Genomic DNA, 138,255 nt, shown 5'->3' with positions numbered 1-138,255 from the left:
TCAGAGCTTTCAATATGACTATGACATGAATGACCGAAATCTGCCCATGCCTTTGGCTCTTAGGTTTCCTTAAAAAGTTCTGTGCCATTCTAACACAGAATTGCTTCAGTTACGGTGATGCAAAAAAGCCTGAACCATGTTTGTATGTTTAAAGTGGACATATTCACCTGGCAAAAGGTTTGTGTCACTTCTTTCATACGCAAGGATGCTATAACAACCAAATGTACTTCCTCTTTGTCATGTCTTTAAGGCCCCGTTCAGACTGTATTAGATTTCCTTCCATATCCGATTTTTATGGATGATTGTTCACACTGTTTTTAGCAAGTGTCCAAATGCGATCTTTCTCTGTTCAGATTGGGCCACATTATCGGTCGATCTGACAGTGTAGCAACGACGTCGGGGCGGAGTCGTCGTTCAGTGCGCGTAATGTGTGAGGTCATATGATTGTGACGGCGGCAACAACAGCAATGACGATGAACATGAATTTTTGTTACCTTAGCGTATTGCTAATATTACTGCCTGGTAAAGGTGGGAAAAATATAAACAGACCCGATGTCGTCATTTTCTTCTTCCGTGTTTTACCACTCCGTAATGCGCGACGCTCTTCCTTCTGGAGCCTTCCTCTCACCTGGCAAATATGACGTCACAGTCCGTTGTATCTGATCGTAGTGTTAGGAGCTGTTCAGACTGCAGACGCCTCAGTCCCTATCCAACAAGAAACTACCTCCCGAATGTGGTTTCAAATATCGTCCCACAAAAATCCGATTGGGACCGTACAGACTACACGTGAGATATGCAGCAACAATCTAAATTCACTAAAAATCGGGTATAGGCGACTACTCTGAACAAGGCCTAAGTCAATATCATAATTATACTTACAGTAGATTCAAAGGGAGGAACTATTCAAAGACAAAAAGGAAATTAACAATGACTAGGGCTGATGCCAATGTGAGGTTGTCAGAAATCAACCTAAAGGTAGTGGAGGAGTTACAACAAATCCTACACAAGATAAGATGGCAGGTTGATGCAAAGTATAAGAAAGAGGAAAATAAAGGCTATGGAAGCCATATTACACCCCTGCATGTACAAAAATAAGTAAGGGATGTATATGTAATGTGACAAAAATACAAAGACAAAAAAGGGTGATAAGATGTGAGAATACTTACAAGTGGTTTGTCATGGGGTCTGGGTGACAGGACCTTCTGTTTTTGTTTCTGTTTCTTTCTATTTTTTTCACATCATGTGAACTAAACTACTAAAATGTAACTAGCAGAAAGAGTGGAGACACCATGCTTTTTGTGAAAAATGTGTCCAACTCAGTCCCTTTCAGTTTTGTTCAGAGAAGAGTCTTTAGAGAATATGTGAGCGGACTATTTCTTGTTGCCGCATAAATGACAGTGAATAAAATGTGGAACCGAAGCAGTTATTTCTACGTTGATGAGTCCAAAACCTTGATGAAAATTTATTTTTTTAAAAATATATAGGTAACTGGGAGAATAGAGACATAGCATGAAGAGGATAACTGAAAAACAGAACTAGACCACAAATCCATAGACCAGACTGTTCTAACATGTGCAATGGTCATCAATCAACATTAGCAAAAAATTCCAGATTTCTTGGCCTGCATAATTCAAACAATAAAGGTAATTTAGAACCTGATTTACAAATAGTTAGTCATGAGAGACATCATGAAAAAGAAAATCATGGCCAATTATATGTAAATTAACAACTGAGAATTAGACAAAATCCAGTAAAATCAAGACTAAGACCTGGCAGGACAGAAATCAAATGAATCTTAATTTTCCTTATGTTTTCTTTGCATGACTAAAGACTATTGGTAATAGTTACATAAATATTTATAACTCTAGAAAATGGTTGTGAGCTCAATGACCAATGCCTGAGTATCATGAAAAACATGTAAAGACCCCTTAGGTCATGTTGGCCAACACTGACAAGCGCACTCAGGGTGCAGCGGCCTGATCAACTCTCAATCTGACCTAGCAATTTTGTTGTATGATTGCAAAACTGTATAATGACAATAACGTGTCTTCTTCTCCAGTCTGTGCATGGCATGGACAGGGATGGCTTTCTGAATATGATTTTAAAATATTGTACAGCTAAGGCAATTATTGAGCTGATCTAGTAAAAGGCAGGTTTTCTTTTCCTTAAATGTCACCTGAGGCAATGAAAACAAAAAGCAATGAAAATAAAAATTACAATATTTTTGTACCTATTATTTCTATTATAACCTGGTATGCTGGAAGATCATGTTAATTTTCTTAATAAAAGCTGAAAAGCTGATTGAGTTGCCAAAATGCGGTTTAAGTGTGAGCATAAGACAAAAAAAAAGTATTTCAGGCTTAATGGAAACAGGATTACCAGCCTGAGCAATAGCATGTAGCGTTTCAACAATGGTGCATGAAAAAACTGGGCAAACATCCAGCATTACCTTTGCAGCAAAGTAGGGTGATATACAACTCTCCCTTTCTTTGTCCCAAAAACACACATGCAAACCAAACACACACCTACACACTATTGCTGAGCTAATTTCTTACACAACATTACATAATCAAAGGCCACAGCATGTTATCACACTTGCAATTTTATTTACTAACACTTTGTTACAATTGGTTTGGAAAAAAAATCAATCAATGCATTGTGACACTTCAGAGACACTTCACATGACTACTATAGAATGACATCTGCGGCAACGTCATTAAAGTCTATTATTATATAGATATTTTTTATGTAGTATTGTAGTTATAGTTAGCTTTAGTTTTGTGAATTTCCTTGTTATGGATCAATAAAGTACAATTATCTATTTGACTAGGCTGAGGAAGTCTGTGTCATAAGAAGCCACACTCTAAAAGTACTTGCATTTATTTTATTTTATTTTATATTATATATTTTAATCTCTAAATATATTATTTTTATTTCTACATTGAAAGAATTGAGTTGGGAAGTGTAGGTAATTTACATGAAGCATGTAAATTACGTACAGATACAGATGTATGTCATACTTTTTACACAAAGTTTGCACTTCTATTTTTCAGCCATTTAGGATTAGAAGAAAATAGACAAATATGTAAAATAAGCACTTTAAATTCAGTGCACCAAATCTCATTCACATACCCTTTTAAGAATACACAATATTTCACTGCATACTGTAAAAGATCATGAAACCAGCAGAGACACTTCACTGGGGCTCAAATATATTAATAAGGCCTGACCTCAGACTGTGGACTGCTTTCATAATCTTGTTAATCTTGTTGCTTTTGCCTCATTGATGATATTGTGCTTCATGTATGACCTTGTGGAATATATTCCACGATTGCATCCATTAAAAACATACGGTAAATACATACAGTAGATTGCTTATTAATTTGAAGATAATTGGAACAGTAGAACGTCACTGTTCAATGTAAGTGTAAATGTAGCATAGCTAACCTTAGAGTGTGTTGTATTTTATAGTAAACTATATATAAATGTGTGTGTGTGTGTGTGTGTGTGTGTGTGTGTGTGTGTGTGTGTGTGTGTGTGTGTGTGTGTGTGTGTGTGTGTGTGTGTGTGTGTGTGTGTGTGTGTTAGGGTTAGGGTTAGGGTTAGGGTTTATATATCCCCACCTACATATTTGAATAAGCTCATTTGAAAACCTCACCCTGTCACGCTTCCGGCGTCCACCTGTAAGTTCGGGCCGCTAGCCAAGTTAGCTCCGGTCTTCATATTTGTTCATGTCTCTCACTTACGGAGCCGTTTTGGATTTGTCAAATATAGCGGTACACATTCTTTGATTTTGACGGACCTCACGTTGTTGTGTGGGGAACCCTGATGCTTTATTCACCAGGACCAAACCCATGAGGCCAGCTTCTACCCGGATGGCCGGACCGTAACACTGAAGCGGCCTTCATCTTCGCGTTCGTCCGTCCCACTCACACGGAGCCGTTTCGGCTTCGTCGGACACCGTGGTTTGTTTTCATGTGATGGCAAACAAAAAAAAAGAAAACAAACGAAGTCTGATATCATTGTTTTATCGTGGAATTTATACAGGTTCCCGCTAGTATGTGTGTGTGTGTGTGTATGTGTGTCATATATATATTATATATATATATATATATATATATATATATATATATATACACACACGCACATATACATGTATATAAGTATAAAGGTAGATAGGTAGGTAATAAATTGGTTTTTGTCACCGCACTTTTAGCATCACAACTATTTATTCATTTATTGACTGTCTCATCACCTTTACAACTGGGTCCTCTGACAGCATCAGCCTATTCATTTCTTGCAGCTCTCTCTGGGAATTTGACAAGACAAGGGCCAAGCAGAGCATTCCGAAGCCTCGCTGCAGTATCATCCCATCTTTCACCATTTCACCATGTTTGCACATGAATGTAATATCTATAGCACTGAACACCAACAGATATACAACACGATCAGCAATTGGAGCCAAATGAATTGTGAATATGATTGATTTTTTTATCATCATGATTATTAGAACCAGAGGGGAAACTAATTAGGGTGTATACTGTGTTTCCACCAAGGAACAAGACCCATGGATTGACATCTATAACCAGGTCAGTTCCAAAGTCTAACAGACACATTTCTGGCCTGTGTTCCACACTCTGACCAAGTTTCATGAAAATCCAAAAAGAAGTTTATCCTATATGACAATGACAAAAAAGGGAAATAATTTCATGGAAACATCCCTTTATCCCGATTCATTCCTAAACTCGATTTCTTCTATGTCACATTCTCCACCCCTTCTCCGAGTTTCTTTGTAATCTGTCAAACAGTATGTAGTTGACCACTCTTGTACTAGTCCAAAACATACCCCAAAAAATATCCTCAATTGCAGCTTTCACTGCAATCCACTAGAAAATGTGTCCTTTCATACTGTCACCACCCCTTCTACCAAGTTTCCAGCAGGTGATTGATCTATTACAGATAAAAACATTATCTGTATCTGCTCCAAAGGTTAATTATTTCTCTTCCATTTTATGCTTCCCATCATAAAATTCATGGAAAACCAAACAAAATCATAATACCTATTATGGAAGAAAGCAATATATAAAATAAAATTATAAGAGTTCCGCAATGTGCTGGTGACTTGTCGGGGGTGTACCCCGCCTGTCGACCGAAGTCAGCTGGAATAGGCTCCGGCAGACCCATGACCCTCAAAGCGGGAAAAGCAGCTGAAGATGACATGATAAAATCATCTCGTCTTCATGAAGATGAAGATGAACAAAAGACAAATTCTATCAAAAAACATTCTATACTATGCATTTATTTTAGAATCAGTCTTGCCTACTGTCATACAGTAGCATGACATCAGTAAAATACCTCATAGAAAATAATCAAGTTAATTTAGTAGCAATCAGGGCTTATGCTTTATCAAGTCAGTGCAATCATCTGAAGATGGTGAGAGAGTCATGTATAAAATGACCAAAACGTGTACTGAATAATTTTACAGCTAATCAGAAAGCTATTTATATCAACAATAACCCCTTGAATTGGAGGTTTTTTATCAGTGCTATTTGTGATGGTGTACTTTGCAAACACATTTAAAATTAAAGGGTGGAGGTCACTGCTGAAAGCAAATCATAACGAATGCACAGCTGCAAAGAAGGGAGCTCAGTGGTGGCCCTGACATTTTCTCATATCATTGAAAATACAGCAGGTTTGAAAAATATTCTAATTAAACTCCTCCTTCTCTTCCTCCTCTATCCCTCGCTAACCTCTCTGTTTTCTTTATCCACTGGACTCTCAGCTTGTTCTAGTTCTTTTTTCTGTCTACATGCAAGCAGCTACTAAACTCAAGTAACTGTAACTGAACTGAGTAAACCCACAAGCAGGGTTGGGGGAGCTGGCTATTTTAGGAAATGTTTGCTGTTCAGACAGTGTAGAGATATTTTGCATAGAACGGACACAATCTCTCAGCCTCGCTAAAAGCAAAGGCAGCTGGTGGACAGGAATATCTATGCCAATGAATATCTGTGGAGCAGGAACTCTGTGTGAGCACAGGCATGCAGGTAGCTCCTCACTATACTCTATCCTGTGCAGTTTCTTGGTGCAATGAGTGCACAAGTTCATTGATTGTATCTTCCTCCTGGCACTTTAATGGTTGTGGTGCACTCGTCTCTGAACCCAGCATTTGCATGGTCAAGTTATTTCCTCTCAGGGTCTATTTCCACTGACCGCACAAGATTTTTCCGTTGGCTCCTTCAAACTTGTGTAAGAAAATCGTGAGGTGTTTTTTCCATGATTTTCAATACAATGTCCTGTAATAGAAAATGGTGGGAAAAAATTAAGACAGTTGAGACCTAAGCTTCAAAATTTTCTTCAGACAACTTTCAAGGAGAATGACTAACCAGTTAGACTGATAAAATTACTTTATCAGTCTAACATATTGACAATAGAAAAATCCCAAAATGCTAATGCCAACCATTTTCCAGCACAAATCTAATTAGTAACCAAAATATTTTAGTTCAATTGACTGAATCCTTGAGTCGCAGATATGACTGAGGTTTCTACACAACATCACCATCAACAATTTAAGAAAATTGAATCCTAGATTCATGGGCAGAGAAAATGCTGTGTACAATAGAGGAGTGACTATAGAGAAACAGACACAAAAGGACAAATGGGAAAATCCAGGCAGGGGTGTTCCATCAAGTAGTAACTGATGCAGTGATGACTTACTTGGGTATTTCCACACACATGCAAACACACAGTCTCATTGCAGGTAATTGTTGTCAGGCAAAAGAGTGCAGCCCACCAGAAGGCAGCAGTGCTCTCTCACACCCTGAATTTGCATCTCATCCCATCATTTTTCTTCCCCTAACCTCATGTTCCCTGAGTATTTCATGCTTCTGTACTTCATTAGCCCTTATACTGCACTAAGAGAGGCAGACAGACGGATATAATAATAAGTTTAATTAAAGGCTACTTTGTTGCTTTCAGGGTCCCCTGCACATTCATTGTACTGTGTCTTGGCTTATAGTAGTAGAACTGCAGCATGCCACAGGATTATAAAGCCTTTTGAGAGAACGTATAGCTACATGATGTCTCCTTAAAAGGCCACAGAGAAAACCGCAGGTGTGTTATGCATAACACAAGAAAAGTGACAAAGCATGACTGAAAAGGCTTTTCTGATCGGATAAATTGGTCAAACATGTGTACATGTGTAGTTTCACAGGCTCACACCTCTGGAGTGTGCAGTTATGTAGTGTGTGACTGTTAGAGAGTGTTTGTTATAACCTCCCTCAGGAGACTTTCCAGCCCCTACATATTTTAACAGGGCTTGGGATTGGTCTTGTTCCTCCAGATGTTCCCACCATCCTCTGTCTGTCTGTGTGTGGATCTCTACTTGCACACACTAGTATTAACACTAGTATAAAAGCTGTAATGGGTAGGGGAAAAAAGCCTCAAGGCTAAATACTAATAAGAAAACAGGTGTGCTAAAATAAAGAATGGTATAGTGGCATAAGCATAAAGAGTAATATATGTGTGCTTTTTTGAGCAAAACGGCTAACACCAGGCTGGGATATATACTTTCATGCACCAATATAACCTGTATATTACCTGTATACACAGAAACATCAGTCATTTACCACCCAAACTCTTCCAACAGAACAAGGATGAAAGGACCATGTTACCACTGCAAAGCTGATTATCAACCACATTTTAAGGCAGTGTGGTATCCATCACCATGAGAATAGCGACAGTAAATTTCAAGCAGAATCAGTACAGAAACTCAATTAATCCACTGCTAATCAGATGTCTGTTAATTTTCTCAGATCATCTGTCAAAACCAGTTGTTCATATTTGAAAATAATAAAGTTTTATTATTTACTTACAGTGAAGCAGCACAGTGGAAGATGTTGTGATAATGCTACTCAACGTGTTCCCTGATATCCCTTTTGGTGCTGGTAGTGGTAGCAGCAGGTTAACCTACCTGAAATATAACCTAGAGAAAACCTAGAATGTTTGCAGCGGAAGCCACTAGCAGGTGGAAATGGGCTTTCCCACGTTGCATGGTCTGCATATTCACTATGAGTGGACTCATTCTGAAGGTCTGGAAAGCTGCACAGCATGGGAAAGTACTACAACAACAAGGAGCTTCATATTAATGCTGCGTCCCAAGAACAAATGAAAGGAGGGAGGGAGAAATGAAGGGGGGGGGGGTGGCAGCAGAGAGGGACGGAACTGGGGTGTGTGTATATAAGGCCTACTAACATGAAAGTTAGAAGTGGGAGCACATACCTATGCACACACACATACACACACACCACAGGAACATTTAGTCCATTGTGAACTCAACTGAAACTAAACAACCAACTCTTCTACGCTCTTAGGTTTACTATAGTTTTCCAGTTGAGTATTGGGACATACTCTTCTTCTTTTCCTTTCAGCTTTTCCCTTCAGGGGTCGCCACAGAGAATCAGTTGCCTTCATCTAACCCTGTCTTCTGCATCCTCTTCTCTCACACCAACTACCTTCATGTCCTCTTTCACTACATTCATAAACCTCCTCTTTGGTCTTCCTCTAGGCCCCCTGCCTGCCAGTTCAAAACTCAGCATCCTTCTACCAATATATTCACTATCTCTCCTTTGGACATGCCCAAACCATCTCAGTCTGGCCTCTCTGACTTTATCTCCAAAACCTCTAACCTGTGCTGTCCCTCTGATGTACTCATTCCTGATCCTATCCTTCCTGGTCACTCCCAAAGAGAACCTCAGCATCTTCATCTGTGCTACCTCCAGCTCTGCCTCCTGTCTTTTCCTCAGTGACACTGTCTCTAGACCAAACAACATCGCTGGTCTCACCACAGTTTTGTACACCTTTCCTTTCATTTTAGCTGAAACTCTTCTATCACACATCACACCTGACACCTTCCTCCATCCGTTCAATCCTGCCTGTACACGCTTCTTCACCTTTTTTCCACACTCTCCATTGCTCTGGACTGTTGACCCTAAGTACTTAAAATCCTCCATCTTCTTGATCTCTTCTCCCTGTAAACTCACTCTTCCACTTGGGTCCCTCTCATTCACACACATGTACTCTGTCTTACTGCGGCTAACCTTCATTCCTCTCCTTTCCAGGACAAACCTCCACCTCTCTAGCTTCTCCTCCACCTGTTCCCTGCTCTCACTGCAGATCACAATGTCATCTGCAAACATCATAGTCCATGGAGATTCCTGTCTAACCTCGTCTGTCAGCCTGTCCATCACCATAGCGAACAAGAAGGGGCTCAGAGCTGATCCCTGATGCAGTCCCACCTCCACCTTGAACTCCTCTGTCACACCTACAGCACACCTCATCACTGTCTTACAGTCCTCATACATGTCCTGCACCGCTCTAACATACTTCTCTGCCACTCCAGACTTCCTCATACAATACCACAGTTCCTCTCTGGGCACCCTGTCGTAAGCTTTCTCCAGATCTACAAAAACACAATGCAGCTCCCTCTGGCCTTCTCTATACTTCTCTATCAACATCCTCAAAGCAATTACTGCATCTGTAGTACTCTTTTTTGGCATGAAACCATACTGCTGCTCACAGATGTTCACTTCTGCCCTTAGTCTAGCTTCCACTACTCTCTCCCATAACTTCATTGTTTGGCTCATCAGCTTTATTCCTCTGTAGTTGCCACAACTCTGCACATCTCCCTTGTTCTTAAAAATGGGCACCAGCACACTTCTCCTCCATTCCTCAGGCATCTTCTCACTATCTAAGATCCTGTTGAACAACCCAGTCAGAAACTCTACTGCCACCTCTCCTAGACACTTACAAACCTCTACAGGTATATCATCAGGACCAACTGCCTTTCCACTCTTCATCCTCTTCAATGCCCTCCTCACTTCATCCTGACTAATCTTTGCTACATCCTGGTCCACAACAGTCACCTCTTCTAGTCTTTGTTCTCTCTCATTTTCCATGTTCATCAACTCTTCAAAGTACTCTTTCCATCTTCCCATCACACTACTGGCACCTGTCAATAGACTTCCATCTCTATCCTTAATCACCCTAACCTGCTGCACATTCTTCCCATCTCTATCTCTCTGTCTTGCCAACCGGTATAGATCAGTCTCTCCCTCCTTACTGTCCAACCTAGCATACAAGTCGTCATAAGCTTCTTGTTTGGCCTTTGCTACCTCTACCTTCACTTTACGCTGCATCTCTCTGTACTCCCGTCTACTCTCCTCAGTCCTCTCAGTGTCCCACTTCTTCTTAGCTAACCTCTTTCTCTGTATACACTCCTGTACCTCCTCACTCCACCACCAAGTCTCCTTATCTACTTTCCTTCCAGATGACACACCAAGTACTCTCCTACCTGTCTCCCTGATCACATTAGCTGTAGTTGTCCAGTCATCTGGAAGCACCTCCTTGCCACCCAGAGCCTGTCTTAACTCCTTCCTAAAAGTCCTGCAACACTCTTCCTTTTTCAGCTTCCACCATTTCGTCTTCTGCTCTGCCTTTGCCCTCTTGATCTTCCTCACCACCAGAGTCATCCTACACACCACCATCCTATGCTGTTTGGCTACACTCTCACCTACCACTACTTTACAGTCACTGATCTCTTTCAGGTTACACTGTCTACACAAGATGTAGTCTATCTGTGTGCTACTACCTCCACTCGTATAGGTCACCCTGTGTTCCTGCTTCTTCTGGAAGAAAGTATTCACTATAGCCATTTCCATCCTTTTTGCAAAGTCTACTACCATCTGTCCTTCTGCGTTCCTCTCCTGGATACCAAACCTCCCCATCACCTCCTCATCACCTCTGTTATCTGCACCAACATGTCCACTGAAGTCTGCACCAATGACAACTCTCTATTTCTAGGTATTCTTTGCATCACTTCATCAAAGTCCAATCAGAATTTCTCCTTCTCCTCCAGCTCACATCCTACCTGAGGAGCATACCCACTAACAACATTGAACATCACGCCTTCTATTTATAGCTTCAGATTTATTACTCTATCTGACACTCTTTTACCTCCAAGACATTCCTAACAAACTCTTCCTTCAAGATAACTCCTACTCCATTTTTCTTTCCACGTACACCATGATAGAAGAACTTGAACCCTGCTCCTAAACTTCTAGCCTTGCTACCTTTCCACCTGGTCTCCTGGACACACAGTATGTCTACCTTCCTTCTCTGCATCATGTCAACTAACTCTCTACCTTTTCCTGCCATAGTTCCAACATTCAATGTCCCTACTCACAGTCCTACACTCTTGGCGTTCCTCTTCCCTCTCTTCCTATGAACACACTTTCCTCCTTTCCTTCTTCGACCAACAGTAGTCCAATTTCCAACGGCATTCCGTAGGTGAACAGCACCGATGGCGGTCGTTGCTAACCCGGGCCTTGACCGATCCGGTATGGAAGTCATAGGTTTGATTCGCATGTTTGATTTGGCAAAAGTTTTACACCAGATGCCCTTCCTGACACAACCCTCTGTGTTTATCCGGGCTTGGGACCTGCACAATCAGATACTGGCTTGTATCCTGTTGTGGCTACACTGATAGCTACATTGGCTACATTGAGTATTGGGACATACAATTTCTTTAAAAGGCACATGTAAAGTGCAGAATTTGTTTCTTAACAATAATGTATAAATGAATTATATCCATCTATTTTATTGTGGATGAAATAAACTGAATTTTCTTCCATCAAATTTCTCTCTCTCTTTGAATGAATGAATCACTACTGATGGAAAAGTGATGGAGCAGAAAATATTTGGTCTTGTGTCTGTGGGGGGAACCACAAGGATAATCATATCAGATAATTCCCCCGAAAAATTATGTATGTACATGAGCATTCAAGACTGTCATATTATTTTACTTATGCACTATTTTCAGCAACCTTTACACACACCAAAACACACACACACATACACACACACACACACACACACACACACACACACACACACACACACACACACACACACACACACACACACACACACACACACACACACTACATAAGTCCTAATAGAAAAAGGATGACACATAAGGGCAGAGTGGAGGTCTTCCCATGCCCCCATGCCCTCTCTGTTGGATTTGGACGTCTCCCACAGGCTGAGCTGTAAATAAACAGTACCCCCAAAACTTTCACACACTCACACACACAGCTCCATACACAAACACGCATGCTTGTACACACAGAACTATACTTAGAGGCACATTGTGGCCTCACCATCTACTCAAAAATGCCTTTCCCCACAGAAAATCATCTTTACTCTTCAAAGTGAGACAAGAAAAGCATCATCCCTCTAACTACTGTACAGTGAAATATATGAAGTGATACCATAAAAGTTGTGCACACATTGAGCTCCACAATTCCACGGGGCGTTGATGTTAAGCTCATGGAACAAGTGAAACCATTAATGTCCAAACAAATCCCAGTTATAGTTTATGATGTGTCAGAAGATGTTTCTTAGCCATATCACAGAAAAGAAGTAAAAACTAAGTTACTGTTCTTCAAGAGTGAATCACTTCACAATAAACCACTGTGTGAAAGCACTGTGCTGACAACATCACAGTAAACTAGCATGGACAGTGGGATGTAATTACCAGTAGATGTAGACTTGTATGTTGACTTATGATCAGATTCTTACTCCTAAAATGGACTCCAAAAAAGTTTTGCCTGTTTTCTTAGATTAAATTTAAATTTAATTAAATTTGAGGAAGTTGGCTATATGTTTGAAAGCTCACAGATGAGATGAAAAATTTAGAAATAGTCTCCAGATGAGGGCAAAAAAAAATCCTGTAAGAAGTCTTCATCAGAGGTGCCTAACTAATGAAGAAAAGACATAGTTCAAAATATGTATTCATTTTTACAATAAAAAAAAACATTTTCCATGTTAAAGAGAAATAAAAACAAATCCTAAATGTAACCCGCCTACAGACAGAACATGCCTCAGAATTTAACTCTGCCTGGGTCCACAACTACTCAAAATACCTCGTTCACAATTTTAAAATCCCAATCTTATAGAATAAAATTTTTACCTGTACTTAATATGCAGCTATTAAAAGAAGCATAAAATTAAATAAAAAGAGAAATTGTATCATTCAAATCCCACTGTACTGTACTTGTAATTCAATTATGCCTGCTGGGAATAGTGTAATCACATAACCCAGAAATTAGGTTTCAGGTTAGGAAAAATAGCAAAAATCTACTTTTTATATTATAAATTGGTGCAACATCTTGAGTTGTTCGTTGTTTTGCTATTTTGAATCCATGATCCATTATAACTTTTTTACTTCAACATGTACAAAAAAAAGAATAACATGGAGAATTACTTGGAATTATATTGTGACATGTAACCAAGCATAAATTAAATAATAATTTCAATTAACATTTTTTTCAGTCAAGTGCTAAATAACTGTGCAGGCATAGTTTTCACAACTGTGCGGCAGCGATGCATAAAACAATGAAAGGTGTGCTGCTAGCTGCATTGTTTATGTTTAGCCTTGTTTTCTTGAAATGAGTGCAACACAAGGACAACAGAAGGACAACCCCAACCAACCATAATATGGCAAATGATTGTGTGCTTTGATGACCAAGCAGCATATCACACAAAGGTCTATGCACACCCCCAGAGAACAGCGTCATTTCATTGTCGATTCTTATCTGCCAGAGATCAAGGCTCTGTCTGTTTCACCTCCAGTTATATCAAAAGGTCTACAATGTGTTAACCCCTGACCTGCAGCACTACACAGAGAACTGTATTCATAAAACACCTCAAAAGAGGGATTTGACCAAAGTGCCTCACACATCAAGTAGTTACCACTTCCAATCAACTAGTATGAGGCGCTTCATAAAATGACTGACACTGTCAGTCATTTTATGAAAGACCGTTTTGTCTTACAGTAAACGTCTCCCATTGCAACACAATCCTGTCTGTCAATACGGCCTCAACAATTCAACTGCCATCCAGTCATATAACAATGAAGTCTTTCACTGAGAGTTGGAGTTTGTTTCTTGAATAATATTTGGGAATTAGTATTATAATAGCCATTATAATAGCCTCTCAGCAAACACAGAAACCCATTTCAATCTTAAAGCAGAAGACAATTATACAAAGGGAGAAAAAATATCCAGTTAATTAAATAGCTTACAAATTCAAAACACTTGCTTCAACTTAGTTCTATTTACTGTGCTCTGTAGTTTTTTGATTCTGACAAGGAACTCATTATCCCAAACAGATCAATAGTTACTTCAACAAAATAAAAGTGTTGTATATTTTTTTTAGAATATAACTAGTAGCAGACACAGAACACACATCTATTCTATGGTAACGTTCAGGAACTGAAAATAATCATAATTTTTCATACAAACACACACACGCTTGTGTGTGTGTGTGTGTGTGTGTGTGTGTGTGTGTGTGTGTGTGTGCATGTGTGTGTGTGTGTGTGTGTGTGTGTATGTGTGTGTGTGTGTGTGTGTGAGTGTGTGTGTGTGTGTGTGTGTTTGTGTGTGTGTGTGCGCGCACGCGTGCGTGTGTGTGTGTTTAGCAATTATTAATTTAAGAATTTGTATTATTAGTTTTACCGTTGAGCATTGCATCATCTTTACATTATGATGGACTGGACTCTAACACCGCAAGCAGCTATTTTCTATTGCTGCACAAACACCATGGCGTACATTTTAGTGTAAATGTAACTCTAAGCAGCAGGAAGAAACGTAGGTGATCGCTGAGGAGGTACCTGCTCTGTCTTATACGTGGCAGGAATTTTAAGCCAAGAAAGCATGAAGAATGAAAGCTCAGTACTAGTAGCATTTGAAAGTAAAATATTAAACTTTTATTCTATCTCAAGTTTCTTTTGTACAATTTTATCACTTACATTGTTGCAATGTGTAATTCGTCGAAGATTAAATCCCTCCAAGGTCCTTTAGTCTCACTGAAGGCTTTGTTGAGCAAAAGGATTGACCTGAATGCTCCCAACACAAGCAGCCCACTGTAAGCTCTCAAAATTTCTGTTAACCCTGGAGTCTTGATTATTCAACTACATGAGCTAAAACATTTTTTGTCAGAACTCAGAAAGCATATTAGCATATTTATATAGTCTTTTTGTGATGAAGTAAACTGGTGGAGAAACCTGAATCAGACATTAAAAACGAACAAAAATGTCCTAAATGATTACAATTGTCATGTTTGGCAGACTTAAACACCTCATCTCTGTCTTTCTTGCTACCATTTAGCATAAAAATTGGCTTGCTGGCAAAGTCGCAATATCTTTGAAGGTTTTATGCTAACATAAAACCAAAGGAGCAAACACATTTGTTCACCAGTGTGTTGTTTTGCTCTGCCAAGGATATGATTGTCTGAGTGTCTGCGGGATTACAGGAAAACTGGAGGCTCAATGTAGACGAAATAATACAGGCCAAGTAAGAACCAATAATTAAATAATGAAGTGGATTCGAATCACAGGGCAGATGCACATTTTTTATTGCCAATGAGTTGAATTTATTTGCATTTTGACTGAAGATGCTAGAATTGGAGGGAGCAGCAGCAGTAAAGAGAGCTAAATCGTGAAAGAGGAGAGATTGAGCTGAGTCAGCAACAACTAAGCAGCAAATTTAAACAGTTGTTTTCCACTTGTTTCTGAAACTACCGTATATCTAGACCTATATCTACCATCCAGGAAGATGCAACATGAACTCAAAAGAAATAGTATCAATTATACACAAAGACATAACTGCAGCTTATTATGCAATTATGCATCCATGATACAGTCAGATCATGGTCAGAACTATAAACCTCCATTGAAGAAAAATAATATTTAATAACGACTGGCAGTCTTCTTTGGAAAGCGTCTCCAAAATTTGATGATTTCTCACATGCACATGTGAAACCCTTCCTCCCAGTTTCACAGTCGTAAGGTGTAAATGACAAAGAAGCCAAAATCCCAATGCTGTCATGTTCGAAAAACATGGACAAAAAAGTGATGTGAATGACAGAATAAACCCTTGCTTCAGCTAACAATAAATCCAAAGATTTTTACATCCATCTATCACTTTCACAGTGCAGTCACCCTTAGAGTTTACAGACTTACATATGACAAGAGATTTGACAAATGACCTTGGCAGAGGTTTGAGCTCAGTGTGTGACCTTTTAGTACCTTAACAGGGGGGTGGCTGAATCCCAATCACTGTTGTGACAAAACAATACCTAAGTAAAATGTCATGACTACAGGAATTTAAATATGCCATGGGAAATAGCAACCCCTCACCCCCCATTTCAAACCACACCAACTTGAAGTTATATTTTGTAGGTTTTTGACAGCAAAAAATAACAAAACCAAAAACAATCCCTTTCACTGCTTGAGATTAAGCCACAGAACACATGCATTAAATACACCTGCTGTATTGAGTGATGAAGACGAAGACGGCAGGGACTGATGTTATACACTGTATGTCTGTGTGGAGATCTTGTGTCAACCATAACACCTGAAAGTGTTTTTGAATGTATAGATTGATTGATGGTTAAATGAATTCTAACACTGTGTGATAATATGCAAATGATTTTAGAAAAGGAACGCTCAATCTGTAAAGGTAAGAAACCTTCAAAAATGGGTAATTACGGTTCAGGATTTTAACTACTACTCAAATAACTTGTGGAAAAAATATGATTAATTCATTCAATCATTCTTAAAACATAACTATTGGTCACATTGTATTGATCGGAAATGAGAAAAAAAATGAAAGTAGGTCATCAACCAATCATTATGCCTTCATACTATAAAAAGAAAGATGATGCACCATCCTGTAAGTACCATGTTATGCACAGCATTCACAAGACAAATATGCAAAATAATAATCTAATTGGTTGCATTCTTCGCTCGTGTTCCACTGCATATCTGCAGCACATTGCATGTCACTGTGGCAACGAGAGCAGACAGAATGGGTAGCAGCAGTGTGTCATTCCTGCCACCAAATTTCACTGTGAATGCCAAAACATCTCCCAGTATCACTGACTTCTCTGACTGTGATCTCCTAACAATCGTGGCACAGACAAACTGAAATGGGACTACAGCAACCAGACTGTAAGGGCCTATCTCCAACCTCCAGCCCCACTAACTAGATGTGTGTTTGTTTGTGTGTGTGTGTGTGTGTGTGTGTGTGTGTGTGTGTGTGTGTGTGTGTGTGTGTGTGTGTGTGTGTGTGTGTGTGTGTGTGTGTGTGTGTGTGTGTGTGTGTGTGTGTGTGTGTGTGTGTGTGTGTGTGTGTGTGATATTTCCCCCCCTGGAAGTGGTCCTGGTCCTGTGTTCCAGAAGGCAGGAGGAGTAGATTTGAATGAAAACAGAAGACACATTTAAAGAATCATGAGATGACATAAATCAAGCTGGAGCTGGGATGTGTGCATCTTTTTTTAATCATGAGGTACATTGTGACTCTTGGTCATTAGAAAATACTTTGGAAGCGCAGCTTCTGCAGTATGCAGATGAATGAATTGTTGGTTCAAAAAGATGGGAGAAGAAGTAAAATTTCTCCATCTTGGATCCATCCATCCATTTTCTGCGGCTGTTCTTACTGGAAGTATAGAGACTAGATACAATCCCATTTTACGTTGTTTACACCTGAATAAGTCCCCATTTCCCTGCACACTTGGCAAAAGAGCAGGCGTCCTTTGACCACAGGATTGGCGGTTCGATTCCCACTCCTGCCCCAGCCATCTTTGGAGTGTGAGCTGACAATGTGAAGTGTCAGTCTACCTCGCGGTCATTGCCGAGGCACCCTTGAGCAAGGCACCCCCCCCCTATAAGCTGCTCAATTGGGCGCACCGCGATGCCCGTCACTTTGCCTCCCCCTGTACTAATTGCATGCTTACATGCCCCTAATGTCTTGTGCATTTGTTTCAGGGGCCTGTACATGACATTGTCTGCATGTCTAACACATACATTGATGTGAAAAAGTTTGGGCACCCCTAAAAATTTCCCAGATTTTATTTTAAAATCACTGGTTGTTTGGATCAATAATTTCAGTTAAATATATCATATATCAGATGAACACAGTGGTGTTTGAGAAGGGAAAAAAGTTTATACAAATTACAAAAAGTGTGCAATAATAATTTAAACAAAAGTAGGCGGGTGCATAAATTTGGGAAACCCAACACAAAAATTACATCATTATTTAGTAGAGCCTGTTTTTGCAGAAATAACAGCCTCTGAATGCTTTCTATAGCTTCCAATGAGTGTCTGGATTTTGGTTGGTTATTTCTGACTATTTGTCTTCACAACACTTCTCCAGTTCGGTTAGTTTGATGCTTGCCGGCAAGGTCAGCCTGCTTTATTTGACACCAAAAAAGTTTTGACAATATTGAGGTCCGGGAGTGACATTCCAGAGCATCGTACTTGTTCCTCTACATGAATGCCTTAGTAGAGTACAAACAGTGTTTAGGGTCGCTGTCTTGTTGACGTATCTAGGCCCGGTGTAACTTCAACTTAGTCTCTGATTCTTAAACATTATTTGCAAGAATCTGCTGGACTGGAATCCATGTGAAACTTCAACTTTAAAAAGATTGCCAGTACCTGTACCGAACACACAGCCCCGCCTGATGGAAACACCACCAAATTTTACTGTGGGTAGCATGTGTTTGTTTTGGAACACTGTTTTCTTCATCTGCCATGCGTACCGGCCCCTTGTTATGTCCAAATAACTCAATCTTAGTTCAATCAGTCCAGAGCATCTCATTCCAAAATGAAGCTGGCTTGTCCAAATGTGCTTTAACATACCTCGATCGACTCTGTTTGTGGCATGTGCACAGACAGAACTTCTTCCACATTGCTCTTCCATAGAGCACCCATTTGTGCAAAGTAAACATAAACATAGAAGTACAGAGCACGCATAACATGTAGATAACTGATACACAAGAGGCTGAGTCAGGCAGCTGGTGAGGTCATAGGATATCAAGGAGAACTTATGTCACATATGCTCAGGGTGAACCTGCTGTCATCTGTGAAGAGCACAGGGCACCAGTGGCAAATTTGCCAATCTTGGTGTTCTTTGGCAAATGCCAAACGTCCTGCACGGTGTTGGGCTGTAAGCCCAACCCCCACCTGAGTACGTCGGGCCCTCCTACCACACTCATGGAGTCTGTTTCTGTCCGAGCAGACACATGCACTTTTGTGGCCTGCTGGAGCTAGTTTTGCAGGGCTCTGGCAGTGCTCGTCCTGTTGCTCCTCACACAAAGAAGGAGGTAGCAGTCCTGCTGCTGGGTTGTTGCCTTCCCACAGCCTCCTCCATGTCTCCTAATGTATTGGCCTGTCTCCTGGTAGCACCTCCATACTCTGGACAATACACTGACAGACACAGCAAACCATCAGCTCACATTGATGTGCCATCCTGGATGAGCTGTACTACCTGTGCCACTTGTGTGGGTTGTAGACTCCGTCTCATGCTACCACTAGAGTGTAAGTACTGCCAGCATTCAAAAGTGACCAAAACATCAGCCAGAAAACATCAGAACTGAGAAGTGGTCTGTGGTCACCACCTGCAGAACCAGTTCTTTATTGGGTGTGTCTTGCCAATTGCCCATAATTTCTACCTGTTGGCTATTCCATTTGCACAATAGTATGTGAATTGATTGTCAATCAGTGTTGCTTCCCGAATGGACAGTTCAATTTCACAGAAGTGTGGTTGACTTGGAGTTACAATGTGTTGTTTAAGTGTTCCCTTTATTTTTTTGAGCAGTGTATTTAACTGAAATTGTTGATCTGAACAACCAGTGATTTATAATGAAAAATCTGGAAAATTATCAGGGAAGCCCAAACTTTTTCATACTACTGTATGTATAGTATGTATAGTCTGAGTGAAAATATAATTTCCCGGTCTGGGACAATAAAATGGACTTACTAAAATTTAGGTAAATGCATTTAAAGGAAGATGTGTTGAATGATCTTTCTGAATACAGTAGTTGTGGCCAGCAGTACTTTGACTAATTTACCTAAAACGCACAGTAGCTTCTGAATTTCTGTAGCTTTGTGCAACTTCTACTTATTTTTATCTGTCAAAGCATATCTGCAGTATGTATACATTAGCCTACCAATTAGTTGGTCAGTTTCCAACATCTAGCTCAAGAGAAGCTTCAACATATGTTACTTTTGGCAAAAAGTTAAGAATCTGATGATACCAGGATTTAATTTATGAAATGATTGTAACATATGTTGCTCATTGTAACTCTGATATTGTAGGCCTTGTGGACGTGTTAGCCATACACACTATTTTGAGTGAAAGCTCTGATGCCGTTCCTTCACTTTCAAAGGCAGGCAGATAGGATATAACCTAGTGTAGGCCAACAGACAATACTGTACATCAAATATTTCAGAATTTTATTAATCCCAAGTGGGGAAATTCTTTTTACATGCTACACAAAAACAGGCCAATAGGCATGCAGATTTGGAGAGAACAAGATGGGAGAGTTAACGGCAGCCACATGTCGATGATCTGGGAACAGTTTTTGGGCTTTGGTGACTTGACTTGCTCAAGGGCACTTTGGTGGCTATCATATATGTTATATATCAAATACTGGTCTCCGCAGCACATTGTCCTGGAAAGGAGAGGAATGGAGTTTCCCCCATCTCCCGTCCTCAGTCAGCTGGGATAGGCTCCAGCTCCCCATGACCCACCACAGGGGATGAAGCGGTACAAGATGAATGAATAAAATACTGTACCTTAGGGAAAAAATAGAGCAAAAATCACAAAAATGCTCATGTGGTTTACTATCGTTGTTTTACATCATTTGCAAACACCCTTTCCAGATTGTATTTTCGATCATCATTCTGCAGGATGCAGAGGGCTACACTCTGATTTACTGGGAGAGGTTTTGATTTTTCTGTTGTACAGCTCACATTTGGGTGTGTAGGCTGGAAACAACACAACTGTTGTTGTCCTGGCTTGTGGCACATCATTTGTTTTCTGGACTGAAATGAGTTTGTCGTCCGTTAATAGAGTACAATGACAGAGGTCATGTTCGCCTCACTCATGCAGCATACTGTATTCCTGTGATGTCTATCAGCAGATGGGTCAACGACCTGCTCTCATACCTGGGCGGAGGCAAAAATGAAATAGCAAGAGCAGATGGTATCGAGACGGACAAGGAGGACGAGGCAAGATGTGTGTTTAATATTTAACCAGCGAGGAAACATGCTGCTCCAGGAGGGGGAGGATAAAATCGTAACAGTGAAGCAACACTGATTATGGAGATGCTGAGACTCAGAAATGGACAGTTAAGTAATAGTCTGTACAACTTTGCTGATATGTTTTTTATACTTTTGCACCAAAACCTACCTTTTGTGCTTGGCACAAGTAAAATATTACTTTAAATAATGAGTTTAAGACTTTTTCTACAAATATTTATAGAATGTACTTCGATCAAAATATTAATATGTCTTCATCTTTCATCTCCCCACTCAAAAGATCTAACAACACAACTCCAAAAACTGTCTTGCAATTTAATAATTTGTTCTTGCACCCATTTATCTTACTCATCTTTTTACAGACTGTATGGCATGTTGGCACAACTTAAAACCACCTGTGTAATTTTCTTCTTTTTATTTTGTCTTTTGTCTTCAGGGGTCTCCACAGCGATTCTATTGCCTCCATCTAACTCTGTCTTCTGCATCCTCTTCTCTCACACCAACTACCTTCATCTCCTCTTTCACTACATCTGTAAACCTCCTCTTTGGTCTTCCTCTAGGCCTCCTGCCTGGCAGTTCAAAATTCAGCATCCTTCTACCAATATATTCACTATCTCTCCTCTGGACATGTCCAAACCATCTCAGTCTGGCCTCTCTGACTTTGTCTCCAAAACCTCTAACATGTGCTGTCCCTCTGATGTACTCATTCCTGATCCTATCCTTCCTGGTCACTCCCAGAGACAACCTCAGCATCTTCATCTCTGCTACCTCCAGCTCTGCCTCCTGTCTTTTCCTCAGTGACACTGTCTCTAGACCAAACAACATCACTGGTCTCACCACAGTTTTGTACACCTTTCCTTTCATTTTAGCTGAAACTCTTCTATCACACATCACACCTGACACTTTTCTCCACCTGTTCCATCCTGCCTGTACACGCTTCTTCACCTCTTTTCCACACTCTCCATTGCTCTGGACTGTTGACCCTAAGTACTTAAAATCCTCCACCTTCTTGATCTCTTCTCCCTCTAACCTCACTATTCCACTTGGGTCCCTCTCATTCACACACATGTACTCTGTTTTACTGCGGCTAACCATATTTCCTCTCCTTTCCAGGACAAACCTCCACCTCTCTAGCTTCTCCTCCACCTGTTCCCTGCTCTCACTGCAGATCACAATGTCATCTGCAGACATCATAGTCAATGGAGATTCCTGTCTTACCTCATCTGTCAGCCTGTCCATCACCGTAGCACACAAAAAGGGGCTCAGAGTTGAACCCTGTTGCAGTCTCACCTCCACCTTGAACTCCTCTGTCATAACCACCTGTGTAATATTCTATAAAGTTCACCCAAAATGATCAGTTTTTGTGAAGCTTTTCACAGTCCTTGATTCTTCTTCCTTTCCTTTCTGCTTTTCCCTCCTTGATTAATATTACTAAAATCTCATCCTGTTTGTCTCAAACAGATAGAGCTTTATATTTTCCTCATAATGTTTTTGTTCTGTGTAGTATTCCTGGTGTTTGTAGAAAGTGTTTGAAAACTAATTGAATTAACCTGATTCTGAATCCTTAATTCAAAATTATTTTGAACTATAACCATTAATCAAAATAGAGTGCTTATTTATTCAGTCTCAGAATAACTGGACATTTGGGGCTAAATAGTAGAGAGCATATTAGCACAGGTGGTTAAGTCAAGGTTAATTATTGTCTCATAATTTCTGAGCAGTGAAGCGTTACAGTATACTGGGTTGATGCTAAAGGTCTGAGCTGATTGGTAGCATTCTGTAAGGATTTACAGGATATACAATATTTTTTTCTATTTTAATTGGATAGTAAGTACTAATAAGTTCATAGTTCAGCAATAGCAGGTAGCTGAACATCTCACCCTCATTTCCACATCATTAATCAACACACAGAAACATGGTTCATCAGTATTATTGGCTGCAGAGCTGAGTTCAGAGATAAATTAACACCCTGACTGGAGACAATACCCTAGAAAAGTCCCCAGCAGAGCCAGCAGCCAAGGTCACCCATGTCATTTTGGAAACATGAATGTTTTTTCTGTCCAACAGAACAACCATGCTTTTTTTTTGTTGTTTAATTTTTGTGACTCAGTTTACTCTACAATGTCTCAGCCAGACTGGCTGGTTCTAAAAGGTATTGTCTGAGAAATATTTATAACAGAAGAAGCTCATGAAATGATCCAGAGTAGGATCATGTCTTTGGTTCACTGACAGCGGGTTACTGGGGCAGCAGGAAGCAGAGCATATGGGATATTAGCCTATGCAAGGTAGGCAGGTCCAATACCAACAAAATGGTTGTTTAGCCTTTTTACAAAGCATTTTCTCTCACAGTACAATCTAGACTATTTGATATTACATAAAGGCTGTCTGTCAGTGACTGTTTGGAATTTCTGGACTTCCAAGTATTTGTCTTATTGTTTTCCAAATTACAATTGTTATTTAATTTTTTTCATATAATATTGCCATAAAAGCTCTCCTGAGTAAAGATGACAAAACATTAATGTTTTGTATAATTTTAAACATCAAAAGCTACCCTTGTTAACAAAAATAGCTTGACTCCATTCCTGGAATTACAATTGTTGCACTTCATTTTGCAGATTTAGATAGAATGTTGAAAAAAGAATGAAAAAAATTCAAGGTCTAGAGCAGAGGTCTCCAACCTTTTTTGCGCCACGGACCGGTTTCATCTAAGACAATATTTTCACGGACCGGTCTTCATTTGCTCGATAATCGTTAATGACGCCAGGACAGCTGTAGTCTAATAATAATAAATCGTCCACAGTGGTTTTATGTAAAATGTAGACATCAACAGACAATAAACAAACTTTTTTTCATAAAATGATAATCAACACCTCTATTTCGTCTCTGTAAACTAAATAATTATAAGAAATAATTACATTAAAAACTAGATTCAAGTGACTGCACTGATGAGGTTTATTTCAGTTTCAGTTATTCAACGCAGGAGAAATACTGATCATTTCGAATAGAAAGGTGAACAAGTCAATCAAATAATAGTAATTACAATAAGGAGAATTAGTAGATGGGGACTGCTGATCTAGAGGTAATGGGAGACAATGACACCTGAAGTGTGTACCATATGTCTGGTCTACTCCGCAGTTTGGTTTGGTTTTCGGTCACAGCAGAAAATCGCTTCACAAAGACAGGAGGTTGGAAATGGAAGCTGGGTTTTCGATACTTTTTGGGCGATCTCAGGATAATCTGCCTTGACTTTAATCCAGAACACTGGTGCGTTTATGGGCGCTTCATTGTGTGTGTGTTGATAACCTGTCACGTGACCGAGACCCGTCAAGCAGGACAGACGCATGAATTTGTCATTGGGTCATTCCACACAGACGTCACTTTTCACCGGGGGTTGGGGACCACTGGTCTAGAGGGTGACTGTTACTCAGAGTACAGAGCAAATGGAAATGGTGGGGATATTTAGTTCCATTTGTTGTAGTAAACTATCGCAAGTCAAACAAATAAAGAGAACAGCAAATAAAATACTGCATATGCAGGTCATCCTTCAGGTTTTTAGTTATGTGTCCCTCATCGTCAAAGAAAACTTTATTAAAAATTGAGATTGTTGTTCACTTTTGATTTACTCGATCAATATGTCACGTCAAATGGGACTTTGCCATTTTTTAAAATACTCTTTTGTCCTGAATGTACAGCAGTCTAAAAACCCATTTCACTTTTCAATTGTCAAAGGATTCCTCATGAAATTATATCAGTTTATCTGTTAATTTCCTAAATGCGTGCCAGTACAAAAGATTTCCCATATGTTTTCCATATTGTGAGTCAGTGCAATAAATCATAGATTACATAAGAATTCTTTGGCACAGTAAAGAAATTAAATCTTTTGAAAACATTGACAGCTAGATAGGTGAGATGGCTCTCTCATCTTTATTTGCAAGAGTTTCTGAAACATGAATGAGAAAATGACAATATAAACCTTTCTTGGTGGTTTAGTTTGAAGAGTAGTATTCCTTCCATTGTATAGTGGGGCTTTTCAGCCGATATGTATATTAATCATTCTATTGCTGAAAACCAATTTCGAGGGATAAAATTATGTAAATTTATTCTTTGTGCAGGACTAATGCAGCCTAGCAACACATCGTGCTTTTGTATAAAACCTTAACCGTAACTAAAATTGCAAAGGAAAGAAAGAATACAGAACAATTTAAGCCAAATACAATGTTTTATTAGAACTATCATCCCATCTTGGAATGTGTTGAAACACATTAAAATTTCTCTAGACAATTCTTAGCATCAATTTTGTGCCCAAAACAACCTTTAGAAATCTCCAAACATGGTTGATAGTGACTGCATTGAGTAACAGTTAAGGAAATTGAAGACGAGATTTGCGTTAAGATATTCAAAATGATCTCATTGAATGGCAAAACACTGTCATAAATCCATTGAACATCAAAGGGGGTAAATGATTGGATTTCACTGGGAAAATTCTGGGATCCTGCAAGGCATCATAAGGTCCGAACATGGCCTCTGAATTTATGCTTCAGCGGTTGTTGGAAGAACTCTGACGAAAAGTGTTTTGGCGTCAAGAGATTTTACGGATGAATTGGCTGGCAATTCTGAAAAATGAAGAGAGAAAATAAAATGAATATTATGTACATATTAGACTAAAACAACATTTGAAAAAAACATGTAAGTGACCACACAGGAATGCAATTATATTTTTATTGCAAATCTTTCTCTTTTGTTGGTCTATTTTTAGTTGTACATAAATGCTGAATTGGTTATTGATTGGTTATAGTTAGTTATAACAGCTTAACATCTGAGACCCATTTTTTTTAATTAGAGAGCAAAATCATTACAAACTTCTAATTTAATTAAAAAACTTAAATAAACAACAGATTATTAATGGCATGTAATTTGTATCCATATGTTCCAAATCTGATCAAATGTATGTCTCTGAATATTCAAATAGAAATGTAGAGGGTAATTTAATTGAGTAAACTGAAAAGTGGAAGCAACTTGTGACTGCTTGCCTTTGCAACATAGTTTACTTTCAGATTGCAGCTAATTGGATAAGCAGACTTGTATACAGTGTGTAGAGACAGACAGATTAGACATACAACCATAGAACCTATACTTAAAAGTTTTACATGACCACCTAATGTCCTCCATGCTTCAAAAATCTTAAGAGTAGGCTGCAAAACAGGTTTGTTGATTAAAATAAAATAGAATACACTCGATGGTTAATTATACAATCAATCTTTCCACTAATCATTACATCTCTACATTATAAGGTAAAACTGGTTTTAATTAAACCATCCATGTCAATATATACCAAAAATTAAAACTTTAAATTCATTTTAATGCTGTTAAAATCAGTATATCCACTGCCATTTAATCTTACCCTGGGTGAGATCCTGGTCCAGGTAGAGCTTCAGGCGTCTGCCGCGAAGGCCAAAGACCTTTGAAACCTCAGACAGCAGACCTGAGAAGTCCAACACATTCTGACCCACAGGGTTTGCCAACAGGAGGGTGCTCACGTCACCCGTCTGGCACTCTGGTGAAAACGGGATTAACGTTAACAAGATAGACTTTACTTTTTACAAATACAGAAATGCTTGTTGGCATGTTTATTCATGAGTATTGGGGAAAATATGGGAACAAGCTGGCCAAGGGGAAAATCACAGAAACACGAGAAATAATAGATTTAAAAGAAAGCATGAGAGCCAGGCTAATTGGTTGATAGATGTAGCAGGAGAAGGCAAGGAACCAGACTGGGAATGAAAAGGCTGGATCATTGTAAAATTCCTTCAGTATGATGAAGCAAGGAATGTGATACTTCATTTATATTTACTCTTTATTTATTTGACAGCTGTAACTCACTGAACAGATTTTAGACTTTATTAATCAGTTCCTTAGACATGACACAATAATATATTCAAAACCACCTGTGTATAATAAAATATGTTTTAAAATATTTTAATTATTGACTTCCATGCCTGTATGACAAGCATGAAGCTACAGTCAGCAGCTCAGCTCAGCATGAATACAGAAAACGCAAAAGTAATTAAACCTGTTTTACAAAAAAAGAATTTGAATGTAGTCTGGAAAAACAATTCATTGTCCCGCAAGAATTTGCGGGATAAATCAAACTAATCGTACCTCATCTTTCACTTTGCATTCCTTCTAAAAAGCTTTCTTTGGTAGGCTTATTTGTTTTCTATATGGTATTGGTATCATTCTTTATCTTATATTCTTATTAACTTACTGTTCATGATTACTTGATCTTTCACAGTGACAATGAGGCTTAAACTTCCAGTTTCTTTGTTGTTGTTTTTAGTAATTTCTTAACGGAAATTCTTTGAATTTTTTTGGGAAAATTGTTTCCTATTAGAACTGACGAAATGGCCTACTGGTCAGCTATCGGGGTTGCAAAAGTAGGGGTTAGAGTGAGGACAAGTCCCAGGAAATAAATGCTAATCTGTGTCATTGAAAAAGACGTAGGAGAAGTCTGTTTCTCACCAGACGGTTGTGCGTGGCAGAGCAGCAGGTTCACATAAGGACACAAGAGGGTGTCTGTGGTGGGAGCAATGTCAGAGGAGGAAGAGCCTGAAGTCACGAACAAAGTGTGACCACTCAGAGCCTGAAGGTCCGTTTTGCTGGTCAACTCTGCAATGAACACACAAATTAGACAGAAGCCCACGCTAATATGTGCAGCTGCTAGCGATATGTAATTTACGGCCGTGCCTACTCAACACAATAGCAAATGGACAAATACACGTGGAGTTTTTTGTGCTGTGCCAAACGTAGCAAAATGTGTTAAAAGACTACATTATGCTGATGACTTGATTGTATCTCTGGCACAACACTTTGTCTTCCATTAACACACAGAAAATAACCAAAGAGATTTTGAGATTTATAAATTTGGGTTTGGATGTTTATTTATTTATACAAATGATACGTCTGCAGATATTTACAAGTATGTGCAAGCATTCAGAACTCCCGGTAAGAATCTGGAGATGCTTGGAGATATCTTGTTTACAAATCTGATTATACTCACACACAGCATCACACCACCAATCCACATTTGCCAAGTACTTTTGCTATAAAAATGCCTGCAAATAACTGGCTCAAGAAAACCGTTCACTCTACATCTTGTGAAGGGTTTTACTGCTGAGGTGGAGAAAAAGAAAAAAATTCAAATATATGCTCACATTTTACTCATTGTCTACAAAGAAAGCAATTTAAAGCAAATTTCCTGTATTTCTATAACATTTCACCTGTCTAAAGAGGAGTCTGCACTAATCTAGATTAATTAAAATGAAGGGGCTATGTGGATCAAGAACAGTCACCTGTGTGATGTTAACAATAACATCACACAGGTTATGCAATGGATATGCTGGTTAAGAAACAATAAGTGCATACAAGTGTCACTGCCCAATGTTACATTGTGTTAAATTCACTAAAAAGGTGGTGTGGAAACTGTTGCAATTATACATGGATAGACTCTGATCTTAAAAAATGTGCATGTCAGCCTACACATAAGTCATAACCCCACCACCCACCGGAACATCTTCTGTTAAGACTTACACCCACATTGTCATTTCATTTTCTCTGCAGGTTGCTCTCAGCTTTGAAATTATGTCAAGAAGTTCACACTATGTCTGTGAGCTTTTATTGTGTATTGTGCTGATGTACCAGAGCTTGCATTGATGAATGTCAGTATTTTAAAGATCATCATGCCACACTCAGTGACAAGACAGTGTTAATTAACCTCTTGGGGTCTGAAAACATGCTTTGATTTTTTTTTAAATTTAATTTACCAAATAATTAGGATGTGTGCAAGACTTTTAGAACGTGTGAAAACAGAGCGTTATTCCATCATGAAAGATCTTGACATGAAACAAGGGTGAATTAATTTTTGTGTTATAGTAATTCAACATCTCTGCTTTTGTTATTTAGAATGTAAATTCTTTAGAGCAATTTACAGAATCCATTGGTCATCCATGGTGTGAAGATTTTGGCAATTTGACCGTACAATAAAACTGAGTTTTGATAAGAATAAGCAGATGCATTCCTCTTTCACCTCATCGTATTTTTAAGCGACAGCAGTAAAGATAAATGTCATTTGTTTAAGTCAGAACCCTGTATAGCCCAATTTAACTTACTAAGAATAGAATGCAAAGGAAACAGTTTTGACTGTACCAAATATTTCTTTGGTTACATTAATGACTTGTGTTTTTTTAGGGTTTGTTGTATGATGAAGGGCTTGTTGCTGGGTCTGAACAATAAGTTCATTATAAAATCTATATTTGCTCCCTCTTATTAAATAACATTCTAAACTACATGACATCATTTGTTCCCTTCTAATTCTAAACTATCTCTGATTACACAAACACTTTGCACCCATGAGTCCAAAAAACCTCTTTGTACATGCTTGTGTCTTTATTAGTAAGATAAAAAATCTTGTGAAGGTCAAGCAATGGGATAAAAATAATACAATGTGTAGAGCTTGTCAAAATTTTAAGCAGAAGTCCAATTGGATTCAAGGATTACAGGTTACTGCATTAATCCTAACCCTTTCTGAGAAGTCAGTCAGTTCTCACCTGTCCCACCGTTGAAGAATCTTAGCTGGATGTCACTGATTTTAAAGATGCTGCAGCTTACTCTCTGCAGTTTGGCGAGGTCGAGCCTGTTATCCCCTTTGGGGTTCTCTAGCAGCACTACCCCCTCTGAAGAAGAAGATTCATTATGTAGTTAGAGTGTAGTGCATGGATATTACCTCAGTGAACAGCAAATCACATTACATAAGAGGAACTTTTATGAACAACTGAAGAGGTCAATATATTCTAAATTATTTCTTCATGGAAAGCCAGATTTCCCATGACCTACCTTGTTCTTTATTTTTGATTTTCATCCTGAGGTTCACGTAGTTACACACTGGTCCATTTAGTGGAGCCCGAGGGGTTGAAGATCCCTTTATTATGGTTAATTCCAAGTCTGAGCCTTTCAGCTGGAATGAAGAAAAATAAATAGTGAACGAAACAAATAAATAAGAACACTGACTTCAGTATGAGGATAAACAAATAGAACCTATTCCAAAAGGCCGTGGTGCTCAACATCTGTTTGGTAAACTGAATTTATCAAACTGGACAAACCAAAAAAATCTCTAAACCTGAGGTACCGATTATACCTGGGTCTTTTCTTCTATGATGACACTGGCAGTCTTGGGAACAGGGTAGGGCAACATTGGAGCCTTGGTTGTCGCAAGGATAAAGTCAATGTGCGCTTGAACCACAGAGTCCAAGTACTCCCCCACCGGCTGACAGCGGTAGTGTACAGTTATCTCATCTGATGGCACCAAATGGCCCTGCAAGGCAAGGAAACAGATCAAAAGTGGATTTTCGACCACTGTTTGACTTAATATAACATCACAAGATTGAGCCTTTTTTATTTTTCCAATATCATGGAAAAACATTCGGAATCAAACTGAAAATACAAAGGATTAACTATCAATGTTCAGCCAATATCTGGATTATGATCTGCATCCAATTTCTGGATTATTAACTTGATCCTTGGAGTGTAATTTTTTTTATTTGGCAGTATGGTAATGCAGATGAATACATGGCACTATACAAGTCACTAACATAAAGTACACTCAGAGTCAATCGAATGGATTTCATTTATCTTAGCACCCAGGTGAAAAAGTGAACTAGAAATGCCACTGAGTCAGTTTTTTTGGTCATTGCTGATAAACATAACTCCAAAAGCCCATAGTACGTTTCCATGGTGAAGGAATTTGATATTATTACACATTTTGGCAACAAGCAGATGTTAGTAAAGTCATCTGGATGGTAATACACCAGTAATGGATAACTGGTACCAGTAGATAGGGTTCGTTTGAGAACGTTGCCTCTGAAATTAATTCTGAGCCCCTTGCAGTAGGTTTTGATATGACTACCTCATAGGCTTTTTCAGGAGCTAATCGCTTTTATAAAATCAGAAATACAAAAAGTAAATATTATCCATAAGTTAATAAAAATGTAATAAATTGCCTCCAAAAACAAAAAATCAGTAAGAGACAATTACCTAGAAGAAGCTGTGAAGTATGCATTGGATTTTAAAAAAATGGCAGACAAAGAAGAGAGCATGAGGATGAGAAAGCAAAAAAAATAAAAAGACAGTACTGTAACAAATAAAAAAAGAATGTGCGCGGTGGGGGGGTTCTTTTATTCAACAGAAGCACATCTATTTCGGCACAGCATGCTGCAAGCTTCCTCTAACCTTGAAACATTCAAATACATTGATCTCATCCTAATCTGCAGTGAGCAAACGTGTGCACAGCAGCACATACGCATATATTGACTGTGTAGTACTCACAGTCACACACAAGCACACACTCCAATTGCAGCACGTGGTTCAAGGGTAAAGGAATAACGTTAGCTTGATACAGTGGAGCAGCCAATCAATGGAGGAAGTTTTATGGGCTTTTCCTGGCAAGTCAAGGTACTGACCCAACCCTGAAAGAGTGTGTACTGTGTGAAGTGTGTGTGTGTGTGTGTGTGTGTGTGTGTGTGTGTGTGTGTGTGTGTGTGTGTGTGTGTGTGTGTGTCTGAGAGAGACAGACAACACAACAGAGATCGTTGGTTTGTTAACAACAAGCATAAAAATAAATGGTGACCTGTTTCTCAAGCCTGTTTTTCTCCTGTACTAAACACCAACACCATACAAACAATGACAAAAACACACATGCACACCTAGAAATTACTACCAAACATGTCAAAAGAATTTCTGAAAAATTAATTCTCATGTCCAAGGTGGAAAATTCCTAACAGATCACAGTTTGAAATAACAGGAGGAATTTAGCATGGCCGCTAGCCAGCACACACGGCGGCTATAGGAGACGGAAAAACTGTTTGTTGCTTGTGAAAACAAGGGGCTGTTGGCTAATCCGTCTTTACACCCCAGACCACTTCAAAGCCCCAACGTTAGAATCAGAAAGGGGCCAGACTGTAATAAAGCTTCCATTAAATCTGCCTTATGATGGAGAAACTTCTGTGACGCTGCAGTGGAAAGATTTCAAAACCGCCCTGACAGAATTAGCATGGGACATAAAGAGGAATGGGGAGAACAAGTTGATCAAAAGAAATGTACCAAAAACATTCCATCAACACTTAGACGTCTATAACTGTTGAAATGTTTTGATGTCAAAGACCAGTGAACACGTCCAGCACTGGTCCTTGTATAATCACATGTCCCTGCCTCCTCCTACCTCTTAGGACTCCTGGCAACCAACAACATCCAAATACAACAGCTAAAATGTTTTCTACACACTGCCTGTGTGTGCAATTCCAAACTGAACCAAACACAGGCCACTTGCCCTTGTTATACAATCCTGGGTAACATGCTGATCCAACCCTTTTGTCCCCAAAGCCAAAATTTTCTCATATTGGCAAAGGTACATGTTTATCTCTCAAATGCGAAGTACTACGCGAGGGAGTTTGTTTTTCTCACGACATAGAGCTTCAATTTAAATCTGTCAATTATAACAAACAGTACAATGAGATTTGTCTCAATATTTCCAACTGATATGAAATATTTTCATAATCTCCCCCTCCTGTTCCTGTTTTGAGGCATTGAATAATGGATTTAAAAGTGGTTTTTATTTTTATTTTTATCAATTCATCTTTCATTCACGCAGCATTTTTCGAAAACTGAACAAGTTTATGACACATTGTTAAAAAATTCCTGAGATATTGCTTTCACAAGAATAGCCCGACTGGCAGATTTTTTCAAATGTGTCACATCTGAGAAGCTGTAAACCACAACTGATTATTATTTTTGCTCAACAAATAAATGAAATTATTTCAATTGTTACTTGTCAATTTTTCTTTGCAATTACGACATTACTAATATGAGAACAGAACTTCATAAGGATACCATGAAGACCTTTCATAATAAAGATCTTATTGAAGAGAAACCTGACAAAGTTTAAGTTTGAGCTTTAATTGAAGATATTTTGAATCTGCATATTTCTAATTTTAAAGAGCCCAAGGTGAGTACAGACAGGTTGTTTTTAACATACTTTCAAAAGCAACAAAAACTTCTGTGTAATATTTAGAGTCCTACATACCATGTTCATAAATGCTTTTCATACCCAATTAATTTTCTTTCCACTGCTCAACTGTCACACTTTAATTATGATGTAATAGCCTTGAATGTCACCATCTTCCAGCATGACCTCAGTGGCACCTCATGTACACCCTGATGCATGTACTAGCAAATTGTTTTGAATGTGTCATTAGACACAGGATTGTCAAATTCACGAGTGGTGTGTTATGTGTCACTCTTGTTTCCAGAGCTAGTAGTACTCCTGAAATAATTCTCCCAACCTTCTTACGTAGTTTCTGAATGCGGTTGATGACCTCTCTGGCAACACCTTCATCCAGCATGGACTGGTCCGGGGAGACGTCCAGCAGTACCAGGACCTAAATGATACCAGATACAGGTTAACAAGAGTTGAAGCTACATTCTGACCCAAAACTGCTGTGGTGTTCCTCAAGGCTAAAATGGTTTTCATCCTTCAGCTAATTTAAATTTAAGAATCTGGAGCCAATATTAACTTTTATTGGGAGGATGCAGTATGCAGCACACAAAAAAAGGCATCAAATGGCCAACAATCAAAATCATCAGGAGAATCATTTATAAATTTACCCAAATGTAAATGGAGAAGCTAAGCGATGAATTCAATAATTATGCATAACTGTTAATGCAGGTAATCAAATAAGCATTAGTTTCATTTACTCTGAACATGTACACGCCATAGGGATCTGAATGTGATGCAGTCATACATAGTATAGACTAATAGAATTTCACATGGCACACAGACATGTAGGTTATAATCATCATCTCATATCATCCTTTTAGTGTCACTGAGACTCTTTCAGTCATATGCAACTCATTCAATACCTGAAAATGCAAAAGCAACATCCAGAGGCAGAAACAATTGTCATAATGGAGCCAATCAAAACCGTGTTAAATAAAGATTTAACATAAATTACACCTTATGAATCCATAATATGAAAAATTGTTTAGTCTCTGTGTGTGACTGAAGTGAACAGAGTGTCACAGTGGGTAAGGATAAGTTCCAACCAGCCATGAACACATTTGACTCATTCAGACAGTGTTTTCAATGCGGGCTGGTGCACCTTTATTCCACCGTGATGTTCTGTCTGAGCCAGTGAATGTGTAATGGGCTATCTGGTTGTTCTACATTTGTGACAGCAGGAGAGGTACGAACAGTGCCAAAATGCTCATCAGGGTAAATATGAGGTGAAATGGAGGATAGGATTGTGATGTTCTGACTACAGCTGAGTACCAAATTCAGGGGCCTCACCCGTTGAAGACATTTTGTTGTACTCAGTTGTGTCCGTCATTGATCGTAGACAAATAACAGGCTACAATGAAGGCCTTTAAATGAGACTGGTCCCTGAAGAACAAGCTCTGGTTTTTGCCTTGTATCATGAGGTGATGTAACTGTCACCAAGCAACATCACCATCTGAAGTGGCTTGATAGTAGTAAAAGTTTTGGTGAAAGTGATGTAGTGGCTTTACTGCAGTAATAATAACACTAGTTGAATTTGTATTGCAATTGAATGAGGAACAGGGCCTTTTAATTTTTGTTGACTGTAATTGCCCCTATGTAATGAATCTTGGCATCGGGTGGAAGGATCTATTGAGAAGATCTTTTCTACAAAATGAAGCTGTATTTGTGAGGCGTATTCCAAAGAGTCTCTGAATTGGGCCGGGCCTTGTCACGCCGCTGTGACGCATTTGGTCTGCAAATGCAAATGCAGCCTTCAGAGGATGCAACCCCTGAAGTGGGACACAGCTGACATGTTACGAGGGCAGGCCAACTCAGATGACAGAAGGAAAAGGAAAGAGAAAAACAACTGCTGAGGTTTTCAAATTTGGGAGGCAATACAACATTAGGGAGTTCTTTATCATGAGATTACAGCATGACATCATGTATCAGTATTTTACTTATGAGCTTTTGCCATGCTAATCACCGCTTGACACCTTGACAAAACTGTGATGCTACCGGGTTAAACGTTACTTGTTTGCTGGTGGAACACCAGTTACTTAACATCACACCTCGGAACCATGTTGTGCCACCCTCGTATTGTTCAGTTTAAAAAGAATAGTTATGTAAGTGAAAGAAAGTTATAAAGCCAGCTCAGTAAACTGGTATTAAGGCGCAGCTGTGTGGTGTGAATGTGGATGGAGGAAGACTGATTAGAAAGGGGCCTGCTGGATACCTAGTAAGCTAGTTGGCACTTAGCAGTGAATTGACTTTATGTATCACACTTACAGTACAGACAAAAATAATTTACTGTATGGGAGCTCAGCATTGGTGGAGGTAAATTTTGTCTTTGATCTGGTAAAATTACCATTTTAACTCAATTTCCCAAACAACATTTAGCAATGTAGTAGGGAAGAGTGAAGGATAATGCAGGAGACGATAGAGATACATAATTTGCGCAGAGTTTATGAATAGATTAAAGTTAATAATTATATTATTCAAATTACAGCAGCAAATTAAAGAAATAAATTTTTCAGGTTTTTTTTTTTTTTTTGTAAGAACTACACAATGTGTATTCTCAGAGACAGATGGTCCTACTCAAGGAAAAAGCAAGAAAACTGACATGGAAAAAAGACAGGGTTATGCTGGAGACTATGTTAGCCCCACAAACGTAATAACTCCCACAAACGTAATAAATATTACATTTGTGGGAAATTAGGTATTACGTTTGTGGGAAAGTTATTACATTTGTGGGATTATTACATTTCAAGCTGAAATTTTTTATTACGTTTGTGTGTTTATTACGTTTGTGGGAGTTATTACGTTTGTAGGGCTAACAGACTATCTTGGCAAACTACAGGTGAGAGATGATGTACATCCTGGACAAGTCGCCAGTTCATTGCAGTGCCACGCAGAAAGACAGACACTTAGGTTGAGACTCATACTCATGAACAATTTGGAGTCACCTATTCATGTTTACGGGGTTCTGGTGGGGAGGACACCATGTGGAGAGAAGTGATGATGACATTAGGAGAAAATACAAACTTTGCAAGGAAAGGACCCAGGTGGAATTGAACCAAGGAACTTCTTGCTGAGAGACAACAGCCACTGTGCCACCATGGTGCCCTGATTAGTTTTCATTAAACATAAGATTAGCTTAATATTTCTAATGCAGACATGGATCTATTCAGCCAACTTTTCAAAATCTCAAACCATTGCTGTCTTAGAACAAATGTCACGTGAAGACTTAAAACACATCCATAACATCCCCACAAGCATGTGAAACAGCTGCAACACCCTGTCACATCCTCCAGTCCTTCACCATGCCTGGAGTAGTGTTTCACATAGTTTTGGATGAATGTAGACAAATGACAAGCCTTCAGATCCACCAGAAGGCATTGTTTAATTCAAATCACAAGGACTAAAATTTCTTATTTAATAAACTACTAATCAAGGTTAAAATATATGTAATGTTTGGTCCAGCTATAATGTAATCATTGCATTATTTGCTGCAAATATGAGCATACAGACAGACTGTAGTGAGATCTAAACCGATATTTATATTGACAGATGAAAAAACAGGTTTATCGTCTCTTGGCATTTAGAAATTACAAGTTGATGAGTAATTGTTATTTTTATTAATGTTCATAAATATTAATAAAAGTATTTACTAATGTATGTTGCAATATCATCACATTGTCAAAAAGGACTAAAATAATTCAATGATCCTTTTTGTATCAATATTTTTTCCTCAATATTTTTTCATCTAAAAGAAAATACATTTTAAACTCACTTGTGAATCAGAGTGTGCTTCATATTGAGCAGCTGAGTCAGAGCTCTGATCAAATGTGTACATCAGCCTCAGGTCGTCCTCATGAAGCTCATGACCATCCACCATGATGGATCCTTAAATCAAGCAAAACAAAGAAATGTTCATAACAACAAAACAAGACGTAGAATTCACATTCATGAGGTAGCATTCCAAAACATTTATCCTTTTACAGAAAGATAATTCAAGGATACTGTTTGGAAACAGCGTTGGGAATAAAATTTTGATCCAAACAACCAATCTTGTGTCCCATTCTGTAGAAGTCAGTTTGGTGTTGAGTGACAAAGAAATTATTAAAACTGCTTCAAAGTTGTACCATCTTGGTCACAAAATACATCACGTAATAATTAAAACTACACAACGTAATAGTGTGGCAATGTTTTCTTTTAATATCTACCCACAAAAATTATTAGTTCTTTGGAGCTTGAAGAAAAGACTAAAATATAACCAGTCAAATGACAGTGGATGAATTGTCTAAGGGATGATGAAAAAGTATGTGTGTATAAGAGATTGGAGCCCAGTAACATTATTGACTATAACCTTCAGTTCAATGATAAACAGTTTAGTTTCACACTCTTCTTCCAAGTGAATGGGAAAAAATTACCAACAGATGCAAAATTAGTCTTATTTTTTGCACTGCTCTATTGAGGATTATTGAAAAGGTTTCAATTACGGTACTCATTAAATTAAAGTATTTGTTTGAATTAACTATAGTCTGGAGCGTTATATGTTTGAGGACAAGATATGAACTTCAACAACATTACACAAGAATACCACATGCCCAAACCCGTCAGGTCTATATCTTCCTTTTGCCAGTGGCAGCAATTACCTACATCTGTGTCTGAGTAAAACCCGTGACCATGTTCTCGTCTTCACTCCTTCATAGCCAGAGGCTAGGTGAAACAGTCAGTCGTCTTCACTCTAATCCTTGATTTCCATGCTTTGGTTTTATGTGTCCCTTCTTTCGTCTCTGCTCTCTCCACCTCCTCCCTTCATCTGTTTTCCTCAAACATCCTCAGTGATGGGATCAAAGGTACAGGTAAGGAATGAGGAGTACAAAAACTAATGGTTAAGAACTTACATTGATTTTCTAGTCAAACCAAGATCCTCAATGGCTAAACTGACTCATGGATTTCAAATTGGTGATAGCAATTGCTTTACAAAAAGCCTAAAAATATGCTCAACTGAGCTGACTAAGCTGAACATATACAGTATTTTCCACACTATAAGGCGCACTGGACTATAAGGTGCACCTTCAAAGAATGGCCTATTTTAAACCTTTTTATATAAAAGGTGACTGGATTATAAGGTGCACCTTCAATGAATGGCCTTTTACAAAACTTTTTTCTCAAATAACGCCCAGTGGATTATAAGGTGCACTGTTGGTTTTTGAGAAAATTGAAGGCTTTTAGGTGAGCCTTATAGTGCGGAAAATACTGTAGTTTAAATTTCCATTGTGTGGCTGATCTTTATGCAACATTTATCCTTCCTTTAAGGTTGTGCCTAATGAGGACAGGAGCCAGGGTAGCAGTTTCCCCATGCTTCCGAAGTTTGTGCTCAGCTATCCTGATTGGGATCCATAGCTTTAGGTATGTATTGTAGAACTATTTTAGTTGGAGCACACGACATCCCACTCCAAAAACAAGTCACAGCACAAACCTCATCATGAGCTGTAATCGCTATGAATGCCCATATCAGCGTTTCAGTCCACACTCAATATTTTTTATTTGGTCTAGGATTCATACCTGAAAATCTGTCCCACACTGTCATCCTGTATTATACAGGTTTCTAAATCTGCCCAGTTTGTGATTGTACTTCCTTCCTTATTTATTCCATGGAATGGTGCCTTTCTTGGCATCTTCCTTTTTTGAACTAATTTTCTGTTGTATTTCTGTGATACCTGGGCCACTAGTGTATGTTCGGGTTTGTTTTTGAAAAAGTCATATGATTATTCTTCAAAAAAGAAAAAAAGTCAGTCAAATAACAGATGTTTCCACATCTTCCTTTTGTCTTTCATTTCGCTAAACTTCAAACATCCAAGTGACTGGAAAAAGTAATTTCCCACGGCACAACTGACCTCCACGGTCTCCTTCCCCAGAGAATCGGGGGGCTCTCCTCATCTTTCTATAATTGGACAGAAAAGATACCGTGTACTACTGCGATCGGTACTTGAGCTCTGATTATTTTGAGAAGGTTTATGGTTTGTCCTCGGTGGACAAACCAGTTAGCAGTCTTTTGCTTAACTAAACTTCAAGGACTCAAAGATGAGTTTTTGATTCAATCTACTATTTCATCTCAATGATTTACAATGTAAAAAAACGATCGCTTCTGATTATGGTTACTTAATAAGGAACAATTGTAAAAAAAGATTTACAGTAATCTAAGATGTAATTACTAGAAAAAAAACAGCCATGACAACTTCAAACTATTAAACTACACTAAGGAGATTTAATGAATTAACCACTGAAGGTGTTTAGTTCCTTTGCACTCAGTCTCATCTATACTTCATGAGCTCATAGACACAACCAAACAATACCTGTCTTCTGGAAAGTCTCTAGCTGGACGCTGGTGAGCTCCTTGATGGAGGCAGTGACAGCTTTGAAGGCTCCTTTTAGTCTCTTGCCAAGCACCATGTGATCTGGCTCAGCTCTCAGACGAATGCCGTACTTGTCCTTATCTGTTGAAAGTGTCAGCTGTCGCACATTAAGCTCCTGAAGGATGGAAAAATATACAAGCTTTATCTGAAGGATGTTTACAATTGTACAGAGGTCCATCTACTCAAGACTAAGAGGAAACAAAAAAAATTCTTCTGCTTGCTTTCTGATTTTGTATTCTGGTCCACTATGGTTTTGTTTTTTTTGCAAATTACATAAACTAAAGATTTACATTTAAAACATGAGCTGACTTTCATACTACTGACGTGTATATTTGTGTTCTTCCTTGTTTTATTTTTATTATTAGTCACCATTTCAAATGCATAAAAATTCAAGGCTAATTACAGAGCAAATGCGACCACATATTTATTGAATTAACTTACAAATAATCGTCTCAGAAGTCTACAAATATAAGAATTTAAGTTTGAAAATGTTTTTTTATTTGGTCTACCTTAATTGAATATCAACTCAACTGAACATTAAAAATAAAATAAAAAACGTACTGAAAAGTAATTCATTTTTTATAACATGGAGTTGTTCACTTAATCATAAGTCTATGAAGGACTTCAGAGGTCATTGTGTCATAGTTTATGCTCTTGAATAAATTTTATCTCAATGAAAATTTACAATTATATTTGAAAGGTTTTATAACAGTTTTCAAATTAATGTTAAGGCATTAATTTGGCAACTGATTCTCAAATGAAATACTGAGAAAGGAAATTAATCAAACCAAGTTTTGCAGGAATTAACTGATGTTTGAACTATATATGAACTATAACCTGTATGTGTATCATACAAGGAAGAATCCATTATTTATGAACTAGTGTGTCATTTGTTTAAGGCTTTGCACAATGATTCAGTATGGCTATACTGGGTTCAGAAGCAGCAGACTTTTTAAGACAGAGCATGCTAAAAATTGAGACACTCTTTCTTATTTAAAGAACTAGTGGGATTATCTGAGTCATCTGCTGAAAAATATAGGAAATTTGTTTGTAGAATAGTGGAAAATCAAAAAACAAAAACAAAAAATAGTCTTGACCTAAAAGTCAAAATACTCTCTGGCTAATGTCAGATAATGTAATGCAATGTAATTAATAATGTAATTTTTCCATTTTCCACAACAAAAATTGAATGTGTTACAAAACTATTAGTATGCAAGACAGCCAAAGAAAACATCAACCCTAGCGAGAAATTTTAACCTTCAGAGTCACATCGGTGTGTGAAATGCAAGCAGAGATAGCAACTTGAAGCTTTAATTATGTGTACTGTAATCATAATTTTTCTGTGTTGTAGATAATTAAAAATATAACACATCTGGCTGCACGCTATATTTGATAAGGGGCCTTGTGGCAATCAGAGTGCAGCAAATGTGAAATAACTTAAGGAGTCTGCAACAACCAAGCACAGAAATTATAATCTCATAGATCGTCTGTTTTGTTGCATCAAGACATCCCAGTGTATCATAATCCAGGTTTATTTGAGACAGTTGCCATTTGGTGGCCGGTTTTTAGGAAATGTTTATGATGTAAAGATCAAAATAGTGTGTAAAAAGGTTACGCTATTGCACAGTCAATGTAATGGCTCTGAAGTATCAACTGGGTCGAGCGTTTTCCTCTTAACTTATTAATGTAACAGTACTAATCATGGCATTAAAACAAAATAAACACAAATAAATGAAATAAATGGAGCAACAATTAGGCCGCAGTTCGATGATCGACTTTGTCGTCATGTCATCGGACTTGCGGCCGCATGTCTTGGACACTCAAGTGAAGAGAGGGGCGGAGCTGTCAACCGATCACCACCTGGTGGTGTGTTGGCTCAAATGGTGGGGGAAGATGCCGGTCCGACCTGGCAGACCCAAACGTATTGTGAGGGTCTGCTGGGAACGCCTGGCGGAATCCCCTGTCAGAGGGAGTTTCAACTCCCACCTTCGGCAGAACTTCACCTACGTTCCGGGGGAGGCGGGGAACATTGAGTCTGAGTGGACCATGTTCCGCGCCTCCATTGTCGAGGCGGCCGACCGCAGCTGTGGCCGTAAGGTCGTCGGTGCCTGTCGTGGCGGCAACCCTAGAACCCGCTGGTGGACATCAGCTGTAAGGGATGCCGTCAAGCTGAAGAAGGAGTCCTATCAGGCCTTTTTGGCCTGATAGGACCAAGGCTGCCCTTTGTCACTGATTCGGTTCATAACTTTTATGGACAGAATTTCTAGGCGCAGCCAAGGCGTTGAGGGTGTCCGGTTTGGTGGCCTCAGTATTGCGTCTCTGCTTTTTGCAGATGACGTGGTGCTGTTGGCTTCATCAAGCTGTGATCTCCAACTCACTGGAGCGGTTCGCAGCCGAGTGTGAAGCGGTTGGGATGAGAATCAGCACCTCTAAATCTGAGACCATGGTCCTCAGTCAGAGGAGGGTGGAGTGCCCTCTCCAGGTTGGGGATGAGATCCTGCCCCAAGTGGAGGAGTTCAAGTATCTCGGGGTCTCGTTCACGAGTGAGGGTACAATGGAACGGGAGAACAACATGCGAATCGGTGCAGCGTCTGCAGTGATGCGGACTCTGTGTCCGTCCGTCGTGGTGAAGATGGAGCTGAACCGAAAGGCAAAGCTCTCGATTTACCGGTCGATCTACGTTCGCGCCCTCACCTATGGTCACGAGATGTGGGTCGTGACCGAAAGAACGAGATCCCGGATACAAGCGGCCGAAATGAGTTTCCTCCACAGGGTGTCCGGGCTCTCCCTTAGAGATAGGGTGAGGAGTTCGGTCATCCGGGAGGGACTCAGAGTCGAGCCGCTGCTCGTCCGCATCGAGAGGAGCCAGATGAGGTGGCTCAGGCATCTGGTCAGGATGCCTCCTGGACGCCTCCCTGGTGAGGTGTTCCGGGCACGTCCTATCGGGAGGAGGCCCCAGGGACGACCCAGGACACGCTGGAGAGACTATGTCTCCCGGCGGGCCTGGGAACGCCTTACAATTCTCCCGGAGGAGCTGGACGAAGTGGCTAGGGAGAAGGAAGTCTGGGCTTCCTTGCCTAAGCTGCTGCCCCCGCGACCCGACCCCGGATAAGCAGAAGAGAATGGATGGATGGATGGATGGATGGATGGATGGATGGATGGATGGATGGATGGATGGATGGAGCAACAATTAAAGGAAAAATGAGAAGAACTGCAATGATTACCTTTAAACAGAACATCAATACTGTTGACTTACTTCTAGGATGTATTTCTGCAGGGACATGATGTCTTTCAGGGCCTCTGGATCCTGGTGAATAACGACCACCTCCTTCAACGGGTACTGAAATAAACACCAACATGTGATTGGATTAAAGCTTGACTACCACAGGGACAAAAAAAGGTTGTTGTAACCGCCACTAATTGACACAGATACAAAGAAAATGACTTGACTTCCTCGTGTATTCCAGAAATATTAGATCACAGTACATTGATTCTGAACAACCTGAACAATCTCAAACAGACAGAAGGTTTGACAGAATCTTCCCATTTCTCTAATAGCCAATGTCCTGATGTGCAACAAGCTGATACCAGCAGACACATCCTATCTTTTAATTTACTGTGCCTCTTACACTGAAGTGAATGAACAAGTAGGTGAAAACACTCACCTTGACAGGCAAGGTCTTCCTGTCTCGGATCACTCTGCCAAGCTCAATCACAGACTGCATTTGAGAGACAGCACTCTCAATGCGCTTGTCAATCATACTCTCCCTGAAGTGCAGAAATGAGAATAATGAAAATCTAGTTTTCACCAAGCAGAGGTACAATACTACACTGTTAACTAATCAATCTGGACAGTGCAAAAGTGCTAATTTTTCTGCTGCTCCTTTCCCTGGTGAGATGTTTGGAAAAGATGCCAAATGATCAGGCTGCCTAAAAGTAACATGAAATACTCAGGAACGACACCATAGAGGTATTTAATTGAAAAAATTAGCAGCCAATCATTTAGTGATTGAGGAGCAGATGTTCCCACAGCTTGATTGGTGAGGGACTTTTTGCAGGAGTTGAGGTTAACCCTTTCAACACCAGAGCAGCATATGAAACAGTGGCATCAGAGAGATTATTAAATGTTTTTTTTAAGTCTTTTTGATAAATCACATTGATATTTCATAAAAATGATTTCATAGTTAACAGGGACATAAAGACATTACACAGCTGATCTGCAACCAATGCACACATTTTATTTTTTGAGTTAATAAAGTGTCATTTTTTAAAACACCTTCAGTACCCTGGACATGGATTTTGCTTTGTTTACTTTTGTAAATCTTTCGTCATACAGCATTTCTTCCAGTTTTTTTAAAGTCCCCGTCCATGTGCACCAGTGGTTTGATAGACAATAGTTGTGCTCTGCTTTTTTAAAAATCATACAGTAAGTAAAATAAAAATGTGCAAGGTTATTGAAAACATGGGCAAGCATAGGACTTCCATGAAACATGAAAAACAGTTCCACAGGGATTTTTAAATGCAGGAATTCCTGTGCACATTATGTTTTGTGATTTATTTATTGTCTCCATATTGTCTCAGACTTTTCATTATGTAAAAAAAGGCTTGCTACCATGGATAGTGGCAACTCTGAAGGCATTTTTTAATGTGGTACAAGTGGTATAAAGAATCCCTGTAATTTGAGCTTCACTGAACGATTTTTCCAACCTGACTTGGGGCAACATGAGATAATGAATGCTACTGGCATCCTTCTCTTCAACAGAGTCAGGGTCAATGAGGTGACGCAGATTTTGGTACATCATCTCTGTAATGAAGGGTGTGAAGGGAGCCTGAGGGGAAGAAGCAAAGAAGGCAAGGAAACCCAAGAGAGGGAGAAAATCAGATTATTAGTCGTGTAGTTCCATTTATCAACACAAAAATCTTAAAATCAGTAGGTGCTATAAAATCAACAAAGATTTCAGCAGCTTCTTTTCCCCTGCAATGGTGCAAAGGTTTAAACTCAATATTGCCACAGTGTAGTTATTTTTGATGTGCTTCTCTTTAATTTCAACCATGGCTAATTAATTAGAATAGTTCACAACTGATCTATATTGATCTGAGGCTAGCTGGCTCTTGGCGTGTCTCCTGCCTCGCATGCAAACATCTTCAATGTGTTATAAATAAATACTCCTACATCTCATGCATTATTTATTGCCATGTATGCTTGCAAACACACACAAATGCCACATCCACAACAGCACAATTTCTTTGTGTCTTGCATGCACAAAAGTAAGACCTTATTGCAATAGCCTCCATACAACCCATGTTCACACACACGGACTCACCATTAGCCTGCACATGGAGAACAGCACACTGAACAGGGTTTCCAGTGCCCACAGGCAGTCCTCTGCTCCACTCTCTCCCTACAAAGTTCACATATTCCATCAATTTGGTCATTCTCCTTGGAAAGACAGATAGACTCTAGCAGACATCACCACATGTATATGTGATCATGTAAATTGAACTGGAGGTCTTAAAAGTACTATAAAATGTTCATGGATGGAAGCAAAGATGAAGGGACTTCAGATATTTAGATTACTTTGCTGTTTCCATTCCAAAAAATTAATAATCATGTTTCACAAAACACCAACCAATAGAAACTGGTAAATTTTTGTACAATGACACTGGCTTCCCAACACTGATAATAATCGTGACGTGAATAGATCACTCCTTCTATCATAAATGAATGTGAGAACACTGACATTAAAATCACTTACTGGAAAATTCAATGAAAAACAAAAAGAACAGCAAAGTGAACAAACCAATTATGAAATCCACACAAAATTTAAATGAATTCTTTGCAGCAGCTTTTGATGAGATGAGGATAGATCATGTGGACAAATACTGAAAAATGGATAAGGGCAGCCCTGTATGCCACTTGTGGAGGCAGAATAACAAGTATATACATACAGTACCGAGATACAAGTTTAAACATTTCCGTGACTGGGTCAAACAACTCGTTACTCAAACCAATTTTCCCTATTAAAAGCAACTAAAATTATTTTAACCCGTTCAAGTCATGTAAACCCCCTAAAATAAGACTATAAACTTTTTTTTAACAATAGATATGCATACTTTGCCTCCGCGTATTATTTCTGTGTATGTTAAGTAAACAATGATCAAGTATTAAAAGAAACGCAAAGAGTCACAAGCACACGCGCAATATGTCTTTACTCCGTGAAAGAGAGCAAGATCCTGTCTCAGTTGATGTTGCATCCATCCAACTAGTGGCGGTGTTCCGAAGAACAGCCCGTAGGTCGGATTTTGCTCCTATGTCGGTCGCTTGTGTCTCAACTCATATGAGAAGCTCGTATCTCAGAGGTACTACTCTGCAATGGAAATACTAGTACCATCTATTATCATTTGGTGATGAATATAATTATACAGTAGTTATTAAATCCTACTATTCAGTAGTGATTGTCACAACATGGACTCCCCGTATCACTGAATCCATGTTGTGACCCTGTATAAACAAACATCTCGATAAAGGAGAGTTGACTCCCAGGCACTGTCTCACCTTCAGACGGCGTCTGTTGGTCCTAACATACCAGTTGGTCAGCATGTCGACAAACTTGACCAGGCGAGGCACCACAGTGTACAGGCGGTAAGCTGCAACAAGAAAAAACTAAGCGTGTTTACTCTGGATAGAGAAACAATATGAAGATGCTCCCAGAGGAAAATACTACATGACAAATTCAATATACTCAAGATATCTTTCCAGTATCACTTCACTATCTAAGAAATGCAATTACACTAAGCAATCACACAAAGGTGATTATGAAGTCCATGCCAACCTCATGCATCCGTCCAAGAGATCGTATTAAAATGGAAGTGACCATGAGAAGTCTACATTCAGTAGAACAGCATACAGTATATTCTGAAGAGTAAACTATTACACCAATAAGAAAAACTGAAACACATGACAATCCTCCCCTTCAGTGACAAACGTGTCTTCACTTGGAAAATATTGTTACAGACAGCACAGAGCTGATAGAGAGCTTTATCACAGGAGTCAAAGATGAGCCATGTAATTTTGATACAATTACCTGAAAGAAACCAAAAACAGTCAAACTCAAATATGTTATAATGCTTGGCCAGTACAGTAAGTTGATTCTGAGAGAATTCTGACAGAACATGAAGCTACAAATTCCAAAATGAGCTCCACATACATTTTCAGCCTGACAGTACAGATTTCTGTGGCAGGTAACCTGATTACTTTGACCAATTCAGTATCAAACCAAATGGGAGTAATGCTCAGAAAGGAATTTTGTTTCATTTTAAAGTAGTTCATGATATAAAATTGCTTATAAAATTGGCTGATGCAAATTTTTACAAGAAACTTGTTTTGTGAGCTCACAGCAACCTTTGAACTGTCAAGTTGTGTTGAGTTCATGCTCTATTGCAAGTTGACATGTGAATAAAAGAACAGGGTGGGCAGATGGACAACAAAATTTCCTCTGACAAAATTAAACTGAGGGCGTTAAAAGAAAAACAACTGTGTGACTTAATATTTATAATATCACTGTGAAGGCACAACTACATCTGATCACACTTCTGTCTGTAACATTAGATGACTGTGCTGCTTAATTATGAGTGAAATGTTAACTAAAATGAAACTTTTGTCAATCTGTCTCCAGCATAAGATAGCAATTTTATGTAAGAAGTCAGCCACTAAAATAAAGCAGAAAACTCAGGGTTATACACTAATCTGCTAAAATCCTGCTTCATAGTGCCGGTGGGATGGATTCTAAAATCTGAGGCTTTCTTTTTAACAGCTATTCATATCAAGGATAATTTCTCAAAGAAAATCTTTGAGTTTGTCTCACCATCCATCTCAGCCCTGAAGAACTGGATGAGGGACTGTGTGAAAGACTGAATCCACTTGTCCATGATGTTGTCACTCTGCTTTGCGGTGTTTTCATTATACAGGAATTGAATGCCATCCTCCTACAAAACAAATACACACAACCACACAGAAAATATTTTAAATCTGATGAAAAATAGCCAGGTTGTACAACATAAGTGGAAATAGGGTAATCCAGTGGTTTGATTCATTCCTCTTCAGCTGCTAATCTGAATCCAGTTCACTGGTTATATTTATCCCAGCTGACTAAAAGTGAGGTACAAGGTACACCCTGGACAAGTCGCCAGTTCATGTCAGGGCCACACAGAAGGACAGACACCCACTAATGCTCACACTCACACCTATAGACAAGCTGAAGTGACCAATTCACCTAAGCTTCACGTTTGGAGGTGGGATAAACCCAGAGAACCAGACGAGAACCCATGCAGACACAGGGAGAACACAGAAATTCTGCACAGAAAGAATCAAACTCACAGTCTTCTTGCTGTGACGCAACAGCACTACCCACTGCATCACCCTGCTGTGCATTATCACAATTTGAATTATATAAGAGAATCTAGAGTCATGCTAGGATTAGCAAGGAAAATTAAGATTTGTAAATTAATAGAGAAATCTGTAAGACCTCATATGAAAATACATCAACAAAGACATAAATGCATTCACAGAATTTATCAGTTACAACTCTGCCTTTTATTACAAGGAATTTTGCTGCACTTGTTGCTGCAAATGGGCATGGAAATTTGTCTGTGTACTTCATAGCTATATAACATACACAGCAGTAGTCTGTATTCTCACCAAGTACATTGGCCTGCCATTTACAATAATATTTATGTTTCTGAGTCAGGTTCAGTAAATATTATATTCATACTCATGCAGTTAGTGACTGTGTGACTAACTTCATCAGAATCCCAAGCAGAGGGAAGGGCTTTTCTTTAGTGCAGGTGAACAACAAAAGGGCCTTTAAAATAATAGCATGTCTACATTTTTAACTATTGGAGTTAATATCAATATCATGTATACATTTGTTCACACATTTACAAATTTCATTATACCGTCAAATCTTAATGAGATTAATTTACACAGTTCTCCACATTCCTAGTTTCGCTCCAGTAGCAGTCTGCATATTTGTTTTCATGTCATAGCAGTGGGAGAGTTAGATGTTTTGAGGATTTATTACAGAAAAACTAGTCATTCATTCATTATTCAAAAACCAGCATCTGATGTTTTAAAATGATCAGTAGTTTGGAAAAAATGACAAAAGCTATTAATGTCCCTGGGTTGACAGGTGTGAACTTGGTCATTAATGCAGGCACAGATGAGTACACATTGTAGATGATCTGCCTGCTATCTATCAATGGTCGAACTTCTTCAACTAGAAAAAATGGTCGAGGCTACTGAGCAGCACACTAAGCAGCATCCATTACTGAATAATAACTGGGCTGCAGTTTTCATATCAGAAATAGGTATAATATTGCAGGAGTTGTGATAATAATAATGTTCATTCTGTATGTCACCCATGTACCTTCTGTAACCTTTGCACATTCTGCACCAGGAAGCGATAGGCATTATACCAAGGCAGAAAGACATCCTTCAACACATCTCGCACTCCTTCCTCTTTGAACCGCAGGTTCTCTGCTCTCACTACAGGGGAGTTGATGAGGTACAGTCTAAAAAGAGAAATCGCAAAGGGTTGGTGAGTGGCAAGATTGATTCAGAATGAGAACAAGCACTGTATGCATGTAAAAAGCCTGCAACAAATCAATCTAAATCAAATATATATTACAAAAAAACAGAAAGAAAATATGCAGAACACTATGATACTGAATATTAATAAATATAATATTTGTTGTTGATTTAATTGTGCACACAGTATGCATGACAAATCGAGGTCATCATTTGGAATGACATCTAATCGGCTTGTTTGTATTTCTGGAGGCATAATTAATCCTAGGCTGACATATGCAAAGCAGAGGTTTATGTACTGTGAAAATTGTAAAGTTTTCAAAAAGTATCAAATAACCGCTTCAGGTTTATCTTGCCTCCTGTGATTAGGTTAGGGTCAGCATTTAGCAAGTTGTATTTCAAATATTACCACAATGCTTACTGGGCATGATTAACAAAAAGTTTTTAGGCTGTTAATTCTTTGACTTGGAAATCTGGTTTGGCTTAACTTCACCAATTAGCTAAAATGTCCACCTACAATATCTTCTGCACACTGTTTAAATCTTACTAGCAGGAACCCGTGGAAATTCCACAATAAAACAATGACCAAACATATCAAAGAATAAGGAGTTTCACTCAGAATCTGTTGCCGTTTTCTGTGTCGTTCCTGCTGTTTGGACTTTCTGCTCAAAAACATGAAAATTGTTGGAACAGTTATGACACTCTAAAATTATGTTAACTGGGAAGTCCATGTATAGTTATTTCTTCTCCTTACGCCATATTGTTCACGTGATTCATTCTGGCAGATGCGCCGTGATTGGTTGGGCGCTTGATTGACAGGTAGTCGGTGGAGTTGGTGGCAGCATGAGACTTTTTCAAGTGAGCTTATTCAAATATACAGTGTAGGTGGGAAGATTTTACCAACAGCATCATTTCTCTTCATTACAGAAAAAAAAAACAAGGCAGTCAGAAACTGCAACAACCTGCGACACAGCACAGTTTGAACTGGAGATAGGATGGCGGCGCGTGCACACGCAGCGGCTCCTACCTCTCCCGCTAGAGCGTGTGTTTTTTTTTACTGCCTGTGGGTCTGAGAGGACTTTAATTTCATTTGTGCAGTATGTCATACATATATGGTACATTTGCCAATAAAGTTGACTATGACTGTGACCCCTGAATTCAAAATTTTACCCTGACCTACTTTCATAGGTCAGAGTCATTTAATAAAAGAACCATGATCCAATATGTAACTGGTGCATTCTATTTGTTATGAGGTTTCAGAGATGTGTACCTAAAAAGGTATAAAACTGAAAATGTGACCTTGACCTATTCCTTCAAGGTCAAAGTTGTGATGTAATTTTTGTCCTCTTGCCTCCCTGAGTATAACGCCTTTTGTTTCGTCTTTCTATCTTATCCAGTTCCTGAGATACACTGTATGTGCAAAAATATCTCAGGATGGAAAATATCTCAGACCACAGATCAAAGTTAGTGCTTTGATCTATGGTCTTACTCGTACTGGCCTTCTCCCTCATCTTTCTATCTTATCGGATTCCTGAGTGTACAAAAGTTGAGATTTGACCTTGACCTAGTTTTCTCAAGGTCATCATCTCATTTTCACCCCCTTTGCCGCCTGAGCAATGTGCGTTTTGTTTCATCTGTGTATCTGCAACGGTTGTGAAGATATTTGGTGGACAGACGGACGGATGAACGGTCGGACAGACAGACGAACACATAAACACTGACAATTACAATACATCACCGCTTCGCAGGCTGTAAAAACTGCTAACACAACAGTGATAGAATCAATCACAATAATCAACATTAGTGTCATAGTGCATGGGACCAACACTGTAAATAGTATATAATCTAGTTACACCAGGTTCTTATGAGGATTCTGGAAGCAAATTAATATGATGCAACATGCTTGCAACAGGCCACTAGTCCCTAAATGTACTATCAATGACAGAGAGCCATCAGCAAGCCAAAAAAAATGGGTGTAAATGTAATTTTACACCCTACAATAATTTAAGGTACAGACGGTTAACGCTTCAAAATTTCAATTTGTTACTGGTTCAGTTTCCATTAAAAAATATTTTTAACCCGGAGTACTGGCGCTAAATTACATTTTATAAAACCCCAGCACCATAATACCTAGCTTTTCACACAGAAGACCCATTTTGATATAAATCAAAACCCTAAAGAGATGCAGGCTGTAACCCTCTCCCCATCTCAACAGCTAACCCCTCATCAGTCTATATGTGAGCATATGGTACAACCACATAGAGGTTTATTCATTCGGCCATATGGCCATGGAACTCTCACTGCTTCAGGCAAAGGACCGAATGTGTGAAGGGAATACATGTATGCATGTGTATGAACAGTATGCGTGAGAGTGTCTATACCAAATGTAGGACTCTGTTGTCTGTCTTTTCAAGAGTGATTGCAATTCAAATCTTTTTTAAACCAAGCTTGTTAAAGACATAAGGTAGGTTAAGACGTTGAATCCTGCCACCGGCACACAGGCACTCATGCTTTAGAAACGCTCACTCACACCCGTTCACACTTGCACAGATCTGACCTGAGGGCGTCAGCTCCATAGTTCTGCACTATCACTCCTGGATCTGGGTAGTTTTTCTTGCGCTTGCTCATCTTCTGTCCATCGCTGCAGGAATGAGACAGGCAAAGGCATTAATGCACGCATGCACAAAAGTGCATGTTAGAAAGCATGCACTTGGTATTCAAATTAGTCCTTCCAGGTCAGCAGGCCTGTGAGCACAGTGCTGCATTTAGATCCTGGAGTGGAGGACAAGTAGTCCTATTGTAGAGCAGTTCTCAGGGCTAAATGTTGCAGCACACAACAACACTGAAACACTGATCACAAGAAAACAAACACAACAAAGATGACTGAACAGAAAAAATGAAAGTAAAATTTGGGATAGCAGACGAGAAAAGAAACTGCAGAAAATTTTTGAAAATAGATTTATAATTTTGAAAATAGAAAAAAATTTGTGTATTCGTCTGTGTCATAAACCCCCAAGTGAGCCCTGCTATTGCATTGGCAAATATGCTCCTGCAATTATTATGATGTAAATAATAATAATAATAATAATAATAATAATAATAAAAATTATCATAATAATTTTAAATAATACATTTTAAATAATGCAATCCAAAAATGGTTTCCTACAGATTATAAATTATTTTTTAAACTTAAACTAAATTTACATTGGGTTTGAGTACAGATGGGGTTGTGGCCTTTTGATATAATCAATAGAAATATAAAATATTACAAAACACAATGTGAGATTCAGTCTTTTAACAGCACAATTTGGGATCAAGATAAACACATAAAAACAACAGCTTCGTGGCCTCCATCATGACAATAAATTAAACGTTTAAATTAAAGAAACAAGAGGAATGCAGGTGTGCGCCCAGTTGCATGTCTCACCTAGCGAGGACCAATCCATTAACAATGACATTCTTGAAGGGTGGTTTGCCGAACAGAGCTGTGGAGAGCACTAACAGGGTGTAGAACCTACATCAGGACAAAAATAACACAAAAGATCAAGGTAACAAGGACCGAAAAAGCCAAAGAACCAAAGGATTGAAAAATAAACATGCTTCCTATTTTAATTCAGCCATTTGCCATTATATTTAATTGCAAAGTTCTAATTACTAAGTCTTTCAGCTACACCCCCACTCTGCCTGACCTATTCATTGTCCACTAAAGTCAGTTCCCTCAAAGGTCGGGTTTGTCAACCTCTTTCCATCCATCCCTCCATCTTTCATTTTCCCAACGCTTACCATCCCCTTGTCTGGTCAATGCCTTCGGCAATGAAGTCCGCAGGGAAACAGTCTTCAAACTCCTTCCTGTTTTCAAACGGGTAGTGGACCTGGGCATAAGGCATGCTGCCACTCTCAAACCAGCAGTCAAAAACCTCTGTGATCCTCCGCAGGACACCCTTACCACACCGCGATGGGATTGTTATGCTGTCAATGCTGTGCAGAGAAAATGTGGCCAGAAAAGAAGGATTTTTTTAAGAAAAGTGGCCATCACAACAATATTAATAACACCAAATAACACATTTCCAAGCACACTATAAAATTGATAATAGCAAATAAATTCCTGATCAAATAAGTGTATTTTTCATTTTGGAAATTGCCAATTTAATTTAGATTTTCTTCCAAACCAGCACAGGAATCATTTCAGTGCAACTCATAGGTATTAACAGAAAAGCAAGTTCTTCCTTCCATAATATTAGATTAGCCAAACCGATGCAAGGTGATTAGAGGTAATTAGCAAATAAAGAGCTAAGACGAACGAGCTGTGTTCCATATCCCTGCTATGGCTCAGGGAGACGGGTCTTATTTAACAAGGACAACGCAGATATTCACACACCAACAGACAGGATATCAAAAACTCCTTAAATGTTCTCACGCATGCGCATGCACTCATATGCACCTTGTGAAGACCTTTATCACCACAGACACACCATTTATTTCATCCCAGTGTTTTATCAGTGACTCACCTCTCACGATGCAGATCAGTTACTTTGACTCCAGTTAACTCCTCCAGTTCAGCCACGGACCCAACACACACAACCTGTCCAAAAACCACACACAGTAAAGACTGACCAATATCGGAAAACCCTTAAAAGAAAATTGTCTTATATAAAAAAATTCTAGATACACAGAAAATATTTTGTTTCTGAACCCATTAAACAGGCTAAAAACTTATATTAAATGTAGATGTTCACACTTAAGGTTTAATGTGTAGGATTTAGGATTTTTTTTCACAAAAAAAGTGAAAAAGTTTGAATCACTCAAACACACCTCAAGCATCCACTAAATTTTACACTTTGTACCTCTGCAGTGATTATACTTTCACAGTAGAACACAACATTTGATGGTTTCCATATCATCAACAAATTCTTACTGGCAGCTTTGCTTTAGACAAAAAAAGAGAATCTTAGATGTGCATCCACCATGCAAAGAAAATGGTACATGGAATTGAGACCAATTGTGTTGATCCCCGTGAGATGAAAAAAGAAAATAGTCATTAGCACAGGAAAAGTTTAGATACAAATTTTCTTGATTGCAATGTGGATGTCTTGTTCCAAGGACATCCACATTGTCAGTCCATAAACTTGTGCATATTGATTTTTTAAATCTCTCAGAAAGCATTACAGTATTTTCCACACTATTAGACACACCTAAAAGCCTATAATTCTCATAATCCCGTAGTGCGCCTTATAATCTGATGCGCCTTATATGTGGATTAATATTAGTATTAGTATTGGTTAAAAACAAGTTCGCTGAAAAAAAGCCGGCAGTCTGGCCGGCAGTCATGCCTCACTACGCCACCAGGGGTACCCTCACAAGGTATTCGGGCCTACGCCCCCTAACAACAGTAGTCAAGGGGCGTCGCCGAAGTAGCGGCTCTCACTGACCTGCTGTCTGATGGCAGAGCAGAGCCCCGGTGACCGGCTACAATAACGTAGCAAAACATAAGGAACTTTAAAGTTTGACTGACTGATCTCAGTATTTCCCAACTACTGTGACGCCGGTAATAACCCACTTTAAACTTAACTGATCTAAAAAATGCCATTGTGCTGTAATCTGTATTTTAGTGATGGTCCATTCTATTAGTTTGCGGGAACACCCGGAGAAACTGGCATAAAGGCGAATGAAAGACCCTTAAAGATGCACTTCCAGCCTTTTCTGAAATTTCAAGAGCAGAGTCACTGCTAGACAAAGGTGCCAACGGATGTGCTGCAATTGATTTACAAATGTAGTTGATAGCTCTGGGCGGGCAGCGGAGGGGCGCATTTGGGCTTGTGTATTCTGTCTTCAGCGACATGCTGTGAGATTCCCGTCGGTGAGACACCGACGTTCAAGTCAGTTCTAGGAGTAAAACAGCGTCGCATTTGCCAGTAAATTAGCAGTCTGACATTAAAAACTAGTTAAAAAATTGTTTTGGACACACAGTGCAGCAGCAAATAGGTGCACCTCACCTCCGACTGGACTACCGATCGATCGAAACAAGATTTAATTAGTAAACAAAGATGAACATTGGAGCTTAAATATATCTTAAATATCTGCTTCGAACTTCAGATCAGGAAATAATCCTCCCTGTTCGAACTGAGTGGTCCACTCGTAATGATTTAACCAGTTTTTAATGTCAGTTTTTTTAATATGCGTATTGACTTCTTTCTAAGATGGCAAATTGATCAAGAGATCAGGTTTCCTTGATGAGGCTCAGAATGGCTTCATTGAAATGACAACAGGGTCGTTCACGGCTGACTAAAGCTACTGACAGTCATGGCCACAGTACAGCCACTATTTCTTAAAATCTTTTCAATTTTTTAAAATCATATTCACCTTATAATCCGATGCCCCTTATATATGGAATAAATGACAAAATAAACAATTCATTAAAGGTGCGCTTTATAATCCAGTGCGCCTTATAGTGCATAAAATACTAATATTTATGTAAAATGAAAAAACAACAATGGCATCAGGCTTAATGTGTCAAATCATTCTGTAAACCCACAGGATTAGAAGTCAGTTACACCTACTCTAAAATTAATTTGATAAGACAAAGAACCGCTAGTTAGCTAAATATCATCATTCAGATGCATATTGTTCCCATTAACACAATAAAGTAATGCAATAAAAGTACCTGTAATGCAAGTCAAAAAAAGGCTTACTGCAATACACTAACCTTTGCAAGTAACCTTGGCATGTTCAAGTATGTATGCTGGACACGCCCAGAGGAGAGATAGTCTGGGTTTGCGCTAGCCATTCACCACTTCGCCATAGGCGAAGTAAATTCCAGATTAGCCACAAGGTTTTTAGACTATGTAGCCACAGTGGCGTCCTTATTTTTACGGAAAAAAAGGCTAAAACTTGCAACTTTTTCGATCGCTAGCGGCGCTCTCTATTTCCACTAGGCTATTTCCGCTAGCGAGCTGCGCTAGCGCCGCTATTTCCTTTCCGCATGCCGATGGAATTTAGCCGAAGCATGCCGACGGAAATAGCCTAAGTGACCCGAACGCTCCCGATTATTAAATATGCACTCGGGTCATGATCTCCTCTCGTCCAATGAAAAACAAAATATTGTTTTTTTACAAGCTGATCCTGCGAATTGGTGTACGACAAGGCGAGGACGATCGATCAAAAGAATCCAGTGTTTTATAGCAGAGTTTGTGTTAAAGTCCTCATTAATAAACAAATGGTGAATGCTGAGAGGGGGGAGGAGTGGTGACAGACTGATCAGAAGGTAAATGAAAGATATGATCAATACTTGTTTGTAGTCTTAGACTTTTTTCCCTATGACCAGCAGGAATAACCAGCGATGCATGTAAATGTGTATTCACCTCGCTTGCTATTTTTCATGCCTTTTTAAATTGAAATGAAAATCATGTTATTGAATTAAATACAAATAAAATAACCTAAACTATGGCATACCAATGGTGTTGGTGGTGGTCAAAGTTAAAATGTCATCTAATCTAAGTAAAACTTACAAGTTAACATTGAGTAATATTTTGTATGACTGTATCTTCACATAGTGAATGCAAGTTTTCAATTGTTGAATCTCACATTCATATCTGCATAAAGTAGGACAGAACTAAAGATAGTTCAGCTTGAACTGTTGACTTTAGTGTATTTTTGTAGGTAAACTGAACAGAAGATTTTGTCCTCAGAATGCAGGAAAACAACCCCATTTTCTAAAACATTTCCCGGGGGAGGCTCCCCGGACTCCCCCAGGGGGTGCCCCCCCCACGCCCCCCGCAACGATCGTCGGTCGTCCGCGCACTGCGCCACTGTCTTGGACACAGAGTGTGGCTTTTTGTGGCTTGCTCAATTATTTTACACTGAGCCACAGTGGCTTAGTCATACTAGCTCCTAGTGCAAGCCCAGATAGTGAATATATTAGTAGAAAGATACTGAGTTTTGAACTGCCAGGCAGGAGGCCTAGACGAAGACCAAAGAGGAGGTTTATGGATGTAGTGAAAGAGGACATGAAGGTAGTTGGTGTGAGAGAAGAGGATACAGAAAGACAGGGTTAGATGTAGACAACTGATTCACTGCAGCGAACCCTGAAGGGAAAAGTCGCAAGGAGACGAAGATGCAGTCTCCTTAGAGAATTAACCTGTAGGCGCTGCTCTAGTTTTACTCTAGCATCAGGTGAGGTGGCCCACATAACAGAAACTGAAACGCAACCGTCAGATCAAAAAAATTTTTAAAAAAATACAAGAGCACAGGAAGTGAAGCACAGGAAAGTAAATGCACGGTGTAGATAGAACAAAACAGAAGAGAGATGATGAGAGATTATATCACTAAACAAACTGACATTCAACCAACAGATGCAGCTGTAATTATGTGTGTGAGATTTGCTGCTGAGTGTGTGAGGTAGGCACAAGGGAGAGTGATTGCTCTGGAAAAAAGTGGTGATGCTATTTCCAGCAAGCAGGTCGCTGGCTGTCCCTTTTTCAGCCAGGGGACCAACACTTCGTTTTTCAAACGCTTAAACAACCCAATTCTGACATGTGTATTCAGTTCAGTCTACTTCAACAATCAGCTGGACTTAGAACTGCTACAGTTTGAGTAGCAGTTCTAAGCACTCTTTATTTCCTCATTTCCTTCATCAGATAATTTATTCTGTTACCTCCTCCTACTGTCCCTCCCCAATCACTGTTTGTCTTGAGGACCTTTGAAGATGCCTTAACCAGCCTGAAGAGAAACCAAACATTTGGTTTATCTTTATTTGCTGTCTACATTTATTGAATCACTTGTGTGTTCAGTTAATAGATGCACTCGGTCAAGGCACCTGAAGGGAGCTGACACCAATGGTCATGGTCTCTTCTACCAGAATGCCTCTCACGAATAAGTCACTCCACACAGCAAATTACGTGAATGTCAAAAAGAGGTCAGGGAGGGTTTTTCTCTTTCCGTCCTGCCAATTTATGTGAAGAGCTGGGTTTCTGCATTCTTGCAACAGACCAATCTGTTTTTAAAAGACAGCACATTTTTCACAAAACATATTTTTAATGTACATCAATGTGGCAGTTATAGAAGTTATGGAAAACTTTTTAACTATATCATCTCATGCTAAGCCCACATTGATCATTAAATGCTCCCTGAAGTAATCGACTTCTTATTTAGACAAGACATAAGACAAATGGTAAAAACACAGTAGCAGCATTAATGACTATATAATGAACTTTATGTTTTCCTGACCTCCTCAAAGTCATCGCTGACCCACAGAGGGATCGGTGTGCCCCAGTATCGGTTCCTTGAAACAGCCCAGTCTCGTGCATCTCTCAGCCAATTCCCGAAACGTTTCTCACGCACAAACTCTGGAACCCTGCAGAGGCCAAGAAATAGGAAGAGTTATCTGGTTTCAGTTATTCTTATAAAACAAAGGCATTATTTTTTCACAGGGACAATCAAGTCATCATTTAATAATTTTACATCCATCAGTTCTCCTAGAAACCATTTAATCTGGAAGTCTGAAAGGTTTTCTTAAGTACAAGACTTCTCAATATTTCACTGAATGAAATTCAACACCGAATAAGCTATCAAAGCATCCAGAGAATGGATTCGCCAAATAAAACCAGTAAGACTGATGTAGCATAGAGTTTTCTGATTTTAGATCTAATTTTTCCAGTACATCCATAGTAGTACAAGCAATATGAATAAAAACAAATATGACTAAACTAATAAAGATGACTGGGTTTCATAAACAATTTTAGAATTTAAAAAAAGAATTTTCCATTTTTTTGTTTGAAATGAAAAATGTTTGAGCTGCATGCAGATATGAAAATGTTAACAAACATAAAAATTATTAGTCACCAAATAACATGACTTTTGACAAAGGGAACAATTTTGTACCTTGTTAATTTCACGAGGTACAAAACGGACAAGTACAATGCCCATTTTTCAATTTTATTCTGGATTTGTTTCCTATTCTTGCTCATTTTAGCCTTAAAAATAAACTGCACTGCTTTCCTCATGTAGCTCAGTGGCAAAGGTTAATATGGCCTTTCAGGCATCTTTTTTCTCTGCATTTCTTTCCCTACTGTATTTTGCCCTGACCGATTTCAAGCTTTAATCGACTATCTACAATCACTGCCATTTTTCCTGCCCTCCCTCTCTTGCTACACCAGCCCATGTTGCTCAGGAGAACCGAGCAAGCAGGGGAAGAATAAATCGCTGTCAGGATCCACGTGCTAAGCAAAGAGTTCATCAATTCCCATTTGGTGGTAGCATTTCTATTTAGGTCCCTAATATATCAATTTAATGATTTTTTAGAGTTCCTCATCATCCCCATTCCAACTGTTCCCTACCTGTCATGCTCAATGGACTGTTACACACTGAATGTAGAATTTAAGATAGGTCTTGTCTTGTGCTTTAGATGCACCAGAGAATATATAACATGTAGAGACAGAGATGCTGAAGATGGATAGGACATGGAAACAGGGACAGCGGTAGCACTGTAACCAAATGAGTGAGCATGATATAAAATAATGATGACACAAAGTCTAATTCATCATGCCATCACGTATGAAGGGAAAGCCATTTAGTATATAAAGACCTATGCTTTAGTGGTATGCAAGGGGATCTAAAATTCTAAAGTGCTCTTGTTTAAAAATGACCTAGAAGTCAGAAGTTGACTGATAATAGTATTTGGCACAAATTTTGGGAGCCAATCCTTTAGTGGTCAAGCAAATGAAATCTAATGGCAGTTGTTGTCACCTAAAAATCAAAGTTTGAAAGGCCATAAGATGCCCATAATTGCTCTGCCCTTTATGTAATCAAAGACCCATTGTTTGGAATAATGTTAGAAGTTCAAGTCTTTTTACAAATAGGTGGGTTTGAAGTGAGCAAAGGAAAAAGAAACGTTAAATAGAGCAGAAAAAAAAGTCTCTTTGATTCCAGCTGGATTTTTAGGAGCAGTCCATTAACGCCACATTTCCTCGGATGGACAAGAACAATCTTCAGAGATTAGGCACCAGTGACTCAGCTTCTTATACCTTGAGCTTCAAATGAGAGAAGCTCCCCTTGAAAGCATTCAATAATTTTGTCCTTAATTCATTCAGACAGGAGGACGTTTGGAGAAATGAGACTGAGCTTTTTCCAAAGAAAAAGGGGGGGACTGAATGGGCCCCCTGCTCCATGTGAGTAAAAACACATAAATGAACAAATCACTTTGAGAAAATGGTAGGGAGCACTTATTTGCAGAGTCTTTTAAGACTCCCGTTAGTTAGCATGAACTTCATATAGAGGTACTGAGCTCTGCAAGCACTTCAGTTTTTTTAAGATTATGATGAGCTAGCAGTCCTCACAACCAAAACCTTCCAGAGACTAGAACTAAAGTATGAAAGTGGAGTGTAATCAAAAAGAGAAAAAGAAAACTTCTTCTAGCTGAATCAAATAATTAGGTTTGGAGAATAGGCTTAATTAAAAAGCTACTGAACATCATCACCATCAGTGCACAGCCACAGAAAGGGTGTAAAATGAAAATTACAATTGATTTACTCATTCACGAAACACACAAAATCAATATAATTGCTTCATCGTATCGATAAATGTTTCGTACATCTTTGCATTTGACTCTACATGTAAAGGGAGAGGAACCAACTCGTTGTTGAACATAAAATCAATGTGCAAAATGATTGATATATTGCAAATACAGAAAAGTCCTTGTTTCAAGCTTTTCAAAATAAAATTTGTGCTTCCTTTAGTTTCTTCTAAAAACTAATTTATTTTGTTTGGCTATATTAAAATGAAAATCTGCAGGTTAAACAACAATCCATAAATTCAGAGACATAACCGTATCCCCCTTAACATGATGAAAAAACACATAAATTGTGATTTTTCTTTCAGGCATATATAGATGAGGTTGTCCTTTATTACCCTTTATTACATATAACACAATAACCCCATGGTAAAGACTGAACAACCTTTGAGGCAGTCTGAGTTTGTTCCGACTGGTTTGTGTATGTGTGGTGGTGCATCTTCACCTTCCCACCAGCTAGTCATTCATCTCAGTTTGACAGTCCCATTACCAAAGGCAGCTACTGTGGCTCACAAAAGAGCACTGAGAAGACGAGGGGTAACAACATTTAGTAAAGCCATCATGCTGAGGCTTACTTTCCATGTTTTGCCATCAATTAGCATCATGGTCATGTTTCTAATAAAACATCAATGGCATGCGTATTGTGATAAAATCATCCAATTAAATTTTTATACACACTATTTTTCCAAAAGTATTGGTCCAGCTATCCAACTCAATGAATTCAGGTGTTCTGAACCCTTCTATAGAGACAGATGCATAAAATGAAGCGCCTAGGCATGCAGACTACTTTTACAAACACTTGTGAAAGAATGAGTCCTTCTCAGGAGCTCATTGAATTCCAGCATGGTATGGCATTCCAACATGGCATACCCATATGGTGAAAATTTCCTCGAGACAAAATATTCTACAATAAACTGTTAGCAGTACTATGACAAAGTGATAGCAATTGGGAATATACACATATACATTTTATAGACACACACACACACACACACACACACACACACACACACACACACACACACACACACACACACACAACGTGCATCCCAAAGACACAAGCTTTTAATACTTACAATACATTCAATGCTACCTTTTTCTGCGGTAAAGTGTTGGAAAAAAATGCACTTCCATTAAACAAAAATATTCACAATTTATCGATTTCTTCACTTAAATTTCGAACCCAGAAGTCGCCACTATCTTTTTATTTTGCGTGGATTTCTCATCACAAGACTCCCCTGCCGGATGAAGTCTCATTAAAATTGACCAAAAGGCAACATGACGTCTGCTCGTTTTACACACTGCAGTGAGAGAACGAGAAGTTAGTCTTGCGTTATCACCACGCCTCCGAAACAGACGTAAAAGTTGGAGAAAAGCCAAGTGAGTTCCTCCTTGAATAAAAAACCATCAAAAGTTAATGAAGAAAAAGGCTGGGCTTGCACTAGGAGCTAGTATGACTAAGTCACTGTGGCTCAGTGTAAAAGAATTGAGCAAGCCACAAAAAGCCACACTCTGTGTCCAAGACAGTGGTGCACGGGCGGACAATCAACGCTCGTCGCGGGGGGGTGCGGGGGGGTCTTCCCCTGGGAAATTTTTTAGAAAATGGGGTTGTTTTCCTGCATTCTGAGGGCAAAATCTTCTGTTCAGTTTACCTACAAAAATACACTAAAGTCAACAGTTCAAGCTGAACTATCTTTAGTTCTGTCCTACTTTATGGGAGTTCCCACAGGCTATTGTAGCGATGTGTGTTAATGTCCTAGCTCAGAGCTACACACTGAAAGTACCTCACAAGCTGTTGAAGTCAGCTAGCATTTGGCTAACTAGTTAGCTCCGCTTTAGTCATGTGTGTGTGTGTCTCTGCTAAAGGCATATCGTCATCATCATATAAACACAGCTGCGTACATCCACACCGCTTATAAACAAACAGCCACAGCCTTTATTTACAGCCTATCAGATATTCACTGTCACCAGAGTCAAGGGTTAGTTCAACTGACATAAACCCTGCATGCGAAATAATCCAGGCAGAAATCAAAAGGTGAAATTATCTCTCATTCCCAGCCTTGTGAGAGACAAAGGCTGGATATGTCCATACACACACACACACACACACACACACACAGTAAAATGCCATATCGATGTAGGTTAGCGAACACAGATAAAGTAGGGACGGCGCCAAACAGCCAACAGTTCAATATACGGTACTCATCCGCTTTGTATTACCACTCACCGGTAACTTAGCTGCTTTCTGGCGGTAGCTTTGCCGCTCTGTGTTTTTAGCTAGCGATTGCACATTGTCCATGACGATTGTCAGGAAACAGCTTTAATTACGTCCTGTCAAACATTGGTTGTCTTCCCCACTGATTTTTGTCCCATTTGCAGACACTGTGTGTTTTAAATTCTACATGATGTTTACCGATGGTCTCAGCCCATGTGCTCACATAATGAACAACAGAGTCACGCTCGGCTACAAGAACCTTCACACTCAGCACAGAGACAGCTATTAAGAAGAAAAACATGGCAAAAACAAGACCAAAATACGTAGTAACAAAGTTATTGAAAGAAAAGTAAGTCTGACGACCGTTTCGACACTGGATTAAAAAAAAAACACCCATGAAGGCATGGGGGGAGTTGTTGATAGACGAGGCTCAGATGGGGGAGGGAAGTGGACATAGGGACCTCAGAGCCATGCTCCATTAAAACCAAGATTTTCAGCGCAACAGTGATTTTATCAATATTCAATGAAAGATAAAGGGCCCCGGATCACTTTGGGGCAAGACATTTCAAATATGGTGTAGTTGGACATCTGGCAGTTGAATGACATGAATTAAAAAAAGCATAATATGGGACCTTTAAAGCTTGGTTTACACTCCCCAAGGATAGAATTAATTCAGCAAAGGTAGAGATGTTAAAGTTAGATTACAGTACTACAGTATTTTATTTCATTTATGTGTTGTTTTTACATCCTGCTATTGTTTCTGTAAAGTCCAAGGATTGTAAAGTTCGCATTTAATAAATAATGACTTACGAACAGCTCAACTTTCGAACAACCTCTCAGAACCAATTAAGCTCGTATGTTGAGGACTATATGGATATGAAACATAAAAAGGCAATTATTATTTTGGCTAGTAAATAATATGGTGGCCAGTGGATTTTTCATTTTCATTTTTTTCACTTGGCTGGCTGGTGAAAAAGTTAGTTTTGGACCCTGGGCACGAACAAGTGGCTTGAATACTTGACAGGAACATCTGTATCCGGTACTGACTAGAAGTACCCAAATCCCAGTGGGAGAGACCACCAAAGGTGGTTGAGATTAACAGAGTCACAGTGCTGTGGGATTTCAGCCTCCAGATGGACAAACAACTACCGTATTTTCCGCACTGTAAGGCGCACCCAAAAGCCTAAAATTTTCCCATAAACCCGTAGTGTGCCTTATAATCCAGTGTGTCTTATATATGGATTAATATTCTTATTAATATTGGTTAAAAACATGATCACTGAAAAAAAGCCGGCTGTCTGGCCTCCAGTCATGCTGCAATCCGCCACCAGAGGAGTCCCCTCACAAGGCACTTGGACCTACGCCCCCTAACAACGGTAGTCAAGGGGCATCACCGAAGTCCCGGCTCTGACTGAGCTGCTCTCAGACGGTAGAGCTGACTGTAGGAGCACCGGTGATTACGTAGCAAAACATAAGGAACTTTCAACAATTCTATTAATAAAGTTTGACTGACAGATTTCAGTATTTCCTAACTATTTGGCATCGGAAATAACCCATTTTAAACTTAATTGGTCTTAAAAATACCATTGTGCTGTCATCTGGAATCTAGTGACAGTCCATTCTATAAGCCTGTGGAAACACACAGAGACTCTCAAAGCTGAACTTCCAGCCTTTTCTGAAATTTCAAGAGCAAAGTCACTGCTAGACAAAGGTGTCTGGTGTGCTGCAATTAATTTACAAATGTAGTTGATAGCTCTGGGCGGGCAGCGGAGGGGTGCATTCAGGCTTGTGTATTCTGTCTGCAGCGACGTGCAGTGAGATTCATGGCGGTGAGACACCGACGTTAAATTAGCAGCCTGACATTAAAAACTAGTTTTAAAAATGTTTAGGACACACAGCAGCAAATGACTACACCCCACCTCCGACTGGACTACCGATCGATCGAAACAATAATTAATAAATGAAGACGAATGTCGGAGCTTAAATATCTGCTTCGAACTTCAGATCAGGAAATAAGCCGCTCTGTTCGCACTGACTGCACTCGTAATGAATTTAACCAGTTTTTAATGTCAGGTTTTTTAATATGCGGGCAGACTTCTTTCTAAGATGGCAAAGTGATCAAGTGATCAGGTTTCCTTGATGAGGCTCAGAATGGCTTATTGACATAACAACAGGGGCCATTCAAAGGTAGTCAGGAAGTCATGAATGTAATCATGACTGCCTGAGCAGCGCGGCTCTATCTAGTGGACGGATTGCGCAACTATTTATTTTTTATTGTGTGCGCCTTATAATCCGGTGCACCTTATATATGAAATAAATTATAAAACAAACAAATTATTGAGGGTGCGCCTTATAGTCCAGTGTGCCTTATAGTGCGGAAAATACCGTACTGGATAACCAACTGGACATAGTGGTGGGGGACAAAGCAGACGACAGTAGCGCTGATAACAGCTGACATCAACATCATGATTGTGGACCACAAAAAGATTAATAAACAGAGTTGAAAGGACAATATGCAGGTGTATAGCCGAAGGACAAAGGAAGTATTTCTCAAGAAATCTGCAACCAGCATCCAGCCCATTCTTAGCATGTGCACAGCACTGCTTTTTACCAATTCAGTGTTACTCAGCAAGTTATAGCTTGTTTCAAAAGATAGCTTACCAGTAGCATTTGTCATTATTGTCCAGTAGTTTATCCACCATCTGCTCCACTCGAATAAACCAGCTTGGAACAGCTTTGTAGATCAGGGGTGTGTCAGATCTAAAAGCAAATAAGCATAATGCGTTAAAGATAAAGTTGCATATCAACTCAAGTTGAGAAAAGAATATTCCAAACAATTGATAAAAATATATTTTTAATTTTGATTTATAAAGCATTTCTTTTGATGTTATGCTTTGTTACTGTTCATTATTTTTTGTATATGTTAGCTAAATGTCAACAAATTATTATTAAATTTAAGGACTACCTTATTACCTTTGGGCAACAAATATGAATTCCAGTGTCAGTACAAAGCTATGCTATCCCTGGAGTATGTGCAGCAGCACATGTGTAACTTCTCACTGTCAAGTATTGAAGAACAGCTAACAAGAGATTCTCAGAGATCATAAGAAGTCTTCTTTGCTCTGCCTTGCAACTGAAGAGGAAAATATGTCTCATGTAAATAAATGCATCAAAGATATTAAACGGTTGCAATGAACATATGAATAGTCTGTAATTATACATACTGTATATACATATATATACATACAGCACATTATATATAAATATATATAATTAGTGCTGTCAGGCGATTAAAAAAATAATCTAATTACAGGATTTGTAATTAATTAATCTAATCAAATCGCATTTTAATCTCATACCTGCTAAATGCCCCCAAATAAAGACTTTGAATTCTAGGACATTACAAAATTGTAGTAAATGATTAACCAATACACCAAGAAGAGAAGATTTGAAATCCACATTTTTATTGGTTAAGTGTGCTTTATAAATGAAATTCAAAAGAAAAAAGGCCAAGCACATCAGCAAACCAATTAGGCCAGGTGCACTTCTGGAAAATAAATAAAATTCAGAAATAAAATAAGGTTGAGTCTCAAATATGCGCATAAGCAGACTCTCAATCAAAATGAATACTAAAGCTGACTCAATACAGCATTTCAAAATGAATAGTATAACATGCCTCTAAATAAGGCAACATCAATTGCAAGATGCCAACAGGCTTTTCTTTTAAAAGGGTAAGCTAACGTTACAGGAACTGACAACAGACAGCTTGAAATAATCAAGCTTCATTTTCCAGCTAAATTCAAAGTATTCCAAGCTGAAATCCAAGTATTTGAAGTATATATGGTTATCTGGGTCTGAAAGATGATTAGTTAATGAAGGATCTCTTATTTATTAACTATTCGTCCCTTTCCCATTGCAAATTCTATGTCTTGCCGTTTTGCCTTACAATTTGGAATACAGAAATACTAATTCCATCATTGGAACATGGCAACATGACCTCTTCAAATATTTTAATGTGCCTGTATTCAAAATGATCCCTGAATCCTGGTACAGTATATGATAAATAGGCCCAACGCCATAGTATGACATCCTCACATCATACTGCTTGTGCCACCATGGATAACTGTCTTCACAGTGTACTGTGTCCCCTATACCCAAAAAGAACAATTTTGCTTTTATCAGTCCACAATTTTTTTTATTTTTTTAGCCAGTCAAATTCTTTGGCAAATTCTTCATCCCATGTTATTCATGTAACAATGGAACTTTACATGGCCTCTTACCAATAGCTTATCTTCACATAGTCTAATTGTTACAGCAAGTAATTTAAAACGTTATTTTACCTTCCTGGAATTGATAATTAGCCAAGTCTGCCATTTTAGCTAGATGTGATCCATTTGAATGATAGTTTTTCAATTTCTTCCATATCATATTGTGTTGGTTGTCAAATCAAAGCATCTGAGATCATTTTGGAAGAACAGCCAATTATTATCTATACCATTTCCTGTATTATCTTTTTGCTTCCCGCCCTCCAAACAATGTCGGAGCAAACTATATTACTGATTTTCAGAGAGTTATACATGTTATACAGCATGTACAACATTTGCTGTCTTCATCTATAAACGAGAGCCACCGTTTTTCAATGAAAGAATAACCTCACTAATCAAACTTCATATTAATACTATTTTGATCATGCCCCTTTCAATTTGATTAATCGAATCAGCAGCATGCATGTCCTGATTGTTGGCTTTGGTGGTTTTCTATTACATATAGTCTTGAATTTCTCTCTTGAGAAATGGCACAAATTCAAATGTGGGGTCGTAACAAGTGATGCCAGCTATCAAGCTGGGGCCATAAAGTTGAGAGGAGAGCCATAAAAGGAGTACCAAGTGCAATTGCTTGTATTGACAGTCAGGGAGTGCTTCCCTTCTGACATTTGTTCACTGTGGAGCAAAAACTAATATTATAGGCCAATATTTATCTCTTGCATTTAAAAATGTCAGAGTGGCCCATAGGATTGGCCCATAAGTGTTTTAGTACATTAACTGGACTCTAATAGAATGTAGTTACAATGATTCATAGTGTTCACAAAGTTTCTTTGTGACTAACTAGAGAACATTCTAAGAATGGTGTTCTGGGGCAGGGCGATTTCTTTTAAGTGTACACATGGTGCAAGAAAAATATTTTTTCTTGTGTCAAGGTGCACTTGGCTGCATTCTATTTGCTATGTCAGATATTAAACTGGTGACCCAAAAACCCCTTTGGGCATTGGTTGACAATGGGTTAACATTTTTATTATTATTCTCATTATTGTTGTCATTCTCATTATTATTATCGTTATTATTATCATTATTATTATTAGGACTATTATGAGTCTCCAGACCTATTTTCCCTCCCTGAGAAAGTATTACTTATTAAGACCCTCATCATTAGAACACAGGTATGAGTATATTATTGCATAGAGTGGCTTTTGTTACAGGCTTTTGTAGTAAAATGAAAGGAGTGATATATGTAGTTCATCCCATAGTGAGGCACCTCACTCATGCAAATCACAGAACCAGTGTTGTGAAACGGAAGCGAGTGTCGCAACACTGGCATTAGTTTTTTGAATGGATTCTGTGCAGAGACAAGAAAAACTCTTTTGTGTTTTACACTGCTACTCCACAGGGAGGCACATGCACACAATACTGAATGCTCAACTGCACAATATGTCCTCCACCAATAAGACGTAAGCCATTATTGAAAAAGAAAATATTCAATATGTACACTCGTGTCACATCAGAGCTTAAATGATTTTTCCATTAAAATAGAGGGAGCTGCACTTACAAAGCACAGGGCTAACACTAATTTTACGACTTCTTGAGTTGTGTCTGTGTCTCACCTCCAGCAGAAAGGGTAACTATGTTTGAAAGTGCTTGCATTAACGAGTCGACCTTTGTCCTTCAGGAACTTCATGATATTCTTGTCAGCATCCTGTAAATAAAAAAAACAACAACAACACACACTCAAACCAAATCCAAAGGGGTGGTTTACAAAATGCATCATTAAAGAGGAGTTCAACTGCACACTGAAAAGACCACAATACTTAAACATCTGTGTTGTCCCTGATGCACAAGAACTATACATCTACATCTCAAAGTAGTCTTGGGGCTCAAGATAACCAAGATCTAAGCCAAATAAGATGATCTGAGGTAATCATAATATGATCATTATATTAAAATATTTTACATTGCTGCATTTATTAAGTACAACCACTTTTTTACATGTCATAGGTCTAAAATCACATCCTAGAATAACAAGTTCACCTTTCAAACGTGCACAATATGTTAATGTTTTCAACCAGTAGTGAAATGTCTCTACCTTTCCACTATCAACAAGTAGCTAATTAAGTAGGTAGGAATGTATTGAACATCATGGTTTTATTTTTTATTTGTGTGTGTGTGTGTGTGTGTGTGTGTGTGTGTGTGTGTGTGTGTGTGTGTGTGTGTGTGTGTGTGTGTTTGCATTATGGTGTGCTGAGGATGCTTTGAGCAAAAAGAAAATAAAGAAAAACAAAGCTGCTAACATAATATTCATAGTCTGCTCATACAACTACTATAAATATCACCATACTGGCTGTGAGAAATTGTCCGTTTTGTCATCACTGTATATGGCAAACAATCCAATATTCAATAACCCATGGGCGTTTTCTCATGCTACTTCACCTCTATCTGACCAAGCTCAAAGTGTAATTTACATGAAGCTCATAAATATGACTTTTCAGCTGAGTGTCTGGCAGACTGTTGGTCATGACCTCTTTGTAGAAAAAGGGCTTTTAAACTCTCAGTCAGGAGTAAATTGTGCTATGCCCTGACCCAGGCTCATTAAAACGTGAAAGTACATGTGCGATACCGACACACATTGGAACTCTGCCTGCAAGCTACTGTAATGAGAATACAGTAAATCCATTTAACCACCTTGCAAATTTGCTATAAACAAGGTTTACTAGATGTGTCATTACATCACCAAAACATTTTTGTGACTGTTTTAGAATCTCTGTCACAAAGTCTAATTAATCAGCAGAGTAACTTGTTCAAAAACTACTATTCTGTAAAAGCCTGCCTGCTGTCAAAAACTGTATCGCTAAACTTGACTCACGAGGATGGTTTTTTTCTTTATTCTTTATGCTGTTTATTTACAGGATAAAGGAAAATTCTGCGTATTAAAATATATTTTGTACTTGCCAAACAAAAGGCATTTCAGCCAAAAATTCACATTTTTTTAGATTAACAAGAGGGTAAGAGAGGTAAAATATAGACAATATAGAGATGATAGATTAAAAAAGTGTAACAAAGACAGGAAGAATATAGATGAGAGCTTTCCACAAGCAAAAAAAAGAAAAGATCAATGCACTATTTTGTATGCATTCACTTCAATCTTTATTAAATAACAGTAGGTCAAAATACGTGATAATGGTCAAGAAAAGATTTGGTCAATCCGGGCCACTGTAAAGGTCAGTGATAATACTTAGGACATTCATTCTGTTATGACACAACAGTGGAACAGAAGTGGGGTTTTCTGTCAGTGATGTGGGGTACTGAATTGGGATTATGAGCTTCAGTGGTGGAAAATAGTGAGTAGATATTACAAAAGACAGTGATTGAAATATTGAGAGAGCTAAATGTTGTAGGAAAGGGAGTAAAGAAGAAGGAATGTATGATGGAAACTGCAGGCTGCCATAAATAAAGAAATGGTGGGTAGGGAGAATTAGTGGGAAGGTTGTCATAAGATGATAGAAATTCTGTGAAACAAGGGAGTTGCGGGCTGAACCTCAATACCAAGCAAGATTTCCCAGTCTTTACTGATGGCTGGCATTCACTGAATTTGTCATCGTGTTGATTCATTTTTAAATGAGTCACTATTTTATTTGAAATGGTATGATTTTTCTTTTTCGAGAATCAAATTTTGAACAATTTTAGAATATAATTCTTGTTAAAGATCATTAAGCATTTGATATTTTGTCATAATTAATAAGTAATAAGTAAGTTGAGGGAAAGAAATCCTTAAAACAAAGATTCAGTATCATTTTGGTATCATTAGTTAAAGATATTTCCAAAATTGGCACTGGTATAGGAAATATTTATGCACTCCCTTGGAGTAAGGAGAGGAACAGCGGGAAAGACTGGGCAAGATAAATTCTTTCTAATATAATGAGATGATCTTTCCATTTCACAATGCTCTGCTGATCTTCTCTCTGGCTCCGTCAAACACGCTCCTCTAATCGAAGACATTTAGACATCTTTGACTATTCCTAGCCTGTTCTCCTCCCCTTCCAGCAGCTTCCTGTACGTAGCAATCTCTGCATCCAGCTTTAATTTAATATGCAGCAGGTTCTGGTAATCTTGGAGATACTTGGTCATCTCTAATTTGGTTTCACAGAGCTGGGTCTCCAACTGAGCAATGACATCTTCAAGGCTTCCCACCTTGTCAATGTGGGACATTTCCATGTCCTCCAACTGCTGTTCCAGGGCTGCATTACGAGCTCTGAGGCCATCAATTTGGTTCTGCAGGTCTGACACTTGGCTGTGGAACGACGTGATCTCTTCTTTCATGGTCTTCATTTGCATCTCATTTTTGCCAGCATGCTCCTTGAGTGTGTCAAATTTGCCCTTGTACCACTTCTCAGCTTCCTGGACATTGCGGGAGGCAACAGCTTCTATCTCTGCACGCATGTTGCGGAGATAAGCAGCCAGGTCAGGGCGATTGCCATCCAGCTCTGCAGTAATCTTTGAGTCTTCAATCTGCTTCATAATGTCAGCCACCTCTTCATCGTGCAGCTTCTTGAGGAACTCTATCTCAGTCACTAGTTGCTCTATACGCCTCTCCAAATCTGCCTTCTGCAATGTGGCATTATCAACATCCTGACGAAACTCCCTCAGAATCATCTCTGCCTCTTCTTTGAGGGCCAGCTCCTCCTCCAGCTTTAGTCTCCACACTTCAACCTCTTCTTCCATGTAGCCTCGTTCAATATCAGCTTCACCCTTTTCATTGGTCAGGGCCTCAATCAGCTCTCGCACCTGCTTGAACTTAAGCTCATATTCTTCTCCAATGCCTGTGGCACCTCCCTTGTAGCGTCTTTGCAATTCAGCCAGCTCAGCATGAAGGGCAGCATTTTTTTGCTCTAGTGCCTGGACTTTCTCAATGTATCCTGCAAATTTAATGTTGAGTTCTTGCATCTCCTCTTTCTCGTTAGCATGGTGCTGATGTATCTCGGTGCCCAGCTCAATGGCAGTGTTCCGATAACCAGATCGTCCTCGGCTGTCATATGAGGATCCACGGCACCGGGAAGGAGATGGGCTCTGAACCCTCATTTTGCCACTAGAGTTGCTCACCTGCAGGTTCTTCTGGGTGTAAGATGCAGCCCTCATGTTGAGTAAACGGTGAGTTTTTGTTTCAGTCGACAGAAGCAACCCGGCTCTCTTGACTTCACTTTAGGTGGCCCTACAGCAACTGAGGCTTCCTCAGATCACCTCTAAGTTCTTATACAGCAATAAAGAATGTCTCAGACAGTCTTGAAAGTCCTGTTTGGTTGAACATATTTCAAAAGTGGATTATGACAGACCATCAGTGAATTGTAGGTGCATGTTTTTTATGGGCTGACACTGTACTGTTATTGCCTGGTGGGACAAGTCTACTCCCTGACCTTAGCGCAAGGATGTGAAATAGTGATCACATCATGTATGACTGCTATTTTTCACTCACTAACCACGTCTAATGAGGTTGGATGCGTGACAAGGACGATGATCGCACCCAGTGAACTGGTAAACAGTAACACCAGTGCTCTGGCAGCAAGTTGTCCTACAGAATGTTGTGAAATTGATCGAGTGCCGATTTCCTTAGCATCACTGAACTATTCATTTGCTTTGTCATAATGACATAATTACACTTGGAAAAATATCTCAGAAAATTATTCATAATCTCCTTGCAGTTGAATTTCAAATCTAAAAACCAGTTAAATTTGGAGCAAGATTAATATTTGAATGTGAAAATATTCTTACAGAAAGATGGATTTTTCTCATATAAACAGAGCAGAGCTCAGGGATGTGAGAAATGAAACGCTATCCTATGTATCATGTGGCTCTCACCACATCCTATGTACCCCTGTCTCTCAACAGGAGTAGAATGCTAACCTAATCTACAAATGCTTGATGTGTCACTCACTTTGACATACTGTCCCGCAAAGTCAGTGACCTCTGAAGTGAAGCAGCCCGAGGCGTCTACAGGGCAGATAGGAGCCTGGTCCCGCTGGATGATGTTAAATTCTGTGCACACCCTGTGATCATCCTGCAGAGACAATAAAGCAACGATTCACTACAAATTGCTCCTCAAAATTAGGGCTGAAATGATTATTTGGTTACACAATTAGTTGATTGACAGAAAAATAATCAATTGAGAAATCATTTTGTGTAAAAGTCAACAAATAACTGTGACTTGACTCTGATATTACGTGCATTCAGTGATTCATTACTTCAACTTGTAGAAGAAAAAGCAGTGACTTAAACACTGTGGAAGTAATTTTAGATGTGTGCCAAGGCTCTTTTTATAAATACGTAGTGAGCGGGATACTTTTTGCAGTGTTGAAACACATACTGCTGGTATGTGACAGCTATGCGTGAAATATCTGCAAACTGCCCAGCAGTAAACATATTTGTTGTTCACACACCGTGTCAATATCATAAAAGGATGGTTCACAAGGTCATTTCACATCTTGTCATAACAAGAAATTTGAAAAATGTAATGCACTTCACTTCACACTATGCCTTCGGAGTACATACACTGACGTCACAGGTTTTCAGCAACTAATCAATGTGACTGTGATCACTACATAACAGAAGTGCACTCAAATAGGAAACTAAACATTAAGATGTAAATATTGACAAGGTCAACATTCCCACAGGGACTGATTTCCAAAGAAATGGGCATGAGTTTCTCCACAGCTGGCTATCACCACAGGGGCATCCGTCTGCTCTTGACAAAGTCATCTTACCTATTAGCAATGACGCAGTAACTTTGATAGCATCAAAAGACTTTTATAGTTACAAAAGTATGTTTTTAAACTTTGTTCACATCATAACTTCCAATTTTTTTGCTGAGCCTAGAGAAATGTACATTGGATAATCGCTATAGAAAGCATAACATCATTTTTGTTAAAAATTATCTTTGAATAGAGAACTAAGGTAAAATTTTTGTAAAACACCAAATGTATATAAAAGGCAGAAGTAGTTATCTGTCCAACTGTATTTTGGAGGCTAGTATAATTTGGAGATATAATCCAGATGAAAAATTATTTCAGAGCAATGGGCCAACAGATAGATGAATGCATGTTTTATGTTGTTTTGTTCCCCTGACTTATAAAATCATAACTTCAATAAAAAATAATTAATTTTTAAAAACGGTCACTCACGGCTCCAAAATAAGGTGCCTGATGGACAACCCCGGTGCCCTCTTCCTCCCTGACGTAGTTATCCACCACCACCTGGAATGCTCCTTTCTCCCCACACTGAAGTGAGACAAAGAGAATTAGATGAAGGGTGTGTATGGAAGAAGTAGAAGAAACAAAGTCGTGATAGAGATAAAAACAGACTCAGCCATCAGCCAACACGTCAAACAGTGAGACTTAGGGCTGTCATTAGTTTGTGAAAAACCAAAGAAAATTGACTAAAAACTAGGAACTAAACAGAATTTACAAACCTTGGCAAAGTATGTGAAGAGAGGCTTGTATTTTTTTCCTTTCAGTGTCTTTCCAGGAAATCTAGAACAAAAAGCTTTCAGTTCAGTATATAGAAAGCAGCTTTGTATTCATTTTCTAATTCTGACTAGAAGTGTCTGCTGATTCAAATCAAATATTTCCCCCTTGTGATGCCAACAAAAAGAAAAAAAAAAAACAGTAAAAAATGAGAAAGTCAACCAAATTTAGTGCTCCACAAAATATAACAAATTTTAAGAAACTTTAAAAAAAAATTCACAATGACAAAAAGTACACAAGGTTCCCCTGTGATCTTAGTACTGTGTTAAATTTTTTTGCAGTCGATCCTGACTCATCTTTTTTTGCATCCACCATTCTGCATTTTCCCCTTTCTCCACAATCAGGCATTGAACTCAGAAAATGAGACTTTGATTTGCTTTCTCATCTTCATGCATAAAACAACACACACACAGCTGTATGTGCAAATGCTCACACTTCAATGTTTACACGTAACTTGATTGAATTTTCGCATCATATTGCATTTGTATATTTCAATGCTCCAATAAAAATATTAAGGTATACTACAGAAACAATCGTCAACATCATCCATTAAAATATTATGAATAGGTTTTAACGGTAACCTCTATGAACTTCTTTTATAGAAACCTGAATTTGAAAGTACTGTAGAGTTGTGGAAAATGAGCACTTAACTGAAAAGCACCAGCTAAAAGTAACACCATTAATATTTACAACACTTGAAATAAAAGTTAAGGTACAATATTCATCTGTAATGTGACATCGTACAGTGAAACAGAACATGTGGCAGTAACAGTGGTATGAGATCACTTTCAAGATTTTCCTTTATAAATCATTGGTTGTTCGGATGAGCAATTTCAGTTAATTACATCATATAGCAGACAAACACAGTGATGTTTGAAGAGTGAAATGAATTTTATAGGATTAACAGAAAGTGTGCAATAATTACTTAAACAAAAGAAAGAAGTCCACTTTATTGTCCCCAACGGGGAAATTGTCGTTCTCACTCCACACTAGTTACATATGTGTTAAATCATGCATACATACATAGTTGTATACAGGCCCCTGAAACACAACACACTAGGGGCCTGTAGGCATACAATTAGTAACATCACACATCAAAAAGTAAGGGAGGCAGAGTGATGGGCCGCGCATGAGTGATCGTGCCCCAAACGAGCAGCTTGTAGGGGGGACGGCGCCTTGCTCAAAGGCGCCTCGGCAGTGGCTGGTAGGTGAGCTGACACCTCCCGCCGTCAGCTCACACTCCGGAGGATGTCCTGGCGGGAGCAGGACTCGAGCCACCGATGGCAGGGGCGATCTGTCTTCAAGATGTCTGCTCTACCGCTGAGCCACTGCCGCCCCCAAGTAGGCAGGTGCATAATTTTTGGAACCTTTGTTGTTTTATTGATTTGAGTACCTTTAGCACTAATTATTGGAACACAAAGCTTGTTTGGTAAGCTCACTGACCCTTGACCTACATACACCAGTGAAGCCAATCATGAGAAAGGGTATTTCAGGGGGGCAGTTGCAAGTGGCTCTCCTTTTTGCATCCTCTCTGAAGAGTGGCAACATGGGAGCCACAAAATAACTCTCAAATGACCTGTAAACAAAGATTGTTCAACATCATGGTTTAAGGGAAGGATACAATAAGTTAGCTCAGAGATTTAAGCTCAGTTTCCACTGTGACGAACATAGAGAGAAAATGGAAGACCACAGGTACAGTTGTAGTTAAGGCTCGGAGTGGCAGGCCAAGAAAAATCTCTGATAAGCAGAGGCGAAGAATGGTGAGATCTGTCAAAACTCCACCCACAGATCAGCTCCAAAGACCTACAACATGATCTTGCTGCAGATGGGTGTCACTGTGCATCGTTCAACAATTCAATGCACTTTTCACAAGGAGATGCTGTATGGGAGAGTTATTCGGCGGAAGCCTTTTCTACGCACATGCCACAGAGTCGCTTGAGGTATACCAAAGCACATTTGGACAAGCCAGCTTCATTTTGGAATAAGGTGCTGTGGACTAATGAACGTAAAATTGAGTTATTTGGACACAACGAGGGGCGGCATGCCAGCGCAGGTACTGGCAATCTTGTTAAAGTTGAAGGTCACAGGGATTCCAGTCAGTATCAGCAGATTTTTGCGAACAATGTTCAAGAATCAGTGATACTTCAACACAACAACAACCCTAAACACTGCTCAAACTCTATTAAGTCATTCATGCCACAACGTTCTGGAATGGCCATCTCAATCCCAGACCTGAATATTATTGAAAATCTGTGGTGTGATTTAAAGCGGGCTGTCCATGCTTGGAAACCATCAAACCTGACTGAACTCTGGACTTGCACTAGGAGGTAGTATGACTAAGCCACTGTGGATCAGTGTAAAAGAACTGAGTAAGCCACAAAAAGCCACATTATGTGTCCAAGACAGCGGTGCGGCAGGCCATGCCAACGAACTACGGGAAATTTTTTAGAAAGTGGGGTTGTTTTCCTACATTCTGGTGCATTCTGAGGGCAAAATCTTCTGTTCAGTTTACCTACAAAAATACACGTAAGTCAACAGTTCAAGCTTAACTATGTTATTTAACTATCTTATATTTCTATCCTACTTTATGCAGGTATAAATGTGAGATTCAACAATTGAAAAGTTGCATTCACTACGTAAAGATACAGTCATACAAAATATGAATCAATGTTTACTAGAAGAGATTTTAACTTTGACTTAGACACTTCCGATTTTAATAAATTTGATTCTTGGTATTACTCAATGTTTACTTACAAGTTTTACTTGCTATTAGAGCAAGCGAGGTGAATACACAGTTACATGCATCGCTGGTTATTCCTGTCAGTCATAGGGATCAAAAGTCTAAGACTACAAAAAAGTATTGATAATATATTTCATTTACCTTCTGATCGGTCTGTCACCACTCCTACCCCCTCTCAGCATTCACCATTTGTTGTTCAATTAGAATTTCAACACAAAATCTACTATAAAACACTATTCTCATTTTCTTTCAATCGATCGTCCTCGCCTTGTCGTACACCAATTTGTGGGTTTAGCTTGTAAAAATAGAAAACTTTTTTTTTTCATTGGACGAGAGGAGGTCATGACCTGCGTGCATATTTAATGATCAGGAGCGTTCGGGTCACTTCGGCTATTTCCGTCGGCATGTGCACCGCCTAGCGAGAGAAACAGTTTGTTTTCTTATGTTATCGCTACGGGATTTTCACTAGTCCAAAACAGTTCTAAGTTTTTGCCATTTTTTCCTAAAAATAAGAACGCCACTGTGGCTACACAGGCTAAAAACCTTGAAGCCACTCTGGAATTTACTTCGCCTATGGCGTAGTAACTGGAGATGTTTTGTAAAGAAGAATGGTTAAAAATACCTTCAACCAGAATCCAGACCCTCATTGGAAGCTCTAAGAAGCGTTTAGAGGCTGTTATTTCTGCAGAAGGTGGATCTACTAAATATTGATGGAATTTTTCTGTTGTGGTGCCCAAATTTATAACCAGTGATTTATAAAGGAAAATCTTGAGTATGATCAGGGGTGCCCAAACTTTTTCATACCACTGCATCATCATAAACACTTCTCTGAAGCACAGGCCATTTACACTTCACTCAGTTCCTTGGATCTTGTGTACTTACTTGTCCAGGACAGTGTACTCACTCTCTGACTTAAATAGAGCACAGAGTCGGGCCTCCATCATAATGTAGGTCTTGTCAGTGGTGTTATCTGAGAGATGAAGAGAAAGACATGTGTAAGTGTAGAATGTAATTTTTAGTGGACTCTCTTTACTAGCCTTCATTTCAACATCTCACGAGGGGATTTTCCCTTTGAGGTTTCTCAGTAGCTCTGTTATCATTACACCAAACAGCCATGACATATCCCTTACGGCCTTGCATCTTATAAATAAATGACTGACGGAACATTACACATCATTCAAAAGACACACCTCTTCTGCTTCTTCACCACAGTGAAAAAGATTAAAGTATTTTCACAGAACGTTAGTACTGACAGTACTGGTGAGGACAATGAAATATAAAGTTGGAATAAGATAATCAAATAATCTTTCATCTGAAGAACTCATGTTTTGTTTTAATTAATCTCTTTAATTTTAGCTGATTTATGACTAAACTGTTAATTTATTAAGAGATTTGATCGTAATTTCTTTTATGTTGTACTTTTGTGATATGCATTTATACTTCTGGAATAATGAACATTATATATGTAATTAACACTTTTTCCAGTTGCAGACACACAAAGAGGGCATACATATGCACACACACACACACGTTCATATCCTGTACATAAACACACACACACTAGATTTATATACATGCATACATATACACATAACCATATACATAGACATACGTACTGCATAAATACACACATGAATATATTTAGAGGAAGACCAAAGAGGAGGTTTATGGATGTAGTGAAAGAGGACATAAAGGTAGTTGGTGTGAGAGAAGAGGATGCAGAAGACAGGGTTAGATGGAGGAAATTGATTCGCTGTGGCGACCCCTGAAGGGAAAAGCCGAAAGGAGAGAAGAAGAAATATATTTACATATATTAATATAGGTATTATTTGACATATACAGATACATGCCAATGTCATTTTTTTCATTTTTCATTTCAAAAACATTTTCAAAAAAAGTCTTAAATTATATGTTCACTTGGTTATTATAGTATACATAGTGTCAATAAATGCATCATGTGCATCCAGTCGACACATACGAAAGACCTTGAAATCTGACAATGATATTAATGTATGAGTCCTTGATTTATAGCCACAAACATCTTGTCATCATAACCTCAACCTTTGACTGTCGTTCTAATCAGTTCATCTCAGAGTCACAGTGGATATTGGTGCTTCATGTAATGATAAGTCCTTAAAACGTTGCTAACATATCACAACTATAGAAACTGGATGCACATACATCAAGAAAGCATGTCCCAATTTAAGGATGCCTCAAGCATAAAAATGTAGAAGGCAGTCAGACTGCAACATCCCACAACACCCCTGAAGTCAAAATTTTAGCCTGACTTACTTTCATAGGTCAGGGTCATTTAATAAAAGGTATAATAAAAGGTATAAGAGTGGAAATGACCTTAACCTAGTTTTTCAAGGTCAAGGTTGTGATCAAATTTTCATCCCCTTGCCTCCCTGAATATAACCTTTTGTTTTGTCTTTCTATCTTATTCAGTTGCTGAGTGCACAAAAGTTGAAATTTGACCTTGACCTAGTTTTCTCAAGGTCAAGGTCATCATCTCATTTTCCTCCCCTTTGCCACCTGAGTAATGAACAGACGAACACATGAACACTGAAAATTAAAATACATCACTGCATTGAAGCGGGATGTAATCATAAAAGAAAGTGATGAACTTGAAACGTCTCAGACATCGTCTAAATTAGATAAAAATGAAATATTTATGACAGCACTGTGGCATAACCAGAAACTGATAAATTAAATATTGTGACCAAGTTCTACATAATATTTTTCCATCCTCTGTCCATACAGTTTTCACGCTTCACAGGGATGAAGGTACTGGTCAATATGACATGAACTGATTATTTGGGAAGCTCTTGTCATTTTAATAAATCTCATCTAAATGTTAGCAGCAGAATGATTAGTGTTACTGATGTGAATTTCAAATAACTTGTGAAGCATTTTCCAAATCCAGGTATCAAATCATCTTGCTCCAGGCATTTTTCTGCACCTCGAGTCCCGTTTTATGATAACACAGTTGCTCGTAAAGTCAAGGTCAGGGTAGCACTCCATCATGTTGCAACAACCATTCAGCCAGGACCAGAGCCTAAAGAGAACCTGGATAACCGCCTAACATTTTGGAAGACTGAACCCTTGTGGAAAACTAGCCAATAGTGAATTTTAAGGAAAAATACTAGAGTGGAGAGGTTGAGAACAACAGAGACAACAATTGTGAAGAGGGGGAAAACGAATGGCCTGAGATAGTTAGATACAAAAAGAGAGAGAAGAGAGCAGCATCAATAAAAGATGCTTCTTCTCCCACGGTGACGTGACAAATAACTGCACAGCTTAGACCTGCTGCAGCTGACAACCCTCGGCTAAAACAGCTCCAAAGACAGCCAGAGAAAAAGACTAACTCAGACAGAGTGACAGCAAACAGGAACAACACTAGACAACAGACAGAAACAGGTGGATATTGAATGCAAAGGGAGGGATGAAAAATAAAGGAGAACAAAAATATGGATGACTGACACAGACCGAGAGAAATGGGAGATGAAGAGATTGAGTCGGTACAAAAAAAAAACAAAAAAAAACGACATTCATTGGTATTCTAAGGCGGTCTCCCATGCAGCACATCACAGGCAGCGCAGATTAAATAACAAACTGTGCTTCAACAGTGCCCCCTACAGGATCATAGCTGCTATGGCAGACTGGAATGAATCTAGGTCATTCTTTAAAGAAACCAAGTCTCTCAGAGGACAGGGAAACACAAACCAAGACGTTAACTCAAAAACATAAGTCACCTTTCCCTTTATATACAATAAGACCAAAACTTTTGAAAGTGGCCTGATTAGAGGGTCACCCGCATGTCCCAGGTCTGAAGGTCACAAAGGCACCCAAAAATACACAAGCACATAAAGGACAGTGAAGTGACAGTTTTAGGTCCTTGTTATTTATGGCATCTTGATATGAGTCTGAAAAGCAGCTTGTGTCAATAATGAAATAAATGGTTGAATTCTAGCTGCATCAGGTTGGTTCCTGCTTGTGTGTTTCATTTTTTGTCAGAAGACAAAATGTTTGTTTGAAACACATAGTAAGTCTACTAAAAAAATATTTTTCAGAAGTGAAATAAATATGAAGTTCAGAAATGTCTATATACAGTAATCCCTCGCCTATTCGTGCTTCAAAATGCACAGCTTCACTACATCGCTGATTTTTAGTAGGTAGTCACATGATACCGTATGCACATGCTATTGGCTGGCAGCATCCGTGTGTGCACTGCGTTCTGACTCACGGTTCCTCCTGCAACTTTTCTTGAACAAAGGTGCTTTTAACAGTCTACAAGAGTGTGGGAAAAGGTAATGCAGATATAAGGTGAATTGCTATCACTATGGGGAGGGATCATATATGTTTAAAGAACAATAAAATGATAAATAATATTAATAAAATAGTTTGTCGCTATGTTGCGGAATTTCATTTTTTGAGTGGTCATGGAACACATAAACAGCGAGTAACAAGCAATTACTGTATATTATACAAAAAATGTCATTCAAATATTAGGATAAAAATAATGAGCATCTGTGAATTATTTTCCATTTCAACTGTCAAGCCATAATTAATAATCATTTACATGACTGATTAATCTTTTTAATTTCCTCAAAGGTCATAGTGACATCTTGCAGTTTTTTGAATCAGTTATCATACATTTGGAAAACAACTTTCTTTGACTAATGGATTGACTTTTCACTGTTAATTGTGTGGGCCAAATAAAGTTTTCAAAGTGTCCAAACATAAAGAAGTTCTTAATTTTATATGTCAGCTAACTACATCTGACAAGGTCAAATCTGCGAATGTTTGTAGGTCATGCCACAGTTCTATATCATAGAAAAAAATAATTTAAGCCATCAGCTCAACACAGAAAATAATAATAATGTAAGTTATTTATTCTCCCAGTGCAGCCCGTTACCAAACGACCCACGGACCGGCACCAGGCCGCGGCCCAGGGGTTGGGGACCGCTGATCTACAATATATAGTAAAGTATCCAGGGTATGAAGCCTGACAGTCAGAGACACTTAGAGACAACTATGGCTGAGGTGTGCTGTTTCGCTGTAGAATGTAGAATATTTTAAAGTTTTGGGTAGAGGAAGCACATGCTTTTATTCTGAAAAGAAAAAAACACTTCCACTATAAAGAAGAAGAAGAAGCTGCCCACGGAGTAAATGAGGTGACCTGATGTCTAGAATCAGAACCACCACACAACAACAAACAAGAACAAGAGGGGGAGACAGATATTGGAGATGCATGAACGTAGCGGTGCTGCTTGGCGGGGTTTGTGGCAGAAAGGGGAACTGCACGACAATAGTTAGATACGGCGGTGCACATTTGTTCATATCTCCGAATGTTCCAAAGTCAAGTACCACATCTATATTGCATGGAATCAGTATAAAATAGGACATAACACTCGTGTCGAGCTTTGGCCGCTCACCTTTGACCGTCACATATGAGAACTCCGGGTTAACACACAGGGCCAAGTTGCTTGGTAGTGTCCATGGTGTGGTCGTCCAGGCAATAAAAGCCACTTCCTCGTTCTCAATCAAAGGGAAGTTGACAATCACTGATGGGTCTTGAACATCCTGCAGACAAAAATGAAAGTCGATTTGACATTTAATATCAAAGCATTTCCGCGGTACAGGTTGTTACTGCTGCTACACATTTTCAACATGTTATAAGAGGGTTTTAATGTGCATCAACCTTGTAGTTCTGGTGGGACTCAAAGTTGGACAGTGGGGTGTTGCAGGCAGTGGAGAAGGGCATGACTTTGACACCTCGGTAAACCAGACCTTTATCATACAGCTGTTTGAACACCCACCTAAATGATTGGAAAGTTTTCAAAAAACACACTTAGAGAGAAGAAACATAAAACTGTATATACAGGACAGAGCTGTCACATTCAAGTATTGTTTACATCATTATCAGCATTTCCTCTAGGTTCAGGAGGCACATGAAATATTCTGGGTTGAAACAAATAAAATATTTTCAGTTGCTCTGTCACATGTCGTACATTAATTCTAGACAGCTCTATTCATCACTTTGGTGCATCTTGTCAGTGTTCAAGGTAAGTCAAGCTTCTTTCCCCTCAGCAGCAAAGGTGCCTCCTGGGCACTGGTAACAGGTTCAGGTTGGGTGGCAGCAGGTAGTGCAGCAAGACTTTTGGGCTGGTTTGCATCGTCAAAAGGGACGCTTTTATTTTATGTAATATTGTATACCAACTTCATACTCAACTACGGTTCTCCTCTACTTCTATGTATTGGTATGAAAAGCATGGATAAGCCACACCCTCAGTAGGAACACTCCCCTCCTAATAAATGAAAGGAGACACGCTGGCTGGGTTATGCTTTGATTATACTGTAATAATTAATCAACTTCTGTTTACTTCCATGACCAAAATATTTCAAATCAGGCTGCAAAAGAAGTTTCAAGTTAAAGCTGAGGACATTAACGGCAAAAAAATAATCATATTGACTTTCCATTTTGGATATCAAACAGTGCTTGCACTAAATTCCTGTAATGCAAATACAATACAGAGTCAGTATATTTTTAAATTGGCATTCATACCAGACACTCTCCATGAACCATGGATACAAAGTCTTGTAGTCATTTCTGAAGTCAATCCACCTTCCCATTCGGTTTACTGAAATCTGGAAAGAAAGACATGACACCAGTCTAAATTCAGCAGAGTAGCTCCTTCTAGCATTATCTTTAGGTGTGTTGTAAGACTTAGTGAAATAAATACTTAATAAAAATGAGATATGCCACTAAACGTGGTGTGCAGTGTACTGTTTTAAAGACAGATATGCACAAACAAGAACAACAAGCTAATCTAGTCCTACAAGTATGATCAGAAGGTTTTCTGACCACAATATTATCTGCTCACCTCCCACTCCTTGGAGTATCTCATCACGATGTTTCTACACTGCTTGTTATACTCGGCAATGCCCATTTTAGCCACATCATCAGGTCCTTTGATGCCCAAAGTTTTGTCAATTTCGTACTCCTACAGAAACACACAGAGTACAAGAATACATAAAAAATACCAAAGATTAATCTGGAACACCATTCAGAGGTGTCTGTTAAAATAGTTGACATCATTCAGGATGGATTCCTACCACAGGCAGGCCATGACAGTCCCAGCCAAATCTCCGCTCCACATGGAAGCCATTCTGGTGGGCAAAGCGAGTGACAATGTCCTTGATGGTGCCAGCCAGGATGTGCCCATAGTGGGGTAGGCCTGTGGCAAAAGGAGGGCCATCGTAGAAGGTGTATCTAGTTGAGAAAAGGACAACAAAATGTGTTAGTCGTCTGATATCTCATATCTGATTAAATACAAGAAGTCTGGGTGTCTGGAGACAATTTCCTCTCAAGCATGACAAAGACGCAATTAATGAAACATTAATGCAAAATAAATTTTAAAAAAGTAATCAAATATATAGAGTTTCAAACACACTGCATGACCCAGCACAGACAGCAGCATACTGGTGGAGAAATTAGTTTTGATTTCTGTTTCAGCTGAATGTTATGCAGACAAACAAAAGACAACTCCTGAACCAAAAATATAGCTTTATCCTAGTTATACCTGAAGGTGATAGAAACAGGACCTACCTAAATGGATTTTGACTAGATCTCATTGTTTCTATCATTAAGTAAACTGCACTGAAATTACTTTCCAAATAACAAAAAAGCCCATCTTCAATTCTTCCTACATCTAACCAACAACAGCAACATATGGAACAGCAGCAAACGTAATTTTGTGGGGATACAAATGTATCCATTCACGGATATCTGGCAAGTGATTTGCTTTTATTCCCTAAATTTCACTTACAAAACCCCAAAACACCACAAAGACAAATCAAGGCAGTTTCAAGGAGAACATAACTAGACTAAAAACCCCAGCAATCTATTACAGTGTTGGTAGAGGTCTTGTGACCAACGTTACTCTACACTCCTATTTTTTTTTTCTTAATATTTAGGAGCATAAAAAGGGGAAAAAGTTCACAATAATTTGTCCTGACACGGTATCTTTAAAACATGCCAGTTAATGACCCAGCTGTGGAACAGAGTTGTAGAGTATTATACACTTGTAAATTAATGTGGCTAAGTTGAAGGAAAACATTGACTATTCTTGTTCCTCATCATTCAGGGTTTTATTTTTAATGGCTGCATTTATTTAACACATAATGACACTGTAGTTGGTAAGAAGTGCTGCTTCAAATTGTTCATCAATCTTACGATGGCTTTCCTAAGATAGACAAGTCATTTTCAGCCATCAAACTAATACTGTGATCATTTTGAACTCTTACAACTGGATGTGTGTCATCATAGAGAACGACGTTTGAGTTCAAGACAACAGTGAACACAATAGTGCGGTGCTCTGGTTCTGGCTCTATCCTGCCACTCCTGTAGATTGATGCTGCTTCAGTCTTGAATACCGTGAGCCCAAGCCCTGGTACTTCTGGACCACAGAGCTGATTTAAGTAGCATCAACCAAACGTGGGATGGCAGAGGTAGGAGAATTATGAAACTGTATTAATTGCTGTCACTGGTGTCAATTATTCTAGCTTTTTTCCACCTTCATATTGAGTGAACACAGTCACAAACATGTGACTGAACATGACAGTCTTTTTTAAAGGACAAGTCTTTCATTAACACATTTTGAAAAGTGTTAATCTAATAAATTAACATGAGCAACAATAAGTTATTGACAACAGAAAATGTCTAAGATATTTTTAGTTGAATTCCACTGACACAACAAAATGGAATGTAACCAGGAAATACAAATTCTTTATTTTGTGCTCGAACCTGATTAACGATCCCTAATGCACATTCGCACAGTCAATTTTCAAATATATTAAGATGGAGATGATTTTCAAATTTATTTATTTTTTAAATTATTATCTTAACTGTTCTTTTTTAATTAACTAAATTAGAAAAGAATTTAAATGAGAGAAAAAAAGTATTTACTTGGGTTTGTTCTTGGACTGTTTGAGACATTCTTGAAAACAGTCCTTTTCTTTCCAGAACTGCATGATCTTCTCCTCCTCGGAGGGAAAGTGGAGAGATTCAGGGACTGGCTCCACCATCGTGTCTGCAAAAACATGGAAACAATCAACAGATGTGTGGTCAGACAAGACATGAATACGAAAGAGAAATCAAAGATCATGTGAGACAAGTTTCATTTCCCCAATTAAACAACAATATATAGTCTCCAATAAAATATATACTTACATATATATAACAATTATACTTTGCTCAACTCTGGAAATTATTGTCTACATCTACCTGCAAAAATGTCAAGTTGATATATTTCTTTCACAGATAACTTTCACAATAACAATCTTATCAAAACATGTCGATGTTCTGTAGTTTAGTGAAATGAACATGCAAACAAATGTAAGCGCTTAACTATTACTTCTAATTTGAACAGGCATTAAAGAGAAACTTCATTCACAAGAATGGCACCTCCTAGTTGTTAGCTAGCAGGCTAAGCTAGCCTAACAATGCTTAAATTAGCCAGTAAGCAGCTCAACGTAACCTGAACGTCTGTCAACAAGTCGTTCACTTATACGCCGTAAAAGTTGCGGTGATCAGTTCTTTAGGTGTTTCTTTATGGCATGAAATGCATTCACTCACATGTTCTCAACCACCGGCTGCCAAACGACCAGAAATGATGCAAGTCTAAGTCAACGTCTGCGGAAGTGACGTCAGGACAGGACAAGCTGCGCTGTTGTGTATATACTGTATATATACTGTAATATATATACTGTATATATACTGTAATATATATACTGTATATATACTGTAATATATATACTGTATATATTTGACTATATATATACACACACACACACACACACACACACACACACACATATATATACTTTAGTAATCCCCGCATGTATAATATACAGTACTGTATATATATGTGTGTGTGTGTGTGTGTGTGTATATATATATATATATATATATATATATATATATATATATATATATATATATATATATATATATATATATATATATATATATACACACACATATACACACACCTGTATACACACACCTGCATACACACACATATACACATACTAGCTGGAACCAGTGGAAATTCCACAATAAAACAATAATATCAGACTTCATACCAAACATATAAAAACAAATGTATTGGTATTATAAAGCAAGCGCACCCAACGTAGTAAAAAATCAACGTGGTGACATAACGACTTAGTGATGGCAAATCATTAATTGCACTGCACAAGCAAAGCAAAGATGTACAGTAGATCACATTTGTAAAACTCAAGGCCCAGGGTTCAAATGTGGCCACGTCATTTTATGTTGCCATAAGTCAGAATGTCTAAAAAAATAAATAAGTCAAATGTTTGCTTTGACCAAAACTACATTTTCCAAAATGCAGTAATTAAGCTAAAGTCCTCATTTGTGTGTGATGTTACTGTTAAATCCCGTATAATCGTATTGCTAAGGCAGAGAAGCCTTCCACTGTTGGTAAAGAATTGATGCTGCCCGCTGATAAGGACATTTGCTTGAACTTCTAATTGAACAGTAATGACATCCTGTGAAGGGGATGTATTGTAATATCTTCACAACTGTTGCAAATAGCATATAAATTGTAAATAGTTTTTTTTTTTTAAATTCTTTAGTCCTTATTGTTTCTCTTCCCCCTTTTCATGCAATGTGAAGTTCCTTGTGTGGTAAACTTTACTGTACCTGGCAATAAGCTTTTTTAAAAATTCTGATTCAAATAGAAAGATGAAACAAAAAGCACCTTACTCGGGCAGCAACTGGGATGAAAATGAGATGATGAACTTGACCTCGAGGTCAAATTTCAACAAATGTACACTCAGGAACTGGATAACGAGGGAGAAGGCCAGTGTGAGTAAGACCATGGATCAAAGCTAGTGCTTTGATCTACCTATGCTTTGATTTATAGGTCAGGGTAAAATTTTAATTCAGAGACTGCAACATCCCGCTACTTACCCTGACCTACCCGGAAAATAGGTCAGGGTAAATTTTTTAATTCAGGGGTGTTGCAGTCTAACTGCCTTGATTGTAGTTTTCATGTCCCCACATACTGTATATATTTGAGTAAGCTCACTTGAAAAGTCTCACGCTGTCACACACTCAACCGATCATCTGCCGGAATGAATTACTTTGCGATTACGCCTTTCGTCCACACGACAATGCAGATATCCGGGATGAAAACGCGGGCAAAGTGAAGTTTTTTTGAAAGCGTCGGGTATGTGTTGTCGTGTGGACGTAACCTAAACTTTTTCTACCCGAGGGGCGTCTGCCTACGACAAAAACCGCTGTGATGTTAAGTGTATGTGACCTGTGCCTAATGTATTCACAAAATGGACAGAGTTAAGGCCGGCTATTTTCTGACGTATAACAGCTCCACGTCAAAGACATGTTGATTAACATGCTTGACAGTTGGATATTTGTTCATGTTTGTTTATGAGTCATTAAGTTAATATATTTACTCATTCATTCATTCATTCATTCACCCAGCGCAATCTGATTTGCCAAAACAAAGTCGTTACGTCACATTGATTTTTGACTACATTGGGTGCGCTTGGTTTATCATACCAATATATTTGTTTTCATATGTTTGGTATGAGGTCTGATATTATTGTTTTATCGTGGAAATTCCATGGGTTTCCGCTAGTTGTAATTATAAGGTGATTGACTTGTTCACCCTTTACAAAGGAAAAATCAGTATTTCTATCATGTTGGATGCACCGATTGTAAGTCGCTGTATTTCGAAATAAACCTCGTCTGCGGAATCACTTGAATCAAGTTTTTTATTATGATTACTTGTTTTTAAAAAGGATTTTCATTCTAAAATGAGTGTTGATGTTTGCATTTGACATAAGACCACTGCGGATGATTTATTTTTTAAACTACAGCCATCCTGGTGTCATTAACGATAAGCGAGCAAATGAAGGCTGGTCCGTGAAAATATTGCCTTAGCTGAAACCGGTCCATGGAGCAAAAAAGGTTGGGGACTGCTGTCCTACATCCAACATGTCAAAAATGATGTCCGGTAGAAGATCAGCCAAGCCATCGGGTCACATGAAGGCCTACTTACCACTGTAATGAAGCGGAAACTGAGGTGGTACGGACACATCACCAGATCCTCAGGCCTTGCTAAGACCATCTTACAAGGAGCTGTCACTTGACACTCGGTGAGGCAGTGAGAGCTGCTGAGGACAGAGAGGGATGGAGAGAGCTGGTCAACAGATCATCTGTGGTGTCCTAACGACCCTCGGGGGTTATGGGATAAACTAGGCTAAGATAGGTTATATAATTATTCCCTCTACGGAGATTAATAAAATTGATTTCATTTCCTATTTTCCAAGTGTTGACAGTGTAGCTTCAAAACCAGAATAAGCATTTTTGAACTATCTCACCAGGTTTTGAGCCAACTACATTTTGAATTCCATTCATTTTCTTATCCAAAGTCACAGGTCACGGGGAGCCTATCCCAGCTGGCTTACAGCCTGAGGTGGGGGAAACTACAGACGCAACGCCAGTGTGCTACGGAGCCACACAGACAACCACCCAGGCACACACTCACAGGTATGATCAATTTGGGAGCAGCCAATTAGCCTGAAGCCAATCTTGGAGGTGGGAGGAAGCCGGAGAACTCGGAGAGAACCCATGCAGACACAGGGAGAACATGCTCCACAGAGCTGGATGCAAACGCGGAACTGCCTTGCTGGGCGGGACAGCGCTACCCACTGCACCTAAATTTTGAATTTTACATGAACATTGTATTTATGTTATAATTATTTGTTTGCCATGTTTGTTTACACTGCATGTTTACATTTTTACACCAACCCTGCTTAATGTGCTTTCAATTGCCCCTTGGGGACAAATACTTCTTTGAATTGAAGAATCAACACCAGAATCCGCCCATTACTGTATGTTGCACGTAATACATTATGTACAATGGAGTACAGAAGGCAATTAGAATAATGGGGAACTGTGATACCGTAAACTGTGCTGCACAGCATCAGCCTTTTCCACATTTAGTTTATACATGCTTGTTATATGGTTATTTGTTTTTATGTCTATATTGTATTTGAGCATACAGATTTTAAATATCAGATAATCACTTATGTTGAATACAACTACTTATCAAAGAACACAACTTGACTAAATAAAAATAACAGGTTACGTGTAAAACTTGGTGGAAACTAAAATTCATTCAAATTTTAAGACCATCATTGCCAGGGAACTGACTTTAAAATGTGAAGCTTTTAAGTCTTATTCTGATATTCAGCGCTCTGCTACAGCATGTCATGTCATTTTAAACAACAACCCAAACCCCTTTTGACCAAATTTGGGGCAACCCATGAAGTGACTCATTCTGTGCTTCAACCGAATACGAATCAGTAAAAAGAAAAAACTGATGTTGGTTTCTTAACAAAGCAAAGCTTTATTATGATGGCAGAAACATGGTACGATGAGAAACACAGAGACAACTGCATTGCAGCTTATTTCTGCTGCGAAGCCCGGGCAGCCTTCCGCGCTGCCTTTAAGCCTTTGCTGTTGTGCTTTTTAGCGAATCGCATGTTCCTCAGGAACTTTGGATCCACCTGCAGCAAAAAAGAAAAAAATTAGCAGGTGAATTATTGATGTCCTTTATGTCATTATGCATTTCACAAAGCGGTGCTTGTAGATATTTCTATATCAGTTGGTCCATAAAACTACTTAACAAAACGTCCAAATGATGTTGATACTTTTTTGTTGCCCCTGTCCCAACTTGTTCCCAATGTGTCTTTACAACCAATTACAATTTCTTGTGGAAATTTCGCTAGCTTTTAAAAACAGCATTAAAGCAAATATTTGCATGAAAAAATTAACCTCTTCTCAGTGTAGGTACGGCTAGTTAAAAACAGACATTTGGCTACAACCATCTCAAAATGTTTCATACAATGTCCTCTTAATGGATTCATCAGTGTAAAACAAGCTGCAGCCACCAGAGCAGATCAAAACTAAATTTCACAGAGACTAGACATACCAGCTACAGATTCTAATCCTGGAAGTTGAGTTCCACTAAAAAAAAGTAAGCCACAGCCAATGTCACACAAAGCAATGGACAAGAACCAACAGGAGGCCCTGAGGCACGTTCAGTGTTTTTACCTGTGGCTCTTGTACATTTCTGCTGCACATGCAACAATTACATCAACATGCAACACAAGAGGATCAGTTTGAATGCCTTCCTTGATATAAATGACCTTGATGGCAACAAGGTGTAAACAACTACCAAATGTCTTAAAGTAGAAAAGTTGTACCTTTGCTACTTGAGTAAACTTGTATGTGCTCATGTGAGTAGACCTCTATCATAACGTCTAATATAAACAACAAAAATAACCTAAAAAGAGAACTGACAAAAGTCAAACGTACTAACAAATTTAAGAAAACTGAAGTAGTCCATAATATAATGCACATTTTCAAAGGTACAAAACATGCATGACTCAGTTAAGTGGGACCTGTGGTTTTTGAGATCTTAAGAGCTAAAACATTTTCCACTATGTATGGTCAGACACACAGACGTAGACAGGTAACCCTTTATGACGTTGTGGGAGAGGCTATAGCTACAACGCCACCTTTTTAAATATCAAGTAAAATCATATTCAACTAACCTCTAACCTATACAAGTAATGATACAAGAAAAGGATAAGCTACTGTTTACTAGTCATATTATACCAACACTTTAGTTCCGAATTTACCTAGGGTCTTGCTAGAGTAGTCAAGATTTCTTTAAGTAAGTCACTAGCATCGAAAAATCATGTCTAGAAGGTGAAAATGAAAGAAACCACACACACGGCTGGATTTCTCAAGGAAAGTAAAGCAGTCCAAATTATTTTTGGCATAGCCTTCATGTGCTGTTAGTAAATTTGACATCAGCAACACATTGCAAATTTCACTACGAAAAAAAAAGCTGTGGAATGCTTAATGGTGAATTTCACATCACAGTTTTTATTTGACAATTCTGATTTTTGTCAGATCAGATTGGATTATTTCATAACAAAAAATATCTGGATCTAATGTGAACACATCTATTCTTCAAGATGTAAGGCAAATAGACAATGATAATTTCTTTGCAAAAATTCTCTGCTATTGCCAATCTCAAATAATTGTATTTGTGAGATGAATTTTGGCTTTCAACAGAAAGTGAAATGCTGGTTAAAAATTTAAGACCAGTTTGCTCCACAAGAAAGCAAACATATAATTAGATGTTACCAGCTGATGATCTGTTAAGCTGTCAATGACAGGCCTTGGCAATATGTTTTTTGGCATGGGCTGATGATGACAGCACCAATGCATGAATGGCAACAGACATGAATCCTGTTCTGATTATTGGGATTCATACAGTATGGCTACAAATTGTATCAAATCCAATCCATGGCCACAGCTTAGAGTGAATCAGATATGATTAGATAACTTGAAAATCCAGAATAATAAGATCTGGGACACAATAAAAAAAAGTAAATAAACCAAGGTAATATCCCACACGTAATGTTTACTGGTAACAGGTATCTGTATCACCATTTATGAAAGACAACTCAGTCACAAGCAAAAATTACAACTTAGTGTCCTGAAGACTACTGCAATATTATAAGATGGAATTCTGAGTAACCGTCACAAATCCTCCATGTAAGGTGTGCTGGAGGGAGAAATCTGTTTTCACAGTTTTCCTTCTCAGGGCAAGTGAGCAGGAACAGGTACATACCCCCTTCAGTGACTCGTATCTGTTAAATTTGGGCTTCTTGATGCCATTCCTGTGGGCTTTACGAGCTGTTACAAGAAATGGAGAAAAAAACCCCAATTGTTATGTTTTGGAAGTTACATATTAAACAACATGCATGAAACATATCATGGTTGCCAACATTCCCCAAACTTTCCATCCACTTTGAACAACTGTACAGTAACTTTGCATATCAATGCGAAGATACTTACACTGGTTGTGGGTTGTGTGGTTCTTGGACTTCGCCATATCGTCAGTAGTTTCTCTGAAAGAGATAATTTGTCATCACAATTTAGTGCTTTTCGCTTTCCCTTACATGTTCGTTAGCTACTGTTTGGTCGCAGGTAAAATCCGTGTAATGCTGACTTCCCGAACAGAAATCTTCATAATGTAAAACATTAACTCACAATAACAGCTATAGTTATTGATGACTGAAGACACTGGGGTCTTTGACAAGATCGATTCTAGTTGAGAGCTAATGTGAAGCTAACCCTTCACTACAGGGAACGTCACCATTTTTCAGATGTAAAATTTTAACTTTAAATGAAGCTTAGAACTAAACATATTGTGATAGAAATATGGGCGAGGAATTGGTTAATTGAGATTAATTGATTTTGGTGTGGAGTGACATATAATATACAACGATTAATGTAGATTTGAAAAAAAACTCTCGATTGGGAAAACAGGATACCTTCCACACGAACAGACGACAACCGGAAAAGAAAGAAGACAGGTTCCGGGTGAGAAAAGAGCAAACGGGTACCGAGAGGAAGCCAATAGGAGAAGACTGGTCTGTTAATCACAGTGTCGCCTGCTGGTGATATCCAGTATTACAGGAGAAAGACTATAGCTGACCGCATGATGTCACCCTTTACGCATGTGACGTACCTCAAATTTCTATGTACAGTATGTGTGTACAGTATTCATTCATTCATTCATTCATTCACTCATCTTCTTATCTCCTTCTCCTGCTTTTGCGTGTCACAGGGGTTGCTGGTGCCAATCCAAGTGGACTTACGGGCGAGAGGTGGGGAACGGTTAATATTGCAGACTTTAAATATTATTTATCAAACAAAAGACATTATTATGAAATTAGAGAAATTAAGTAGTGTTAATTACACTACTTAAAAACAGTCATGTATTGCGATTGTCAGTGTTCGTGTGTTTGTCCGTTTGTTCGTTCCTTCGTTTGTTCCTTTGTTTATTCATTCATTCGTTCTTTCCTTCGTTTGTTTGTCCACCAAATATCTTTGCAACCGTTACAGATAGAAAGATGAAACAAAAAACATATTACTCCTGCAGCAAAGGGAATGAAAGTGAGATGATGACTTTGACCTTGGAAAAGTAGGTCACGGTCAAATTTTAACTTTTGTACAATCAGGAACTGGATAAGATAGAAAGACGAGGGAGAAGGCCAGTGTGAGTAAGACCCTAGATCAAAGCTACTTATGCACTAGCTTTGATGTTACTCTCACTGACCTCCATATGCACTAGTCTGTCCACTTGTCAGGTACTACTTTCAGGGTACCCTGCAGTCTCTGATTGCCTTGTTTAAGCTTAACCCGGTGTCACACGCGCTTTTAATGTCCGTCTCTTTGTTACATAGCTTTATGTCTGATTTTAACTCGTGAAGTCCCCAAGCGACGTATACTCAAAATCCTGGTATCATAACCATGTGACAGTCATTATGTCTGTGACAAAGTGATCTCTCCAAAATAGTAATCAAATAATAATCAAATAATAATAAAACTAAGTTTTATTATTATTTTAATATCATTTTATTATTTTTTCTGAAAAAACTTCAGAAATGTGTTCTATATGGTCCACTTGGTCCGTGTTATAACCCACATTATTTTCCTTTAAGCATAATGGGTGTGGGTTCTCTAGCGTTAATTTACTACTTTTATTAAAATTCACCATATGTTTATGATAAAGCATTTAAAATGATTGATTTAACATACCAGCTCACATCTTTGTGGCTAGGGGTTGCATACTAAAGGCCCATTCAATCTGTTTCTGACATTTGCATATTCCAATGAAAATTATTAAGAGTTTTTTTTTTATTTATGGATATTAATCATTAAATGCTGTTACTACTAGATAATTTATGGGATATAAGATATTTGTCTTTTTCTATTCAAGTGGGCCAAATCACTTACATCAAAAATAAACAAATGAAAATTGCTGCTGGAATTTGATTCTTTTCATAAGCCATGTAACTTGCTGTGATCCAAGGTTTGAACAAGTGTGATATTTTTGCGTGGCCACAGCGTGCAAATCTGATGTTGCTTACAGTGGTTCGCAGTGTGCTCAGGAAGCTTGTATGTTTACCGAGATACATAAAAAAATTGGAGGGAACATTGCTTATAGATCTCCCTGTCAAATTTGATGTCTTTGGGTTTTTAACAGTTTTACCACATGATTTTTCTTCGGTCCAAAGAGGTAAAACTTCAAATGTTACAAAAAACAAAATATACACATTTATTTTGTGACAAATAGGAGGAGGCCTCCTCCTTCTTTGTGTTTTCAGGGAAAATTCTTCTCATGCAATAATTTACATATGACTAGTATTAGCAACCTCTTGTAATTATTGAACTGAATATGTTCTGAGATATTACATAAGTGGAAAAGGACTTAATCATTTGTTCTACTGCATGAATTATTTATAATTAATTTAACGTGTGTCTTTCTAATATCTCACCAGCTATCTGATGTTAACCTCCTCACTTAAGTCTACTTCATTTGGTTTTGAAATTCATGCAGATATTCTTTTGTAATAAAAATTATTCACTCCTGTTTGAGACAGTGCTTGATTATTTTATTAATTCCCTGAACAAGTATCCTGTTTATGGGACCCATTGTTAGCACTTGAATCCAAGAGCACTCATTAGAGAGTGTCTCTCTGAGTGAAGATGGAGATGTGGCCTCTGCATGTCCTCCGAGGTAATTGAAAAGGCTGTCTTTTCATCTGCTACAGGGGAAAATATATTAATGTCCATTAGCAATTGGACCAATTCATTGTCAGGTGACCACTGCTGCCATCAAAAGAAAAACGCATGAGTAAAGTAAACCTAAATGCTTGTGGTGACTCAAAAGTCATGAAATTATCTCATCTAGATATGTTATGTCATGATTTTAATTTTCAAGTATCATTAGTCACACTGGCAATGTAGCTCCTCTAATGCAATATTAGTGTTTTTAGTCCAAACATTTCCTCAAACCTTCTTGCTTGATTACTAGAAATGCTTTACACATATTCATGTTTTAAAACATTTTGATCCTTTTCTTTTGCATTTTGAGCAAAATGTCCCCAAAACTGACCAACATGTGGCACAAACGTTTGATCTGCTTTCTTGTCATGAAAATTGGTTATTGATGTTAATATAGTCCACTGTCAGGGATTCCATATTGATTTTCAAGAGGGTTATGTGAACAAGATATCCAGTATTTTTGGAAATACAATCGGTATTTTTCTAATCATGAACTATACAGTAATGTATTTATTTTTTCTATTTTGGTTGGGGTTTTTTTTGCAATTGTTTTGATACACAGATAATCACAGAACCCAATAAAAAAGTCCAGAAGTAGTTTAGAATGGTGGTCAGAAATGAATAGGGCTAAAACAAGCAAACTAAAATAAGATTTAATTAATTGAACATAATGAAAATTCTGTTTATGGGAACAGTCTTTAAAAATGCTAATTGGTAGCCTTGTCATGATTTCACTTATTGACACTGAGGCCAACACTGGATTGCCAAAAAAAAAAGATGGACAGGTTGTAAAGCAGCCAGAAGTTACAGACAGATCCACAGAGATTACGCTGCCTGTGGCCTTCCCCCGTGTGATGAATGTGAAAGGGTGTGCATCCATGTGACTGTGCTTACATTTATCATTCTCATGTACACACATGCACACACACGCACACACACACACACACACACACACTGACAGAACCACACATTTCTTTAAACAGTGCCCTGACCTCTTGTCATCCCATGCCTTCTTTTTCTTCTCTCTTCTTCAGTCTCTCCTCTCGCTCTCGCCCTAAGTTGGGTGATTCCCTGCTCAAGCAGAAGAAATCATGCAGCAGCATCCTATATTTAGAGCCATGATTGAATCCTCAAGTCTCTCTGATCTGCTCTGCAATCAGATCTGCGAAGACAATTACAAATTTTAAAGCATGCTTGTATTCTGATTTGGGACAAACCGTGATCCCTCACTGGGTGTGCCTACCAGGAAGACCCACTCTTTCCTTTTCACTCTGTTTCTGATTGACTATATTCTTCCAGGAATTCCAGGTGCAGGTTTGTCTTGCACGCTAATTATTATTTTTTATAATTTGATTAATTATTCCTGGCAGCACGGCGGTGCGGTGGGTAGCACTGTCACCACACAGCAAGGCGGTTCTGGGTTCGAGTCCTTCTCTGTGCGGAGTTTGCATGTTCTCCCCACGTCTGTGTGGGTTCTCTCTGGGTTCTCTGGCGTCCTCCCACCTCCAAAAACATGCGCTTCAGGTTAATTGGCCGGTCCCAAAATTTGCCCGTAGGAGTGTGTGTGTGTGTGGTTGTCTGTCTTTGCGTGTGGCTCCGCGGTGCACTGGCGTCGTGCGCAGTGTCCCCCGCCTCAAGCCCCATGCCAGCTGGGATAAGCTCCAGCTCCCCGTGACCCGGTGCGGTGGATACAGCGGTATAGGAAAATGAATGAATGAATATATTCCTCAGTAATAAAGATGACAAGCTGAGGAGGAAAAATGTCAAATTTACTGTACACTATTGTAGCTTCAGAAGCTTCACAACGTGGCTGAATGTTCGCTCCCTTCACTCCAACACAGACCGATAAGCTGATGTCATACTGCTTGTTCTCTGCCCTCACAAGCGTAATGTTTCCTCATGTAGGAACTTCATCTTGTGAGTGGTAACCTTTATTCATCGATGGCTTTTGATGGCTGTAGTAATATCATTCAACTTCATTTGCATGGTGTAAGGTTGGGCATAAGACAAGTAAGAATCCACACAATTCTAAAGGGATCTGGATAAAGAGGGTGGATTCAGGTATTTCATATTGCACTACCTTTATTGTATTTATTTATTTGGTTATTTCCTCTTCAAATGCTTGATGACCTAAAAGGAAACTGGGCGGAAGAGTCAAATCATGACTCATCACTCATGACTGACTTTAGCGTTCAAAATAAAATAATAATTTTAGAAGAAAATAACAGCATCACTCCCGTGGGACAATGTGATTACAGGGATGAATGCTATCCAGTCTAGCAGATTGGTTATATTAGTCACTTAAAACCCTGTCACACAGACAAATTTTGTGGAACCCATGTTCCAATTTCAAAATCTAATGAAGAAAATTTTAAACTAGAAATCCAATTTTCAAAAATCTGTTTTAAGTCTTTACATTAATGTCTCCTTAGCTTTAGATCATTTAGACATGACTGATGAGGAACACCTAAAATCGAAAAGCCATTGCCTTTTTTTTTGAATACGTATTTTTAAATTTTCCCCACAAAAACACTTATAAAAAACTTCAAACTCATGCACATCACATTGCTTTCAGTTTGTTTTTGTTTTTTATGAAATGAAAAAAAGACCAATTGCACAAAATATGGTTGAAAAGAGTGACCCATTTGTTTATTTAGTCCCTGCCCAGGAGTATAGGAACAAATTGATGGCACAGCTGCAAAAGATCCCTCTTGGTGGGGTTTTTATTTTAACCAAAACAACAAGTGAAAAATTGTTTACAGTGAAGATTAAAATGCCCAAAACCAAAAACCCAGCGCAACAAAAAGAAATATACACAGAGAAAACTTACACAACCAATAGCAACCATTCACACCATTCTAGCACTCCAGCTCCACTCTCCAATTCCAACTCCCCATAAAGCAGAAATGCTTTCTTTATATAATTATCTCCATGCCCCTCCCCTGGCAAACCAACAATAATTAAATAGGGTTATTTTTACACTATCTGGTATAATAAACCAGAAACAGAAAAACCTGCTTTACAAAATAAACAAGAACAGAATAAAACATAACTGCCCATCATATGACTGTTTAAACATTGTTCGAAACTCCGCAAAATACACCTGGGCGAGGGAGAGAGGAGGAACGGAGATGGACGTCACTGTTCCCTACAAAAAACATACAAAGTATAGTAACAGCCATGGCATTGTGTCGTTCCTGCTGTTTGGACTCTGCTCAAAAACATGTAAATTGTTGGAACAGTTATGACACTGTAAAATTATGTTAACTGGGAAGTCCATGTACAGTTATTCTCCTAACATAGCAGATGCCTTAGACCATGTTGTTCACGTGATTCCTTCTGGCAGATGCGCCGTGATTGATTGGGCGCTATGATTGGTTCGGGGGCTTGATTGACAGGTGGAGTTGGTGACAACGTGACTTTTTGAAGTGAGTTTGTTCAAATATATACAGTAGGTGTGAAGATAGAAAATAGTGATGCTGGTATATTACATAGATATTCAATGAAATTTGCCTGCTAAACTTTTAACATTTTAAAAATGACATTTTCAGTATTACTCATAAAAGAGATAACCCAGCTCAGATAACAGAAGGATACAACTGAGTGTGCAAAAATTCTTGAATGTACTTTTGCACCTCAGGATAAAACACAGCTTGTGTTTTACCCATGCTTCCAATATCATGTCATGTTTACAATTTAACCACAGAATGACATGAATCATTTTGAAACTAAACATTTTTTTACACATTTTTCACTCACTTTTGCAAATTAGTCTGGTTATTGAAGTTTGTTCATCAGTTTAATTTGTGAATCCATCGGCTTTAAGCTAATGGTCACAACAGACATCAGCCTGCCTTAAATGGCCAGTCAGGACATCGGACAACTGTAAGAGGTCATTAATCGAGCAATAAGACAACCTTTTATAACAATGCAAAAAAAACCCGAAAAAACCCCCCAGAAGTAACATGGAAATCAAACTTGGTGAAAAAATACAATAATAAAGAAATCCTTATGACATCACATGGGCAATACTGTTAATAAGAAATAAATCAATTAGTCTGAAAATTTTTCATCAATTCTTTTTGATCGATAGTGATGTCAATATGATTTCTAAAGTCATCCAGTTGTCTTGGAAAGAAGTCCAATGTGAGGCTTCTTCTGAACATGGCTCAGAAAAACCAAGACGGTGTTATTTCTTTCAGTATTAAGTACTGTAATGTACTCATCTCTGGAGTCCCTGCTAAAAACTATTCTTAGCCTCAGCAGCCGGAAAACAACTGTGGGGCAGTAAATATGATTACTTTATCTCACTATATTTGTCTGTTTTAGCGGTGCAGCCTGAATCCACAGGCTGATTAAGTAATATTGTTTCTGGGTACCAGCACATTGCATTTACAAGTCATATCGCACCCAACCACTGCGGCTCTTTTCTCAATATTCATGTTGCTGAAGGAAACGACTTCTAGCATTGAGGCAGCACAGTCTGGTTACTGCAGACCATGAAGGACTCAACATCTAAAACATTATCTTCTACAGCGAAAAAGAATCTACATGTCTACATGTACACCCAGAATGAATGGAGTTAAAACTGGCTATTTTCTGATGTATAACAGCTCCACGTCAAAGTCATGTTGATAAGCATGCTTGACAGTTGGATATTTGTTTGTTTCTTTCATTATGAGTCATAAAGTTTATTCATTCATTTCCACAAGTCCCGTTCTCGGTGTTGTTATAAACGTGTTGATCAACACACTTATGCAGCTACGTGTGGACGTGGCCTGATTCAGGTCGTGGTTTGGTTTGTGCCATGAGTTTTGACAGCGATATAAGGTGAGTGTATTCCAAAGCAGGGGAAATATTGTCCAAAAAAAAAATCACCCTGGACCTGCCAGAGAGGACAAAAATGTTTTGTTAGTAAAAACAAATGATATGACCCAATCATAATCACTAGCCACACCTCAACTTTACAAAAACACAATCATAGTCCATACCCCAACCCCAACCACCCTTCACTGTACATGTTTACTTTATTTTCATTTTTGTCATGTCCAAATGATCATTTTCCATACTGCCAGTATGTGTGTGTGTGTGTGTGTGTGTGTGTGTGTGTGTGTGTGTGTGTGTGTGTGTGTGTGTGTGTGTGTGTGTGTGTGTGTGTGTGTGTGTGTGTGTGTGTGTGTGTGTGCATGCTTGTGTATACTGTGTATGTGTGCAAGCATTTGGAGTTAAAAGTAATTTCCCTAGTGGAATTATTAAGATACATTGATTTTTTATTTTTTTACACACGCACACACACAGTGTACTGCCATCATTAAAATATACATGTTTTGCATACAAGCAAACCTTGGTTTTTGGACGCTTTTAGACAAATCGAACAAATCGGAATTCGACCAAAATGTAACCGGGATGAAAGTTTACTATGGTAAAATGTAATGGTTATTTTATGTTCATTATTGTTTAATGTTTATTTTATTATTAATATATCAAAGACTGTTAGGTTCCACATTAGTGTGGAACTTCTTGTCACATGGTGTTGTGAAATCACGCACTCACCTGTGGGGCCACAGGTGGCCAATGGCGTCACCCCAATAAAAAGCCACCGAAGAAGCCGGCGATTGTTCGGCTGGAGAGAGAGAGAGAGCAGGAAGCGCCGAGAGCAGCTGATGTATGAATTAACCTGATTAGCCACAGGCTAATGTTTTTTTGGTGATCAGAGTTTAAAGGATAAATAAAAGTGAAAAGAAGTACATGGAGGAGATTCTACGGACAACAACCCGCACCGGCAGCGATAAGTTGGTCGCATTGTTTATTGGACATTTTTATAGATTTGGTCGGAGTGCCGGTGAGGACTCGACCAAATGGATGGCGAGCTAGGACTCTGATTTGGAACTGAGACAACAGTTGTGGAAAACTTCACCTGGTGTGGTAGGAGGCTCTGGAAGGCGATCCCCCACCTCACCTTCGGTCACACCCACACATACTCAAACACACGACTTTGCCAATGGACAAATTACAGCTTGGATCTGGCAAGCTGGAACATTTTGGACAATTAGTGTGTTTATTCCTGATTGTTAAATATTTTGTGTGGTTTTACCTGATTTCAAATGTCATGATGCATCAGGAATGTTAAGGGCACTTAGTGTATTTAATTCTGCAGATTGTAAATATTGGGGTTCACTGTATATACTATTATATAAATTGTCAAAAATTAATACAAGGTACCGTTTGCAATTAAAGTACTGTGTATGTGTGGTTCATTGTACCATTACGTCCAAGAGCCGAATCTGGCTTCTGATCTAGTCCAAACGCTGATATCTTTTAAATAATGTAGCCGGGGAACTTGCTACAAAAAAATTCGGAATTTTGTTTTAGTCGAACAAAATTTGGAAGTCGAACGCGAAACAAACGCAGTAACATCCATCCTCCTCTCCAACATTCACGTGTGCCAACTTGTTACAATACCAGACTTGCTCATCCGGAATCTGCGTGGTGAATGATTAGATGGATGGATGGATGCTTTATTAATCCCTGAGGAAATTGCACATATCCACTGCTCAGGCATTACATAATGAATAAATACTGGATAAACACCAGGAGAAAAATAAACACTGACACCAAAGGACATACCACAAGACATACACTACACTAACAGACACATGTAGCATTAACAGGACATATACTAAATTATAACTAAAATATAAACAGTATAAAATGAAATAAAATGAAATAACATAAGTAAAAATAAAAAGTGCAAGTGAAAATTAGCAGGAGACCCACATGGTGGGTAAGGTACACCCTTCTTACAATGTAAGGCGTTACTATCTAATATCACAACTATCTAATATCACAATATCTAATATCTATCTCACAATGGTCAAAAATATAAGGCGTCACTATCTAATAACAAATATCCAAACGTCACAAAACCTTGGCCCCACTACACTGCAGCATATGTTGACATCCCATCCCCTCCATTCAACCGCGTACAGGTGGAACAAAATAAGTTTTTCTCTTCTTTATTGAAACGTAGCCCGTTACACTCACCTAAACACTCAATTGAACACAGGCACATTACACATGAGATTAAAATGGGATTAGGTTAATTAATTACAAATCCTGTAGTTAGATTTTTTTTTTAATCGCCTGACAGCACTAATATAATGTATATATAAAATATACATGTGAGACATGCCACACACACACACACACACACACACACACACACACACACACACACACACACACACACACACACACACACACACACACACACACACACACACACACACACACACACACACACACACACACACACACACACACCAAAAATGTTAGCACTACTTACACAAAGTCACCAATCATGAATGAACAAATGAGGAATGAGATAATCCTTATTAGAGAGGAGGATACAGGAGGGATTTCTCCTCCTGGAGACTGAACCTAGATAGCGTACTCGTTTTACAGACTTACTGGCTCGTAATTTGGCCTCCCTTAAACGCTTTGTCAGTTGAACTTGAACATGTCATATGCTGCTTTGTGGATAGTTCTTTTATTACAGTTGGCACTGGGCGATGTTAAGAGATGCATGAGTCACATAACTCCAACAAATGGCATTAATCACATTCCTCTAGCTCTCTTTCAGGGCCACTCACATTCAACTGCATCCCCTTCATTTCATTCATTTCAGTTATTCATTTATTTCAGGTAAGGCAAGGAAAAACAAAACAAAAAACAACAACAACAAAAAAATTAAATAAGCAAATAATAAATAAAGATCATATCTCAACAATACAATTTTGCCTGAAAGGGAGTGGGAAGAAGAAAACTTATGTAATCCCACCCCAGTTCCTGATTCAGAGGTCAACACACTGGGCTTCACTCATACTTCGAAGATTCAAAACGATATACCAACAATGGTAATGTACAACATATCAACAACGGTAATGGACAAATGCAAACAACAGTAATTAACAAATACCAATGATGATCAAGAAACACTGAGCACATGTTAACAAACAGAATAGCAGTTTGAGTTAACGACCCTCATCTCTATATTTTGACCAGAGACGTTGTTTATAAAGCAGTTTGAATTGATTTGTACTTTTGCATTGCTTGTGTTGTAAGTCCAGATTGTTCCAGAGTTTCACTCCGCACACAGACACACAAAAACGTTTGCGTGTGGTTTGAGCTTTCTGCAATGAAAGATATCCAAACCCTCTCAAGTTGTGAGCCCTGACTGGAGTTATAAAAAATCGTTGGAGGTTTGGTGGTGATAATTTATTGAATGCTTTATATAAAACTATTGATGTATTATATTGTACAAGATCATGAAATTTTAGCAACTTTGACTGCGTAAGCAGGTTATGAGTATGTTCAAGGAAACCAACCTTGTGAATGATCCGCACTGTTCTTTTCTGTAGTATGATCTGAGGATTAATTGTGTTCTGGTAAGTATTTCCCCAAACTTCAATACAATATGTAAAGTATGGGAGGACCAAGGTGCAATATACAGTACGGAGTGCATTTCCATCAAGGTATTGTTTTGCTTTATTTATAATTGAGAGGGTTTTGGAGATTTTTGTTTTTATGTGTCTGACATGGGGTTTCCATGACAATTTACTATCAATAATAACTCCTAAAAATTTATTTTCACTTACAAATTCAACTTGAGTGCCATCAATACTTATTTTTTGTTCAGACATTATGTTGCGATTTCCAAACATCATTACCTTGGTTTTATTTATATTCAAAGATAATTTATTTGAGTCCATCCAATCTTTTATTGTGTTTAGTTCCCTGTTTACTGTGTTTAAAAGCTCAAAATAATCATCACTACTGTAAAATATATTTGTATCATCTGCAAATAGTATGAGTTTCAGGACTTTGGTTGTGTTAAATATATCATTTATGTACCGATTGAACAGTTTGGGCCCTAACACTGACCCCTGGGGGACACCACAAGCAATGCCAAGTACATCTGATGAACGTTGACCCATTTTTACAAACTGTACCTGCCCTGTTAAATAACTTTTTAACCAGTCCCCAGCCAACCCCCTAAATCTATATCTTTCCATTTTATTTAGTAATATTACGTGGTTAATAGTATCAAATGCTTTTTTCAGATCAATGAAGAGACCAATTGCATACTTTTTCTGCTCCAGTGCATTAGTTATTTCTTCAATAGCTTCTGTTATTGCCATTGCTGTAGTTCTTTTGGTTCGAAAACCATACTGACCTTCACTAATTATGTGATGTTTCTCAAGAAACTTTTCAAGTCGAGTGTCGAAGAGTTTCTCTAAAATTTTTGAAAATTGAGGCAAAAGTGAGATTGGTCTGTAATTGTTAAATGTTTGTTTTCATTTTTGAAGAGTGGAATTACTTTGGCAATTTTCATTTTGCTTGGAAAACAGCCAGTCTGGAATGACAAGTTATAGATATAAGTTAAGGGTTTGACAATATTTAGTATAATTTTTTTAACCAATGACATGCTAATGTCATGACAGTCGGTGGAGGACTTACTCTTACACTTCTGAACGATCTTTGTCACTTCCTGCTCATTTGTAGCTGAGAGGAAGAATGAAAAGGCATTATTTCCAATAGTTGACTTTGCAATTCCACTATGAAGAATATCACCAGCCAACTTAGGGCCAACATTCACAAAAAATTTGTTAAACTTATTTACTACATTATTCATATTATAATCTTCACCATTTTCATCAATAAAGTAATCAGGGTATGTCAACTTCGAGGATTTTTGTTTGATTAGGCTATTCAAAGCATTCCAAGTTCCTTTTATGTTGTTTTTATTTTCATGCAACTTTTTTTGATAGTATAATCGTTTGCTTGTTCTTATGATATCAATTAATTTATTTTTGTATTTCTTATATCTTTGTTCCACTTCTTTTGTTTTTATTTTGAGAAAAGATTTGTAAAGATTGTTTTTCTTTTTACAGGCATTCAATATTCCTTTGGTAATCCAAGGGCTTTTGTGATGTTTTTCCTTCATAACATATTCTTTCACAGGGCAGTGATTATTATACATGGAAGTGAAGGCGTCTAAAAAAGTACAATAAGTGCTGTCCACATTAGGGTCACTGCACACTGAAGTCCAATCCTGGAGCACCAAACTATTGTTTAGAGCTTGGATCGTTTCATCAGTTAAAATTCGTTTGGAGATTTTTGCCATAATGTCTTTAGTTTTCTTGAAATTACCATTATACAAAGTAATAACAGGTAAGTGATCAGTTATGTCACATACAAATAGGCCACTAGTGATTTGATTTCCCATAATATTAGTAAAGATGTTATAGATGATTGTGGCACTATGTGACGTTATTCTGCTCGGTTTTGTTATAGTTGGATACAGAGACTAGCTGTACATTGTGTCAGTGAAGTCATCAACTGTTTTGTGCTTGGTTGGATTTAACAGATCAATGTTAAAATCACCTCAGATAAATATGTTTTTTTGCTTGACAGTTGAAAACACTTTACCAATCCAGTCTGTGAAAGTTTCTATATCAGAGCCAGGTGCCCTGTATACACAACTCATGATGATATTTGTCCTTTTATCATTTAGAATTTCCACTGTTAAACATTCAAATAGTCCCTCCACAGCTGTTGTCATATTAGCCAAAACTTTGAATTTAACAGATTTGTGAATGTTTAAGGCAACCCCCCCTCCTGTTTTGCCTACTCTGTTTATATATCTTAATTCATAGCCATTAATACAAAAATCAATACCTTTGTCATCATTGAACCAGGTTTCAGTTATTGCAATGATACTAAATGGACGAGTGAAATGTTGCAGGTAGTCTTTGAGGCTCAAAATTCATGTACATGCTTCGACTGTTGAAGTGGATAATTGACAGGATATCTGCTGAATCTACACTGTTTTCATAATGTTCTTGGGTGAAATAATTACAGTTTTTAGCAATGGCAGAGAGGAAATGATTATCAGGGTCTATTTCAGTGTCTGTGGTGGTGGTGTGCTCTTGATACTCACACGTTTCCAGTTCTACGTGTTGTTGCTGTAGGATCTTCTGTAAGATGTCCATGTCCAAATTGGTGCTTGGTGTAGTTTGTGTTCTTGGTTTGTTTGGCATTATGATGATGAGAAGTTATAACACACATTTTCACCCAGTGCGGCACACTATTGGGTATTTTTGGTGTTGTCGGGTAGCCTGTCATACAATGCATCTCAGGTACTGACCAGTGTAACACTGACCTGTTTTCTGTCTCAGACGAAGGAGGCTGGCTCACAAATAGACACTACGCACTACTGTCCTTCAAGAAGAGGAACAGAGGAGATTTAATGATCTCATTTCTGTTTTTTATATTGAATTTTACCAGGATATAACAACAGCAAAGACTAGCCATCTAGATTTAAACAAGTTCTTGTTTTAAAAGGCAATATTTCAGCCAGGTTTGGGTGAGTGAAATATTTCATCCAGTCCATTATAGATTTGGTTTTGAGAGTTACAGTTGGAGAAAGGATGGCTAGAGAGAGAGAGAGAGAGAGAGAGAGAGAGAGAGAGAGAGAGAGAGAGAGAGAGAGAGAGAGAGAGAAGGGATCACTTGCAGCAAAATGCCTCAGGCAGGAATGGAATGTTAGGTGATGAGTTAAGGACTCAGCTTTGACATGCTGTGTTCTCCAACAGGTGAGCTGCTGGGCACCCTGTGGGGCTTTAGGAAGAAGCATATGCGCCATCTCTCTGCTTTGTTTGGTTCATTCAAAATTTTTGTGGACACAATATAACCGCTAACCACTCAGCTTCATACCTCATTCACTCGGGAGCTTTCTATCAGACAGTTCTACTCCATCTCCAGCTCTCACTGGCTGTTTTTGTTATCTCTCTTTGTTATCCCTCCACACTGCTGCGACACTTTGGCCATTCTCCCCTCTGCTCTTACCTTGAACCTAGTTTGTTATTCTCCTATTGTGGTAATGTTTTCATTCCACCAAGCAAGGCTGTACTGCTCTGGACAGTATTTATGACTCATCAGCAGCGTGATTCAAAAGCACTAAGTTGACATAAGCTGTATGGTGTACGCATGAGGGTCAGCTAGTTGTCTGTTAATATATATAACATATATAACAGTAAAACACACACAATTATGTAGGAAAGTAGAAGCTAGGTAATATCTACTGTAAAGTCTTTCAATAAAAACTCGTTACATTTACGTGCCACTGAGGGGCAAACGGGGAGAACTTCGGACACGTGTTCTGGCAACAAGAAACCAATGTCCAGTGCGGCAAATGTCTTTGAGTGCTTGACCCATTTATTTTCTTGTGTGCTCACCTTTACACAGGGAAAATCGTCACATGCTCATAGTTCATCTCAACCAAGGTTTTATCTGGATTCTGTCACAGGTAAGTATCCTTTTAACAGTTTAGATCCTGACACAATCCAAAACTCTTTACACAAACCTTCCTGCTACCACACACGGTCAAAAAACTGTATTCTTGTCCCAGTTCACGCACCTGCCGTTCATCACCGGCACCTTCCCTGAATCACCTGTGTTCCTAGCGTAGTGCTCCACCTTGTGTACAAACAACAGGATTACACTTGCATACCATGACCTCTGTATTAACAAGAAACAGAACAAAAATATTACTGTGGCTCCAACATCTACTTTTGTATCCAAGTCCATTCCCTAACAGTGCCTGCTTAGAAAGATTTGAGAGATGTTTGACAAAGAAAAAAAAAACTACAATCAGTGTCTGGCATTCTCATTTTCAAAGGGAAACTTAAAACCCTGCACACAGAAACACTGTGGAATATGAAGTTTCAAGTCAGGGCAGATTAAAGTCTCTAACTTTAGATCATTTAGACATTATTGATGAGGGACAGCGTAGGTAGCGTTGTCGTCGCACAGCAAGGCGGTTTGGGTTTGTGACCTGCTCTGTGCAGAGTTTGCATGTTCTCCCCGTGTCTAAGTGGGTTCTTTCTGGATTTGCAGGCTTCCTCCCACCTCCAAAAAAATGCTTCGGGTTAATTGTCCGGTCCCAAATTGACTGTAGGCGTAAGTGTGTGTGTGTGTGTCTGCGTCTCTGTGTGGCTTTGGGGTGCACTGGCGTCTAGCCTGGAATTTCCCCCACCTTACTTCCTGAAGTCAGCTGGGGTAGGCTCCAGCTCCCCGTGACCCGCGTCTGCAGATGAAGCGGTTGTGGAGATGAATGATGAGGGACAGTTGTATTTTTAATGTTTAATTTTCCCAAGAAAACATTTGAAAAGAAAATTCAAACATAGGCACATCACATGGCTTTGAAATTGTGAAAAATTATAAAAACAGTAATGTTTTATTGACTTACAGTACTGCCCTTGTGTGTCAGGCATTTTTGTCACATAAATTTATTTTGCTATGATTACTAGAAAATACTGTAGAAGCTATACATAGAGATATTTACTGTAAATAAAGCTTTCTGCCAAACTTTTAACATTTTCAAAATCAAATGTATATATTAATAAAACAAACAGCTCAAAGAACAAAAGGATACAGCTGAGTGTTCAATTTTTTTAATTTACTTGAATTAGCATTTCTTTCAGGATAAAACACACCTTGCATTTTATCCATTTATGCACTTTTTCAGAGAAGTGATAGAATGACATGCATCATTTTGAAAGTAAACCAAGTAAATTAGCTAGTTCAGAAAAATGTTTTCCTTCGCTACAAATATCTCAGTCCCGAAGATGAAACAATGACCTCAGTCGCAGAGCGTGAAAATAAAGTTGGTGTTAAGGGATGCACACAGAAAGCCAGGAAATGCATGCCAAGAACTGATGGCAGAATTATTAATGACAAAGTACAACAGAAAATCACCTTTCAGGTAAAACACGAAAATATACAAAGTGTCGAGAGAAAATACACCACAAAGGGCAGCATAAAAAACATAGGAACCACCTTCAAGGGAATACAGTGATACCTCTACTTCCGAAGGTCTCTACTTACGAATGTCTCTACTTACGAAATTGTCTACTTACGAAATTTCTCAGCAGGAAAATATTACCTCTACTTACAAAACAAATTTCGACGTACGTAATGTAAAAAACAGGATTGGCTGATACTCGAATCTCACACAGGTTCCTGAACGCAACATTCACATAACTGCTCTGCCATTGGCTATTACCTATTATGTATCTTCCTGGCATCCCATTAAGAGGGATGCCACTCCACCTCTGTGTGCAGCTAGATGCAGCATCCCAAACATGCTCAATGGGTGACATGTCCGGTGGGTACGCTGGCCATGCAAGAACTGGGACATTTTCAGCTTCCAAGAATTGTGTACAGATCCTTGCAACATGGGGCCGTTCATTATCTTGCTGAAACATGAGGTGATGTTCATGGATGTATGGCACAATAATGGGCCTCAGGATCTTATCACGGTATCTCTGTGCATTCAAAATGAAATCAATAAAATGCACCTGTGTTCTTCGTCCATAACAGATATCTGCCCATACCATAACCCCACCACCACCATGGGCCACTCGATCCACAACATTGACATCAGCAAAGCACTCACCCACACAATGCCACACACGCTGTCTGCCATCTGCCCTGGACAATGTAAACCGAGATTCAACCGTGAAGAGAGCACCATCCAACGTGCCAGACCCCATCGAATGTGAGGATTTGCCCACTGTTATGGCGACGATCTGGAGTCAGGTTAAGACCCCGATGAGGATGACGAGCATGCAGTTGAGCTTCCCTGAGACAGTTTGTGCAGAAATTGTTTGGTTATGCAAACCAATTGTTGCAGCAACTATGTGAGTGGCTGGTGTCAGACGATCTGGGAGGTGAACCTGCTGGATGTGGAGGTCCTGGGCTGGTGTGGTTACACGTGGTCTGCGGTTGTGAGGCTGGTTGGATGTACTGCCATATTCTCTGATACGCCTTTGGAGACTGCTTATGGTGGAGAAATGAACATTCAATGCACGAGCAACAGATCTGGTTGACATTCCTGCTGTCAGCATGCCAATTGCACGCTCCCTCAATGCTTGTGGCATCTGTGGCATTTTGCTATGAGACAAAACTGCACATTTCAGAGTGGCCTTTTATTGTGGGCAGTCTAAGGTACACCTGTGCACTAATCATGCCAGATCAGCATCTTGATGTGGCACACCTGTGAGGTGGATTATCTCATCAAAACAGAAGTGCTCACTATCACACATTTGTGAACAATGTTTGAGAGAACTGGCAATATTGTGTATCTGGAATTAATTATAGATCTTTAAGTCCATCTCATGAAAAATGGGAGCAAAAACAAAAGTGTTGTGTTTATATTTTTGCTAGAGCCAGGCATCAAGTCATTGAGCCCCCCGCTGTTGATAGCCACCCAAGTAACAATGCACTGCAGTTTATTACTAGACACATTGGCCCCATGTCTACTAGAACAGTGACAATCTCAGCATACACATGTCACTCTTTCCTTTTTGTTTTCAATCATATATACATTTTTAAGTTAAGTCACCGCTTGGTTTTGTATCTGGAAATACTGAACTGTGTCATAAGTTTTCTCTGCAAAAGTGGCTATCAGACAAGATTAAAAGAAATCTTCTGCTTTTCCTTTCGGCTTTTCCCTTCAGGGGTTGCCACAGCGAATCAATTGCCTCCATCTAACCCTGTCTTCTGCATCCTCCTCTCTCACACCAACTACCCTCATGTCCTCTTTCACTACATCCATAAACCTCCTCTTTGGTCTTCCTCTAGGACTCCTGCCTGGCAGTTCAAAACTCAGCATCCTTCGACCAATATATTCACTATCTCTCCTCTGGACATGTCCAAACCATCTCAGTCTGGCCTCTCTGACTTTATCTCCAAAACCTCTAACATGTGCTGTCCCTCTGATGTACTCATTCCTGATCTTATCCATCCTGGTCACTCCCAAAGAGAACCTCAGCATCTTCATCTGTGCTACCTCGAGCTCCTGTCCCCTGTCTTTTCCTCAGTGACACTGTCTCTAGACCAGTGGTTCCCAAACTTTTCAGTCCGCGCACCCACTTCTACGTCCCGACTTAGCTGACGCACCCCCAATGCCCAAAACATGAAAAAAAAGAAAGAAAAGGCTTAGTCTTTATAGCCATATAGGTATCAAGTTTAATAATATAGGCTCCTGTTAACACAGAATAGATCTCTCACTTTAGAAACGGTGGGGAGAATAATAGTAACAATATAAAAATGACAATAATCAAATTTTAAGTCAAAATGGTCGCCGAGCGAGCCGAGGAGCACCTACCCAAAAGCAAGGTGGTGACAGGGCGATAGAGACGCTCCGTCCATGTCCGTTCCTCCTCTCTCCCCCAGGAGAGCAGCCGCAGCTGAACTCTCATTGTTTCCTGGCAGGACCGCAGGAGCGCGGTCTCACAAAAAAAGGCTCACCAGATTTTTTTCCCTAGTCGCACCGGTGCTCCCAAATATATTTAACAGTCACACTGATAAAAATTTGGGCGCATATGCGACCAAAATGGGCACAATTTCGAGTCCTGCTATGTAACAAATAGGGCTATTTAACAAACTGTAACATTTATTAAATGGTAACAAATACGCTACTCCGCCACAAAGAATCAAAATAACATAGGCCCAAGTTCAACATCATTTTCTCTTTCAGGTACGAGTCTCATTGTGTTCTTTACCCCCTTCTCCCGATGAAGTGTCCGGGTGAGTTTTCTGTGTTCTGTGTTCTTTTCTGTGTTCTCATTTTCAGTTTCCCCTGTCTCCTCATCATCACTCTCTTTTTCCTGCTGGATTTCTTCAGCCTGGTAGACTGCACAGCTCTCAGTTGGGCCAATGTATCCTGTTTTCTTTCATTTCTCCCAGATTTAATACCGGACAGACTGCCCGTTTTCAACCAGTTATGCATTTCGGCATATTATTGTTGTTGCTATCACAACAAGCTAGCACAACAAGCTAGGAGAAAGCCAAGTGCATTTTGGGTTGGTTTTTTTTTTAATTTAAAATTTTCCCAAAACCTTTTTTAATTGAAAATGACAAAAGATTTCCGTGAATGGATTTAAAATTTTTTACTGCTAATCCTCCATTAAAAAGTGTTTAAATTATTTATTTAATTATGTATTTCAAGGTGCTCAGCTGCCATTACACTCGTGCACCCCCTAGCGGCAGCTTGCGCACTACAGGGGGTGCGCGCACCACACTTTGGGAATCCCTGCTCTAGACCAAACAACATTTCTGGTCTCACCAGTTTTGTACATCTTTCCTTTCATTTTAGCTTAAACTCGTCTATCACACATCACACCTGACACTTTTCTCCACCCGTTCCATCCTGCCTGGACACGCTTCTTCACCTCTTTTCCACACTCTCCATTGCTCTGGACTGTTGACCCTAAGTACTTAAAATCCTCCACCTTCTTGATCTCTTCTCCCTGTAACCTCACTCTTCCATTTGGATCCCTCTCATTCACACACATGTACTGTCTTACTGCGGCTAACCTTCATTCCTCTCCTTTCCAGGACAAACCTCCACCTCTCTAGCTTCTCCTCCACCTGTTCCCTGCTCTCACTGCAGATCACAATGTCATCTGCAAACATCATAGTCCATGGAGATTCCTGTCTAACCTCGTCTGTCAGCCTGTCCATCACCATAGCGAACAAGAAGGGGCTCAGAGCTGATCCCTGATGCAGTCCCACCTCCACCTTGAACTCCTCTGTCACACCTACAGCAAACCTCACCACTGTCTTACAGTCCTCGTACATGTCCTGCACCGCTCTAACATACTTCTCTGCCACTCCAGACTTCCTCATACAAACAAGATTAAAAGAAATACCAGTAAATTATTTGAATTCGTTTATTTGTTTATTTATAAATATTTGTAAACCTTCACAATTACAATTAACAATTAAAACAATAAAACCTCTGCACAATTTGCGTTGCAGGTTTGTAATTCACTGAATACACCTATTTTCTGATCCAGCATTTTTTCCTTGAGTTTTAGTTACACTAGGACTTCTAATTCATCTTAAGTGATTGTAAAGCTTAAGTCAGTCAAATAGAGCACTTCATGTAGGTCTCCTTTGACTCAGTTCTTCAATGAAAGAAATTTATTAACAAAGCAAAATCACTTTTTCTGTTCTTCTGTCCTGTTAAAGTTATGTATATTGCCAAGTCTTCAATAACAGTTACATATAGTTATAGTTTAATATGTAGGAACACCGCTGAAAACCCTTGAACCCTGAGTCCTTCTGGATGATTCATCTTCTTCTCGGTTGTTATTCATAACAGGAAATAATGTGCTGTCAAGGTGTTTTTAATTACAGGATATCTGTTTGGCCTGTACAGTACTTGAAAAACATGTGCACACCCCCCCCCCCACACACACACACACTCTTGCACACAACTGAGGCAGAGTGGTGCTTACAGCTGGACCCCTGCTGCTGTCTGTGTGATGAGGAAAAACTAGGTCTCTCATCTTGTTAATCACACATATGCAATTCAATGCTAGATGAAGGCGTTGATTAAACACATTGGTAAAAGAACAAGAGAGCTGCAGTTTTGCCTGAGGTTATTTACGGTGAGGTGATTTTCAGGTCATCCCAGAATTTTTGAGCTGACACTTTGCTGTTCATGTTGTTTTTCCCTCTTTTTGCAGTTGAAGCAACTAGAATAATTTCACCTGCATAATTTTCCATGAAAGGAACGACAATACTGTAATTTCTCTTCAGGGATAACATAATATAACCATAAAATAACCATAATATAATATACATTTTTTTATAGTATGAACAGATTTCAGCTGAATTCTACACATTTGAGCAATGTTAAGATATAGATAGCAGGCAACAGATACACAATTCTAATATGGGTGGGAGGTGTCAGTGTTCCCCTCTTGCTTTTTCTATATAACAATAATTTACAGTTTATTTACAGAAAACACCGATAACATTACTCAAATTAATGAAAATCTGATCAAAGGCTGATTTGATTACTGCATCCCAGAAATCAAATGGTCAAGCATCTGGTTTGTTTCTGCTGCAATGGGAGAAACAGGGACTTGATCCATGACATTTCTGTTCAAATGTAGGTCCCACACATGAATTTGTAATGGTTGCATGTGTTACGTTTTCTTGCAGGGTGAGGTACAGTCCACACATTTCCAACAGAAAACACTGGGTGTAGGCTGGAGTGATCAGGATCTCCATGGGAGCGGATCTGCAGGAATTTGTGCTCAAATGATCAGAAATTCTGCAAAAGCCTGTGAAATATTAAAAGTACTCAATGGGTAATCTCCCAAGTTTTTTAATAGCATATCACTGTTATAGCCAAAGACAATTTGTGTCAAAGCTTTAAAAAAATCCTCACCTCTTCCAGTGAAATGTTTCTCACGTGCAGGTGGAGAACCTAGGAAAGCCAAGGCAATGTGAGATGTGTTAATTTTCCGTCATGCTGCTGCTGCTGCCTCGTGTGTTCCTGTGCAGAAGCCATGTGACAGCAGATCCAAGCAAGCAAGCGGCACTGGAGAGTAACCGAGCAGACATCAAAGTGTGCACACACAATTGCACATGCATTCATGTACACGCTAATGTATCTCTTCATGCATGAGTGCAAACATACTTTAGTAGCACATCCTTTCAGCTACAGTTCCAGACACTCTGTTTTGTCTTTGTGTGTGCAACAACATATTGAGAAAAAATACAAAGACATGCATGCATACAAGTCAGATTGCTCACTCTATCTCGGCTGCCTCTTTCAGTAAAAAAAGGCCAGTGATGTGTGAAAGTGAGATGTGCACAGTGTGAACACATTAATGAATGAAGAGCTCTCAGCGTAGAGTGCATGTGCTTACAGAAGTATGCATGTGTGTGTGTATGCATCTTGAGTATAATGGAATTAATCCATCCATTCATTCTCTCGTGTGGATTAAACAGTACTTGGGATTGCTGTGCGTGTTTGTGTACATGCGTGTGTGTGTGTGTGTGTATCTGTGTGTGTGTGTGTGTGCATGTTTGCGAGTGAGAGAATGTAGAATAGAGGAGGTGTAAGTCAATCTTTTTCATTCAGCAGCTAGCTACTGTTTGATTTATCATTCAACTAAAAATGAGTGCTAAAGAAAGGGAGGGTGTGCTAAGGAGAACGGCAGGAATGAAGGAAGAAAAATGGAGATGACAGAGATGAAGTGAGGCACGAGGTATGAAGCAAATTCCAGAAAAGATATGAGGGGTTAGACAAAAGGAGGAGGGGGGAACAGAACAGGAGGAAAGAGACCACTGCAAAGGATAATTAGAATCTGGGATCCACATTTCCTCACCATTGATTAACTATGAATGAAGTCTAGTCATGCAGTTCAGCAAAGCAAATGCAGAACAGTCAGTTAGTGTGTGAGAGATGTGTGGCTGAATCTGACTGACCATTAACCTTTTTGTACATTCTGGGCCCATTTCACAAAGGCAGGGTCAACATACCCTGAGGTAAACCTCGGGTTTTGGGTTGACTTGCCCTAAACCTGGCAAACCAGGGATTTCGGTTTCACAAAGGCCTTTCAGGGTTAGTTTTGTGAACCCAGAGTAACTTTGAGCCGCAGTTTAACAGGCTCTCTTAAAACTCTTTAAAAAAAAGCCATCATCAATGGAGCCCCAATTCAACGATTCACAATGACGGACAACACGCGTACCGCAGCGCTTTACAGCAGTCAGAAGTACAGATTTTGATTTATGCATATGAAGACTTTGAAGACATTTCAGAAGTAAGTTGCAGCTGCAAAGAAGATAGATGGCGTGGGAGTGAATTGCTTCTCAAGTGAAGTTTAAATGTAGTCCATTGCAATCACAGTAAAATTATGTAGGTAAACGGCTTGAATAATAGTTTATTTAGGTGCAATCCAGCCGGCGGAGAAGCGCACAAGTCGGCAGCAAACGAGAATGAAGGACAAAAACATTCACACAGGTCAGACTTCTGCATAATCTCAGGGATACTCCTCATTCTCATTATGTTTGACAGTGTACAGTAAATATTAAGTGGACGTATGACTTTCCAGTTATTTAATCGCCAACATTACACTCTTTTCACCCACATAAATGTTCTCTCATCTATATCGAGTTCTGTTAAATAAAGAAATCTATTTAAACAGCTGAAGCGGCTCGGGCGTCTGTTCCGGATGCCTCCTGGACGCCTCCCTGGGGAAGTGTTCCGGCCATGTCCTACCAGGAGGAGACCTCAGGGAAGACCTAGGACACGCTGAAGGGACTATGTCTCTTGGCTGGCCTGGGAATGCCTCGGGATCCCCCTGGAGGAGCTGGAGGAGGTGTCTGGGGTGAGGGAAGTACGGGTGTCCCTGCTGAGACTGTTGCTCCGCGACCCAGTCCCGGAGAAGCGGTTGAAGATGGATGGATAGATGGATGGATGTTATATAAATAAAACAATAAATTGGCATTTGCACATTACATATTGGTATACCATTGCGTATACCAATATTATCTAAAAACTGAAACCATGAGCTGACATGTAGCTCCTTTTCATGGTTTTCTTGATATAGTAATAGCCAAAACTGCTTTAGTTCTTACATCAATGGCTGTGGCATTGTACTGCTTATAACTGCTTTAAGGCATTCCAGGTTTTAATTTCTGTCTGTTTTAGTCACATGATACACACAAGAGTTACTAAATGATAGAAAAGGGAATTAACAAGAAATTGAAAACAAGGTTCGTCTAATATTTTATGTTACTGATTGTTCTCTTCCCATTGCTTCATATTCTGGTGGAATACAGTGTGACATTTATCCTCCACTGAAGTATTAACAGATACTTTCTCATCCTTTTTTAAAAGAGCATGGCTGGACAGTAGAAATGAGGGTCTCAAGTGCACAGATTATCACAGTGAAATAGATCCTCAGTGACCATCAGCGGTTCATTCTGTGGAATTCATATGCAACTATGTTTTAATGTCCTCATGTATGATCTGGACAGACTTTAGTTTATGATGCAGTCTTTAACATGTTGAAACAGTATTCAGTCTACATGTACCATGATGGGAATGTGGTTACCATCTATGCAGCCAATTACATTGGGAAATCCTAAAAGAAAGTTAATAATCCAAGTCTGAGGTTGTAGTAATGTCATTAAGAGAATATCATTTCAAATTCATTTATCAGATTTCTACATCATTCACCTGCAATCCTATGGCAGTCTCCTTTGATGATTCTGACGAGTTTATTTTCAGAGAAAAAGCAAAACTAGGGTAAAAGTTTCAAGGCCAGGCGCACTGAGCATCTCCCACATTGTATAGAAACTACCGTTTGCAAAGGAAAAACGAGAACCATTGCATTCAGAGACTGCAACATCCTGCACACCCCTGAACTCAAAATTTTACCCTGACCGATTTGCATAGGTCAAAGATCAAAGCTAGTGCTCTGACCTACTTTCATAGATCAAAGCAGTAGCTTTTAAAAGCAATAGCTTTGGTGTACAACTGTGGTGAGACCAGTGATGTTGTTTGGTCTAGAGACAGTTTCACTGAGGAACAGACAGGAGACAGGAGCTGGAGGTAGCAGAGATGAAGATGCTGAGGTTCTCTTTGGGAGGGACCAGGATGGACCAGGCCTGTTCCATAGCAGGATATAAAATAAACCATATTTGTTCCATCTGAGAAGAAAGAGAGGAATTTACCACAGAATTGCTGTGTGTGTGTTTGTGTGTGTGTGTGTGTGTGTGTATGTGTGTGTGTGTGTGTGTGTGTGTGTGTGTGTATGTGTGTGTGTGTGTGTGTGTGTGTGTGTGTGTGTGTGTGTGTGTGTGTGTGTGTGTGTGTGAAATATATAATTTTCAGGCTTTTGATTGGTTGAGCCGCACTGACAGATGATATATTTGTTCTCCCTTTTTTTTATTTGACTAAAGCATCTGCGTGGGTTCTCTCCGGGTTCTCCGGCTTCCTCCCACCTCCAAAAACATGTGCTTCAGATTTATTGGCCATTCCAAATTGCCCGTAGGGTTGAGCGTGTGTGTGCATGGTTGTGTGTCTTTGTGTAGCTCTGCGGTGCACTGCCATCGTGCCCAGAGTTTGCCCCGCCTCACGCCCTATGACAGCTGGGATAGTCTCCAGCTCCCGTCAAATGCAGAAGCAGATGAAGCAGATGGAAAATGAATGAATGAATAAAGCCAATATCTTATTTTATAAATATTGGCTTTGGAAGAAGCTTCTCACTGGTCTAGGTTTTCAGGCTAATAGTCCACTTTTGTCCTGTCTGGGCTAAACATAATCCAAGTTGCCCACCTATCATTTCTACCAGCTCACCCTAATGTACAGCAGTATCAGTCACGGTGTGTGTAGAGGACATTGATTTATTTGGCTCAGATTACAGTTTTCTTTTTTAATATACAGTGTGCCCTCGCACATTTGCGCATCAAAGCTCGTGACTTCACCTCATTCTGGATTTTTAGCTAAATTTAACCTCGGCTCTGACTGCTGATAAACATCCATCCATCCATTGTCATGACCGCTTCATCCACTGTCATATCATTGTTTTTATTTAAAAACATTTTTGTTGACTGTGGCAGGTCTTAAGTGATTTTTTTTTGGACAATATTCCTCGTGCATTAGAAAACACCCGTCTTATATCGCTGTCAAAACCCGCGGCACAAACTGAACCACTATCTGAATCAGGCCATGTCCACACGTTGCCGCATAAGTGCGTTGATCAACACGTTTGTAAGGACAACAACTCCGAGAACGGGACCAGGACTTGTGGAAATTCATGCAGTTCCTCCTGGAGGACGACCTCCATCACAGAGTTCTCCAACCAGCAGGCAGCGGATCCCGGTCTGACCCAGAACTGGCATTGGTGAGGAACGTAAATTAATGAATTATGAATGAATGAATGAATGAGTAAATGAATGTATAAACTTAATGACTCATAAAGGAAGAAACAGAAGAACTAATATCCAACTGTCAAGCATGTATTCGACGTGTAGCTGTTATACATCAGAAAATAGACAGTTTTAACTCTGTCCATCCTGTGTGTACATGTAGACACGGGTCACACACACTAACGATCTATCCTGGTTTTCACTGCAGGATAGAAAAAATTTTTTTAGAGCGTCCACACAACCCATAACCGGTATTTTGAAAAAACTTCTTTTCGTCCCAGATATCTGCGTTGTCATGTGGACAAAAGGCGTAACCACAACAAAAAGCTTTGCTGCCCGATGCCTTACACCATGTTGTTCACATGATTCCTTCTGGCAGATACGCTGTGATTGGTTGGGCGCCGTGATTGGTTGGACGCTTGATTGACAGTGGATGGAGTTAAAAAGCGTGACAGCATGAGGTTTTCAAGTGAGCTTATTCAAATATATAGATGGAGAGATTTGAAGTGTTATTTGGCCAATAAAAATGTTTCTGTCAGCTGAGTTCACAGCCTGTGATGTGGCAGTTAAAGACTGATACAGATGATTAATATCGATTGACTCACACACATTTTTACCTATTTGTCTCAATCCAAGATTTAAACACTTTTATATTCATGGACTTTTCAATTATCTGAGGGGGTTCTTAGAATCAGAAAGACCATGGCCAAGAAAAAAACTGTGGTTTTTTACATCAGCAATTTTTGCTGTCTAACTGTGAACACTGCTCCATTTCATGCCTTTTGAAAGTGAAATCTAATCTGTTGTTTTTGTCAGAATTGCTTTGTAGAGCAGGCATGACTGCATCAGACCCCACAAGAGACCGGTCCATAACACGAACTATCGATTCTCTGGTGCACTTTAGATGTAACCCAACTCTCGACCACCATTAATCCTCTCAACCCCCTTCTTCAGCCCGCTGCAGCATCCACAACTGCCTTCCAGAGTACCAGGTCTAACTGGAAATTATTGATCCTGCCATGGACCATCTGATTATGATGTGTTTTATGACTCTGAACGGGAGCTTTATTTTTTTAGTGGTTGCATCTGGTTTGTGATGATGCACTTGATGACCTCAGATTAAAGGAGAGAAAATCAGAGGGGGGGACAGAAGTGTAGAAAGGACAGAGAGAACAATAGAGAAAGGGAAAGACTGTAATATGTAGAGGGCAGAGTTTAATCGATGCTCTAAAGCATGACATCATCGTTTAGCTGGTCTGGAGGGACATCAGGCACTCTGCCAGTAACCAACAACAGCCAGACCCCGGCCATGAATCATTAATGTCATCCTCTCATCCATTCCACCAGGTTGTTTCACTCCAGTGTGGTGTTACAGTCCAGGGCACCTTCAAGATAAACGGCGTGTTTGTCAACAAAGAAAAGTTACAGTAGTTAAAATTATTTCAGACTTCTTTCTTTAATTGAGCAAAACACATTCAAAGATGTGAAGATCGTGTTAATTACAATAATTTCTTTATATATTACTGTCTATGTAATTATAAATGATTAAAGTCACAGCCGTAACATTATGTGTCTGAGAAACTGCTTAAAATTTGAAACTGACAGCATCATGAATGCTTAAAAGGAACTGTTTCACCACAAGGATTACATTTTTGTTAGTATATTGAGGATAATCCTTTACATTTTTGAAGACGAGAATCCAGAATTATCATGTCTACAGTCTCTAATCTGAATCCGAGTCAAGGGTTTATACTGGCGTCTGTCCCAACAGACATGGGGTACACTCTGGACAAGTCACCAGTTCATTGCAGGGCCACATTGAGCCAAACATCCACTCATGCTCACACTCTGACCTTTGGTCAATTGAGAGGTCAATCCAAAGTTGCCTGTTTTTGGGGGTGGTAGGACAAAGCTGGATAACCCAGCAAGACCCCACACAGGCGTGAGAACATACAAACTCAGAACAGAAAAGCCCCAGGTGGAATTGAACCAAGGTCCTTGCCACTGTGGTGCCATGCAGGCAGTAAAATGGCCAATACTGAATTTATCTGCGAAACGTTCACAGCACTCCTCCGAGAGCTGCCACCTTAATGTGGTGGGAGAGTTTGAGTGCCCGAATGATCCCAGGAGCTATGTCGCCAGGGGCTTTATGCTCCTGCTAGGGTCTCCCATGGCAAACAGGTCCTGGGTGATGGGCCAGACGAAGAGCAGTACAAAAACCCCAATGATGACAGAAAAATCAAGGACCATGATGTCGCCCGGTATGGCGCAACCGCGGCCCCAACCTGGAGCCAGGCCCGGGGTTGGGGCTCTTATGCGAGCGCCTGGTGGCCGGGCCTCTGCCCACGGGGCCCGGCCGGGCTCAGCCCAAAAGGACGATGTGGGCCCAACCTCCGGTGGACTCACCACCCACCGAGGAAACCGTAGGGGACGGGTGCAGTGTGAATTGGGTGGCAATCATCACCATGGGGCTCGACGACCCAATCCCCAGACAAAGAGTCTAGCTCTAGGGACATAGAATGTTACCTCAACCCACAGCTTCGGCTCTGGAACCCAAACCCTTGAGAGGGGCTGGACTCTCCACTTTTCTGGTGTTGTCCAAGGTGAGAGGCGGCGGGCTGGTGTGGGCTTGCTTGTGGCCCCACGGCTCAGCCGTCATATGTTGGAGTTCACCCCGGTGAACGTGAGGGTCCCCTGTGCCTTCCCAGCGCCTTTGGGTTGGGGACAGCTGTCTCATTGTTGTTTCGGCCTACGGGCCAAATGGCAGTGCGTAATACCCAGCCTTCTTGGAGTCCCTGGGAGGAGTACTGAATAGTGTTCCAACTGGGGACTCCATTGTTCTCCTTGGGGACTTCAACACTCACATGGGCAATGACAGTGAGACCTGGAAGGGGGTGATTGGGATGAACGGCCTCCTCGATCTGAACACGAGTGGTGTTCTGTTATTGGACTTCTGTGCTAGTCACAGTTTGTCCATAACAAACACCTTGTTCAACCATTTTCTTCACTTTGACATTCTCTTTTAAAATGTCCATCCTCCCCACATCTATAACTAAATATGCCAGATCGATCCCTTTCATTGCCAAATCTTTGTGGGGTTTCATTTTTTTTTTGTATTTTGTCTTGGTAGGGATTTCATATTGTGGTCTATGGGTTTCTGACTGCGATACAACTGTAGCAGCTTTGAGACTGAGCATTTCAGCTTTCATGACACTGAGATCTTTTTTCAACTGCTTCACTTCAGGACTGACTTTGGTTTCAGAAGGTGACTTGGAAACTGAAGTTACAGACTGTGACATCACTGTGCTCTTAGCATCACTTCTGCTTTGAAGCATATCCCCTTCTTCTCTCACCTCCTTCAACAACTCGTTGAAAGTGGGATGATCCCGCAGTTTGTGTGTCATACGGATGCGAAGTGCGGTCACGTCTTGTTGCAATGAACCTCTCACAACTAGTTCTATGCGCAGTCGATTCATGTCATTCAGACAGTTCCATGCCTCCTTTCCTAAAAACGCAGTGTAACAGTTTATCTAGCCTCAACAGGTAAGTAGACAGCTTTTCACCTTCATTTTGGTATGTGTGTCTGAACTTGACGAGGAGGTCAGCTGGACTCTCAGTTGTTCCAAATGCTATTTCCAATGCTTGCATATAGTCATATGAAGTTGTATCAGGGTTCTGTGCTCTTAGAAACCTCACTATGTCAGCAGCTGGACCTTTCAGGCATTCTACTATTCTTTGTTTCTTCACATTGTAACTGCATTGCCACTCTTCCAACAAGTTCATTGTTTGCTCTGCCCATGCATCGTACTCGTCTTTGCCACTAGGAGTGGGTTTTATTCCAGAGAACATTCGGAGTTTTCGGTAACTCTGGGTATCATCAGGCGCTGTGTGTTACATTTTTGCAATTATCTTATCAGTCCACTCAATATTATAAAATATTAGCAATACAGCTCAATATAAACTCAAATATGTAAGACACTTATCAAATTTTACACAATGCGATCCCGGACGAGCCCCCAAAAATGTAACCCTTTCACCATCGGCTCATAAAATATTAAACCCTTTATTTAACTATAAATAAAGACTTAAATCTATTCAAACTTAAATTTATATGTTGAAAGAGCCATCTCCGTGTAAATTAACAGTCTACGATAACTTATGATTCTCACTTTCTAAAATAAGTATCGAGAGGCACCAGGAATACTTTTGGAGTTTAACCCTTAATGATAATATAAACTACACTAAACACCATAAACAAGAAGCAAAAACACACACAAAGACTTGATGTTAGTTTCGAAAATATATTTACAATATTTACATACCAACACCAACCCTATAATGTGAAAAATAAATAAATAAAATAGAATATAAATACCAACTCAAATACCCGGGGTTTTATATTAATTAATCTTAGTTTTAGAGTGTAGTTTGAGTAATTAGTCTTAGTTTCGAGTGTAGTTTGAGTAATTAGTCTTAGTTTCGAGTGCACTCTTTAGTTCAAGTTATTTTAGCAAGCCTCCATTTGTTTTTTTGTTGGCGCGCTTTATAGTTTGAGCTCATATGGTACCTCTGTGTGGGAGATCGCTCAGCATCCTACCGCAAAGAAATCCTCTTCTGGTTAATCCTCGAAACCAGGACAGCATCCATGAACCTGGAGAAGTAGTAGTCCACAGCCTCCCTCAGTACGTACGACCACGACATCCACTGAAGCCCTCAGCTCCGACATCCATCGTCCGTCCTCCCCCTGGAGGACTGAGGGTGAAGAAGGAGCTGAGTCGCAAGACGAAGCTCTCGATTTACCGGTCAATCTCTGTTCCTACTCTCACCTATGGTCATTAGCTTTGAGTCATGACCGAAAGGGCAAGATCCCGGATACAAGCGGCTGAAATGATTTTCCTCCGTAGAGTGGCTGGGCGCACCCTTAGAGATAGGGTGAGGAGCTCAGTCACCAGGGAGGAGCTCGGAGTAGAGCCGCTGCTCCTCTGCCTCGAGCGGAGCCAGCTGAGGTGGCTCGGGCATCTGTTCCGGATGCCTCCTGGCCGCCTCCCTGGGGAGGTTTTCCGGGCATGTCCTACCGGGAGACCTCGAGGAAGACCTAGGACATGCTGGAGGGGCTCTGTCTCTCGGCTGGCCTGGGAATGCCTCAGGCTCCCCATGGAGGAGCTGGAGGAGGTGTCTGGGGAGAGGGAAGTATTGGCATCCCTGCTGAGACTGTTGCCCACGCAACCCGGCCCCGGATAAGTGGTTGATGATGGATGGATGGATGGATGTTCACAGCATATATAATTAATTTTCCTGACCTCATAGCAACTAAAGCAACACAAAACCTTTGTTTCTTGCATTTTCAGAATATTTAATTTATCACGTTTAGCCATACCATAGCATTTTACAACTTAATTTCTTCACAATTCTTAGGTTGTCACTACTATTCATTCTGTTTCTGTACACGAGGTCACCTGCTTAGATGACATGCATTTGCTGTCTGAATGGAGAATTAAATAACATACTAAAACAGATGTCTACATGTGACTTCTTGGAAGGCATAACATGAGCAGCTGCCATTTTAGGGTTGCATTTGTCTTCAGGGTGCATTCATAAACAGCAATAACAAATGGTCACTTTTTTTCCCTGCTCAGAATTAAAAACAACGTTTGCATTTACAGAACTGAAATAAGATAGACATGAAGCATAAAATCACTTTGTCTTACAAAAAAATTTCATCTTTCCTTGCACACTTTCCATTAATATCACTGCTTGCATAGTATATCCAAAAAGTAGATCTCAAACAAAATCAGTCTTATACAAATGATGTTTAAATAATGTTTAAAATTAGGGATTTCAGTTAGTAAAAAAAACAAGAAGAGAAGAAGAAACACAACAGCAGCAACATGTTAAGAAAAGCAAATCTATGAGATAGTAAACAGGAGATATCCTCTATCTCACCCTGCTGACCTCTCGATGGGACAGGATGTCTTGTCTAGAGGTTGTTTATAAAAAGCTCACACATAAAGATGTTAAACATAGAACAAATAAACCCACACAACTGATGTTCACACAGCACACAACACATGCATAGACAAACACTGAGAAGGAGGAAGTCTGTGAATGGGGTGAGGAAGAGTTTCGTTAACATTCCTGCTGTCTGGGGATAAATTGGTCTCCGATGGATTATTAATTAGTCAGGGAAAGTCCCATTATATCTTCAATGATCCAGGCACACCCACCTGCTGTATATCCTTACCATCAGAGTTGAACATGGAGGCTTCAGGCAGAATGAGACGATGAAAATGCACAAGACTGACAGATATTGTGCATTGTATCACCTCAAATGTTTTTTATGGTAGCATAATCTGTCTGTCAACCCTCAGCGTTACACAATACAAAACAAGTGAAATGCATAAACATGGCATTTATTGGTTCCATGTGGTTGACGCATTCCTTTTTTTCAGGCACTTTGGTCAGAAACGCTTTTCTTTGCCATTGTTTATTTTGCACACCATCCTGACATTTACATCTTATTTGACATTGCCAACCTCCATTGTCTGGGTCAGTCAATTGAGATACCGATTGTTTCTTCATTTTTTTCCGACCAGCTTCATCCACTTGCGTGAGTCACGGGAAGTTGTAGCCTATCCCAGCTGGCATAGGGCGCAAGGCGGGGCAAACTCCAGGCGTGATGCCAGTGCACCATGGAGCTACACAGAGACATACAAATACACACACACAAACACTCACTCACTCCTACAGGCAATTTGGAATGGGCAATTAACCTGACGTTCATGTTTTTGAAAGTGGGAGGAAGCCAGAGAACCTAGAGAGAACCCACGCAGACACGGGGAGAAAATGCAGGCTCTGCACAGAGCAGGACTCGAACCTGGACCCACCTTGTTGTGTGGCGACAGTGCTACCCACTCCGCCACCGTGCCGCCCCATTGATGGTTTCAATCAACTGATATTATGTGTCACTGTCAGCTTTTACTTTTTCAAATTTTTTCACAGTGTCACATTTCATACACGTAGTGGCCTCAATTACTTTGGTTTTCTGAGTATATTATGCTGTACATACAGTAGCAGCATATTTTAATAATCTCTTGTAGTAGCCTGGAAGCAGTAGTAGGACACCAGTGGTCACAGTAGACATCAACATGTACTGTGTTTGTGCATGTTGATGACAAAACAGAAAAATAGGCTTTTTATATTATCCCCATTATGTCAGAAGTCATTGTGGTCCCAATATAAACCTCTTGTCACTGTCAACTGATTGATGATGTCTGCTTTGTTGCATTCATGTTGTTGCTATGTCTTCATAGATTGACAAGCAACATCATTTTATCTATGCCGGGAGATTCATCAGTGACTGTCACAAGTCTCTGGACTCCATTAATCTCAGAGCAGATACCCTTTGAACAGAAACAACCACCGAGAAATAAGTCATTGCATATGATCTCTTGCATATGATCTTTTGCAGCATATCAAATCCTGCTGTACTCATCACATACCTTCTTCTAGTTGTGCTTCTTTTCCTTTCGGCATGTCCCGTGAGGGGTCACCACAGTGTCTTCCTTTTCCATGTCAACCTACGTATATCTTCTGCATCCTCCTCTCTACCACAACATTCGCCCTCTACCCTCACTACATCCATCCTCCTTCTCTTTGATCTTCCTCTTACCCTCTTACCTGGTAGCTCCATCCTCGTCACCCTTATGCCAATATACTCACCATCTATTGTCTGGAAGTGTCCAAACCATAGGTCTGCTCTCTCTAACTTTGTCTCCAAACATCTCATTTTGGTTCCTCTGATGGTCATTACTAATCGTATCCAACCTAATCCTATCCAACCTAGAGAGAACCTCAACATATTCATTTCTGCAAACTCCAGCTCCGCTTCTTGTCTTCTTTTCAGCGGCACTGTCTTTAATATGTGCATTATGACTGGTCTCACCACTGTCTCTCATCCGTCCATCATGAACGGCCTCAACACTGTCTTCAATCTGTCCATAATGGCTGGCCTCACCACTATCTTATAAACTTTGCTCTTCATTCTAGCAGAGACTCTTCTGTCACATAGGACACCTGACACTTTCCTCCCCCTGGTCCATCCTGCTTGGATCCATTCCTTCACCTCCTTACCACACTTATCATTGCTCTGGACTCTTGACAGCAAGTATAAAGTTCTCCATCCTCACTATTTCTTCTCACTATAACTTCACTCTTCCCTCTTCACTACTCTCATTTGTGCACAAATATTCTGTTTTACTTTGGCTAATCTTCATTTCTCGACACTCCAACGCACGCCACCATCCTTCCAAATATTCCACCACCTGCTCCCTGCTTTCACTGGAGATCACAGTGCCATCACAAACATTATGGTCAATGGGGACTCCAGTCTAACTTCAGCCTATCCATCACCACTGCAAACACGAAGGGGCTCATTCCTGATCCCTGAAGCAGTCCCACCTCTACCTTTAACTCTTCTGTCAAACCTGCAGCACACTTCCCCGACTGTTCCGCTGCCCTCGTACATGTCCTGTAATATTATAACGTACTTGTCTGCCACTCCAAACTTACCATAGTTCCTTTCTTGGTACCCTATCAGAGGCTTTCTCTAGATCTACCCATCCCAGCGGACTTGAGGTGTGAGGACAGTCCAGGTGCGATGCTACATGCAGGATGGACACGCACACACGCAAACACTCACACCTACGTGAACACTCACACCTATGGATAATTTGAGACCGACCAATTCAGTTCTCACTTCTGTCCTGAGTCTAGCATCTACTACTTGTTCCCACGAATTCATTGTATGACTCATAAACTTAATCCTTTTGTAGTTCCCACAACTCTGCACACCTCCTTTGTTCTTAAAAATGGGCACAAGTACGCTTCTCACAAGCATCTTCTCACCCACTAGAATTCTGTTGAACAACTTAGTCAAAAACTCCACAGCCATCTCTCCGAGATGCGTCACTACCTCCACAGGAATGCCATCTGAACCAACTGTCTTCCCTTTCTTCATCCTCTTTAGTGCCATTGTAACTTCACCCTTGCAAGTCACAGCTACTTCCTGGTACACCACACTTGCATCTTCCACTCTACCTCTCATTTTCCTCATTCATCAACTCCTCGTAGTATTCCTTCCATCTTCCCACTACACTGTTGGCACCAGTTATCACATTTCCATGTCTATCCTTTTTAAAAAAAATCACCCTAACCTGCTGGACATCCTTCCTATTTTGATCCTTCTGTCTGGCCAACATGTAGAGATCTTTTTTGCCTTCCGAAGTGTACAACCTGGCATTCATATGCCTCATATTCTCACCTCCTCTTCTCGGTCCTGTCAGTGTCCCACCTCTTGTCACTAGGCTCTTTCCTTCTATAGTTTCCTGTGTTTCCTATGGTTTTGGGGTTGCAGTAGCTCAGTCCACTGGGTCTTAGGCTGGTCACCGAAGAGTGGTCAGTTCAAAAAGTTTAGTGTCAACTGGCAGTGTCAGTTCACTTACCAAGCACTGCTGAGGTGCCCTTGAGAAGGCACTAGCCCCTTACAATTTGCTCATTGGGCACATGACAAAGTAGCTGCCTGCAGCTCCACCTCTTACTATTTATGTGTGTGAAAAATAGGCTTGAGTGGAAAAATAATTTCCCCAATGGGATAAATAAAGTAAATTTCTTCTTTTTCTGTAATTTCGGGTTCCCCTTTCCATACAAGAAGACACCCTGAGCACTGTCCTGCTTGTATCTCCGATCACCTTGGCTGTAATAGTCAAGTCTTCTGGGAGCCTCTCATGTCCACCAATAATCTGTCTCACCTCTTCTCTAAAAGTCACATGACATTCTTCCTTTCTCTGCTTCCACCACAAGGTTCTCTGCTGTGCCTTTGTCTTCTTAATCTTCTTCCCCCACCAACACTTTCATTTTACACACCACCATCCTATACTGTCTAGCTACACTCTCCTTTACCACTACTTTATAGTCAGTGATCTCAATCAAAAGATGTTGTCTGCACAATATGTAATGCACCTGCGTGCTTCTACCTCTGCTCTTGTAGGTCACCAAATGTCCCTGCCTCTTCGGGAAGAAGGTGTTCACTATAGCCTTGTCCATCCATTTTGTCTACCAGCAACTGCCCCTCCAAGTTCCTTTCCTGGATGTCAAACTTACCCATCACTTCTTCATCACCTCCATTTCCTTTCTCAACATGTGCAAGTCTACGCCAACCACAGGTCTCTCTGTCTCTGAAATGCTTTGACTAACTTCTACCTTCATCCAGAATTTGTCTTTCTCCTGTGTGGAGTGTTGATTTGTAATTTGTAGCATAACCACCAATCATATTATACACAACACCTAATTATCTGACATTATCTTTTCATCAACACCATAGTAAGTTAATCTGAATCCTGCTCCTCAGCTTCTAGACTTGCTGCCTTTCCATCTGCTCTCCTGTACACACAGTAAATTTATCTTCCTCTTGATTATCACGTTGACCAACTTCCTAGCTTTTTGTGTCATAGTCCCCGTATTCAAAGTCACCATTTTCAGATATTGATGCTTTTCCTTCCTCTTCTTTCTGTCTGAGAATCCATTGTCTACCTCTCCTTTGTCCTTGACCCACTGAATTTTCATTGACCCCCTGTAGGTTAATGGTAATGGTGGCAGACATTGTTAACCCAGGCCATGTCAAATTCCATATGGAATTCATTAGATGAATGGTCATATTTGGTTGACAAATTTTTGTACGCCCTTCCTGCCACATTCCCCTGCATTTATCTGGGCTCAGGACCAGTTGACAGTTGACACTGACACTTGTACCCATGTAGATCTGCATTCTGTACTCATCACATGCCATCTACTGTAAGCACCACATATCACCAGCTGTATTCTTCACACATTATCTACTGTAACAGTATATCTCTGTCAATAGATGAAACCAAAAGGATCAAACACAAAACTTTCCATCCATTAATTCTATAAATGACTCATCCTTTTTATCATGTACAGTGCCCACATTTCACCACATTTCTTATTTGAACAAAACATAAGTACTTGCTGGTCGATTTTCTGTAAATTTAGCTTTTATCACCTTGAGGAATTGCTTGTGGTACAAAATTCAGCATCAGCTTTGAGACTGAGCAGATATTTCAGACTCCCACCTTAAAACATGGAAGCAAAGGAAGCACTGTTTCCTTGGGAGTATCCAATGACACATCCCAAACATCTCCTCCCCAGGTTTAGGTTAGATGTCACTGTGTATCCATAAATGTGAATCCCAACACCATTGTCATACTTAAACACACTTACACTTCATCGCACTTCTTTGTGCCCTAGTTGCCATAGTAACATGGTGACAGAATATTGAGTGTTTTGTGTGTGTGTGTGTGTGTGTGTGTGTGTGTGTGTGTGTGTGTGTGTGTGTGTGTGTGTGTGTGTGTGTGTGTGTGTGTGTGTGTGTGTGTGTGTGTGTGTGTGTGTGTGTGTGTGTGTGTGTGTGTGTGTGTGTGTGTGGCTGTGTATTTTGTCACACTTCACCCTTTCCCAGATTGTGTTGAGTGTTGATTTGTGATCAGTGCTTTGCCACAGTCCATGTGTGTGTCCTTTTTTGTGTAAGTTACTTGTGTGTCTTTGAGAGTGTGAGTGGATGACAAAACAGAGGAAATGCTTGAGCTCGTCTGTCGGCACTCCAACCAGAAATAGGTCTTATGAACACCTACTCACCAGATAAGGGCCTCTTTTCCACTGAGCCCCAGACTGAAAATCATTCTAATCTCTCTGACTAATTTCCTCCCTCTGAATCAACAAGTCTGCTTTTCAACTTTGGTTTGGAGAAAATACAAATTAAGCAGTTTATTGCAAAAGGTTTTTCGTTTTTGTTGGTGTTTTATTTTGTTTATTTTGTTAAACATGTAGGAAATAGGACTATTTGTAATATCTAATTAGAAATTTAATTTTATAGTGCAAAGCTACACAGTTTACCTTTTCTTTTACATCAATCATACATTACATTGAGTGAGATGTGTTTATTCATGCTGAAAACTGACCATATTACATTTTCTTTATTCAATCTGACTGAAGAATGATGTGACAAATATTCCCCAAACCACATCTGCAAACATCATAGTCCATGGAGATTCCTGTCTAACCTCGTCTGTGAGCCTGTCCATCACCATAGCGAACAAGAAGGGGCTCAGAGCTGATCCCTGATGCAATCCCACCTCCACCTTGAACTCCTCTGTCACACCTACAGCACAACTCACCACTCTCTTACAGTCCTCATACATGTCCTGCACCGCTCTAACATACTTCTCTAACACTCCAGACTTCCTCATACAATACCACAGTTCCTCTCTGGGCACCCTGTCATATGCTTTCTCCAGATCTAAAAAAAACACAATGCAGATCCCTCTGGCCTTCTCTGTACTTCTCTGTCAACAACCTGAAAGCAAACACTGCATCTGTAGTACTCTCTTTTTCCATGTAATCCTTGCTGCTTCTCACAAAAGCTCACTTCTGCCCTCTATCTTCAATTACTCTTTCCCATAACTTCATAGTATGGCTTGTATGGCTCATCAGCTTTATTCCTCTGTAGTTGCCGCAACTCTGCACATCTCCCTTGTTCTTAAAAATGGGCACCAGCACACTTCTCCTCCATTCCTCAGGCATCTTCTTACTATCTAAGATCCTGTTGAACAACCCAGTCAGAAACTCTACTGCCACCTCTCCTAGACACTTCCATACCTCCACAGGTATATCATCAGGACCGACTGCCTTTCCACTCTTCATTTCTTTCAAATCCCTCCCTACTTCATCCTGACTAATCTTTGCCACTTCCTGGTCAACAACAGCCACCTCTTCTATTCTTTGTTCTCTCTCATTTTTGTCGTTCAACTCTTCAAAGTACTCTTTCCATCTTCCCATCACACTACTGGCACCTGCCAATATACATCCATCCCTATCCTTAATCACCCTAACCTGCTGCACGTCCTTCCCATCTCTGTCTTGTCAACCTCTATAGATCAGACTCTCCCTCTTTACTGTCCAACCTCGCATACAAGTCATCATTAGCCCCTTGTTTGGCCTTTGCTACCTCTACTTTCACCTTACGCTGCATCTCCCTGTACTCCTGTCTACTCTCCTCAGTCCTCTCAGTGTCCCACTTCTTCTTAGCTAACGTCTTTCTCTGTACACTCCTGTACCTCCTCATTCCATCACCAAGTCTCCTTATGTACTTTTCTTCCAGATGACACACCAAGTACTCTCCTACCTGTCTCCCTGATCACATTAGCTGTAGTTGTCCAGTCATCTGGAAGCACCTCCTGACCACCCAGAGCCTGTCTTAACTCCTTCCTAAAAGTCATGCAACACTCTTCCTTTTTCAGCTTCCACCATTTCGTCTTCTGCTCTGCCTTTGCCCACTTCATCTCCCTCACCACCAGAGTCATCCTACACACCACCGCCTATGCTGTTTGGCTACACTCTCGCCTACCACTACTTTGCAGTCACTGATCTCCTGTAGATTATACCATCTACACAAGATGCAGTCTAATTGTATGCTCCTACCTCCACTCTTATAGGTCACCCTATGTTCCTGCCTCTTCTGGAATAAAGTATTTTTTATAGCCGTTTCCATCCTTTTTTGTGAAGTCAACCACCATGTGTCCTTCTGCATTCCCCTCCTGGATAGCAAACCTGCCCATCACCTCCTCATCACCGCTGTTTCCTGCACCAACATGTCCATTGAAGCCTGCACCAATGACAACTCTCTCACTTGTAGATATGCTCTGCATCACTTTATCAAAGTCCAACCAGAATTTCTCCTTCTCCTCCAGCTCACATCCTACCTGTGGGGCATACCCAGTAATAACATTGAGCATTACACCTTCGATTTCTAGCTTCAGACTCATCACTCTGACACTTTTTTTACCTCCAGGACATTCTTAACAAACTCCTCCTTCAAGATGACTCCTACTCTATTTCTCTTCCTATCTACACCATGATAGAATAACTTGAACCCCGCTCCTAAACTTCTTGCCTAGCTACCTTTCCACCTGGTCTTCTGGACACACAGTATGTCTACCTTCCTTCTCCGGGCCTCCACCGATCCAGTATGGAAGTCATAGATTTGATTCGCGTGTTTGATTTGGCAAAAATTTAAGTCGGATGCCCTTCCTGACACCACCTTCTGTATTTATCTGGGCTTGGGACTGCCACAATAAGACACTGGCTTTTGCCCTCTTGCGGCTACATTCACAATGCTACATAATGTACTCTGTGCCATTCACAACACACCAGTAATTTTTGTCCATCAAAATCCACCAAAAATATACAATGCTGATAGGTAAAAATGTTGGTAGCATAACAGGCAGGCTGTAGGGAAAGGTAATCAAAAGGAAAAGGGATAAGCACGTTGGTGTACATCCTAAATAAGATTAAAGATGTTATGAGAGGACTGGGACAATATAGCTGGACTCAAATGGCTTACAAAACAAACCTTTTCCGTTGTAGCCATTTTGACTAGAAAGGTGACACCAATTGACCAATTTTTTAATCATCAGATTAAACCGATGTGTCTCATTGGAAAGACTAGTCTTTCCAAAATGGAAGTGTACCTCAATTATTTTTCAATTATTTTCAATAAGGAAACCTGTGTTTACCTATTACTTTATTTCAATAATGCCTTGAGTAACTAACCTTTATTTGGTGACCTTGTGGAGAATGAGGGGAGAGGGGGTGGTATACTGAGTTAGGGACAAATGAATGTGAACTTTAAAAATTTAAGAGGATTTGGAGAAAAAAATTTTTATTCCATTCATTTGTATCTCTTCAATTCCAGTTTGTTAAATATTCCGTTAAATAAAGAGCCTGATGTGCAGTTATCAGCATCTTTTGGGAGTAATTAAGTCTAAAGCACCCCATTCCTTTCAAAAAGATTTTTGTGTTCTTAATTCAAATTCTGCGACATGAGCCTTTTCTATTCTGTCTGTCAATAACTACCACAAGTGACTCCTCTGTTCTCTCCTTAACCCTGTGCCCTATCACTGCTTTAACGGGAAACCTGGTGGCTTGCATGGTGGATATTAATGATCATAGCATCTATTTTCAGGCTGAGCGCTGCAACTTGATCCCACTGCCAGCTGTGTGGACCCGGACTAGGCCAGTAGCCCCAGGACAGGGGACAGAGGAGGAGGATAATTTGTACACTGAGGTTTAGGTATCATTATACGTGTGTGTGTGTGTGTGTGTGTGTGTGTGTGTGTGTGTGTGTGTGTGTGTGTGTGTGTTTGTGTGTGTGTGTGTGTGTGTGTGTGTGTGTGTGTGTGTGTGTGTGTGTGTGTGTGTGTGTGTGTGTGTGTGTGTGTGTGTGTGTGTGTGTGTGTGTGTGTGTGTGTGAGAGAGAGGGCAGGAAGCGGACGTGGACACCCGAGTCGTCTGATATGTGGGGAATCTGTCGCCTCTGATCACATGGTGGGATCTGTCACACTGGGCCAAGGACAGGCCAGGATTTTCCCACAGTCAGAGAATTAGTCAGAGACATGGACAGGCACAGTGGGTAAAGACAGCATCTCTTCCTCTTGCATTAAAACTTGTGTAACAACATAAAACAAACAAGTTTGTTATCAAAATAAAAAATAAAAAATCTGCACATCTGGATCTTCATGATTGACTTGGATATGAACATTGTGCTCGAGCCTGAGTGAAACCCAGCAACAAATAGTTGGAGCGCACTAGTTGTCACAAATACCATTATAACTTCAACCTGAACAATCAGAAACTAGTTTCAGGGTTGTCAACAATGTTATATGCATCATAAGTAATCCATGTCTGAGTATTTTCATTGTCATTGGTCTATCATGATTTTTCCAAAAAAAAAATTAAGTGTCTACTGGCTTAGCTGGTCAGTTTTGTCATTATTTAAAGCACTGTTATGTCATTATTTACAAAAACAGTTTCCAGAGCATTCTGTGACCTCTGACTTGTGAGGGAGAGAACGATGCCTCTGTTAATCCCACACTGCATTCCAAACAGCAGTATGTATGGAACACACCCCAGCAAGAAGTGTGTGATGCTTTACTGCACACACCACTAATGATGTCAATGAGACTGGATCCTTTTTGCATTTTCTGGTTTTGTTTTTTTAAATTTTTTGTAGCCATGAACAAACACTCAAAATAATTAGCGAGTCTGTTAAAAGTTAATGTTAGTTGTTGCCCGTCTCTCCTGAATTAACCCACATCGATGGTGTACAACTGAACACAACTGACTCATGACTAAGACTGTTTCCAACTAGAAGGAGTTATAACAATGACTTGCAGTGATCCTCATCATCAGACATGGATTTAACGTGAACAAGAAATCACTCGACAGAGCATGTGGTTTCCTTGTTATGTCATTGCATCTACCAAAATGAAATAATGATTCCACGATAGTTTGACCACCACATTATCACTCACTGATCATGGAAACCTTCCCCTAAACTATGGAACCACATAGTTATTATTATCTTTTGATAGTTTTATCATCAATAATTCCCTAATAGAGATTCTCTTCGGGATCATACTCCATATGTTGATTTGTTTGCCGTCACATTTTCCAGTCTTTCATAAAGTTTCCTGATCCTCAATGAAGTGAGAAATTCCATAGAGGCTCATCTTGTGATTTCCAAATAAAAAAAGTCCTGAATCTGCCCATTTATTCGAATCCTCTCCAGAATGTAATGGGTTCTACTCTGTCATACTGTATGTCCCAAAATGCTCCCTCTGCCAAGGAGGTTAAAAATAACCTCGTTGGTGGAGGCAATAAAAAATGCTGAAAGTACCAGATAACATGACCCAGAAACCAAACACAGGTGAAAACAGATATTTGTGAATATTCACTACTTGAACCACAGACCACTGCGGAAAGCACTATTTCATTGTCATTGTATATAATTTATACTGAGGATGACATACTTTTATCTTATTATCTGTATTTTAAGATCCTGTGGTAATCAAACACTGTCTTACAAGCTATTTTTAGCAGGTGTCATTTTCATCACTGTAGTACAGGAATCACTCTTCTACTTAAGGAGATTCTACTTACTGTGATGATGGAAGATAATCTCTCACTTTGTCTCACACTCCCTCTCTGTCACACTCACACACAGACACAGACACACACAGACACACACAGACACACACAGACACACACACACACAGACACACACACACACACACACACACACACACACACACACACACACACACACACACACACACACACACACACACACACACACACACACACAAACACACACACACACACACACACACACACACACACATTTTAACTGCTTTGTGCTTTGCTGTAAAGCCTAGATTCATGTTTGCCAATAAGCAACACTGACATGGAGCTGCTGCACAACCAGGGGATTTGTCGATGATTAGTGTCATACACACAGACACACACAGAGTGTCCTATGCCTCTTGTAGGAAATGACTTATTGACATTCTGATTTTGAGCACTGCATCTTTAACTCTCCCCACCGATAATGGACACTAATGAGGTGAAACGGAAGCAAAGAGTCACATGGAGGCAAGTAGAGAGAGGGGCAGAAGATGAGAATAAAAAGAGCAGCGATGGAACTTAAGTCTTTTGGGGTTTTTTAAATTTTATATACTGTTGTGTTCCCCGAAGGGCAATTAAGAATGCACACTCTAGTATGTTAGTCAACAATCAATCACACGGATGCATATTAGTGTGTACAGGTCCCTGTAATACACACAACCACACACAAGGGGGCCTATAAGCATGCAACGGGAGGTAGAGGGGCGGGCAGCCCCTTTGTGGAGCGCCCAAATGAGCAACTTGTAAGGGGGATGGCGCCTTGCTCAAGGGTGCCTCGGCAGTACTATGGAGATGAGATTCTGGTAGTGTGATGATGATGAAATGATTTTCAATTTACAAAAGATTTGACCTTCAAGCAATTCACACATAGCCATGCTACAATCAGGCACCTATATTGGAGATTATATAAATATCCTGGTTTAAAATAGAATAACCCAACAATAACTTAAAGCAAGAGATGTGATGTATTTATTTACAGGCAACCATATTTTTCTTTAGCCTTAACGTCTGGGTTTCCTTTGTTGCCTTGT

The 138,255-nt window shown here is 39.4% G+C and overlaps 3 protein-coding genes and 1 pseudogene across 7 annotated transcripts in view; all 4 read right to left on the bottom strand.

Annotated features, from left to right (window-relative positions):
- atp2b2 (ATPase plasma membrane Ca2+ transporting 2) overlaps positions 1-8,109 on the bottom strand; it is a 145,647-nt gene extending 137,538 nt beyond the window's left edge. For all 4 annotated transcript variants that reach the window (XM_068315038.1, XM_068315039.1, XM_068315036.1 and 1 more), the window contains exon 1: positions 7,872-8,109. The gene's annotated coding sequence lies outside the window, so the exon portion shown is untranslated. The remainder of the gene's footprint in view (positions 1-7,871) is intronic.
- A 17,362-nt stretch (positions 8,110-25,471) lies between these two features.
- iars1 (isoleucyl-tRNA synthetase 1) lies at positions 25,472-87,250 on the bottom strand. The gene is made up of 34 exons (XM_068315916.1): positions 87,191-87,250; positions 86,522-86,645; positions 84,670-84,826; positions 84,438-84,557; positions 84,119-84,201; positions 83,255-83,372; positions 82,989-83,136; positions 78,433-78,520; positions 74,756-74,816; positions 74,469-74,564; positions 73,226-73,348; positions 68,907-68,998; positions 65,690-65,788; positions 58,473-58,599; positions 53,759-53,832; positions 53,034-53,228; positions 52,678-52,764; positions 51,808-51,891; positions 49,090-49,234; positions 47,530-47,650; positions 46,221-46,312; positions 44,989-45,066; positions 44,372-44,493; positions 43,330-43,432; positions 42,921-43,004; positions 39,605-39,779; positions 37,033-37,145; positions 33,550-33,645; positions 30,351-30,527; positions 30,050-30,170; positions 29,764-29,889; positions 27,680-27,826; positions 26,562-26,714; positions 25,472-25,773 (listed from the first exon to the last, which is right to left on the bottom strand). Exons 2-34 carry the CDS (start codon positions 86,638-86,640, stop codon positions 25,691-25,693), a joined length of 3,807 nt encoding a protein of 1,268 aa, XP_068172017.1. The 5' UTR covers positions 86,641-86,645; positions 87,191-87,250; the 3' UTR covers positions 25,472-25,690.
- On the bottom strand, positions 70,466-72,854 carry LOC137595768 (vimentin pseudogene; annotated as a pseudogene).
- Positions 87,251-90,992: 3,742 nt separating the features above from the next.
- rpl29 (ribosomal protein L29) lies at positions 90,993-94,062 on the bottom strand. 2 transcript variants are annotated; one of them, XM_068315379.1, is made up of 4 exons: positions 94,024-94,062; positions 93,545-93,597; positions 93,318-93,382; positions 90,993-91,176 (listed from the first exon to the last, which is right to left on the bottom strand). In XM_068315379.1, exons 2-4 carry the CDS (start codon positions 93,579-93,581, stop codon positions 91,075-91,077), a joined length of 204 nt encoding a protein of 67 aa, XP_068171480.1. In that variant the 5' UTR covers positions 93,582-93,597; positions 94,024-94,062; the 3' UTR covers positions 90,993-91,074. The 2 variants fall into 2 exon arrangements, with proteins under 2 accessions (XP_068171480.1, XP_068171481.1); XM_068315380.1 differs by lacking the exon at positions 94,024-94,062 and adding an exon at positions 93,740-93,932.
- Positions 94,063-138,255: the final 44,193 nt, after the last annotated feature.

The sequence above is a fragment of the Antennarius striatus genome, chromosome 5 (assembly GCF_040054535.1).
Source record: "Antennarius striatus isolate MH-2024 chromosome 5, ASM4005453v1, whole genome shotgun sequence".
NCBI lineage: Eukaryota > Metazoa > Chordata > Actinopteri > Lophiiformes > Antennariidae > Antennarius > Antennarius striatus.
The sequence above is the reverse complement of the archived record's forward strand: the minus strand, read 5'-3'. Positions and strand labels throughout refer to the sequence as shown.

Coding starts and splice junctions, on each gene's coding strand:
- iars1 (XM_068315916.1), bottom strand. CDS start 86,640: ATGGTGGAGCCAGTCCCTGAATCTCTCCACTTTCCCTCCGAGGAGGAG. Junction 68,999..73,225: donor TTGCGGGACAGTATGTCAAA/GTGAGTGACACA, acceptor TTTTATTTACAG/GATGCTGACAAGAATATCAT. Junction 46,313..47,529: donor CTTCAGGGCTGAGATGGATG/GTGAGACAAACT, acceptor TTCTTGTTGCAG/CTTACCGCCTGTACACTGTG.
- rpl29 (XM_068315379.1), bottom strand. CDS start 93,581: ATGGCGAAGTCCAAGAACCACACAACCCACAACCAGT. Junction 93,383..93,544: donor CCACACAACCCACAACCAGT/GTAAGTATCTTC, acceptor TTCTTGTAACAG/CTCGTAAAGCCCACAGGAAT. Junction 91,177..93,317: donor GATACGAGTCACTGAAGGGG/GTATGTACCTGT, acceptor TTTTTGCTGCAG/GTGGATCCAAAGTTCCTGAG.